The sequence below is a fragment of the Ranitomeya imitator genome, chromosome 2, assembly GCF_032444005.1.
Source record: "Ranitomeya imitator isolate aRanImi1 chromosome 2, aRanImi1.pri, whole genome shotgun sequence".
NCBI classification, from domain to species: domain Eukaryota; kingdom Metazoa; phylum Chordata; class Amphibia; order Anura; family Dendrobatidae; genus Ranitomeya; species Ranitomeya imitator.
Window position 1 is genome coordinate 732,024,405 of NC_091283.1, and position 121,896 is coordinate 732,146,300.

Sequence of the window (121,896 nt, forward strand, 5' to 3'; positions counted from 1 at the left end):
GCAGGGCTTAGCCCGAGCACAAGTCCCACAGGACTGCACAAAAGAACGCACATCCCGCGACAAAGACGGCCACCAGAAGGATCTAGCCACCAAATCTCTGGTACCAAAGATTCCAGGATGCCCAGCCAACACTGAACAATAAATCTCAGAGATAACTCTACTAGTCCATCTATCAGGGACAAACAGTTTCTCCGCTGGGCAACGGTCAGGTCTATCAGCCTGAAATTTTTGCAGCACCCGCCGCAAATCAGGGGAGATGGCAGACAAAATTACCCCCTCTTTGAGAATACCCGCCGGCTCAGGAACACCCGGAGAGTCAGGCACAAAACTCCTTGACAGGGCATCAGCCTTCACATTCTTAGAGCCCGGAAGGTACAAAACCACAAAATCAAAACGGGAGAAAAATAACGACCATCGAGCCTGTCTCGGATTCAACCGTTTGGCAGACTCAAGATAAGTCAAATTCTTGTGATCTGTCAAGACCACCACGCGATGCTTGGCTCCTTCCAGCCAATGATGCCACTCCTCGAATGCCCACTTCATGGCCAACAATTCACGATTACCAACATCATAGTTACGCTCGGCAGGCGAAAACTTTCTAGAAAAGAAAGCACATGGCTTCATCACCGAGCCATCAGAACTTCTTTGCGACAAAACAGCTCTTGCTCCAATCTCAGAAGCAACAACCTCAACCTGAAACGGAAGCGAAACATCTGGCTGGCACAACACAGGGGCAGAAGAAAAACGACGCTTCAACTCCTGAAAAGCCTCTACAGCCGCAGAAGACCAATTGACCACATCAGCACCCTTCTTGGTCAAGTCAGTCAACGGTTTAGCAACAGTAGAAAAATTAGCGATGAAGCGCCGATAAAAATTAGCAAAGCCCAGGAACTTTTACAGGCTCTTCACAGATGTCGGCTGAGTCCAATCGTAAATGGCCTGGACTTTAACAGGGTCCATCTCGATAGTAGAAGGGGAAAAAATGAACCCCATAAATGAAACCTTCTTAACTCCAAAGATACACTTTGACCCCTTCACAAACAAGGAATTCACACGAAGGACCTGGAACACCATTCTGACCTGCTTCACATGAGACTCCCAATCATCCGAAAAGACCAAAATATCATCCAAATACACAATCAGGAATTTATCCAGGTACTCTCGGAAGATGTCATGCATAAAGGACTGAAATACTGATGGAGCATTGGAAAGCCCGAATGGCATAACCAGGTACTCAAAATGGCCCTCGGGCGTATTAAATGCTGTTTTCCATTCATCGCCTTGTTTAATACGCACAAGATTATACGCCCCTCGAAGATCTATCTTGGTGAACCAACTAGCCCCTTTAATACGAGCAAACAAATCAGACAGCAACGGCAAAGGATACTGAAATTTGACTGTAATTTTATTAAGAAGGCGGTAATCAATACAAGGTCTCAAAGAACCATCCTTCTTGGCCACAAAAAAGAACCCTGCTCCTAACGGTGATGACGACGGGCGAATATGGCCTTTCTCCAAGGATTCCTTTATATAACTCCGCATAGCGGTGTGTTCTGGCACAGATAAATTGAACAATCGGCCCTTAGGAAACTTACTACCAGGAATCAAATTAATTGCACAATCGCAATCCCTATGAGGAGGTAGGGCACTGGCTTTGGGCTCATCAAATACATCCCGATAATCCGACAAAAACTCTGGAACTTCAGGAGTGGAAGACGAAATAGACAAAAATGGAACATCACCATGTACCCCCTGGCAACCCCAGCTGGACACAGACATAGATTTCCAGTCCAATACTGGATTATGAACCTGTAGCCATGGCAACCCCAAAACGACCACATCATGCAGATTATGCAACACCAGAAAGCGGATATCCTCCTGATGTGCAGGAGCCATGCACATGGTCAATTGGGTCCAATACTGAGGCTTATTCTTGGCCAAAGGCGTAGCATCAATTCCTCTCAATGGAATAGGATACTGCAAGGGCTCCAAGAAAAAACCACAGCGCCTGGCAAACTCCAAGTCCATCAAATTCAGGGCAGCGCCTGAATCCACAAATGCCATAATAGAATAGGATGACAAAGAGCAAATCAGAGTAACAGACAATAGAAATTTAGACTGTACCGTACCAATGGTGGCAGACCTAGCGAACCGCTTAGTGCGCTTAGGACAATCGGAGATAGCATGAGTGGAATCACCACAGTAAAACCTTAGCCCATTCCGACGTCTGTGTTCATGCCGTTCAGCTCTGGTCAAAGTCCTATCACATTGCATAGGCTCAGGCCCATGCTCAGATAGTACCGCCAAATGGTGCACAGCTTTACGCTCACGCAAGCGTCGATCGATCTGAATGGCCAAGGACATAGACTCATTCAGACCAGCAGGCATGGGAAACCCCACCATGACGTCCTTAAGGGCTTCAGAGAGACCCTTTCTGAAGATTGCTGCCAGGGCACATTCATTCCACTGAGTTAGCACAGACCACTTTCTAAACTTCTGACAATATATCTCCGCTTCATCCTGACCCTGAAACAGAGCCATCAAGATTTTCTCTGCCTGATCCACTGAATTAGGTTCGTCATAAAGCAATCCAAGCGCCAGGAAAAACGCATCAACATCACGCAATGCCGGATCTCCTGGCGCAAGGGAAAATGCCCAGTCTTGAGGGTCACCACGTAATAAAGAAATAATGATCTTTACTTGTTGAACAGGGTCACCTGAGGAGCGAGGTTTCAAGGCAAGAAACAATTTACAATTATTTTTGAAATTCAAGAACTTAGATCTATCACCAAAAAACAAATCAGGAATTGGAATCCAAGGCTCTAACATAGGATTCTGAACCACAAAATCTTGAATGTTTTGTATCCTTGTAGTGAGATTATCCATCCAAGAGGACAGACCTTGAATGTCCATGTTTACACCAGTGTCCTGAACCACCCAGAGGTAAAGGGGAAAATAGAGACAAAACACACTGCAAAGAAAAAAAAATGGTCTCAGAACTTCTCTTATCCCTCTATTGAGATGCATTAGTACTTTGGTCCACCTGTACTGTTGTGACCTGGTGGTCAGGACAATAATGGACCTGATGGTTAAGAGCACACAGAATGACCTGATAGTTACTGATAATAATGACGAGCTCTGGGACGTGGGAACTCTGCTGACCGCAATCCCTAAACCTATCAAACACACTAGAAATAGCCGTGGATTGCGCCTAACGCTCCCTATGCAACTCGGCACAGCCTAAGAAACTAGCTAGCCCTGAAGATAGAAAAATAAAGCCTACCTTGCCTCAGAGAAATTCCCCAAAGGAAAAGGCAGCCCCCCACATATAATGACTGTGAGCAAAGATGAAAATACAAACACAGAGATGAAATAGATTTAGCAAAGTGAGGCCCGACTTACTGAACAGACCAAGGATAGGAAAGGTTACTTTGCGGTCAGCACAAAAACCTACAAAAAGACCACGCAGAGGGCGCAAAAAGACCCTCCGCACCGACTCACGGTGCGGAGGCGCTCCCTCTGCGTCACAGAGCTTCAAGCAAGCAAGACAACAAATTAAATAGCAAGCTGGACAGAAAAATAGCAAACCAAAGAAATACAAGCTGGAACTTAGCTTCTGATGGGAAGACAGGTCACAAGAACGATCCAGGAGTGAACTAGACCAATACTGGAACATTGACAGGTGGCATGGAGCAAAGATCTAAGTGGAGTTAAATAGAGCAGCAGCAAACGAATTAACCTTGTCACCTGTGAAACTCAGAAACACCCACCAGAGGAAGTCCATGGACAGAACCAGCCGAAGTACCATTCATGACCACAGGAGGGAGCCCGACAACAGAATTCACAACACGCGTGTGTACAAGGTGTAAGGAGCAGAGCCGAGTGTGTACAAGGTGTAAGGGGCAGAGCCGCATGTGTACAAGGTGTAAGGTGCAGAGCCGCGTGTGTGCAAGGTGTAAGGAGCAGAGCCGAGTGTGTACAAGGTGTAAGGAGCAGAGCCGCGTGTGTACAAGGTGTAAGAAGCAGAGCCGCGTGTGTACAAGGTGTAAGGAGCAGAGCCGCGTGTGTACAAGGTGTAAGGAGCAGAGCCGCATGTGTGCAAGGTGTACGGAGCAGAGCCGCGTGTTTATAAGGTGTAAGGTGCAGAGCCGCGTGTGTACAAGATGTAAGGTGCAGAGCCGCGTGTGTGCAAGGTGTAAGGAGCAGTGCCGGGTGTGTACAAGGTGTAAGGAGCAGAGCCGCGTGTGTGCAAGGTGTAAGGAGTAGAGGCGCGTGTGTGCAAGGTGTAAGGAGCAGAGCCGCGTGTGTACAAGGTGTAAGGAGCAGAGCCGCGTGTGTGCGAGGTGTAAGGACCAGAGCCGCGTGTGTGCAAGGTGTACGGAGCAGAGCCGCGTGTGTGCAAGGTGTAAGGAGCAGTGCCGCGTGTGTACAAGGTGTAAGGAGCAGAGCCGCGTGTGTGCAAGGTGTAAGGAGCAGAGCCCCGTGTGTACAAGGTGTAAGGTGCAGAGCCGCGTGTGTGCAAGGTGTAAGGAGCAGTGCCGCGTGTGTACAAGGTGTAAGGTGCAGAGCTGCGTGTGTGCAAGGCGTAAGGAGCAGAGCCGCGTGTGTGCAAGGTGTAAGGAGCAGAGCCACGTGTGTACAAGGTGTAAGGAGCAGAGCCAAGTGTGTACAAGGTGTAAGGAGCAGAGCCGCGTGTGTACAAGGTGTAAGGGGCAGAGCCGCGTGTGTGCAAGGTGTAAGGAGCAGAGCCGCGTGTGTGCAAGGTGTAAGTAGCAGAGCCGAGTGTGTACAAGGTGTAAGTAGCAGAGCCGCGTGTGTACAAGGTGTAAGGAGCAGAGCCGCGTTTGTACAAGGTGTAAGGCGCAGAGCCGCGTGTGTACAAGGTGTAAGGTGCAGAGCCGCGTGTGTGCAAGGTGTAAGGAGCAGAGCCGCGTGTGTGCAAGGTGTAAGTAGCAGAGCCGAGTGTGTACAAGGTGTAAGTAGCAGAGCCGCGTGTGTACAAGGTGTAAGGAGCAGAGCCGCGTGTGTACAAGGTGTAAGGAGCAGAGCCGAGTGTGTACAAGGTGTAAGGGGCAGAGCCGAGTGTGTGCAAGGTGTAAGGAGCAGAGCCGCGTGTGTGCAAGGTGTAAAGAGCAGAGCCGCGTGTGTGCAAGGTTTACGGAGCAGAGCCGCGTGTGTGCAAGATGTAAGGAGCAGAGCCGCGTGTGTACAAGGTGTAAGGTGCAGAGTCGCGTGTGTACAAGGTGTAAGGAGCAGTGCCACGTGTGTACAAGGTGTACGGAGCAGAGCCGTATGTGTACGGGGTTCTCGGAGCGAAGCCGTGTGTGTACGGGCTGTAAATTTCCGAGTCGGGAATAATGGTACACGGCTGTGGGCAGAGCCCAGCATGTGCACTGTGGGGGAGTATTGCGTGTACCCGCCAGCATCAGAATGTGCAGTGCGCATGCTCCGGAGCCAACCACTACACCCAATACACCCCCACACTGCACAGGTCCGGAAATGACGCACTGCAGCGTCATACCAAGAGGAAACAGCACACAGATTTCAAACGCCGGGCGTGTGCTTGGAATTAGAGCGAGAGAGGACATGAACGCCCAGAGTCTGCACTTCCGAAGACATCGCCCTAATTAAAATAGGGACATGTTAGTTATAAAATCATTCTTCTCAGCGATTACAGGGCAGTAATTGGTCAGACGATACAACATTGCAACAAAACTATAGTGTGCGAAATGCATAGGAAAAATGTGAATTTCGGTGGGAAATATTTTGGCGCGGGGGGCCCCATTTGAAAGTTCGCATCGGGGCCCCTCACTTTGTAGTTACGCCACTGGGTCCCATACATAATCTGAGGGTTTCCCCATTTGGCGTAGTCCCAAAAAAGGAATCCAATAAATTCAGATTGATACATCACTTGTCTTTTCCAAAAGGGTCATCGGTGAATGATGGTATTGATCCTCAGTTGTGTTCAGTGATTTAGACCTCATTCGATACGGCCGTTTTTGTGGTGAAGGTGCAATGTTGGCAAAAACAGACATCGAAGCAGCATTTAGGCTACTGCCTGTTCACCCGGATAGTATGCATCTATTGGGATGTTATTGGGACGGAGGATTTTTTGTTGACCGCTGTCTCCCCATGGGTTGTTCTCTTTCTTGTGCGTATTTTGAAACTTTTACCACATTTTTGGAATGGGTGGTCAAGGATGTGTCAGGCCTGAAATCATGTATTCACTATCTGGATGATTTCCTGTTCATAGGTCTGGCTCAGAGTTCCGATTGCTTGTTTCTATTACATACAATGTGTAGCGTTTCCCTTACTTCGGGTCTTGGGGAACACTCGCTTTGCACGGGAATAACGCATACAGGCACGATATCTCACACAAATCAATCCATACGGTTTATTAATTGTCATAAACCGCACCGTAAGTCAGGTTGTACATCACCAGCTTACACATAGTCTGTTGCTTTAACACATGTGGTTTTACAAAGCACTCGGTAGAAATGCCTGTAACTCTCCAGCTACCAGGTGACTGCACAGTTCCACCATAGCTCCCAACCGTCCCTCATTGTGCGGGATTGTCCCGGATTTGAGCCTTTGCCCTGCTGTCCTGCACGGGACGCTCTGATCCCGCACCCGCAGACAGCAGGACCAACACGCCCCCTTGTGTTAAAGGGAACCTGTCACCCCGAAAATCGCAGGTGAGGTAATCCCACCGGCATCAGGGGCTTATCTACAGCATTCTGTAATGCTGTAGATAAGCCCCTGATGTTACCTGAAAAAGGAGAAAAAGACGTTAGATTATACTCACCCAGGGGCGGTCCCGCTGCTGGTCAGGTCGGATGGGCGTCTCTGGTCCGCTGCGGCGCCTCCCATCTTCATTACAAGACGTCCTCTTCTGATCTTCAGCCACGGCTCCGGCGCAGGCGTACTTTGCTCTGCCCTGTTGAGGGCAGACAAAGTACTGCAGTGCGCAGGTGCCGGGCCTCTGACCTTTCCGGCGCCTGCGCACTGCAGTACTATCCTCTGCCCTCAAGAGGGCAGAGCAAAGTACGCCTGCGCCGGAGCCGTGGCTGAAGATCAGAAGAGGACGTCATGGAAAGAAGATAGGAGGCGCCGCAGCGGACCGGAGACACCCATCCGACCGGACCAGCAGCGGGACCGCCCCTGGGTGAGTATAATCTAACCTCTTTTTCTCCTTTTTCAGGTAACATCGGGGGCTTATCTACAGCATTACAGAATGCTGCAGATAAGCCCCTGATGCCGGTGGGATTACCTCACCCGCGATTTTCGGGGTGACAGGTTCCCTTTAAGCCATGCCCCGGGCCCTTACCATTCGGTATGGCTGCCTGCTTTCTGTGCACAGGACCTGTGATGAGGTCACAGGAGGGGAGGAGTCAGCAGTCACATGATCGGGACCTCCGTGGATTGCAGGACTCGCTGCCTGTGCTGATTGCCTACTTGCTGCCACATGGTTCCGCAGGATGAGGTAAGTATGCTGCCTTGTGTGGGGTCAGGAGGTGTACAGTGTGGATGTAGCAGAGCCATGTGTGTGTGAGGTGTACGGAGCGGAGCCGTGTGTGTACGGAGCGGAACAGTGTGTGGGAGGTGTACGGAGCGGAGCCGTGTGTGTGCGAGGTGTACGGAGCGGAGCCGTGTGTGTGTGTGCAAGGTGTACGGAGCGGAGCCGTGTGTGTGTGCGAGGTGTACGGTGCGGAGCCGTGTGTGTGTGTGCGAGGTGTACGGAGCGGAGCCGTGTGTGTGTGCGAGGTGTACGGAGCGGAGACTTGTGTGTGTGAGAGGTGTACGGAGCGGAGCCGTGTGTGTGCGAGGTGTACGGAGTGGAGCCGTGTGCGTGCGAGGTGTACGGAGCGGAGCCGTGTGCGTGCGAGGTGCTATGTGTCGCCATTATATGGTACGAAGTGCTATGTGTCGCCATTATATGGTACGAAGTGCTATGTGTCGCCATTATATGGTACGAAGTGCTATGTGTCGCCATTATATGGTAAGAAGTGCTATGTGTCGCCATTATATGGTACGAAGTGCTATGTGTCGCCATTATATGGTACGAAGTGCTATGTGTCGCCATTATATGGTACGAAGTGCTATGTGTCGCCATTATATGGTACGAAGTGCTACAGTATGGAGCATCATGTGCGGTCATTATACAGTATGGAGCATCATGTGAGGTCATTATACAGTATGGAGCATCATGTGGGGCCATTATACAGTATGGAGCATCATGTGCGGTCATTATATAGTATGGAGCATCATGTGAAGCCATTATACAGTATGGAATCATATGCGATCATTATACAGTATGAAGAATTATGTGGGGCCATTATACAGTATTGAGCATCATGTGGGGCCATTATACAGTATGGAGCATCATGTGCAGTCATTATACAGTATTGAGCATCATGTGGGGCCAATATACAGTATGGAGCATCAGATGCGGTCATTATACAGTATGAAGAATTATGTGGGGCCATTATACAGTATTGAGCATCATGTGGGGCCATTATACAGTATGGAGCATCATGTGCGGTCATTATACAGTATGGAGCATCATGTGGGGCCAATATACAGTATGGAGCATCATGTGCGGTCAGTATACAGTATGGAGAATTATGTGGGGCCATTATACAGTATTGAGCATCATGTGGGGCCATTATACAGTATGGAGCATCATGTGCGGTCATTATACAGTATTGAGCATCATGTGGGGTCATTATACAGTATGGAGCATCATGTGCGGCCAATATACAGTATGGAGCATCATGTGCGGTCATTATACAGTATGGAGCATCATGTGGGGCCATTATACAGTATGGAGCATCATGTGCGGTCATTATACAGTATGGAGCATCATGTGGAGTGTTATGAAAGGTAATTCAGTACCACAATGGACATAGAGGTCAGTGCACATACAGTGACCTGGCAATAACTCAAAAAACAAGAACGAGCTCTGAGACGTGGGAACTCTGTTGACCGCAATCCCTAATCCTAACCAACCACACTAGAGGCAGCCGTGGATTGCGTCTAACGCTGCCTATGCAACTCGGCACGGCCTGAGAAACTGGCTAGCCTGAAGAAAGAAAATAAGCCTACCTTGCCTCAGAGATATACCCCAAAGGAAAAGGCAGCCCCCACATATAATGACTGTGAGTTAAGATGAAAAGACAAACGTAGAGATGAAATAGACTTAGCAAAGTGAGGCCCAACTTTCTGAACAGAGCGAGGATAGGAAAGATAACTTTGCGGTCAACACAAAACCCTACAAAAACCACGCAAAGGGGGCAAAAAGACCCTCCGTACCGAACTAACGGCACGGAGGTACACCCTCTGCGTCCCAGAGCTTCCAGCAAGCAGAAAAAAACAAATAGACAAGCTGGACAGAAAAAAAAACAGCAAACAAATAGCAAAGAGGAACTTAGCTATGCAGAGCAGCAGGCCACAGGAACGATCCAGGAGGAAACAGGTCCAATACTAGAACATTGACTGGAAGCCAGGATCAAAGCACTAGGTGGAGTTAAATAGGGTAGCACCTAACGACTTCACCATATCACCTGAGGAAGGAAACTCAGAAGCCGCAGTACCACTTTCCTCCACCAACGGAAGCTCACAGAGAGAATCAGCCGAAGTACCACTTGTGACCACAAGAGGGAGCTCTGCCACAGAATTCACAACAGTGGAGCCATTGTACAGTATGGAATCATATGCGGTCATTATACAGTATGGAGAATTATGTGGGGCCATTATACAGTATTGAGCATCATGTGCGGTCATTATACAGTATTGAGCATCATGTGCGGTCATTATACAGTATTGAGCATCATGTGCGGTCATTATACAGTATTGAGCATCATGTGCGGTCATTATACAGTATGGAGCATCATGTGTGGCCATTATACAGTATGGAGCATTGTGTGGCCATTATACAGTATGGAGCATTGTGTGGCCATTTTTTTTGTTTATAATTATTGTATATGAAACCGTGTGATCAGCAGTGCTAAATGGGTGTGGTTGGGACGTGGATATGGGTGTGACTAATTATGAATGGGTGTGGTCAGGGGCGTGGCCTAAAATTTGCAAACTTTAGCCCTCTTTCCCATCTTCAAAAGTTGGGAGGTATGGTTCCACAACTGTTGTATGTTTGCGCACAGTTCTTTTCCCCATACCAGGGGTTACCTCTCAGGAGCTCCTGCTCCACAGGTTGACTCCACGTCAGTCACAAGTCCTCCACACGGACTGTCCAGGTCAATGGTCTGTCAGTGCTTCCAGAACATCTCCACTGCCAGGAGACTCCAGCACTGACCACTAAGTGCCAAAACCCAACCATGTGCTATTCAGGAATCCTATTCCCCAGGACACAAGCTTCCAGGGCCTTGCACTTGGACCATTCGGGTCCACCCACATGAACCACATTACATATCTGTAACCACTCACCTGGGTGGGAGTGTGGGTGTGTGTGGCTAGTTTGACCCTCCCATCTCTCATAACTAGCCCTGCCAGTCTCCCATTAGAACTACGCCATTACTTGTGGGACTATAGGTCCCAGAACACAACATAACTTTAGACTGACAACGCAGAGTGTCTTCCTCTGCGACACACATACTGGCCATTTATGATCCTGCCGGACTTTGTCTCATCGCCACAGTTATACAACCAAGCACATCCTGCAACGCAGACACAGCACCCCCTGGCTGTCACATTCATCACTGCACCACAAATGGAAAGAGTGGCAAAGAGTTTCGGGGTTCCATTAGCGGCGGATAAGACGGTGGGACCAGTTACCATTCTGAGTTTTTTAGGGATTGAAATTGATACCTTGCAGATGGTTTGTAGATTGCCTGACGAAAAGGTTAACGCTTTGCGTGAAGAGGTGTCGAGGGCACGTAGCGCAAAGAAATTGAGGTTGCGAGAGGTACAATCTTTGCTGGGCAAGTTGAATTTTGCTTGCCGGATCATGCCGATGGGACAGGCATTTTGCCGAAGGTTGTCATTGGCAACCGCGGGCGTGAGATCTCCAGTTTATTTCATCAGGTTGAAAAAAGAATTGCGGGAGGATTTGGCAGAATGGGCAAATTTTTTGGAGAATTACAATGGTAAATCTATCTGGATCAATCCGGTAGTGAATGTGGATGCTTTGGGTTTCCTCATTGTCGTAGTAGGCGAATGCAGTTTTGGTTTGTTTTTTCAGGGCAGTTGGTTGTTGGCAGAATGGCCTGTTTCTGGAGAGAGCAGGGATGGTTAGCGAATCGGGGTTTGCTTCATTTGTTTCCTATTGTTTTTGCGCTATTTTTGTGGGGTGAGAAAGTACAAAATAGGAAGATCCGTTTTCCATGTGCGTCGGATGTTGTGGCAGTTGCGATAAATTCATTATCAGTGGCTTCCTTGGTGGTGGTAAAAATATTACAGCGTCTGGTGTTTCTGGGGTTATCGTTCAATTTGTGGATTGTGGCAGAAGTCAGGTCGATGGCTTCTAAGGCTTGGTTCACATTGCGCTATGGCTCTATGTTTAACGGACTACGTTACACCGCGGCATAACGTGGTGTAACGTAGTCCGTAAACGCAGCCATAGACTGCAATGTCGGACGCATCTCTAGCGCATTCCCACACTGGGCATGCGCTAGCGATGTGCCGTCATTTGAGTGACGGACCCGAGACGCGGGCTGCAGCATTTCCGGGTCCGTCACTGCTAGCGCAGATGGAGCTAGCAGAAGCTCCATCTGCGCTAGCGCTGTGCAAGCGCCGGCACTTGCGTTAGTGCAGTCCGTTTAATGGATATGTTGAACGGACTGCACTAACGTAGTGTGAACCTAGCCTAACCCTGTCACTGTTGCTCTTTCTCATCTGCAGGGGGACCGTTTTCGAGAGTTGGTACCTCAAGTGGATTCAGCAGGCTTGGAATGTCCAGCGGAATTGTGGAGTCTTCCTGGCGGACAGTAGATCATTTGTTTGAAAACTCTTTATCGGTTAGGTCCTGGAGGCAGTATGAACAGGCGTAGGGTATTTGGGAGGACTGGATTGTGTCTTTAGGTGAGGGACTGCTGGACGAGAGCAGATTGCTGTTGTTGATCGGGCACTGCAAGGAAGTGGGTTGGTCCATGTGAAAATTGAATAAGTTATTAGCAGGTCTTGCATTTGGTTTTAAAGCTCGGGGCCTCAGAGATGTGACAAAATCCTTTTTGGTGATTCAAACCTTAAAAGGGTGGAGAAAGGATTGGATGGTAATGGATAAGAGATACCCGGTTTCCTATGAGGTATTACTAATTTTGGGGAATCAGCTGTCATCAGTGTGTTTATCACGGTGGGAGGTGGATCTCTTTAAGACGGACTTTGCGTTAGCTTTCTTTGGAGCTTTTCATTTAGGGGAATTGGTCAGTCCCTCTAAATCAACCAAAGGGGGCGTGTTGAGGGAAGATGTGGATGTATATAGTGATAGGGTGGTTTCTGGAGAGAGCAGGGATGGTTAGCGAATCGGGTTTTGCTTCATTTGTTTCCTATTGTTTTTGTGCTATCTTTGTGGGGTGAGAAAGTACAAAATAGGAAGATCCGTTTTCCATGTGCGTCGGATGTTGTGGCAGTTACGATAAATTCATTATCAGTGGCTTTCCCGGTGGTGGTAAAAATATTACAGCGTCTGGTGTTTCTGGGGTTATCGTTCAATTTGTGGATTGTGGCAGAAGTCAGGTCGATGGCTTCTAAGGCTTGGTTCACATTGCGCTATGGCTCTATGTTTAACGGACTACGTTACACCGCAGCATAACGTGGTGTAACGTAGTCCGTAAACGCAGCCATAGACTGCAATGTCAGACGCATCTCTAGCGCATCCCCACACTGGGCGTGCGCTAGCGATGTGCCGTCATTTGAGTGACGGACCCGAGACGCGGGCTGCAGCATTTCCGGGTCCGTCACTGCTAGCGCAGATGGAGCTAGCAGAAGCTCTATCTGCGCTAGCGCTGTGCAAGCGCCGGCACTTGCGTTAGTGCAGTCCGTTTAATGGATAAGTTGAATGGACTGCACTAACGTAGTGTGAACCTAGCCTAACCCTGTCACTGTTGCTCTTTCTCATCTGCAGGAGGACCGTTTTCGAGAGTTGGTACCTCAAGCGGATTCAGCAGGCTTGGAATGTCCAGCGGAATTGTGGAGTCTTCCTGGCGGGCAGTAGATTGTTTGTTTGAAAACTCTTTATCGGTTAGGACCTGGAGGCAGTATGAACAGGCGTAGGGTATTTGGGAGGATTGGATTGTGTCTTTAGGTGAGGGACTGCTGGACGAGAGCAGATTGCTGTTGTTGATCGGGCACTGCAAGGAAGTGGGTTGGTCCATGTGAAAATTGAATGTTATTAGCAGGTCTTGCATTTGGTTTTAAAGCTCGGGGCCTCAGAGATGTGACAAAATCCTTTTTGGTGATTCAAACCTTAAAAGGGTGGAGAAAGGATTGGGTGGTAATGGATAAGAGATGCCCGGTTTCCTATGAGGTATTACTAATTTTGGGGAATCAGCTGTCCTCAGTGTGTTTATCACGGTGGGAGGTGGATCTCTTTAAGACGGACTTTGCGTTAGCTTTCTTTGGAGCTTTTCGTTTAGGGGAATTGGTCAGTCCCTCTAAATCAACCAAAGCGGGCGTGTTGAGGGAAGATGTGGATGTATATAGCGATAGGGTGGTAGTTTGTCTTCGATCTTCCAAAACAGATGTTCAAGGAAAAAGTTGTAAAGTGGTGTTGTTCAGGGTAGCGGATTCTCCTCTGTGTCCAGTTTTGTGTCTAAATAATGTTATGAGGCGGGGAGGAATTTTGTCTAACCCCTTTTTGGTCCATGAAGACGGTTCCTTTTTATCACGTTTTCAGTTTATTGCGGTATTTAAGCAGTGTTTGGCTTCAGGGAGAATTTCACCTGTGGATTACAGCAGGCACTCATTTAGGATTGGTGCGGCGACAAAGGCAGCCAAGAGGGGCTTGGGGGAGGATCTGGTCAAGAAAATTGGGCGGTGGGAGTCGATGAGATTTAGATCTTACATCCGCCCGAATCTAGCCTGATGATTGATTGGGTTTAGGTTGGTTGTACCTTAACGATTTGTTATTTGTTTCAGGCTACGGGCACCGGCTGGTGTGGATTATGGGCCACTCTTTCGTTTTTTGGGCAGCACTGAGGGCAAGCGGTTTGGCCTGATGGGCGGCAGCTGGGGTTCTCAAGAGAGACAGTGATTCTGCGTTGGATCGGAAAGCGCGGGATGGTCTGGAGTCAATTTTTACTGCAGTTCCACCAGTTCGTACTTTTGGATCGGGCACCGGATGTAATAGTAGTGCAGTGTGGTCTAATGCCCCCCAACAACCAATATGCATCCACAGTGCGGTATAAGTTATGTCCACATCAGTATATAACTTTCATTCTCGCTGGGTAAATTTCGCCACCAATTTAGTAACAGATTCCATACACCTAAAGAATACACCTAGAAAAAACACACACCAGCTAGCAGGCAAGTTGCCAATGTTGGTTCTTTCCCGGCGACTGCTAGTGAGAGAAGGAGGAGGCACGATCAGCTGATTTCAGTATATAGACGCTGTAAGGCGGGGGGCGGGGGACGTGGGTGACAGGCTGAGAAGCGCAGTGCGCATGCCCAGGAATCCTAGCCCCGCACTGTGCACAATGCATAACACAGTGCAGGGCAGGGACTACCGAGTTGGGTGGCCGCACTGCCAGCACAGGCGCAGTCTCCAAGCCTGGCTGGGACGTCAGACCGCCAGAGCTTACTGCGCCTGCCCCACAAACATTTACACAGCGCAGGCGCCGGATTTGAAAAGAAAACAGCGCGGAGGGGGCGGCGCCGAAAGCCCCTGAAGATGTGAGTGACGGCAGAATACCGTTCAAGCTGGGGAGTGAGGACCCGCCTCCGTGGACAAAGAGAGGTATTTTTGCAAAGTTTCAAAACGCTTTATTTTAGTAATACCTGAACACAAAACTAAAAGAGCCACCTTGTTAGAATGCGGCATTACTGCTGCACAAGGTGGCTCTTTTAGTTTATAACGGCTGCAGGGGGGTGACAGTGGCCCTTTAATAAAAGGCTGCTGTGGCCATTTAATCCCAAAATTTAATCTAATGTAATTTCTTGGGGTCTTGTGTCTTAGTAGGGTATTTCTTTTAGGTGGAGAAAATTGTCAGGAAAATGGTGGGGGCTATTTAGGTCGGTAAAGGTGGTCATGAGTCACGTGTACCCCTTATGTCATGCAAAAAACAAGCCCTCACAAGGCCATATTGACCGAAAAATAAAAAAGTTATGGCTCTGGGAAGAAGGGGAGCAAAAAACGAAAACGCAAAATGGCCCAGGGGTTAAATTAGCTTGTATTTTTACTAGCATTTTGCTTAATAAGTCTATAAAGTCCTTACTGAGTGCCCATATGAGTCTATGGGGGCATCTAAAGGCATACAAATGATGCACTGCTTTTAGGGGTGAATATTTCTATATTTTCCCACTGTGTGTTGATATTGCCATGTACATAGTTCTGCAAGAGCCCAAGACCTGTGTCATGTAAAGTAACTGAATTTACTGTGACTGAACTTGCATTAACTATAAGCATCAGGTTCGCATTCTGAATTTTTTAACCTCTAATACTCGTCTTGTTGACAGCGAGAATGTAAAATGCTAAATAGTATCCGTAATCTGTGGCAGTTTTTATTATATATGCAAATCTTTTATATCTTTAATATTTTATATTAAAATTATATTACATTTAAAATTGAAATTTAACTTGTCAGTCTTCTTTTTGTTTATTCACAGTTAGTTGAAATCTTCTTTTTCAGATTTAAACATCTAGAGAAGAAAAGAAACTAATGTAAAACAGAGGTTCTAAAGCAGTAAGCACAGATCCTTAAAGGGGACGCCTGGCTACAGGCTACATGTCACACACACTCTGTGTGACTGCATACTTGTGAATCCTCACAGTGCGCACACTGTGTACTGTAAGGATTCTTGGTCCTGAGAGCAGGCAGTCATATGACCACAAGTATGCAATACTTCCGGCAACATTCTGACTGGACATGTGCGACCTCACTCAATAATCTTGCATTGAGCGAGGCTGCAAACGTCTAGTTGGCACATAACCGCATGTCAGGGGCGCATTATAATAGGGTCAATCTGGGCGGTAGCCCAGGGCCCAGTGGTGTGGGGGGGCCCTGGGCTACTGCTCAGATTGCCCACCGCCATCAGGGCATTACTGCCCTGACTGGCGTATGAGCCCGGTGGGCAGAGGGGGCCCCGTCTCCTATGTGATGTATATGCTGCAGCTCTTGTGTCTCCTATGTGATTTATATGCTCCTGCCCCAGTGTATCCCATGTGTTGTATATGCTTAGCCTCACTGTCTCCTATGTGATGCATATTCTCCAGCCTCAGTGTATTCTATGTCATGTATATTCTCCTGCTCAATGTCTCCTGTGTGATATACAGTGGGGCAAAAAAGTATTTAGTCAGTCAGCAATAGTGCAAGTTCCACCACTTAAAAAGATGAGAGGCGTCTGTAATTTACATCATAGGTAGACCTCAACTATGGGAGACAAACTGAGAAAAAAAATCCAGAAAATCACATTGTCTGTTTTTTTAACAATTTATTTGCATATTATGGTGGAAAATAAGTATTTGGTCAGAAACAAACAATCAAGATTTCTGGCTCTCACAGACCTGTAACTTCTTCTTTAAGAGTCTCCTCTTTCCTCCACTCATTACCTGTAGTAATGGCACCTGTTTAAACTTGTTATCAGTATAAAAAGACACCTGTGCACACCCTCAAACAGTCTGACTCCAAACTCCACTATGGTGAAGACCAAAGAGCTGTCAAAGGACACCAGAAACAAAATTGTAGCCCTGCACCAGGCTGGGAAGACTGAATCTGCAATAGCCAACCAGCTTGGAGTGAAAAAATCAACAGTGGGAGCAATAATTAGAAAATGGAAGACATACAAGACCACTGATAATCTCCCTCGATCTGGGGCTCCACGCAAAATCCCACCCCGTGGGGTCAGAATGATCACAAGAACGGTGAGCAAAAATCCCAGAACCACGCGGGGGGACCTAGTGAATGAACTGCAGAGAGCTGGGACCAATGTAACAAGGCCTACCATAAGTAACACACTACGCCACCATGGACTTAGATCCTGCAGTGCCAGACGTGTCCCACTGCTTAAGCCAGTACATGTCCGGGCCCGTCTGAAGTTTGCTAGAGAGCATTTGGATGATCCAGAGGAGTTTTGGGAGAATGTCCTATGGTCTGATGAAACCAAACTGGAACTGTTTGGTAGAAACACAACTTGTCGTGTTTGGAGGAAAAAGAATACTGAGTTGCATCCATCAAACACCATACCTACTGTAAAGCATGGTGGTGGAAACATCATGCTTTGGGGCTGTTTCTCTGCAAAGGGGCCAGGACGAATGATCCGGGTACATGAAAGAATGAATGGGGCCATGTATCGTGAGATTTTGAGTGCAAACCTCCTTCCATCAGCAAGGGCATTGAAGATGAAACGTGGCTGGGTCTTTCAACATGACAATGATCCAAAGCACACCGCCAGGGCAACGAAGGAGTGGCTTCGTAAGAAGCATTTCAAGGTCCTGCAGTGGCCTAGCCAGTCTCCAGATCTCAACCCTATAGAAAACCTTTGGAGGGAGTTGAAAGTCCGTGTTGCCAAGCGAAAAGCCAAAAATATCACTGCTCTAGAGGAGATCTGCATGGAGGAATGGGCCAACATACCAACAACAGTGTGTGGCAACCTTGTGAAGACTTACAGAAAACGTTTGACCTCTGTCATTGCCAACAAAGGATATATTACAAAGTATTGATATGAAATTTTGTTTCTGACCAAATACTTATTTTCCACCATAATATGCAAATAAATTGTTAAAAAAACAGACAATGTGATTTTCTGGATTTTTTTTTCTCAGTTTGTCTCCCATAGTTGAGGTCTACCTATGATGTAACTTACAGACGCCTCTCATCTTTTTAAGTGGTGGAACTTGCACTATTGCTGACTGACTAAATACTTTTTTGCCCCACTGTATATGCTCCAGCCCCAGTGTATTCTATGTGATGTATTTGCTACAGCCTCCCATGTGTATATGCTCTAGCTCCACTGCCTCCTATGTGTTGTAAATCTGCTGCAAATACTCAACGTGTGCGCATATCCTAAAGCTATATTTCCACAATGAGTATCTGTGAGTTTTTGATGTTGCAGATTTTCTGCAGTGTTTCTGAACCTATTAGCTAAACTAGGTTGCTTTTTTAGTACGTTTCTTTGCATATGTTTTCATGACTTTTTTATGCTGGGCTTTTTTGTCCCTTTTTTATGTGTTATATTATAAATTGAGCTGCCATGTTTCTAATACTCTCTGATGTTTGGCTTTGACGAAACTTTTTTGATACAGTCATGTGCAGATTAGGCTCCTTTCACACTAGCATCGGAATCTCCCCGTCGCAATGCGTCGGGGAGAGATTCCGACGCTAGCGTTTGCTGCATTGCACAATGGGTGAAGCGGATGCATTTTTCCGGCGCATCCGCTGCCCCATTGTAAGGTGCGGGGAGGTGGGGGCGGAGTTCCGGCCGCGCATGCGCGGTCGGAAAAAGCGGTCCGTCAGGAGAAAAAAAGTTACATGTAGCGTTTTTTTTCTCCCGACGGTCCGCAAAAGCACGACGCATCCGTCGCTCGACGGATGCGACGTGTGGCAATCCGTCGCAAATGCGTCGTCAATGCAAGTCTATGGGGAAAAAACGCATCCTGCAAGCACTTTTGCAGGATGCGTTTTTTCTGCAAAACGACGCATTGTGACGGATTGCAGAAAACGCTAGTGTGAAAGTAGCCTTACATGTGCTTTTAGTGTTTTACTGCACAAAATATGTGTACAATAGACTTGTCAAACCATTAAAATAAATGGTAAGCTTGTTGCAAGCAAATTTTTTCATGTGAATATTAGTGCAGAATTATGCCATCAATGTGTAAAAAAAAAGCTCTCTGTGAAAATTCCCTAAGGAAAGCGTTCCATAGCACTTTCTGGCTGCACACTAAGAATTTCATTGCTATGTCAAAACTTACCATGGACATCAATAGTCTTCAAAAGTGTAAGCTTGCTGAATGTCTCTCTCCTACATAAACTGAAAAAGAGGTTGTGTGATCACAAACAAATGTTAGGGACTATGCACACTACTCAACTGGGTTTCAAGTTTTAAAGAGCTGTAATATTATGACTCTAAGTTTCTACAGGTTTCACTTTCTATATCTTATTATGCCTTTAATTCCACTGTCAAATCTAATCCAAATATGGTAAGATATGAAGTAAAATAAATCTGCAAATTTGATGAATACTTAAGGTACCGTCACATTTAGCGACGCTGCAGCGATATAGACAACGATGCCGATCGCTGCAGCGTCGCTGTTCAGGTCGTTGTGTGGTCGCTAGAGAGCTGTCACACAGACAGCTCTCCAGCGACCAACGATGCCAAAGTCCCCGGGTAACCATGGTAAACTTCGGGTTACTAAGCGCAGGGCCGCGCTTAGTAACCCGATGTTTACCCTGGTTACCATTGTAAAAGTTAAAAAAAACAAACAGTACATACTTACATTCCGGTGTCTGTCACGTCCCCGGCGTCAGCTTCCCTGCACTGTCAGCGCCGGCCGTAAAGCAGAGCACAGCGGTGATGTCACCGCTCTGCTTTACGGCCGGCGTTTACACAGTGCAGGGAAGCTGACGCCGGGGGACGTGACAGGAATGTGAGTATGTAGTGTTTGTTTTTCTTAACTTTTACAATGGTAACCAGGGTAAACATCGGGTTACTAAGCGCGGCCCTGCGCTTAGTAACCCGATATTTACCCTGGTTACTAGTGAACACATCGCTGGATCGGTGTCACACACGCCGATCCAGCGATGACAGCGGGTGATCAGCGACCAAAAAAAAGGTCCTGATCATTCCCAGCGACCAACGATCTCCCAGCAGGGGCCTGATCGTTGGTCGCTGTCACGCATAACGATTTCGTTAACGATATCATTGCTACGTCACAAAAAGCAACAATATCATTAACGAAATCGTTATGTGTGAAGGTACCTTTAGTTGCATATTTAACCAACAGGTGCTTCTCATAAAATTAGAATATCATCAAAAAGTTAATTTACAGTATTTCAGTTCATCAATACCAAAAGTGAAACTCATATATGTTCAGTAAATGCACTCAATACTTGGTTGTGCCTAGTTTTGCATCAATTACTGCATCAGTGCTGTGTGGCATGGAGGCGATCAGCCTGTGGCACTGTTGAGGTGTTATGGAATCCCAGGTTGCTTTGATAACAGCCTTCAGCTCATCCGCATTGTTGGGTCTGGTGTCTCTAATCTTCCTCTTGACAATATCCCATACAGTTTGCGGGCCAATTACGCACAGTGATACTGTTGTTTTTAAACCAGGTATTGGTACTTCTGGCAGTGTGGACAGGTGCCAAGTTCTGCTGGAGAAAAAAAGCTTGTCGGCAGAGGGAAGCATGAAGTGCTCTAAAATTTCCTGGTAGACGGCTGTGCTTACTTGGGTTTTGATAAACCACAGTAGACCTACAAAAGCAGATGACATGGCTCCCCAAACCATCACTGATTGTGGATACTTCACAGATTGTGTTTCTCTCCATTCTTCCTCCAGACTCTGGGACCTTGATTTCCAAATGAAATGCAAAATGTACTTTCATCTGAAAACAAAACCTTGGACCACTGAGCAACAGTTCAGTTCTTTTTCTCCTTGGCCCAGGTAAGACACTTCTGGTGTTGCCTATTGGTGATGCGCGGTTGGACACAAGGAATGTGACACTTGTAGCCCATGTCCTGGATACATCTGTGTGTGATGGCTCTTGAAGCAATGACTCCAGCAGCAGTCCACTCCTTGTGAATCTCCCCCACATCTTTGAATGGCCTTTTCTTAACAATCCTTTCAAGGCTGAGGTTGTCTCGGTTGCTTTTGCACCTTTTTCTACCACACTTTTTCCTCAACTTTCCATTAATATGATTGGATAAAACACTCTGTGAACAGCCAGCTTCTTTAGCAATGACCTTTTGCGGCTTACCCTCCTTGTAGAGTGTCAATGACTGTTTTCTGGACATCTGTCAAGTCAGTAGTCTTCCCCATGATTGTAGATCCTACTGAAACAGAATAAGGGACCTTTTTAAATGCTTAGGAAGCCTTTGCAGGTGCTTTTTGTTAATTATTCTAATTTACCGAGATAATGACTTTTGGGTTTTCATTGGCTGTAAGCCATAATCTACTATATAATTGTCTAAGGGGTACTTCCGCCTGTCTGTCTGTCCCTGGAAATCCCGCGTCGCTGGTTGGTCTCGCCAGCTGCCTGTCCTGGCTGCCGCGACCAATCAGCGACGGGCACAGTCCGATTAGTCCCTCCCTTCTTCCTTCCAGTCAGTGCCCGACGCCCGCTCCATACTCCCCCCCCCCCAGTCTGCGCTCACACAGGGTTAATGCCAGTGTTAACGGACCACGTTATGCTGCGGGTAACACACTCCGTTAACGCTGCTATTAACCCTGTGTGTCCCCAACTTTTTACTATTGATGCTGCCTATGCAGCATCAATAGTAAAAAGATGTAATGTTAAAATAATAAAAAAACAAACAACCTGCTATTCTCACCTTCTGTAGTCCGCCGAGACGCGTGCGGCCTCCGCCAGCTTCCGTTCCCAGAGACGCATTAAGAAATTACCCAGAAGACTTAGCGGTCTCGCAAGACCGCTAAGCCATCTGGGTAATTTCGCAATGCATCCTGGGAACAGAAGATGGCAGCAGCCGTGCGTGTCTCGGCACAGCTTCGCTGGATCCCGGTGGGTGAGTATATAACTATTTTTTATTTTAATTATTTTTTTAACAGGGATATGGTGCCCACACTGCTATATACTACGTGGCCAGTGTTATATACTGCGTGGGCTGTGCTATATATTACGTGGCCAGTGTTATATACTGTGTGGGCTGTGCTATATATTACGTGGCCAGTGTTATATACTGCGTGGGCTGTGCTATATATTACGTGGCCAGTGTTATATACTGTGTGGGCTGTGCTATATATTACGTGGCCAGTGTTATATACTGTTTGGCCTGTGTTATATACTATGTCGCCTGTGTTATATACCGTGTGGCTGCTATATACTGCGTGGGCTGTGTTATATAGTACGTGGGCTGTGTTATCTACTGCGTGGGCTGTATTATATACTGTGTGGCCTGTATTAACGCATCAGGTATTCTACAATATGTATGTATGTATATAGCAGCCACATAGCATATAGCACAGGCCACGTAGTATTTGTCTGCTATATACTACATGGCCTGTGCTATATACTATGTGGCTGCTATATATATACATACATAGATATTCTAGAATACCCGATGCGTTAGAATCGGGCCACCATCTAGTCATCAACATAAACAGAAATAAACACTTGAAATAGACCATTCTCTTTGTAATGACTCTATATAATATATGAGTTTCACCTTTTGTATTGAAGAACTGAAATAAATTAACTTTTGATGATATTCTAATTTTGTGAGAAGCATTTGTATATACAAACCGATTGCCAGTCATTCACTGACCTGTTTGGGCAGGCCCACACATTCTATGCACCAAGAGAAATTCGGAATACCGCGTTCTCAGCAATATATCACTTACTGGGCTCCTTGCTGTAGTTTTGATAAAATCACAGTTTTCTCTGCTGCGGAGGTACCAATTCTCTGAATGTTGGACTCTGTATAACTCCACTCACATCACTGCTTTCTGTGTGCACTGTGCATGGGCAGAAAGCTGTCAATCACTGGTGGCGGCAGGGTTATGTAGCGCTCATGGATATAGAGAGCTACATGGCAGCAGATTTACTAGATCTCTGGTGATAATCTCCTTCTGATAAAATAGTAATTTAATCAAAACTACAGCAAGTAGCTCAGTAAGTGGCACATCGCTGAAATCAGGGTCTCTGTCTCTTCATCATGCTGCTCTCACATTGGATGGTAAAAAATCTAGTAGCAGATTTCCTTTAACGTGTTTACTGTCAGTGGCTTACAAAGAAAAGATGGGTGAAGATTAAACCTGGCCTGCTTTAATGGTGCTGGGTTTTGCCATCCAAGACAAAAGTGTAGCAAAGGGGATGTGAAATTTGGGCAGGGTCCCAAAACAGCCATTTGGTCTGCCTCTGTGGTATTTGTGATATTTATGGTATTTTTGGATGTGTTTGCAGTAGCAAAGCGCTGAGGGTCTTCTGGCATATCACTTACATAGGGAGCCACGTTGGGGACATAGAGGATCCATCTTCATTCCACAGTCCAGAAGGAGAATTCAGGAAAGTGAGGCTAACTTTTTGTGTAAGAAATTTGTACAAGTTCCTCATAGACAAAACATGAAAAGAAGAAGCTCGCTGTTGGGGACACATAAAACAAATCGGGGGCATCTTGTTACATCATGACTGTGGCTGGTGTCAATTACTTCATGCAAGAGGTATCAACCACTGAGGACTCTCAATTCTAAATATTTTTCCATGTCCTTCAGACAGTCTGCAGTGCCACAGAAGCCATAAACGTTCTCCAGATACTAATAAGTCAGATAGGTCGGTTCAGCTACCGAAGACTGAAATCGGAGAAAATACTTACTAAATGCCAAGACAAGTGGTGACCATCAGCGTCAGTACAGCCACAAATGCCACAACCAAAATGGAGCGGGGGTCTCCGGCCAACACTTGAAACAAATCCATTTGCTGGCATCTACTGCCAATGTAGCCTTTGAAACATCTAAGAAAAAATATATAGAATGGTATCATAAATAAATGAGGCTTTAGTTCCTCTCCCCAGGTCCAGCACTGTCTCTCTATCACTGCCCTTGTCTCTGTTGATTGGCTGCAGCACTGACATCATGTCAATAGCGCTGCAGCCAATCACCGAGTCCAGCGGCTCTGCTGATGTAGATGTCAGTGACACAGATGTAGACCCCCAGGCAGTGAAATACACAAGAGGGCAATAGTTTACTGAAACCGGAAAAAAAAAAACTTTCAATAATATCTCATAAAGGTAGAGAAAACAAAGCTTGTTTTCTACAGCGTGTAATTTATTGGACACTAAATGGGAGATTCATCATATTGTTTTTGCCAGAAAACTGGGTTAAAACATTTTCAAAAGGAACAGAACTTTGGCGCAATGTCAGCTTGAAGCAGCTCTGCCAAAATGGCAGGAGCAGGGAAGGAGGCTAGTCCCGAACATCAAATTCAGCAGAAGTGCCAGCGTTTTGTATGCAAGAAACGTTACTCCAGTCTCAGACTGGAGTAACAACTGTGGTGCGACGCACATCACTGATAAGGTGTGCTGCATTCATTAATTCATGAATTATATAAGTGAACTGGGGACTAGAATTTTATTCTTGGGGTCGTTATCAACTTTTTTATGTTTCCATCATTATAGCTTACTGAGGTGTTTTTTTCATTAATACAATATTGGCGGCCTACTTTTCTGATCAAAACAAAAAACTTTGGGGTACAAAAAAAAAGGCCATTCTGATATATATATTTTTTTTTGGACTGAACAAGTTGAATAATTAAGGCAGTAAATTTTGAAACTTCGGGTTGTTACCAATGAGATGATACACAACATATGTTCTTTTTTTTTTTTTTTTTTACATTTCTGACAACTTTCTCACAAACATCACATAGCCCGCAAGTCATCAAGACTGAAAATTGTCCGCCAATCTTGATGAAGCAAGTGTTGGACCCGGACCCGGACTCTCTCTTCTCATCGTTTGTATATACTTACATGCAAGAGGCCGTCCATTCTGATACCAAAAACCGGCACGTGCCATGGAAGCAAAACTGAGTGTATGTATCTGGACAATCGGCAAATAAAATCTCAGAAGACACAGCTGCCACAAAGAAAGCTGTAAAATGTAGAAATAGCTTTACACATTGTTCATGCAATTTAATAGCCTACACGTATAAGCCTACTGTACAGTTAAACCAGATAGCTAGGACATCTGCCCGAGTCCCATTTCTGTATCGCTTACTCTGCTGTGGAAGTTATTGGGATTAAATCAGATTGAATCTGAATTTATAATTTGATGCTATAATCCTTTTACACATCTTTATACTGGACAGGCAAGAACAGAAAGGCATTCAAAGAAATAATCCCATTCTGTCAGTCCACGAACATCGGACTGCACTCAGATGTCAACCGAGTGCAGTCCCAATTTTTCACGGACTCATTGACTTGCATGGCCTAGTGGAATATGAATATCGGATGCATGATGCAATTTTATCCTTGGACAAACTATGGCTCGATGTTTTGTTGGCTTGTTCTCGGACTGAAAATATGTTCATCAGCACGAGCCAAAAAGGGAACCCGTCATGATGAAAATAGTATCTGACATGCAAGCCGGATGTTATAGAGCAGGAGGAGCTGAGCGGATTGATAGACATCATTGAAGGAAAAGTTTCAGCATTTTTTTTTTTTTTAAATCCTTGGTGTTTCTATAGATGAGTCCAGTGGGAGGTCCTGCTAGTGATTGACCGTCTTCCATTTATGACTGTGCATTCAGAAATAGCTATCAATCACTGAGTATGACCGCCCACAGGACTCTCACAAGGTACAAATAGCAATGAATAAATTACAAGTTATACTGCATCTTTTCCAACAAACCTTTATATCATTCTGCTCAGCTTCTGCTGCTCTATATGATCAGACTACGTGTAAAATGCGACAGGTTCCCTTTATGGCGCCTAAGATTAAGAGTCAAGTCAGCTGGACCCTCCAATATCAGCGGGAGCGGTTGACCCTCTAATGCATATGAGGCTCTCCCGACTCTGTCCCATCAGACCGTGGAAAAGAAGGCTTCGGCACGTTGGATTTCCAATGGGCAATCCTCTTAGTTTCCAGGAGATAAGCCACTGGCAGAGGAGTGTGGCAGCGGCTCCCTCACGGAGAACACAGAAGCGCTCACTTGAGAGGAACATTCCTGTGTATGGGGGACTCAGGAGCAATACTGTAGCTGTAATCCAAACAGTTGTCTAATATATGGCCTCGGCCCGGGTTTGGTCATCGCTTTGTGCATAGTGATTAGTGGTTGTAACTGAGCCCCTGACACTGACTGACAGCCAGCCCTAATGCTGAGTCTGCTGTCAGTCAATGCCGGGTTACAGTATACACACAAAGCAGTGACTGAAATGGTGTCAGCGGCGCTCCCGTGACTGAAAGCTGAGTGCTGCGAGGGGAATAACGTTCATTTGCTCCCGGCAATGGGGCTTTACGCGCTGGTGCCGAGCAGGTTCAGAACACTATTAACCCCATATCTATGGTTAGTAGCATTTGACAAGTTCCCTTTAAGAAATAATATCACCTAATTTTCACTCCATTGAAGGGCACGGCCTCACATAGTGACCACGGCGCAGTTCATATTCGGCCAAGACAAGTGATTTCCGGTTTGCAAACTACAAAGATATTAATCATTTTAAACTACATTTTTAACAATTCTTTTGAAAATCACAGCAACTGGAACAACAGTGTGGACTTCTGACCGTATCGCAGCCACATCTTGGCTGTTCCACCATAGCATAAAGACAGACTGGAGAAAAAGAATATGCATCTGTGACACCCCAGGAATCCGGCTGTCACAGTGGCATTGCCTGCCTCTCGGGGAGGGTAATGCCATGCCTGGAAGCGAGAAGGAATCCTCTTGACAGGTAACACTACATACAGCACTTTCCTGACTCCAGGCCAGAAGGGGGAGCTCTAGACCCGGTTTCAGGGTAGCTTCCCTATAAGTTCTGGTCTGGAGGAGGAGTTAGAGGGCAGTCTGTGTGAGACAGTGAAGGGAGAGGAAGCACAGGAGGAGAGAGAAACTGGAGTGGAGCTGCGATTGGGCTCACTCCAGGTTTGAGCGCAAGAAACCGGACACCGGAGTCCGAGGTTGTGTGGGAACTGTAAGCCCCACAGCGAAAACCGGAGGGCAGGATATTGCAGGTCTCCTTGCCACCACTGACACCCGAAGGCACAGCAGCAGATTAGAGCCCGGAGTCACCACAAGAGCAGGGACACCTGTAAAAAGGCTTGAGCTGCACCTGAGGGACAGAATGAGAGAGGGACTTGAGGAAAGATAAAGCATCAAGAACCTAGAATTCAGCACAGAAAGGAAGGCTTCCAACCCCACCTGGCTAGGGGGATTCTAAACCGCTTCTAGGCTGCCCAGATTTCAAGATCACCTGTAATATGTGCCCTGGTGTGACTGCAACCCTGTGTCCTTCAATTCTTTCCTGCACCTCAACATCTACAACCCTTCTTAGACTGTCCTGGTAGCCCTGGGGCCTCCGCTCCAGCTGTGGGGAGCAAAAACATCTAAGCTGCATTACCATCTGCGGATCCCTTTAAGCAGGTTTGGCCATTCCTGGCCAAGTACCACAGGTGGCATCACAAACCTTACTCTATAGACTTTATTTCTCACTACACTTTATCCCCTTTAATTGGACGCCCAGGGCCACAGACCGGGTCACTGCTGCCGCGACCACATCCCTTTAAGAAACCGGCCCGGTACAGAGTATCCCACGGTCCTAGCAGGTGCTCCATTTTGGAGTCACGAACAGGATTTGTATCCCGAAATCGCCGGGTGCTGTGTGCCATAGACTTTATTTGACTGTGTAATTGCCGCCACTACAGCGCCACTCAGCGCATGGGAAGCAGAAGGAGCGTGCCGTCATGGGCGGCACCCAGAAGAAAGCATGAAGTGAAGCTCTGGCGCGTTCTGTTGTGAGCGGGTGGAAAGCAGGAAGCCCTGACTTGGAGATCGGAAGAAGTTCTTTAAGCCCACCAGCGGAGCAGCCACTGATCAAGGTAACAAAACGCTGGGCCTGGCTGAGGTTAACTAAGGGGGAGGAACATGTCCAGCTCAGGGGAAGAGTTAGCAGCGGACACAGCCACAGCCCCCATAGCGCTGCAAGATCCAGTGGCAGACGCAGCCTCCAGAGTACAGCAAGATTTGGCACCCGCCGCCGCAGTCCCCATAATGCTGCTATCAAAGCCGTACACCCTGAGCAATTTTAAGGAAAGACTCTATACACAATAGTAAAATTAAAAAGGAATACTTTATATTATAATAGTGCAAAAATCTACTTAAATGAAGCACAAACACAGAACATACAACCCTAGTGAGAAACACATGGGTCCAAGGCACATGGAAAAGTAATAAACATCATCATGGTATTGGTACAGGGCACTATAAATTATAACAGTATGTAATGTTGATCATGTGTGTCAACCACAAGTTTGGACGTTTATATATCATCCTGTAATGCTAACATCCATGTAACAAAAATACCCTTTACATGGTTAATTCCCTGAGGCTGCCACAGTGACAATATGCCCCCACAGACTTAAATAATAAAGTAATCTAATCACTTATACTGCATGAGGAACGGCGTAAAAAAGAAATGAAACCAATTCTTCACCTGCTGTTGATTTGCTCATTCTGCCTCCCAAAGATCGCAGTAAGGTTCGGTGCACATTTATCCTGTGCACTGCTCTAGGCGCTTGCACCGGGGTTTTTGTATAAATCTCTGAAATATGTGATTCAGATGGAACCCTCAGTGGAAGATTCCCTTTAATAAGACAGATGGAGACACTGTGGACTGACTGGCCTATGATCTAGCGGTGTCAGTCTTTTTAATCATGTATAAAAACGAGGTCCACCACAGGTTTGTGCACTTCTCATTATTCTGAATAGATCCCTTGAGGGTTTCATTTGAATCAGGTGACTCGGAGATTTAGATGGAAACTGCAAAGTAAGTGCTCAGCGTAGAGCACATGATGAATTTCAACCCAAAAAGTATGTAAAAGGTTCTCAATAAAAGCTTCAACTCAATCCACAAAAAAGTTCCACTCAGGTCCATCACCTGTCAATAGAAATATAGGGGGGGGTTCACGTTATTGGTAGTACAAAGACTCTGAAAAAGCTAAATGGCTTCTCGCCCCCCCAAAAGAATTTCAGCAAGTTTTGCGCTCCCAATCCAAATGCCCCTCTCCCTTCTGAGCCCCAGTATGCCTAAACCACTTTTAGCATCCACATGTTTGACATTTCTATAACAATGAGAACCTGCCTAATTTAAGCTTCCGTGTCTCCAGAAGCATGAGCTTGGCACAATGTACTGGCCACTACAACTAAGCAACATCCACTGCTTGTTTCTGGAAAACACCCATGGAGTCAAAATCATCACTACACCCGTAGATAAATTCCTAAAGGCGTATAATTTCCAAAATGGGGTCACTTATATGTATTTAAGGGTCAATGAGGTCACTGTATATGGAGTGTGCAAACTATTCTAAGAAAACCTGTGCTCCAGGAGGCAAATAGCGCTCCGTCCTTCCGTTGTCTTGCCATATGGCTAAGCAGTGCTGTACAGACTGTACAAATACACAGTATTTCAAAGTTCAACAGGAATTGTAGGACAAATTCTGGTGCAATTTTTACCCATTTGCCAGTATGAGAATGTAAAATCTGGGGCTAACAAAATTTTGGTGGTAAAAACGTAATTATTTTTTGCTTCGCTGCCCAATGGTATAAAATTTTGTTTCCCACCTGTGGTGTCAATGCACCTCCAGATGAATTCATTGAGACTTGTGATTTTATTTTCACAGTTCACTGTTATAAACTTCTGTGAAGCACCTGGGGGTTCAAGGTGCCCACCACACATCTACATAAGTATCCTAAGGGGCCCAGCTTCCGAAATGGGGTCACTTGTGGGGGATTTCCACTGTTTATGCACATCAGAGGCTCTCCAAATGTGACATGGTATTATTCCAGCAAATTTAACGTTCAAAAAGTGAAATGGCGCTCCTTGCTGTCCGAGCTCTGCCATGCACCAAAACAGTGGTTTTCCCCCACATATGGTGTATCGACAAGCTCAGGAGAAATTGCATAACAAATTTGGACGTCCACTTTTTCCTGTTTCCCTTATGAAAATACAATAATTTGGGTCTAAATAAAAATTTTGTGAATAAAAGTTAAATGTTCATTATTTCCTTCCACATTCTAAACATTTCTGTGAAGCACCTGAGGGTTAATAAACTTTTTGAATATGATTTAGAGTACTTTGAGGGGCGCAGTTTTTAGAATGGTGTCACTTTTGGGTATTTTCGGTTATATAGACCCCTCAAAGTCACTTCAAATGTGATGTGGTCCCTAAAAAAATGGTTTGGGAAATTTTGTTGAAAAAATTAGAAGTCTTTGAAAATTGTGCTATTAATTATTATGTATTCTGTGTAACATATCTCTTTGATACAAGGGCATAAAAAAATAAACGATTGAAAATTGCTAAATTTTCAGCAAATTTCCCTTTGGTTCACAAATAAACGCAAGTCATAGTGAAGAAATTGTACCACTATCATGAAGTAAAATATGTCACAAAGAAACAATCTCGGAATCAGTGGGATCTGTTTAATCATTCCAGAGTTATTACCTCATAAATTGACGCTGGTCATATGTGTAAAATTTGGGCTGGTCATGAAGGTGAAAACAGGTTTGGGGGTTGAAGGGGTTAAACAACAGGTACAAAAATTCTACAGTGTCAAAAACTGAGCTCACTGTGGGAATGTAGTCTTAAAGGGGTTTTCATGGCTCTCTTGGAGATATTGAGTAACTAATGTTCTGAAATAATGAAATAAATGCTGTAACAAGTGTTAGCTCACAGCGCCCTCCTTTGACATTACAGGTATTACATGATAATGATTTTTGATGTCCAAGATATTGTTTATTTAAACCTAAATTAAAACTTTACCTGCAATATTAAAAAGTGCCCCTCCAAGCATGTCTGATGCGTTCTTTAATTGGAAACACAGGTCATACAAGCAAGATCTTATTCTCTGTATCACCTAAATAATTAGAAAGTAATTTCTTGTCAGCAAATAACGATTTTTCATAATATAACAAAACGTGATGTCATTTTATAATATGCTATGATGTCATTAACCTATATATTATCTCCAGTGGGTGAGAGTCTGTGCTAGGGTTGAGCGAAACGGATCGTTCATTTTCAAAAGTCGCCGACTTTAGGCAAAGTCGGGTTTCATGAAACCCGACCCGATCCCTGTGTGGGGTCGGCCATGCGGTACGCGACTTTTGCGCCAAAGTCGCGTTTCGTATGACGCGCTTGGCGCCATTTTTTCAGCCAATGAAGGAGCGTGGCCAGAGTGATGACATAGGTCTTAGGGGCGTGGAAGCCTATCGCCATCTTGTCGCTTGTGCGCTGTAGCGATTTGCAATGTGTAACACCAGCTTTTCTGTTCAGGGACGGAGGGGAGAGAGAGAGAGAGAAAAAAAATTAAAAAAATAAAATATTCCCATTGACTTTGCATTGGGTTTCGTGTTTCGGTCGATCCCCGACTTTTCGCCATAATCGGCCGATTTCACTCGACTCGACTTTTGAGATAGTCGGGTTTCGCGAAACCCGACTCGACCCTAAAAAAGTAAAAGTTGCTCAACCCTAGTCTGTCCTGTGTGCGGCTTACACTGCTGAACAGTTCAGTACAGAGCAGTTATCAGATCTCCTCCCTGCCATCTGTACACCTGTGTGGCCATGACACGACCAGAACAAATATTCATCCTCTGGAAGAAAAAAAGGACGAGTTTTATGCAATGACAACATGCACAATTGTTTTCTTCAGCTTCATTTTTTGTGCAGAAAATCTGCTGAGTTTATCAGTACAAGTGAGGCCGGTTTCCGATACCGATACCGGAGATATCAGTGTCCGTGTGTACTACATGCGGCACACATGTGGCAACCGAGTGCCGCCCGTGTGCCGCATCAGTACCACACGCGGCACACACCACAGTGCCGCCCGGGAAGTAGCGCTACTGTAAGCGCTGTTTCCCTGCATGTGGTGCTGAATGCGGCTGCCATCCGCTCATCACCGAGTCTGTGCTCGCTGCCAGCATGAACTCCTGTGACCTCAGGACCGTGGGAGAATGCAAGTTATGAGGTCACGGCAGTTCAAGCTCTGTCACAGTGACCTCAGCACTTGCATTCTCCTACAGTCATGAGGTTACAGGAGTTCATGCCGGCAGCGGGCCCAGACTAAGTGATGTCACCGCTAGTTATTGAGCCTGCACCCGCTGTGTATCATTCATTCCCCAGTAGTTTACAGCCGAGCCGGTCGCATTAGCAGCGTTCCCGGTTGTAAACTGTCTATCCCCCAGATATAGATTACAGCGTAGGGCTGATTGTATGCCGGACAGTTATGGGTATATTGTCGGTTTGTTATTTTTATTACAGGAGATCAAGGGCGTCGCTTGGATTACCAGTATAATAAATATTGGAAAACTGTGTGGTGTATGATTTCATTAAAATACTTTATTCTTACAGTGTTGTGTGTTTAATTAACCCTTTACCAACTATAGGATTAGTAATGGAGAGGTGTCTTATTGACACCTCTCTATTATTAAGTCGGGCTTAATGTCACCTTACAATAGGAAGGTGACATTAGCCCCTCATTACCCCACATGCCACCGCTACAGGGCAAGTGGGAAGAACCGGCAAAGCTCCCGAATTGGTGCATCTAATAGGTATGCCTTTTCTGGGCAGCTGCGGGCTGCTGTTTTTAGGCTGGGGGGGCCCATATCCATGGCCCCTTACCAGCCTGAGCATAGCAGCCCGCACCTGTGAGTTTTGCCTGGGTTGGTTTAACTACATAGGGGGGACCCCACATTGGGTTTTTCATTCATTCATTGTCTCCTGCTCATGCTGCTTGCCTGCAGAGCAGGGGAGAATGGATGAAAGAAGCACCAGCCGCCGGGGAACAGCGGCTTACAGTAGCGCTACTTCCACAGCGGCCGTCCGTGCACACGGAGGACAGTGTGCACTGTTCTCCGCATGCACGTGCGTGGCATGTTTTGCGGCCCGTGTGTCCGGGTAAAAACGGACATGTCTGCTAGTTTTGCACACGGACACACGGTCCGTGAAAACACGCTGACATGTGCATAGACCCATTTATTTGAATGGGTCTACGTGTGTCAGTGTCTCCGGTACGTGAGAAAACTGTCACCACACTGATGTGCCGGGGTCACACTTGCGAGTGTGATGATGAGAAACTCATGCGAGTCACTAGCATCAATGCCCGGTACTGCTGCCGATCACTCAGACCGGAGCGTGCAGCTGCATGTATTTCTATTTTTTGTAGGCAAATTAAAAGCTGCTTTTAACATTTCCAGCAAAAACTATGAGATTTCATAAATCTCATGCATACATTGTTGCTTCTTCCTGTCTGAATAGTGAGGTCGTACTGGGCCACAGGCCTTTGAAGGGAGGACGACATGACAGGGTTGAGGGGGCCTATAGGGAGTGGATCATGTTAAAAGGGTCAGCTTAGTAAGGGTTAAGGGCTTTGAATAGCAGAGTTGGGATAGGGCTGTGGGGGTTAGGAGGGGTTCAAGGTGGAGTTAAGGGGAGAATTATAAAAGGGAGTAACCATTTAAGTGGGGCAACCATTTTAGTTGCCCCCATAACAGGTGAAGCAAGCTCTGCAGGCATCTATCCAAGGCCTGCTGCAAGGAGGGTCCGGGCACCCTCAGGCCCAACGAGAAGGGCGACGGCGTCAGAGAACCAGGCGTCCGGAATGCCTTAGTACTGAGGTTATCCCCCCAAGCGCCGTGTGAGGAGCCTCTCCGGGGACCCTCTGGCAGGGGTCATGTGACGCAGGCCTAGGGCACGTGAATCCAGAGCCAGGAAGAATCCTGCATCTTGGCGGGACCTACATTTGGGGGGGTGTCGGCCTCCCCCTCGACAAGTGCGGCAGTGTCGGAAGGGGATCTGGGATCAGGTGTGGCTGGCACCCAGCCAGGCACGGGCCTAGCTCAGCAGCGGCGGGAGGCACGAGAGAGCACACGGGGGCCTGCGAGCTGGGAGCCTTCATTCAGGACCTGGCAAGGTGGATCCGCCCACTCACCAGCAACAACGAGGGACCAGGACCTGGGCACAGGGGCAGCAAGAACTCCCATCGTCCAGGCCTCCGTTCGGCAAAGTGCAGGTACCAAACGGGGGATGGCGGTACAGGCCTCGGAATGCAGAGCGGCCGGCGAGTGACAGCACGACAGCTCCGCTCACTTGCTGGCTGCTGCTGCTTTTGAAAATAATGATGGGCAGCTTGGTGCTGGCTACTTAGGGGCAGAATTAGGGGAGGGCAATGATAGAGGGCCACAAGGGAATCGTCCGGCGTCGGACGTTTGGGGTAGTGCAGCAATTTTGAGGGAGGGGGATTATCATAATCCAGGACAATGACCAGCACGACCTGTGATGTTGGATAAGCAAAGTGCAGCACAAAGGGGCATCATGACTGCAGATTACTTAGGGGTCAGTCAAGGTCGGCTGTATGGGGCTCCAGGAGCTGCGAGTCAATAGGATATTGGAGGATCAAGCTCGGATCGGCCATTTCTGGATTTTGGGTCTGCGGCTGCTGGGAACACAGCACCCAGGCAGCTAGGTGAGAGAGAATCAATGGCTTGTTTTTCAACCGTCACTAGCTTCCAATGTAAATGTGGGGGGGTTGTCTGCGGGGGGTGTCTTGTGTTGGCATGGGTGTTGTATTGCAGGGTCTGAAGGAGTTGGTTAGGCTGTGGGAATCTGGGAATGGTCAGGGTGAGTCGTCGCCATTGTCAGCATGGATGGGTAATGTAAGGGAGAGGGTTTTTTTGGATGTTAACGGGGCAGCGGGTCTAGTGCAGTACCAAGTACAGTAACAGGGGGTTTAGTGAATGTTGGGGGGGTAACGGTGACTGAAGGCGAGGTTACGGGACAGGGATCTTCTTCAGGAGACGGTGGAGAAAAGATAAGGATGAGACAGTGCGGTTGGATGATGCAGCTAAAGGGGAACTTTACATCTGCTTTGAAGGGCCGTTGGGGGCACATTTGAAGCAGGTGAGAGAAAGGATATGCAAAGGGGAGTATGTGAAAAATTTTTCCTTACTCCCACTGGAACGTTTTGACTTAGATTAAGAAGGGATGAGTCTAAGAAGAAGGATGAGGATAAAAGGAGGTTTCGACTAATTCCCCGCACGTTCTCTAATTGGTTGCAAGCGTTTGCTATACTAGCCAGTGTTATTGGGGAGAAGTCACTGCAGAATTGTTCGCCCCTTTTTTGTTATATGGATGCAATTGGTGAGACGTATAGAGTTTATGGGGGAAAGGGATGGCTTAGATATGATCAACAATTCCATTAATGAAAAGCGGTCCGACCTAGCATCCGTAGGGATCATAAAGACATAGCATTATGGATGAGAGTAACGGCTCCAGGCAGATCAGGGCAGAGATCTCAGTCTTTTCCCGGGGCACCGGAATCCAGAAAAGTCAGGGCACTCAGTGACGGTACAAAAGGGACTGTGCTTCTCATTTAACAAAGGGGCATGCATATTCGGGGCCAAATGCAAATTTAAACATGAATGTTCTTCCTGTGGATGTAGTCATGGGGCATCAAAATGTTTTAGGACAGGAAAATAAAAGGGGTCGGAGGGAATTGTAAAAAGGAGTGACACCAGTGTGTCTGGCAGAGATGGAGCATTTTCTAAATAGATACCCGGATAGGGAGGCGGCGGTATTACTACGAGATGGTTTTAGGGGCGGGTTTAAAATTCCTTTTGTTGATGTAGAGGTGAAGTTATGAACCAAAAATTTTGAGTCAGAAAGAGAATTTTCAGAAGTGGTCATGGAAAAATTGAATAAGGAAGTGGCCTTAGGTAGAATCGCTGGACCGTTTAACTCGGCTCCTATTGATAATTTAAGGGTTTCACCATTGGGTGTACTGCCAAAAAAAGAGCCTAACAAATTCAGGTTGATTCATCACCTCTCATTTCCAAAAGGTTTCTCAGTTAATGATGGTATTGAGCCCCAGTTGTGTTTGGTTTTGTACACGTCTTTTGATGCGGCCATGAGTTGGGTCAGGGAATGTGGTCAGGGGGCTCGGTTGGCAAAGACAGACATTGAGGCGGCTTTTCGCTTGTTACCAGTTCACCCTGATAGCATGCATTTGTTAGGGTGTTTTGGGGATGGGGCTTTTTTCGTGGATCGTTGTTTGCCGATGGGTTGTTCGTTGTCATGCGTGTACTTTGAAACATTCAGCACATTTTTGGAATGGACAGTTAAGGAAGTGTCTGGGCTCAGTTCATGTATTCATTACTTGGACGACTTCTTGTTTGTTGGTTCGGCGCAGTCTCCTGATTGTTCTGTTTTACTTCACACAATGGAGAGTTTGGCTAAAAAATTCAGGGTTCCAGGGTTCAGGGTTACGTCATCGAGTTTTTTGGGTATCGAAAATGATACGGTCGCAATGGAGTGCAGACTTCCAGAGGACAAATTGGTGGATATGAGAGTAGAGGTGAGTCAGGTTAGTAGTCTGAAGAAGGTGACGTTACGGGAGGTTGAGTCGCTGCTAGGCAAACTGAATTTCGCATGTCGGATTATGCCAATCGGTAGAGCATTTTGTTGGGGGCTTTGTTTGGCTACAGTGGGGATTCAGGTGCCTTCCCATTTCATCAGGCTGAGGAAGGAGTTAAAGACGATTTAAAGGTTTGGGCACTTTTTCTGGACTCCTACAATGGGAAGTCGATTTGGATTGCACCGGTGGTGTCAGCTGAGTCACTAGGCTGGTGAGCAGGGTTTCAGTTTGTTTTTTCAAGGCATGTGGTTGGTAGAACAGTATCCAAGAATCTGGGAGGATAGGGGCTTGTCGGTCAAACAAGTACTGTGTGAGGTGTTCCCCATTGCTGTGGCGCTATCATTGTGGGGAGGGAGTGTTCGGAATAGAAAAATTTGTTTCAGTTGCGAGTCTTTGGGGGCGATGAGGGCCATAAATTCGTTATCACCTGATCAAGTTTTGGTGAGAGTTCTACAGCATATGATGTGGGCAGGTTTGAGTTTTAATTTGTGGGTTACGGCGGAAGTCAGGCCTAAGGTAAATTACCCCATTCTTGAAGCTCTTTCTTGTTCACAGTGGGATTGCGTTCGGGAGTTGGTGCCTCAAACGGAATCCACAGGGCTGGTGAGTCTGGGCGAATTATGGAACCTTCTTTTGGGGCATTAAGAGATCTGTTATCCAGATCCTTGGCAGCTGGAACATGGTCACACTATGCGAGGGCATGGGATATGTGGGAGGATTGGAAGGCTAAGTTGGGGGTGGGTTTGGAGGATGAGAGCAAATTGCTATTGCTAATTGGGGCACAATTGGGAATCGGGTTGGTCGGTTCTGAAACTCAATAATTTTTTATCGGATTTAGCTTTTGGCTTTAAGTTCAGGGGGTTGCAGGATTTAACAAAGTCATTTTTGGTTTTCAAGTGGTAAAGGGGTGACAAAAAGGCTGGAAGGTGGCGGATGGGAGACGCCCGGTGTCTTATGAGGTGCTATTGATCCTGGGCGAGCAATTAATGGATGTCTGTTCCTCTCAAGGGGAGGTAGTTCTGTTCAAATCGGCCTTTTCGCTGGTGTTTTGGGGGCTTTTTGGTTGGGGGAGTTAGTCAGCCCTTCCAGATCTCAAAAAGGGGGGCTGCTTAGGCAAGATGTGGATATGAATGGGGATAGGCTAGTGACATTTCTGCGGTCCTCTAAGGCAGATACTGAAGGAAGGGGTTGTAGGGTGGTACTTTTTGAGGTGAACGGTTCCCCTCTATGCCCTTTGCAATGTACATGAGGACGGCTCATTTTTAGCACGTTTTCAGTTCCTAACGATATTTAAGTGGTTTGGAAAGAGGGGGCATTCCAGCAAAAAACTACAGTGGGCACTCATTCCGTATTGGCGCGGCTACGGAGGCAGCCAGGAGGGGTTTGGTGGAGGAAGAGGTAAAGAGGATCGGTCGCTGGGAGTCAGTGAGATTTCGCTCGTATGTTCACCCATTTTTGGTATGTTTTTTGGATGTGTAGGCACTTGTGTGAATTTATTTGGCTGTGATTTTGTTCTCTGTTTCAGAGCCGGGACAACTGCTCACATGGATTATGGGTCATTGTCTTTTGTGCAGCAATGAGGGCAGATGTTCGTCTGGATGGGAGACAGCTGGGTGTGCCGAGGACATTAGCGATCTTGAGGTGGATGGGAAAACGGGGGAGGATGGTGTGGAAACAATTGTTGCCTGAATTTTACAGATTCGTTCGTTTCGACCGGGCGCCCATCGTGTTGGTAATACATTTAGGTGGGAACGACTTGGGTAAACGACCGTGCAGGGACTTAATTAAAGACATTAAGTTTGACATGTTGAGGCTGTGATCCATGTTTCCCAGGTTGTTAGTGGTGTGGTCAGACATCATCCCTAGGAAAGTATGGCATGGGGCAACGTTGGTGCAAGGTATAAATAGAGCCAGGATCAAGCTAAATAGAGCAGGCTCCCGCTTTATGGTGAGGAATGGGGCAATTGTGGTGCGTCATAGTGATTTGGAATCTGGCGAAGGGGAATTTTGGAGGAAGGATGGTATTCATCTGAATGTGATCGGATTGAATATGTGGTGTTTGGCAGTACAGGAGGGCATTGAAAAAGTTTGTTGGTGTGGCGGGACATAAATGTTTGAGGGGTCAGAACATTTATGTTGGGTCGTAGGGGGAGCTCCTCGAGGTTGGTGGTGCTAGTAAATGCCGGCTCGGAGGGGGGGATCTCAAAGGTCCTGGACTCCCCCTTTGGGTAGATTATGTGGAATGGAACATAACGTATGGTATTAGGATTGAGAGGCTGAATGGGGTTGTGAAGTTTTAGATGGGGTGAAACTCACAGGATTCACGAATACCCAATTGTCAAGTTAGGCCGTACTGGGCCACAGGCCTTTGAAGGGAGGACAACATGACAGGGTTGAGGGGGGCTATAGGGAGTGGAACATGTTAAAAGGGTTGGCTTAGTAAGGGTTAAGGGATTTGAATAGCAGAGTTGGGATAGGGCTGGGGGGGGGGTAGGAGGGGTTAAAGGTGGAATTAAGGGGAGCATTATAAAAGGGAGTAACCATTTTAGTGGGGCAACCATTTTAGGTGCCCCCATTACAGGTGAAGCAAGCTTGTATGAGGGAATCAAAGCTGAAATTTGGGATTCTAAAAAATGCAGCAAAAACGCAGTAAGAAAAGCAGCAAAACAGCCATCAAAACCCGCTTTTTGTATGTAGCTTTTTTTCTGCCAAGAGATCAGGTTTTGGCTGCAGAAAAAAGCAGCAAAAAAGCAATATGGGAACATTGATTAAGGCTGTGTGCACATGTTGCGTTTTATTCGCAGTTTTTTCGCGTTTTTTCCTGATAAAAACGCTATAAAACCGCAAAAAAAATGCATACAATAAGCATCCCATCATTTAGAATGAATTCCGCATGTTTTGTGCTCATGATGCTTTTTTTCCGCGAAAAAAACGCATTGCGGTAAAAACTGCAGCATGTTCATTAATTTTGCAGGTTTTTTTTTGCGGATTTCCCACTACAAAATGCACTGGGAAGTGTCCGGAAAAAAACGCGGCAAAAACGTGTCAAAACCGCGGCAAAATCGCGTCAAAGCCACGGCAAAAACGCATGCGGTTTTCTTGCGGATTTCTTGCAGAAAATGTCCGGTTTTTCTCAGGAATTTTCTGCGAGAAATCCTGAACGTGTGCACATAGCCTCACGTCCATTTTTAGAGTCTCCATGACAGAGTCTGTAAAAAATGTGCTGACATAGAGCATGTATTTCAATTTTATGATGCCCAAGGATTCAGATTACGCATTGCAATGTATACGTGTGCATAGAAATCCTGTAGACCCATAGAGAAAGTCCAAAGTACCCCCATGAAAATGTAATCATTCTGTGGGGTTGTGCAGTGTCACAGTGCCTAGGAGCAGTCACAGAACAAAGCTCCTCTGTTGTTTTACTCTTTTTGTCCTATAACACCTCCCATTTTTTTCAATTATATTATTCTTTATCACTGATGCCCATCTGGAGGTCATGTATTAGACACATCAATATTGTAGGTTTGTACACATAAAGCCCCACCATACACGTTACATTGCTGAAATCAGTGTCCCAGCCTCTACCTCATGCTGCTGTAAGGAGATGGACATATTGCTCACGTCTCCCATGGAAGAACAAGTGTAATATTGTATTGTGTAATGTGAACTGTGACATGCATTACTGGTGTTAATGTGTTGCTCCACAGTAGGGACAGTTAATGATTGGGACTAGCCCACAGCGGGAGGAGCTAAGGTGAGGGGACATAGACAGTTTCCTGACAGAACATCAGATAGCAGTGCTGCATGACATGGGTGTCCCTAACATGACAGGAGACCATGACGGAGGATAGCGAGATCCTAGTGGAAGGAAGGAGAGAAGTGATCAAAAAACTGAGTGATTGATCATAGCTGGGTCCTGAGAGAGGACACCTAGCTGTATAGTCCAAAGTTTATAACTCAGAGAGGTAACGAGTCTACAAGGGACAGAGTATATGGGACAAAGAGAGTGTCCCGGCATCCGGCACAGAAAGAATGAGTACCAGCCATACTGGCAATATAGTTCCCTTGAAGGGAAAGGAGACACGGAACCGCGGATTGAGTAACGGACTCTTGCTAACTGGTCTGCAGTACTAAGCTGGGCTCTGGTGAAAGAGAGAGCAATGGAAATAGAGGACAAGCGAGTAAAGATGAGGGAATTGGAACTGTGAGTGAAAAATGTTCCATATTGTGAAGGAAACGTTCATAAAGTTGTGTACCCGCTATCTACTATATACAGATGCTTCTCACTAAATTAGAGTATCATCAAAAAGTTAATTTATTTCAGTTCTTCAAAACAAAAAGTGAAACTCATATATTATATAGAGTAATTACAAACAGAGTGATCTATTTCAAGTGTTTATTTCTGTTAATGTTGATGATTATGGCTTACAGCCAATGAAAACCCTAAAGTCATTATCTCAGTAAATTAGAATACTTTATAACACCAGCTTGAAAAAATGATTTTATAATCCGAAATGTTGGCCTACTGAAATGTATGTTCAGTAAATGCACTCAATACTTGGTTGGGGCTCCTTTTGAATCAATGCGGTGTAGCATGGAGGCAATCAGCCTCTGGCACTGCTGAGGTGTTATGGAAGCCCATGTTGCTTTGATAGTAGACTTCAGCTTGTCTGCATTGTTGGATTTGGTGTCAATCATCTTCCTCTTGACAATACCTAAGGTCAGGTGAGTTTGCTGGCCAATAAAGCACAGTGATACCGTTGTTATTAAACCAGGTATTGGTACTTTTGGAAGTGTGGACAGGTCCCAAGTCTTGCTGGAGAATGAAATTTCCATCTCTATAAAGCTTATCGGCAGGGGGGGAAGTATGAAGTGCTCTAAAATTTCCTGGTAGACGGCTGCGCTGACTTGGGTCTTGATAAAACACAGTGGCCCTACACCAGCAGATAACATGGCTCCCCAAACCATCACTGATTGTAGAAACTTCACTAGACCTCAAGCAGCTTGGATTGTGGCCTCTCCATTCTTCCTCCAGACTCTGGGACCTTGATTTCAAAATGAAATGCAAAATGTACTTTCATCTGAAAACAACACCTTGGACCACTGAGCAAAAGTCCAGTTCTTTTTCTCCTTGGCCCAGGTAAGACGCTTCTGGCGTTGTCTATCGGTCATGAGTGTCCCCTCCCTATATCTCTGAACTAATCTCCCACTATCTTTCCTCACGTAATCTTCGATCCTCCCAAGACCTCCTTGTCTCCTCCACACTTATTCGTTCCTCACACAACCGCCTCCAAGATTTCTCCCGAATATCCCCCATCCTCTGGAATTCCACACCTCAACATGTTCGATTATCCACCACCCTCGGATCCTTCAGACTGAACCTGAAAACCCATCTCTTCAGGAAAGCCTACAGCCTGCAATAACCATTCTGCCGCCTCATCGATAACCCGAGCTGCCGCCACGTCACCGACCATCCGAGCTGCCGCCACGTCACCGACCACCCTAGCTGCTGCCACGTCACCGACCATCCGAGCTGCCGCCACGTCACCGACCACCCTAGCTGCTGCCACGTCACCGACCACCCGAGCTGCCGACACGACCACCCGAGCATCCGCCTCACCACCACCAGTGCTGCAGCACACCAACCTCCTGTCTCTTCCCCATTATCCTGAAGAATGTGAGTCCGCAAGGACAGGGTCCTCTCCCCTCTGTACCAGTCTGTCACTGTAAATTTGTTTACTGAAAACGATATCTATAACCCTGTATGTAACCCTTTTCACATGTACAGCACCATGGAATTAATGGTGCTATATAAATAAATAATAATAATAAGTGGCTTGACACAAGGAATGTGACACTTGTAGCCCATGTCCTGGATACATCTGTGACCACTCAAATTTTTGAATGGCCTTTTCTTAACAATCCTTTCAAGGCTGCGGTTATCCCGGTTGCTTGTGCATCTTTTTCTATCACATTTTTTCCTTCCATTCAACGTTCCATGAAAATGCTTGGATACAGCACTCTATGAACAGCCGGCTTCTTTAGCAATGACCTTTTGTTGCTTACCCTCCTTGTGGAGTGTGTCAATGACTGCCTTCTGGACATCTGTCAAGTAAGCAGTCTTCCTCATAATTGTGGAGCCTACTGAGATAGAATGAGAGACCTTTTTAATCGCTTAAGAAGCCTTTGCAGGTGTTTTTAGTTAATTTTTCTAATTTACTGAGACAATGACTTTTGGGATTTCATTGGCTGTAAGCCATAATCATCAACATTAACAGAAATAATCACTTGAAATAGATCACTCTGCTTGTAATGACTCTATATGTGAGTTTCACTTTTCGTATTGAAGAACTGAAATAAATTACCTTTTTGATGACATTCTAATTTAGCGAGAAGCACTCCTATATTTCCCCCTCAAGTTATCGTTTAGTAAAAAGTTTATTTCTGACTTGTGGTCTCCCTGAACTGTCACACATCTGGTACTGGCCAACCAACAACATCAGTAAAATGCAGCCTGCAAGGGCATAGAGCCCCCATAGCACAAGCCCACACACAGAGCCAAGACCCCCACCTTCAAGTAATGTGCCGGGGCATAACAGACGAGTTACCTTTAAGTATATGGAAGGCTATTATTACAAGCAGTTTTCCCCTTAACATGATCTGATGGACCATAAGGCACACTGTATGACTAAATGGTAAATGGTCAAATTATTTTGTCTGCACGGCGCGTTTTAGTTCAAAAACCAAGAAGCCATCAGAAAATGCACAAATATCAGAGATTTTAAAAAATCATGTAACAACTGATTACTTAAGATAAGTTTCACAATCAAGACCATTTTCAAAAGCTGTGAGGTCCTTATTATTCCACAAAAGGAGTGACATGGTGTCTTCCTAATGATAGGTTTGCCGTTGGAATGACACATCGGTGGGAGGTGCACACCTTGAAGAACCTGCTCAGTAATGTTGTGAATGTTTGCTGTCTTACTGTGTATCCGCTTCCAGAAAAACAATACAATATTGTTTTCCAATAAATAACTTACTGAGTTGTCTCTGGTTTATTTAACCCAGCTTGTGAGATCACTTGGAAAAACCAGAAACACCCTGTGCAAACTTTGATTAGGTTTTATATTTATATTGCTTCTATAAATGGGTTATCCTGTGCAACGGGAATTAAAGTGATCTCCTAAACACAGTGTGAAGACTCCATGGGTACTTTCCAGCTGGCCAGGATTGTCCCTTAAAGATACAAGGATATCCTATATGACCTATCCTTCAGAAAGGTCATGTAAATAGAATTGGTGGCTGTTCGAAACCTAACAACCCTAGCTATCAGCTGTTATAAGTTTCAGGGGTGGTCAGCTGGAAAATTTCCCAAATTCTGGTGAGACGTCCTAGAAGGCAACATCTCCAGAAGGTTACTATAGCATAATGCCAAGATACTGCGTCATCAGACATCGTTCAACCAGTGCAAGCAAAAAGTGGTAGAGAAAATTAGAGCAGCCGATCTGATAAAGCTCCTAACCCACATTGGAAAATTAAGATATTACCGTATATACTCGAGTATAAGCTGAGATTTTCAGCCCAAATTTTTGGGCTGAAAGTGCCCATTTCGGCTTATACTCGAGTCACGGTGGGTGGCAGGGTCGGCGGGTGAGGGGGAGAGGGTGCTGAGGCATACTCACCTAGTCCCGGCGCTCCTGACGCTCCCCCTGCCCGTCCCACGGTCTCCGGGTGCCGCAGCTCTTCCCCTGTTCAGCGGTCACGTGGGACCGCTCATTAGAAAAATGAATATGAACTCCACTCCCATAGGGGTGGAGCCGCATATTCATTTCTCTAATCAGCGGTAACGGTGACCGCTGATAGAGGAAGAGGCTGCGGCACCGAAGACCAGCTGTCCGGGGGAAGGAGCGGGACACCGGGAGCAGGTAAGTATAGCATATTTACCTATCCCCATTCCACACGCCGGGCGTCGCTCCATCTTCCCGGCGCCGCTCCATCTTCCCGGCGTCTCTCTGCTTTGACTGTGCAGGTCAGAGGGCGCGATGACGCATATAGTGTGCGCGGCACCCTCTGCCTGATCAGTCACTGCGGAGAGACGCCGGGACCGGACGCTGGGAGCTGCAAGCAAGAAAGGTGAGTATGGCTTTTTTTTTTAATTGCAGCAGCAGCAATGGCACAGCTTTCTATGGTACATCAATGGGGCAATAATGAACGGTGCAGAGCACTATATGGCACAGCTATGGGGCAATAATGAACGGTGCAGAGCACTATATGGCACAGCTATGGGGCAATAATGAACGGTGCAGAGCACTATATGGCACAGCTATGGGGCAATAATGAACGGTGCAGAGCACTATATGGCACAGCTATGGGGAAATAATGAGTGGTGCAGAGCACTATATGGCACAGCTATGGGGAAATAATGAGTGGTGCAGAGCACTATATGGCACAGCTATGGGGCAATAATGAACGGCGCAGAGCACTATATGGCACAGCTATGGGGGCAATAATGAACGGTGCAGAGCACTATATCGCACAGCTATGGGGCAAAAATGAACGGTGCAGAGCACTATATGGCACAGCTATGGGGGCAATAATGAACGGTGCAGAGCACTATATGGCAGAGCTATGGGACAAAAATGAACGGTGCAGAGCACTATATGGCACAGCTATGGGGCAATAATGAACGGTGCAGAGCACTATATGGCACAGCTATGGGGCAATAATGAACGGTGCAGAGCATTGTATATGGGGCACAGCTTTATATGGAGCATCTATGGGGCAATAATGAACTGTATGGAGCATTATATGTGGCACATTTTATATAGAGCATCTTATGGGCCCATCATGAACTGTATGGAGCATTATATGGGGCTCCTGATTCAATATGGATATTCAAAAACACTTAACCTACTGATGTCTCAATTCATTTTACTTTTATTGGTATCAATTTTTATTTTTGACATTAACCGGTAGCTGCTGCATTTTCCACCCTAGGCTTATACTCGAGTGTCGAGTCAATACGTTTTCCCAGTTTTTTGTGGCAAAATTAGGGGGGTCGGCTTATACTCGGGTCGGCTTATACTCGAGTATATACGGTACTTTAGTGGCTGTGAACAAGTATTCCAACTTTCTGCATTAGGTTTTTTTCCCATTTGTACATGACACCGCGTGTTTAGAAGAGAAGCAGATTTCAGCCATTAGAGAATCAAGAATGAGGTAAGCGAAGGGTACAACAGGTGGTGATCACTGAAGGGGGAAAGGATGGGGGTGTAAGAAGGATGGGGGTATGCAAGGGATGAGGGTGTATGAAGGATGGGGGTGTATGAAGGATGGGGATATGCAACGGATAGCGGTGCACAAAGGATGGGGGTATGCAACGGATGGGGGTGTACGAAGAATGGGGGTGTATGAAGGATGGGGGTATGCAATGGATGGGGGTGTATGAAGGATGGGGGTGTATGAAGGATGGGGATATGCAACGGATGGGGGTGCACAAAGGATGGGGGTATGCAACGGATGGGGGTGTACGAAGAATGGGGGTGTATGAAGGATGGGGGTATGCAATGGATGGGGGTGTATGAAGGATGGGGGTATGCAACAGATGGGGGTGTATGAAGGCTGGGGGTGTATGAAGGATGCGGGTATGCAACGGATGGGGGTGTACGAAGCATGGGGGTATACGAAGGATGGGGTGTATGAAGGATGTGGGTATGCAATGGATGAGGGTGTACAAAGGATGGGGGTGTATGAAGGATGGGGATATGCAACGGGTGGGGTGTACAAAGGATGGGGGTGTACGAAGGATGGGGGTATGCAACAGATAGGGTATACAAAGGATGGGGGTATACGATGGATGGGGTGTATGAAGGATGGGGGTATGCAACGGATGGGGGTGTACGAAAGACGGAATACGAAGGATGGGTTGTATGAAGGATGCGGGTATGTAACGGATGGGGGAGTACAAAGGATGGGGGTGTATGAAGGATGCGGGTATACAACGGATGAGGGTGTATGAAGCATGGGGGTATGCAACGGATGGGGGTGTACGAAGGATGGCGGTATACAAAGAATGGGGGTATGCAACAGATGGGGGTGTATGAAGGATGGGGGTGTATGAAGGATGTGGGTATGCAACGGATGGGGGAGTACAAAGGATGGGGGTATACGAAGGATGGCGGTGTATGAAGGATGGGGGTATGCAACGGATGGGGGTGTATGAAGGATGGGGGTTTGCAAAGGAAGGAGGTGTATGAAGGATGGGGTATGCAACAGATAGGATGTACAAAGGATGGGGGTATACGAAGGATGGGGGTGTATGAAGAATGGGGGTATATAACGGATGGGGTGTACGAAGGATGGGGGTATATGAAAGATGGGGGTGTATGAAGGATGCAGGTATGCAATGGATGGGGGAGTACGAATGATGGGGTATATGAAGGATGGGGGTGTATGAAAGATGGGGGTATACGAAGAATAGGGGTGTATGAAGGATGGGGGTGTATGAAGGATGGGGGTGTATGAAGGATGGGGGTGTATGAAGGATGGGGGTGTATGAAGGATGGGGGTGTATGAAGGATGGGGGTGTATGAAGGATGGGGGTGTATGAAGGATGGAGGTGTATGAAGGATGGGGGTGTATAAAGGATGGGGGTGTATGAAGGATGGGGGTGTATGAAGGATGGGGGTGTATGAAGGATGGAGGTGTATGAAGGATGGGGGTGTATGAAGGATGGGGGTGTATTAAGGATGGAGGTGTATGAAGGATGGGGGTGTATGAAGGATGGGGGTGTATGAAGGATGGGGGTGTATGAAGGATGGGGGTGTATGAAGGATGGGGGTGTATGAAGGATGGGGGTGTATTAAGGATGGAGGTGTATGAAGGATGGGGGTGTATGAAGGATGGGGGTGTATGAAGGATGAGGAGGTGCGTTCTTTTTTGTACCATCCCTATCCTGAATCTAGCACAATCTTGACAGTAGATGATAATGAGCCCTCTATCAGAGATGTCCGTTTTACAGGCTATTTTCATCTTATCATGTCATGGCTCTTCCTGGTGAACCCTCAGTTGGTTTTGCCAGTGATAGACCTTTAGTGGAATGATAGGGTGCATGATCCAATCCTGTTACATTTAAACCGGTGATTAGTGGGGTGCCAGTTGTTTTAACCCTTTTCACCTATCAGTGGACCGGTGGAATATCCTCTTAAAAGTTTTGCTTTGGAAATACAGAATTGAAGCTCTTTTCCCTAGGATGGACCATGAACGTCAGATTGGCGAGAGCTGACCTCCGTCACCCCCACAATCATGAGACAGAAGGGACAGCTCCGGAGAGATGGACTGAGCCGCAAGATGGAGTGCCGTCTAGTGAACCAACCAAGCACAATCTGATACTGATGGCATATCTAAAGAATTAGCCAACTGTTTTGTAATCCAAGAAAACCCCTTGTACCATGGCTGTGGCCCTTTGATTCTGGAGAATGCAGCAGTGGGGCCCTTGCTGATGCCCATTATGCACTTACCCTTATGGGACGATCCCTTTACTAACTTGGCATATCAGTATATGACATTAGTGGTTCAGATCTCATGCTATTTCTTTGATGATGCGGACCCTCCTATGTTTCATCTCTCCCAGCAATGTATGAACACATCACAGGCTGAGGGATGAGCCGCCGCGCTCCCGGCTCAGTGGGGGGGCGCTTTAATTAAAGACACGTTCATTTTGTATGATTATTTCATCTCACTAGCATTAGCATTTTAGGAACATAATTACTATGGAGATGATAGCGGGGGCGTCTCTAAGGCGCGGTGTGCGGCTCTTACATGTGCATTATCAATATACATTTTTGGATCCTATTTGGGATAAAAATGACATTGGCTGTAAGTGTATATGAAAGTGCAACGCCAAGAGGGAAAATGGTGGAATTATGGAAATCACGGGATGGATAGACGTGATAATTATGTGTAAATGATGGAAAAATGATGGAAAGCATCTTAGTTTATTCAGTGTGGAGTATGATCATATCCCCGGGGTTTTAAAGAAGGTTCTTAAAGGGGTTGTCCAGTTTGATCATGCAGCCCTGCAGTCACTCTTTGTGACTACAGACTTGTTAATCCTCACAGCGCGCAACATGCACTGTGAAGATTCTCCGACCGGGCAGTCATGTGACCCCAACTATGCGATATGCACACTCCCAGCCACACTCTGACTAGACTGTACTGAGCGAGGCTTAGCATGTCTAGTTGGAATGTGCATATGGCGTACTTGGGGTCACATGACTGCGGAGTCTTGCCGCTGGCACCGGAGTCTTCATAGCGTTTACTGTGATGACTTACAAGTCTGTAGTCACATAGAGTAGCTGCAGACTTTTGTGAAAAACCTGGACAACCCCTTTAATGACTCTCTGAGGAATATCTTGCCACAGTGAATGCACTTGTGCAAATCATCAAGATTCGCTGTTGGCAGCTGACTGAGCAAATGCCGACCAATGACGCCCAGATGGGCTCGATGGGGGACAAGTCCGGAGACGCAGAAGGCCATGGTGCCACATTTCGGCCATAGAGGCCGCTCACAGCAGCACGAGGAACAGGCGGCCTGGCGTTGTCATGTTGAAATTACTCCTAGGACACTGCAGAAATGACTGTAACACCATCGGTTCCACCATGAAATGATTGTAATGTCGAGCTGTTAGAATACCTGGGATGGAGACTAGAGGGGTCGGGCCATACATCATGCCAACCATAATTCCAGGAGTGGGACCGATGCCATTCCCTCGTGAAGGCCTCTACATGGTGTTGTCTACATGGTCTCCTCACATTTGTGATCCACCCTGTACTGCAAGTGAAATCTGACATCACCTACCGAAGGCGTCAGTGTCTCCACAAACCAGACGGGGCGTGTATGACATTGGGCTACGAGCCAGACGCCCAGTACAGGCGATCCACTGACCTCATGCCTGTGCTCTCATAGAGTACCACAGTGCAGAGGAAGATGGCGATGGCTTCTGGGATAGCGGCCCATCCTCTTCAGCAATGCGATGATAGCTGGAGATTGGTCTAGAGAGCATGTGTGATATGCTATGGAGGAATTGCAAAGGACGCCGCCAGCAGCGGATCTTGATGATGTACCAGAGTGCATTCAGGGCAGAACCATTGATAACCTCATTGACAGCAGCCAAGGCTTTAAGTGACGTAATTATGGTAATGTAATGGTGGTGCTTATAGTACACACTGTAATAATCAATCAGGATGTTTAACAATGTGTTTTCCAGCCTATCACAGCTATAGACACTATCAGACCGCAGCCCTCCTCACACTATAGATTACTAGGAGACATCAGTTACTTGGGAAATGCTCGATAATCCGGCACAGACAGCTGAGGGGGCAGAATCCTGGGCTGCCTTGTACCGCCGGCCCTCCAGCACTAGATGTCGCTACACCCTGCAGCCGTTAGTAACCCCGTACACCGGTTTACGCCGTTGCTATGTGTGGTGGCGTCGTAGCTAAGCGTGAGACAGGGGCAGGAGGAGGCTGCACCACACGCCATTTCCGGCCGGCCGTGAAGGAGGAGTGGGAAGGGAGGAGTGGGGAGGGAGGCAGGAGGAGCTGTACAGCCGGGTGGCAATGAGCAGCAGAGCTTTAAATCAGGGGAGGAGAGCGGGCCGCTGCCGGAGATAGGAAGAGTTATCAGCTGCTCCCTGTCGCGTCCTGTGTCCCGACTGACTGCCCGACATGGACTTACAGGTGAGAACTCAACACTTCCAGCAAGTGGTTGCGCCGGAAAGCAATGTGTGGGGACTCTGCTGCTGTCGTAAATTGCTATAAGGCATGCTGGGAGTGGTAGTTCCACTTTGGTGGGTGCCTTAAAGGGATGACACATTTATTACGTATTAGTTTAGTGACAGATACCTGGCTGGCTTGCTGGGAGATGTAGTGCACCGGCAGCTGAGTGTACATTAAAGTATCCTGGTCCCTATTGTGGGGGCAGGGACGTTGTCTGGGACCTTGCTCCTCTCTCTGGTGGTCTAATTAAATAATAAGAAAATTTTCTGTGGACGGACACTGGAGATTTTCTGGTTTCCTTCATTATATTGGGAAAGTTGTAATCAGACGTCTAGCAGGGCCGCGTGGGGGCAGACTTTCCGCCATAGAGCGGGGTATTACACGGCGTGGTTGGGGTGGGGGGCTCTACACGGCGTGGCTGGGGTGGGGGGCTCTGCATGGCGTGGCTGGGGTGGGGGGCTCTGCATGGCGTGGCTGGGGTGGGGGGCTCTGCATGGCGTGGCTGGGTGGGGGGGCTCTGCATGGCGTGGCTGGGGTGGGGGGCTCTGCATGGCGGAGCTGGGGGGCTCTGCGGGGCTGGGGTGGGGGGCTCCGCGGGGGTGGGGGGCTCCGCACAGCAGCAGTGCTTTGTCAGGATGGTCCTTGTCCCCTGTACACACAGTGACCCAGCAGGTTTTTCTGCCGCATGTCTGATGGGCGGCTGTGAGGGCAGATGTTTTGGCATCATTGGCTTCTTCTCGTCCTGCAGTGGTGACCTGTCAGTGCAGAACGCTGTGTATGTTGGCACATGAGCCCGGCCACACCGATGCTTCCTGATAATGGCGTCTGTACCCCACAATCATTCCTACCAGTCTATAATCGGCACATTTAGTCCCTGGGCCTCACACAAGGGGTCTTCCTATATTGCACATAAGAGCTGATCTCTGATTGGCCGCTCCGCTCCCTGCACAGATGGGTATTAGGAATGACGCGATCTCCTTCAGTGTCTCCAGCCTTGTGTGGGAGAACGCACCATCATCTTGGGGCTCTGTTACTGACGGCAAGGAGACAAAGAAATATGTTCCAGAAAAGTGGCACTCACCATCCATAACAAAGGATGGAGGGTGAGTGCCACGTTAGTGGAGCATGTGGATTATTTGTGCATTTTTAAGCAGAGCCCCACCAGATCCACTAACCAGAGGGTGAGTTCTGCTATTTAAAAGCACTTCAAGCAGCACACCAGCATTTTTCTTTTTAAATTTCATGGCTGGAGTGGTGTCACTAACGTAGGGGTGTGAAAGATGCTCAGCTGTCTGCCAAGATCTATTTTACCCTATTTATCTGCCCCGGGCCCACGTTTTGGTCAATGTTTATCCATAACCATATTGCGAGTCCCACCACTGGGGCCCACACAGAACAGGGAATAGTTATGCCCATTACCATTACAATGGTGTGACATGTCAGACTCCATTGATTTTCTATGGAACTGTTGTAAAAAGCCAAGTGCTGCGCTCTGCAGCCACATAGAGAATGATTGGAGCACAGGTAGAGCGTGTGCACAGCTACTCTATTCTGATGGCAGCCCCATAGGGATAAATGGAGCACAGGTAGAGCGTGCGCACCGCCACTCTATTCTAATGGCAGCCCCATAGGGATAAATGGAGCACAGGTAGAGCGTGCGCACCGCCACTCTATTCTAATGGCAGCACCATAGGGATAAATGGAGCACAGGTAGAGTGTGCGCACCGCCACTCTATTCTAATGGCAGCCCCATAGGGATAAATGGAGCACAGGTCGAGCGTGTGCACCGCCACTCTATTCTAATGGCAGCCCCATAGGGATAAATGGAGCACAGGTAGAGCGTGCGCACCGCCACTCTATTCTAATGGCAGCACCATAGGGATAAATGGAGCACAGGTAGAGTGTGCGCACCGCCACTCTATTCTAATGGCAGCCCCATAGGGATAAATGGAGCACAGGTCGAGCGTGTGCACCGCCACTCTATTCTAATGGCAGCCCCATAGAGATAAATGGAGCACAGGTAGATCGTGCGCACCGCCACTCTATTCTAATGGCAGCCCCATAGAGATAAATGGAGCACAGGTAGAGCGTGCACACCGCCACTCTATTCTAATGGCAGCCCCATAGAGATAAATGGAGCACAGGTAGAGCGTGCACACCGCCACTCTATTCTAATGGCAGCCCCATAGAGATAAATGGAGCACAGGTAGAGCGTGCGCACCACCACTCTATTCTAATGGCAGCCCCATAGGGATAAATGGAGCACAGGTCGAGCGTGCGCACCGCCACTCTATTCTAATGGCAGCCCCATAGGGATAAATGGAGCACAGGTAGAGCGTGCGCACCGCCACTCTATTCTAATGGCAGCCCCATAGGGATAAATGGAGCACAGGTAGAGCATGCACGCCGCCACTCTATTCTAATGGCAGCCCCATAGAGATAAATGGAGCACAGGTAGAGCGTGCACACTGCCATGGCAGCCCCATAGAGATAAATGGAGCACAGGTAGATCGTGCGCACCGCCACTCTATTCTAATGGCAGCACCATAGAGATAAATGGAGCACAGGTAGAGCGTGCACACTGCCATGGCAGCCCCATAGAGATAAATGGAGCACAGGTAGAGCATGCACACTGCCATGGCAGCCCCATAGAGATAAATGGAGCACAGGTAGATCGTGCGCACCGCCACTCTATTCTAATGGCAGCCCCATAGAGATAAATGGAGCACAGGTAGAGCGTGCACACTGCCATGGCAGCCCCATAGAGATAAATGGAGCACAGGTAGAGCATGCACACTGCCATGGCAGCCCCATAGAGATAAATGGAGCACAGGTAGATCGTGCGCACCGCCACTCTATTCTAATGGCAGCCCCATAGAGATAAATGGAGCACAGGTAGAGCGTGCACACTGCCATGGCAGCCCCATAGAGATAAATGGAGCACAGGTAGAGCATGCACACTGCCATGGCAGCCCCATAGAGATAAATGGAGCACAGGTAGATCGTGCGCACCGCCACTCTATTCTAATGGCAGCACCATAGAGATAAATGGAGCACAGGTAGAGCGTGTGCACCGCCACTCTATTCTAATGGCAGCCCCATAGAGATAAATGGAGCACAGGTAGATCGTGCGCACCGCCACTCTATTCTAATGGCAGCCCCATAGGGATAAATGGAGCACAGGTAGATCGTGCGCACCGCCACTCTATTCTAATGGCAGCACCATAGAGATAAATGGAGCACAGGTAGAGCGTGTGCACCGCCACTCTATTCTAATGGCAGCCCCATAGAGATAAATGGAGCACAGGTAGATCGTGCGCACCGCCACTCTATTCTAATGGCAGCCCCATAGGGATAAATGGAGCACAGGTAGAGCGTGTGCACCGCCACTCTATTCTAACAGGGATAAAAGCGCCCTGGTTTGTTCGTTGGTGCTGATCCACACATTATCCCACACTGCAAATGGCTGGTAACTTGTATTCTTCACCGGAGAACTCCTTTAATAAACGTGGTCTTGGGTGCGGGGGTTATTCATTAGTATAATATATTACTATTCACTATTATTAATTTTTCTTTTTGTATTTTATGATTATCGGGGAGGGATTGTCTATAGCACTGATGTACATGTCAGCATGTGGTCCGGGGTCTTCAGCACATTGCCTCTGGTACATGGTATGAGCGCTCCTTGTGTGGATTCCTGGGGGTAGACGGCGTCCTTGTCTTCTCCCCTGTGTACAGGGATCAGCTAAGACCTGTAGTGTAAAGGTGCTGATAAGATCCGGCTATCTCCTCCACATCTGGACTTTAGACCTTGGTGGAAGATCACGACCTTTGTGCTGCTGATCAGCTTCGCTAATGGCGGAGTCATACCTGTCAGTCCGGGGTGTTCTATATGAAACCACCAATTTCTCTGAATAAACCTGATATTCTGAGTTTCTTCAGGCTGTCGGATCTTCCCACTGGGCGGTGTATCATCTCCAGAACATGTCTGTCTCCAGTGTGTAGCTTCCTCCTGACAGTGACATGACAGTCCCCACCTCTTCCCTCTTCTGACGGCGGCCACATTCACACACAAAACCTTTGCAGTCATCATGTCATAACTCAGAAAATAATCAGTCCGGCAAAAAGTCCCATTTGCTGATTTGGCCTCAAGCAAAGAAGGTTTTTATTTCTTTTGGTGTAAATATTTTATTATAGTTGGGACTTTCATTGAAGGGGGAATCCAGGATTTGGACGAGTTAGGCTGCATTCACTCATCCACATGACACCTTTGTATGTCATCGTTTTTTTTCTCATGGACCCATGGTTTGCCCTATTCTCATCAGTTTTGCTGGTCAGACGTGGCCATTAAGTCTATGGGGATCTGTAAGACGTGGATGAAACTAGGAAGACAGACTTTGTGTTTCCGATTTCCTTTTGAGTTTCATCTGTTTTTCATTGCTCCATTACGAAGAGTCAGTAGAAAACGTTTGACTGATTTGTAAAACTGCTTCGTTTTTGCACACTGCAGCATGTCACTTCTTTTCAGCGTATTTTCAGTGCGATTTCACTCGGGTGAGTGCAAAAATGCAGCAAAAAATGCAGGTATCCGTTTTAGCAACACAAAGGAATAAAAACACAACAAAAACTCAGCAAAATTGCTTTTTGTAAGCAACGTGTGAACATAGCCTATCAGATCCTTCACCAACTGTGTGAGTTACCATCCAGTGCGTTTTTTTGTTACTGAAGCCATATGCTATTCATCTAGTGCAAGATACTGACTTAGGCTACTTTCACACTAGCGTTTTTTGCAATATGTCGCAATGCATCGTTTATGGGAAAAAATGCATCCTGCTGCAAAGTTGATTGCAGGATGCGTTTTTGCCCCATAGATTAACATTAGCGACACATTGCGATGCATTGACACACGTCGCAACCATCGTGCGACGGTTGCGCCGTGTTGTCGGACCGCCGGGAGCAAAAAACGTTACATGTACGTTTTTTGCTGCCGTTGGACCGCTTTTTCCGACCGCGCAAGCGCTGCCGGAACTCCGCCCCCACCTCCCCGCCCTTACAATGGGGCAGCGGATGCGCAGGAAAAATGCATCCGCTGCCTCCGTTGTGCGGCGCATTCACTGCTAGCGTCGGAACCTCGGCCCGACGCTAGTGTGAAAGTAGCCTAATGGTGTCCGAACCAGTTCCCTCAGAATATAGCGTCTCTTAAAGCCTAACCTTTAGCCTGTCCTCAATAAGCAGGGATGACCCAAGTGGGATTACCCATGCCGCAGTACCCAAGTGTAATACTATATGGAACCCCAGAAAGAAAACAAAAAACTATCATTCCCATAACCACGTCCTATGGGACAGCCGGATAAAGCGGAGGGCAGCCCTTCGCTACTTCCTGCAGTCTCCTAAACATTGAATGAAGCGGATGTGGAGCAAGTTGTTCGAGCGAGCACTGCCAATCAGGATCCGAGGAAAGGTCTACATATGCTAATGAGACATAACTATCTCAAAGAGGACGACAAATGGAGGTTTTTTTTTTTTTTTTTTTTTTTTAAATGTACAAACATCTTTATTGACACAATAATGAACATACAAAAAGACAGATAAAACCATGTTCTATAAAGGACACCACAAAAAGTGGTGGCGTTTAGTACAAAGTATAGCTCAATTCACAGTAACAAACTTGGTAATGGTAAGATGAGGACTTGCTGGTTGAGCTCAGAGAGGCACATTACAATGCTCCCTGCTGTAAGCATTAAGCGCCATCAGCCATTTTACTACTCCTATGTCTATATTAATGCCCCAGGTTGCATGGTTTGGGTTCTCTCCCTTGAGGAAGCAGAGTCAACGGACAGCGAAATGCGCGTCGGGGTTTGGGTGCTGGCGTTTTGGTACCGGGTAAGATGATTTTTTTTTTTACTGTGCATCATACAAATGAATTTGGGCAACCTTTAATGATTGTAATGTCAGATTGGTTTTGGACCTTGGGCTCTTGCCCACAGCTCTTGAATTGAGCTATACTTTGTACTAAACACCACCACTTTTTGTGGTGTCCTTTATAGCACATGGTTTTATCTGTCTTTTTGTATGTTCACTATTGTCAAAGATTTTTGAACGTATTTAAAAAAAAAAAAAAAAAAAAACTCCATTTGTCCTCCTTCTGCGATATGTTTTTTGGAGTAATATGTAATCAATTTTCGCGCATCTAAATATGAGTCTGGGTTTTGTTGTGTTGAGACGTAACTGTGCGCCGAAGCCCCTTCTTCCCATGTGAAGTGAGTTCTCTTCTCAGGCACTGTCCCAGTAACAGGTACCCTGACACTATGGTTGTTAAAGGGAATCTGTCACCCCCTGGGAAGCTTTTAATCTACTATGGGCATACTGGTAATAGAATGGATAAACCAGTTTTACCTGTATGTTAAGACATAGAAATGAAGTTATAATCTTTTATGTTAATGATTGTGTCCAGGCTCCAGGGCGTGCGGTGCCTGGAGGATATCCCTGCCTCCTCACTTCATAACATGTGCATGTTACACTACTCTGTGACGTGCACATGCACCATGCACTCGCGCAATCATGGGTACCTTATCCGTCCTAATGGCAGACACTGCCATTACGACAGAAGATGTACCCATAACCGTGGGATTATGGACCCGCAACTGCACGTCACAGGGTAGTGTAACATGCATGGGGGGCGGTGATATTGTAATGAAGAGAAGCTGGGACACTTGGTCATTGTGTGTAGCTTCCCATTGGAGGTATATATTGAGGAATACTCTTGATATGTACGTCTGGCAAAAGGCTCAGATGTCATGTGAACAGAGCCATATTTATGGCCAGAACCTATAATGTCCAGGTGGTAGTATTAATATGCATTCAACTGAAGGGGGTTTTCCAGGACTTAGAATCACAGAATATTATTATTCTTATATTATTATTATAATTAGAGTTGGAAGCGACCTCCTCGGTCATCTGGTCCAAACCCCATGCTCCGTGCAGGACTCGCTAAACCATCTCAGACAGATGTCTGTCCAGCCTCTGTTTGGAAGACTTCCATTGAAGGAGAACTCACCACCTATCGTGGCAGCCTTGTTTCACTCATTGATCACCCTCACTGCCAAAAAGTTTTTTTCTAATATCTAATCTGTATCTTCTCCCTTTGTTTCATTCCATTGCTTCTCGTGTTTCCATGTGCAAATGAGAATGATGATCCCTCTACACTGTGACAGCCCTTCAGATATTTGTAGACGGCTATTGAATCTTAGCCTTGTTTGCAAGCTAAACATTCCCAGATGCTTTAATTGACGTACGGTACTTTGCTGTCCATCTAATATATTTATGGACTGTCGGTGGGACAGATTATCAATAGGAGATTAGTGAGGGTCCGACACCCCACCGATCAGCTCATATCTACTACGCTGTGGCCAGGTGTGAGCGGCGGATGGAGCAGAACACGCTCCGCACATTTAGTGCTGCACGGAATCTCCCATTCAACTTTAATTTACTAAGTGCCGATATCTCGGTTGTACTGGCATTTTGGTCTTGTTGCACAAGATAAGATGAAAGTACAAGTCTTGCATATATCGTATAGCGTTGGCTGGCAGGCATCGTCTCGTGGCTTGGTGCCAGTCTACTAGTAGATATACAAGTGTTATCGGGTGCTTGTGTGGTGAGACTACGCTCGTGTATGTAAGGAAGTTGTATTCGCCACAGACGATGTCTTGTTCTCGTTTGAGGCTTTTTCTTTTTGCTTAGTCTAAGAAATGAAGTTCAGATGTTCTTTAGGCTAAAGGTACGGTGGATAAATCTGTGTCTTATTGTATGGGAATGCAAGGAGTCTGAGTCAGTCAGCAGGACTGGTCCAGGACAATGTATGAGCACAGTCTTCATTTGTCAGCGTAATCTATCCTTTTTTTTCAGGATTGTCTAGTGTGTTTGTGGGTCACCAGGGTGAATCCAGATGACGGGGAAGAAGGATTGGGCGCAGTGGATTTCCACATGCTCGCGGTCTTGCGCCCGTCGGAGATAAGCCACTGCCCTCATACTGCCCTCATCTCAGCAAAGCTGTGTTCACATGCTGCGTTTTTGCAGCCGATTTAATGCAAATATATTTTTGCTTTTACAGTACCAGTAAAAGCTGAGCTTTTCAGAAATCGCATGCACTTTTTTTTTTTTTTTTGCAGCCATAGAAAGCAATAAAGTGAAAAACATTGCAAAAATATCAACTGTTTTTTAGTTCCATTTTTGTTGACTAATAAACGGAGTTAAACCTGTACGCTTTGTCTAGAGTACCTGCTAAGGCTACGTTCACATTGGCGTTCCGCCAATGTGCGTCGCTGTTGCGCCGGCGACGCAGCGGCGACGCGCCCCTATGTTTAACATAGGGGACGCGTGCGTTTTTAGGGTGGCGTTTTTCGACACTTGCGTCGTTTCCGACGTCCGATTTTGGTCAAAAAACGACGCACGCGTCGCAAAACGCGCGTTTTTTCGTGCGTCGCGCGTTGCGTCGCCGACGCAGGGCGGCGCAACGCTAGTGTGAACGTAGCCTTAGTTCCCAAAATGTGCTGCAAAAAATGCTGCAAAAATACTGACAAATGAAAGCTAGCAGGCTATGACTCCAGAAGAAAAGGCAGCAAAAGTGCTGTATGTGAACATAGCCTAAGTATAGGGGAATAGGGAGGTATAGCACACATGGTGCTGGCAGCAATGCACGGTCTTCGGACAGCTTCGTCTGCTGTTCATTTAGTGTTGGGTATAGATGTGGATACAATAAATACTAGCTGTATGTCTGAAGGAACGATCTATCTCTAAATGTGACACACAACTGATCATAATCAATGCAAGTGTTTTATTGAATCACATATCTGGATCCAAGAAGTATCGTTTCTCCTTGCGGAGAGTGACATGTTAAGCATGCCGAGATGAGGAGACTTAAAGCCGCAATGCTCCTGTGGGAAATATGCAAATTGTCTCTTCAGAGAGGAAGAGGACTAGAACTCTAGTGCCACCTACTGGAAGTAGCAATCCTAACAGTCAATGTCAACTCTTTAACGAGGCTTGTCACATGACTTAGGATAAAAGCCAAACCAGAATCTCAATTTGCAGACACTGTTTCGGGGTACTGCCCCTCGTCAGTGCAAAGTGTGAGATCTGATTTGGCTGAGTGAGAGGCATCTGACTGGGATCCAAGAAGTATCGTTTGTCCTTGCGGAGAGTGACATTTTAAGCATGAATCATGCATGAATCACATAGAAATACAATGATAAATGATTAAGGGAACAGAGTTCCACTAAAAAATACTAAGTATTATATATACTAGATTCCTTGATAGGAATATATACTAGATTCCCCAATGTGGAGCTTACTATTTGCCACATGGCTTTTTTTTGCCTTCCTCTGGATCAACATGTTAGGGCATGTTAGGTTAGGCCTCTTTCACACTTCCGTCGGTACGGGTCCGTCGCGATGCGTCAGGCCGACAGACGTTGTGATTTTTTTTTTTTTTGCACAACGTGTGCAGCAGATGCAGTTTTTCGACGCATCCGCTGCCCATTCTGCAGTCCGGGGAGAAGGGGGCTGAGTTTCAGCCACGCATGCACGGTCGAAAATGGTGGACGTGACGTACAAAAAAATGTGACATTGAACATTTTTTGTGACGACGGTCCACCAAAACACGACGGATCTGTCCCATGACGGACGTGACATGTGGCAATCCGTCGCAATCCGTCACTAATACAAGTTTATGGGCAAAAAACGGATCCTGCAAGGATTTGCAGGATCCGTTTTTTGCCCTAAACGACGGATTGCAAACGACTGAAGTGTGAAAGTAGCCATAGGCTACTTTCACACTAGCGTCGGATTCGGCCCGTCGCAATGCGTCGGGCCGAGATTCCGACGCTAGCATTTGATGCGCTGCACAACGGAGGCATTTCTCCGGCGCATCCGCTGCCCCATTGTGAGGTGCGGGGAGGTGGGGGCGGAGTTCCGGCTGCGCATGCGCGGTCCGAAAAAGCGGTCTGTCAGCAGCAAAAAAACGTTACATTTAACGTTTTTTGCTCCCGGCGGTCCGCCAAAACACGGCGCAGCCGTCACACGACGGTTTGCGACGTGTGTCAATACGTCGCAATGCGTCGGTAATGTTACTCTATGGGGCAAAAACGCATCCTGCAAACAACTTTGCAGGATGCGTTTTTTCCCCTAAACGACGCATTGCGACGTATTGAAAACAACGCTAGTGTGAAAGTAGCCTTAGGATATAGGTTGACCTAGATGGGCTTAAAGTACCGTATTTTCTGGCGTATAAGACGACTGGGCGTATAAGACGACCCCCAGCTTTTCCAGTTAAAATATAAAATCTTCTCAAAAGTCGGGGGTTGTCTTATATGCCGGGTGTTGTCTTATAGGGTGGGTGCGGAGCAATTTGCGGTCGACGTATATAGTGGGGGGAGTGGTCCCGATGACGAGGTGAGGGAGCGCCTCACCAGGAAGGTGTAAGTGAAGCAAACTGTCAGCGTGTGGGATGCCAGGGTTATGCAAAAAAGAGAGAGCGGTGCTGTGCCTAGAAATACACTCCTCTTTCACTCATCTGGCTCGCCCTTGTATCCTATTATCTCCTTCTCTGCCTCTGCTTCACTTACACCTTCCCGGTGAGGCCCCCTCACCACGAAAAACGCATCGCAGTAAAAAAGCAGCCTGTTCATTAATTTTGCGTATTTTTCGCATTTTTCCCGCTATTTAATGCATTGGGAAAGCTCCGGGAAAAATAACGCGTGCGGATTTCTGGCAGAAATGTCCGGGTTTTTGTCAGGAAATTTCTGTAAGAAATCCTGAACGTGTGCACATACCCTAAAAAAGAAATCCAGAAAATCACAGTGTGATTTTTACATAATTAGCATTTCATTGCATGAAATAAGTATGTGATACAATAGAAAAGCAGAACTTAATATTTCGTACAAAAATCTTGATTCGCAGTTAGAGATCAGACGTTTCCTGTAGTTTTTGACCCAGTTTGCACACACTGCAGCAGGGATTTTGGCCCACTTCTCCATACAGATCTTCTCAGATCTTTGAGGTTTCAGGGCTGTCAATGGGCTACATTGAGTTTCAGCTTCCTCCCAAAGATTTTGTTGGTTTCAGGTCTGGAGATTGGCTAGGCCACTCCAAGACCTTGAAATGCTTCTTATGGAGCAACTCCATTAAATGCCCTGGCTGTGGGTTTTGGGTCATTGTCACAACCCATCTTCAATGCTCTTACTGAGAGAAGGAGGTTGTTGCCCAAAATATCGCGGTACAGGACCCCATCCTTCTTCCCTTCAATGTGGTGCAGTCATCCTGTCCTCTTTGAAGAAAAGCACCCTCAAAGTATGATGTTTCCCCCACCATGCTTCACAGTTGGGACGTTGTTCTTGGGGGTTGTACTCATCATTTTTTTTTTTTTTTTCCTCCAAACACGAGTGCAGTTAATACCAAAAAGTTCTATTTTGGTCTCCTCTGACCACATGACCTTCTCCCATACCTTTTCTGGATCATCCAGATGGTCATTGGCGAACTTTACATAGGCCAGAACACGTGCTGACGTGAGCAGGGGGACCTATACTTTATTGCACAGTACAGCACATAGTTATGCCAGGTAGTATATACTTCCTGCGCAACAATCTGTACCAGACGTCTTGTCCCCCTTTGTCCACTGTATCTCTAATAAAGGCAGTCTGGATAACTGCTATGTGCGCATAGTCGACAAAGTTGACCAAGACTCGGAGGGTGGAAGCGTGTGATACACATTGCCGCACAGAGAGTATATACCGTACTACTTACCGTACCTATACTTCACTGGGAAAGGGAATACAGAGGATGTTTTATCTGTGTAGTCACTTTTTAGCTGTTTCATGCTTTTTTTTTTTTTTCTTTTCCCCAGAAAACCTTAATGGATTATAAAGAAATTGCTCTCCAATATGTGCTGGACATCCGGAGCTTTGTAAATGATTCCTTCAAAGATCTCGAACCATGTCATCTTATAATGCTGACATTTGCCTCCACAATGGTGACCGTATGGGTGTATAACTTTATATTTCAGCGTGAGAGTAAGTATTTATAGTCATTTAAAAAAAAAAAATCATGGCAAAAGTTGGAAAGATGAAAAACTTAATCAAACTTGCCTCATCCATAAGTCACATGTATGCCCTCGCAGTAAATAGTCTGTGTATAATATATGCAATAAAATCACAATTCTGTACAGGCCAAAGTTAATTTCCAGGTAAAATATATGAATACATTTATGTAAACATGCAACCAGGATATTTTTGTTTCTCCTCTGCTGGCTAATAAGTTTCTCTGGGTTACTGGGGTGTATTACAGCTCTGAGAGTAGAGCATGGCATGCAGAGGTCCAGGAAATGCAAAGTATTCTATAATGCTGGATTCTGGAGATTTTCTCTCCTAGAGGTGCAATTTTTTTTTGAAATGCAGTACAGCCCTTGGACTATGTTCAGACAAACCTACTCTTGGTAGTGTGCTGTGCGTGTCCGTCATGGGCTGCACCCAAACAGCACAATGACCAGTGTTGCTCAGCTCCCTCTTTTCTTCTACATACATGGTACACGGGTACTGCACGTAGCTCCACACAGACCCATGTACAGGTCCGATAATGGCATGTAGCATAGTGTTCCTCTGGGACTGGGTTTCATACATCTGTCAAAATGTATCTTGGCTGATTTCAAACCATAGTGTAAGTGGTGGGGGGTTCAGATGAAGTTTGAACTTGCTGGACTAAACAATTAATTTGTTTCTATCCTGATTGTTCACGTCACTGCTTGTTTGCAGTTGATGGACGTTTGTTTTTTTTTGTTTTTTTTTTTCATCTGTACTACCTGCGTAAAAGTGATTTGAACGTGAAGGTCCATTTACACTGAGCGATGCACAGGGTTATGCCAGCGCCAGTCGGCAGCATTCGTATACGCACTGAGCGACCTGTAATAGATTGTTCTCGGCAGCAGGATATAAATCCTTGTATAAACTAACAGCTTGTTTCACCCGACTAACAATCTTTTTGCTTGTTCATTGGGTGATCGACTGACTGCACAATTATAGAGTTAGGGTACCGTCACACAGTAGCATTTTGATCGCTACGACGGCACGATCCGTGACGCTCCAGCATCGCTCCAATATCGCTCCAGCGTCGTAGACTGCTGTCACACTTTGCAATGTACGACGCTGGAGCGATAATTTCATGACGTATGTGCGATGTAGAAGCCGTTGGTTACTATGCGCACATCGTATACAATATCGTGCACACCTTTGTTACACCATGCGATCATGCCGCCACAGCGGGACACTAGATGACGAAAGAAAGTTTCAAACGATCTGCTACGACGTACGATTCTCAGCGGGGTCCCTGATCGCAGGAGCGTCTCAGACACAGCGAGATCGCTGGAACATCACGGATATATCGCTGGAACATCACAAATCGTGCCGTCGTAGCGATCAAAATGCCACTGTGTGACGGTACCCTAACAAGTGCTCCTGTGATTGCTCATTCACAATGATAGTGCTGTCTGAATTCACCATTGCTCTACCATAGATCTGTGCAAGGGAGCCAATTGCTATAGGTGCCATTGAGGGGCACTCGGGGGGTGGGTGGGGGTTTATCACATACCGAAATTCATCAACGTGATTGAGTGAGCATGATTAAATATTGAGGAATAATTGCATTTGCGGCCCGCAGGCTGCAGTGGGCAGTAGTAGATGCGCAGCTCCTGCCTGCGTGACTTCTCTCCCGGAGACTATGGTTTATAACCTTTGTGTTAACAAAGAGATAATGGCCGCCCTTTCCCCGAGACCTCACAGCCAGCCACCTGTGATATTTGCATTATATAGCGATCATTATTCAGCCCATAAAGTACAGAGTGCTGCAGTCTATGAATAATAAATGGCCCAGCTCTACCGGTGCCAGAGAGCCTGGCTGTTCTGCTTAGGTAACCCTTACACAAAGCCATGGTTCGTATCATTCATCCGTGCAGAATCTACACTTCCTGATGGTTTTGTAGAATGTTCCCATGTAACCTCCCGCTTCTCATCAGTCACCATTATCACTTATTCTAGAATTACATTTTTGTTCTCTATGCCCTTTAAAGTTTTGCTGATTGTTTAAAGGGATTGTCTGGCCTTAATCTAGTCAGCGATCACTCTTACTGCAGACTGCTGAGTCCTCACATAGCACGCCCTGTGGAATCTCTGGTGCCGGTACCAGGAGCTGTAGGCTTATGACCACAAATATGTGATTTGCATACATGCGGTCACATACCGACTAGACCTGCTCCATGCAAGGGTATTGAGCGAGGCTGGACACGTCTAGTCGGAATGTGCTCAGAAGTATGTAAATCGCATACTTGGGGTAATATGACCGCCTGCTCCAGGCATTGGCATCTGGGAATCCTTGCAGTGCGAACGATATAAGGATTCACAAGTCACATGGAGTCGGCGCAGACTTGTAGCCTAAGGCCAGTCTACCCCTTTAGGCCTTTGACTTCAGGGGGATATCCTCATATCCAGTTTTGGACAGCCGACCTTTTTGTTTTCTAACAGATAGGCGATCATTATAGATTTCTGGCAGCGGCTCTCTTATAGAGAGCACAGAAGTGCTCGGCATGGTGGGAGCCCCAGTGTATGGCCGAGAGCCATCGGACGAGCCAAGGTTCATCGGCTGCTATGTAAGTGTATGGGGGCCATTAGGTTCACATTCCCACGTAGGGTAAGTGCAGCGTCTTCGATGCAGATCTTTCGGTCCGAATATCTGATGTTTTATGGGGGCCTGGAAATCCTGACAGGTTTTGCTGTTTGTAACCTGAACATAACTGTTCTCTGAATTCTTTTATTACAGGTCTAAAGTCCCGATGTAAGAAACAATTTTTCCGCATGGTCAGAAGGTTGCCGATTATCGGATCAAAGGTAAGTGACCTCCAGCCTCACTATTTCATGTTGTGTTTTGAAGTTGCTGCATAAGCTGTAATGCGAGGATGATTCTGTAAGGATCGGAAGCGGCATTGTTACTTCACACCATCAATCTTGCTCCATCCGACTCTTAAACTGGTGACTTCATCATCACGGGACTCTCCGTCCTTTCTTCCCCCAGCCTTCTCAGAGTTTACTTCAGGTCATGTTACTGACAGAGGCAGAACAGACTGCTGTGTCCTGCTGACGTCTCTGCTGCATATTAGGGGGATATTCTTGCACTTTTGCATCTTATTTCTATCCTAGTGTGACTTTTTATATTTCTTTACCCTTCCTCTTGGTGAAGATGCCATGCACTTTAGATAGTTGCTACTTCAGCTGGAATCCATTCATCCCGTCTCCTGCAAACTCAATGGGAGTGTAAAATGTGACAACATGGGCGACAGCTTATCTGCTGAAGGAACGACTGATTCGGCACATTGAAATTTAACATGTCCCGTGTCTCTTCCCTCCTACATCTGCTGTTAGAACACATTAGACAGTTGCCAAATCTCTAAGATCAGTGGTTGGACAGACCTTTCCTCTATATTGGGGCCCTGTCAGACTTGTAGATTACTAAACCGCAGTAACTAGTAAGGGTGTATGTTGTTTGTCTATGAAAATAGCGCAATAGGGTTTTATCCGAGATTAAGCCGTCAATGTCTTATGTGGTATTTCCTGATGAGCGAGTTCTTTGAAACTCAGAAACGCGTTGAATAAAGACCACTTTTTAACAATACCTTTGGACTACATGATTCAGCAGCGCAGAATTTGACCATGTTCTCCTACTTTATGTTGTTTTTCTGTAAGGATTCAAATACTCCCAGCCATATGGAAGCAAGAATCCCATATGTGCCGCTTATGTGTGGGACCTCCTATTCCTGACCATGGACTAAATAACCTACAGCGAAAGATCCAAAAAGCTGTAGAATGTCTGTTTCTGTCTAAAGCAGGAGGAATGCACTCCTATATAAGCCTTGTACACCAAAATAATTGACAATCGTTTCCTGGGAGACACTTTGCCACGGTCATAGCTTAATACATACTGTAGGGGTCCACGCTCTCAGGTAGGCATTGGGTATTGTTCACCCAGGCAATGCGGTTTGGTCCAAACCTTTCCAGTTTTGGTTTCATAAAACTCCAAAGGATTCAAAACCAAAGCAGCATCTTCTGGGCACAAGGGTATCACAGTAAATAAACAGTTAATTCAGTAGCACATGTCCGTGCGGGCTCATCCGAACAGATTGCAGTCCTTGCTACAGCAGCAAACTTTACACACAAGAGGTACAGTACTACCGGTCTTGGTATTTCCTTCAGGGCATAGTTAGACAGCTGTATAATATGAGTGACTATCCTATCGCAATGCTCGGACTGGCAGGTGGCTCTCCTGATCCAATCGTGCCAGCTTGTATTTATTTCTAATTAGCTGTTGCGTTTGGGTCAGGATAGCCGCCGGCCAGTCCAAGTATTTTTTGTCCCTGTTATACGGTTGTCTGACTGCGCCCTCAGCCGTAGCTCCAGCGCCAAACAGAAGTGTTCAACTCTGTGCAAAGTTCACACTGAACAGGCTGCAACTTTCACACTATACTCTGCAATTCTAACACAGACTGCTCAGCTTTCCTAGCTGAACCCTGTGCAGTCTCCATTCAGAGCGAGATGCTGGCTTGTTTCTCTCTCCCAGCTACAGCTCACATTTTGGCTGGTTACTCACCAGCTTCAACACACCCTGCCAAGGTGCATCTAAGACCTGTAGTGATATGGTTTAACCCAGTCCTACTTCTATTGTTACAATACACACTCACTCACATATATAAATATACATATATACAAATGTCATTAAAAGAGCATTTTTCATTTTGTGCATAATTCTTTGTGTGTGCCGTTTTTGAAGACTTTGGCACACAAAAACGCCACATAACAAGAAAAAAGTGAAAAATAATGCAAATAGGTAATTGGGTCCGTTGCTTCTAAGCTGAACTGTAAACTTTGAACCCACTCGCTCATATAAACCTGCATATTGCCCCTTCGGATGATCAGTGTCCTAATAGACCGATAAGATAAGTGTAGCAAAGTATCCTTTATCTCCACCCTAACAGAGTACAAACGCTGTAATCCACTGCTATTTTTTATACCTCTGCAGTCAAATATGGTTTTGCTTCTGATGCATATTAAACGAAATGTAGAACTAGTTTACAAATGGTATTTATTAAAAATCCACTGTACTGTCTACTATGCTCACAATGTGTCTCCATGGTAACAGACTACAAGGAAACCCTGTGTAGTCTGAATATACCGTCATTCCAAAAAAAGGAATGTTTGAGCAGACTGAGCAGCTTGGTTGAAGTTCTTCGTTGTCCTGGGGCACAAACCTCTGAATAAGCGCTGTAGACAAAAAAAATAATTGAAAATGAGTTGCATTTTAGTGTGTACCATTACTAGGTCACAATATTACCCAGGTGTACACATGACCTGCATAGACTGAAGTTTACCTGGTAAATCCTAGCTTGTACTGTAGTTTAGATCCACACTTCTCCATTTATAAGCAGGACGACTATGGGTTTGTTACAGGTCAGCAGTCTAATATCTACACTTCATTTCCACAGATCCAGAAGGAACTGGATAAGGCCTTGGATGAAATGGCTCATCGGCTGTTAAATGTGAAAGATGGAATGAACTTTGTGAAAACTCTCCCACGCAATGGACTAAAGCAGGAAAAAGTTATGGAGAAATTAAAAGAATACTCCTCTCTAGGTATAACTTCCAGGACACTAGTTACAGAATATCTGTTCTTATATTCGTGAGACCAAGGACGATGCGGAACAAGGAATTAGGGAATCTGTCTGCAGGTTTTTGTAATCTCAGAGCAGCACGATGCAGGGGCAGAGACCCTGATTGCTCCAATGTGTCACTTGCTGAACTGCTTGGTGCAGCTTTAATCGAGTCCCTATTTTGTCTGTCTTGGATGTAGCAGTGGTCAGAATGCTGAGCTGTTTAACCCCACTCACACAAATTAGGCTAGGGTCACATTGCGTTAGCGCAACCCGCTAGCGCTAAACGGGTTGCGCTAACGCAATGTTTTTAATGGGGCCGCGTCCTGGGGTCGCGGTAACGTCCCCGCTCTCGCAGATCCCCGATCTGCGAGAGCGGGGAACGGACCGCGGGCGCGCCTCGGACGCTGCAAACAGCGTCCGCGGCGCGCCAGGAAACACCGGCGCGTCGCTAGCGCGTGCCGAACATGGCACGCGCTAGTGCTGCGCGTTCTCATTGCCTGACCGGCCTGCACGTGAGGCCTACTCCCCTAGTGATAATCTCCTGCTGATAACACTGATTTTATTGAATCTACAGCACACAGCCTAATTAGTGACGCACACCGGTAATCATCTCTTTGCCCCTGTATTATGCTGCTCGCAGATCAAATGACAGATCCTCTTTAATGTGTTTTTTTGCTGCTTTTTTATGCAAACTTTAAGCTGTGTTTCACAGCACCAGCAAAGTCTGAGATTTCAGAAATCTCATTACATACATTTTTTTTTCTTGCTCGATTTGGAAAACTGCTGCGTTTTTGCAAACTGCATCATGTCACTTCTTTCAGCATTTTTACACCATATTTGCACATTATCTCACCCATAGGAAACAAAGGGGTAAGTGCAAAAATGCAGCAAAAAAAAAAAAAAAAAAACAGGTATCCGTTTTGTGTGCAAAAAACTAAGGAAGTTATATCATGCTTTTTTGGGGTCAATAAACTTTACCAAAATGCACGAGACAACAAACCCAGCAAAACCTGCCTTTTTGTAATCTGCTTCTTTACTGCCAAGAACGCAAGTTTTGCCTGTGGGGGGAAAAAAGTCATGGTGTGAACATAGCCTAAGGCTTCTTTCACACTTTAACGGGGTCTACCAAGCTGGGGTACCTCTTTCAGTACCACCCTGTGTTTCAGGAGGTCTACTCTGCTTTGGCTGGAGTCTGAATGAAGGACGCTGGCTGGAATTGCTTGGTTACATGGGCGCATATAAAAGATCACTGCTTCTCCACGTATTTCCAGTTTGACAACACTTAACTCACAGGACACAGAATATATCACACAGATACAGAGGGCAGGCCAATAGAAAAGCGGCAGGCCAGACATACATTACAATAGCTGCAGGTGGCCAGAGCCTGCCGATATTTACTGTGGGAATTACAAAGGTGGGGGGCGGACAAAAGGGGAATATCGTGTCCCCTCTGCCCAGGGGCGCAGCCTGTGGGCTGATGCAATAGGGACATGCATCACACATGGAACATATTATACATACATATAACTGCACAACATATTCTGGGTGCTGAGTGGTTCCGTAACACACGCTTAGCGACGGCCCTGTACTGACGGACGTTGTGAAAATTCGGCACAACGTGGGCAGCGGATGCAGTTTTTCAACGCATCCGCTGCCCATTCTAAAGTCCCGAAGAGGAGGGGGCGGAGTTCTGGCTGCGCATGCACGGTAGGAAACGGCGGCCCCGACGTACGAAAAAACGTTCCCTTGAATGTTTTTTCGTGACGACGGTCCGCCAAAACACGACACATCCAATGCACAACAGACGTGAAGTATGGCCATACGTCGCGATCTGTCGGCAATATAAGTCTATGGGGAAAAAAACGCATCCTGCGGGCACATTTGCAGGATCGTTTTTTTTCCCAAAACGAAGCATTGCGACAGAGGCCAAACGACGGAAGTGTGAAAGAGGCCTAAGAGTTAGGAAGTTTTACAGCTTGCTCAGGCTCAGTGTTTTTGATGCTATTTTTTTTTTTTTTTTCAAAAGTGAAATAATTGTAGTCTTTTCACAGTATCTGCAAAATGTTTCATTATCTTAGAAATCTCATTCAATCTCCCCCCTACCCCCCATACAGTTTTTCAAAAATACAGTATGTCATTTTTTTTGCATTATTCCTGCAGTTTATTTTCCTCATTTTGAGATAAAAAAAAATAAACAAATATACTGGTAAGCAACCAAGAACACATCAAAAACTCATAATGTCAACTGCAGGTTCCTGGCTGTAATCTACGTATTCATGCAGGGGGAAAAAGCGTCAAAACTATTTGTCAAACCTGTGTGAAAATGGCCTTATCTGCTTTCTATCCGCACTTGGACCAGTGTTATGTAATAGAGCTGTTTAAATGGCCTTATTCTTGTTTTTGTTTGTTCTTTTTTCCATGGATTGAATATCGGAATGAAATAAAGAAAAATGGCATGCACTATTCTTTTTTTCAAGTCTATGGCTGCACAAAAATTGTATCCCATATGGGTCATACATTTAGCATTTGATCTCTATGAATACATTGCAGTTATCAACATGCTTAAAGGGGTGTTCCCATCTCAGACCATATCCCAACATGTAGTAGATGCAGTAATATACCCTTTATTAGACATGTAGTACAGTTTTTCTGATTTGCAATGTCTTTCCTCATGTGTAGGCATTGCAGGACCTTAGGTATCCAAGGTTACGACCACTAGCTGTCAAGTATATCAGTGGACGTAACCATGGATACCTAAGGTCCTGCAATGCCTGCAGATGAGGGAAGAGACACAGCAAATCATAACAACTATACTACATTTCTGATAGGAGGTATTTGCTAATGTTATTATTACACCAAATACATATTGAGATGGGAATACCCTTTAAAGAACTGTTTTGTCCTGTAAATTTTAGTTACTGCTGATTATATAAAAATTAATGGCATAAAGTTTTCATAGAAAAAATTTGTGATGAGAATTAATCCATTTTTTTTCTTTTTTTTTTCTGGATGAAAATCTGAACATTATTTATAGCCTGGGGGGTCTCGCCTCACAACCGTATTCTCTCCTTCGGAGATTAATGGTCTGATTATGCTAATCGGGGTATGATCAGAGTTGAATCTGTTTTTCTCAGATGTGAAGTTTCTCCACCTCCTCCATTCTGTCAGTCTGTGAAAATCGGATGGCAGAGTGCGGTCTGACGTTTTCCACAGACCCATAGACTTGCATTGTCGATTTGGTCTGACCCTCAGATGAAAATTGGACATGTGCACAGTCAAAGCAACGGATGGCGCTCGTCCGATTTACCACTGTTGTGTGCACGAGCCCATACACTTGTGTGAACTTGGCCTTAAAGGAAAATGAAATAAGTGTTGGAAATATGAGAGCCATGGTTTTTTTTTTTTTTTTCTTAGCGATGAATCGATTACTTTATTGGGTGCTGTAGTTTTGATTAAAAACAGGTTTTTTTTTTCTACAGTAGATAATAATCTTAATAATCATAATAATCTTTATTTTTTATATAGCGCTAACATCTTCTACAGTGCTTTACAGTTTGCACATATGATCATCGCTGCCCCCGATGGGGCTCACAATCTAAATATCTAGCCATTCTCTGAATGCTCAGCTTTGTATAACCCCTATCACACCACTGACAGCTTTCTGCCTATGCACAGTGTACATAGAAAGCACTGACACTGCTCGTATCTGAATCTCTGCACCTACACGATTCTGTTCTCAGATTATGTAACAAAACCCTGGTGACCATTTCCCTTTAATGCCTCCCTAATGAGGTCTGTGGCAGTTGTATTAGGCATATGCAGTTTTTAGACACACTTTTTTTTTTTTCAGTATGAGGGTTTGATTTCAAACTCAAGTAAAAAAAAATAAAAAAAAAATGCATTCTTATCTGTTTCAGGTGAGGTCTCGTGGGAACAAGGCAAAGTGTCTGGGACGGTCTATAGTGGAGATGAACGGCTTACCCAGCTTCTTGTAAAGGTACATATGAGCAGATTAGTAATGTGTGGTGTGTTTTTTTCTTTCCTTTTTTCTTAAGGCTCATTGACTCTTCTGTTTGTATCGGCCCATAAATGAGCAGGATCAGGAATAGAAGAACGCTGCGTTCTGCATTATAAGCGCAGTGGATGCGATTTGTAGAACTCCCATGCCCTCTGTGCTTCTCTTTAACTCTGGGTATGCTCCCCCATGGTGCGGGTGTACTAGCCGCAGCATGGTCGAATTTTTGACCAATTTAATGTCCTTACATGTGGTAAATCCGCATGTACTGACAAACAAGTGCAGCAATTAGAATGCAGCGAAAATACACTGCGTCCAATACGTTGCTATTCCTGACTGGGGGGGATGTAGCCTTACTTCTGTTAGTTGGTTGCAAGTCGCACTGGACTTTGCTATCATTGACCACGTCTTGTATGACTCCAGCCTTGGCGTTCTTGTTTGACATCAGTATTCTGGCAGACACATTATTTTGGTTACATCTCGTTTAGGACTAGATCGCATTTAGCACACGACCTGTAGCACTAGCCTCAGTCCAGAAACCCATCTGAATGACTCCACTGTGTTGTAGTGGGTGGGTTCATGAAGTTTTAATCAAAATCTATATTAAAAGTACCGTATATACTCGAGTATAAGCCGACCCGAGTATAAGCCGACCCCCCCCCCTAATTTTGCCACAAAAAACTGGGAAAACTTATTGACTCGAGTATAAGCCTAGGGTGGAAATGCAGCATTTACCGGTGAATTTCAAAAATAAAAATAGATCATTATTTCCCCATAGCTGTGCCATATAGTGCTCTGCACCGTTCATTTTGTCCCATAGCTGTGCCCCATACTGTGCTCGGCACCGTTCATTATTGCCCCATATCTGTGCCCCATATACAATGCTCTGCACCGTTCATTATTGTCCCATAGCTGTGCCCCATACTGTGCTCGGCACCGTTCATTTTGTCCCATAGCTGTGCCCCATACAGTGCTCTGCACCGTTCATTGTGCCCCATATCTGTGCCCCATATAGTGCTCTGCACCGTTCATTGTGCCCCATACTGTGCTCTGCACCGTTCATTTTGTCCCATAGCTGTGCCCCATACAGTGCTCTGCACCGTTCATTGTGCCCCATATCTGTGCCCCATATAGTGCTGTGCACCGTTCATTGTGCCCCATATACAGTGCTCTGCACCGTTCATTGTGCCCCATACAGTGCTCTGCACGGTTCATTGTGCCCCATAGCTGTGCCCCATACAGTGCTCTGCACCGTTCATTGTGCCCCATATCTGTGCCCCATATAGTGCTCTGCACCGTTCATTGTGCCCAATAGCTGTGCCCCATATACAGTGCTCTGCACCGTTCATTGTGCCACATAGCTGTGCCCCATATAGTGCTCTGCACCGTTCATATATCCCCATAGATGCTCCACATAAATCTGTGCCGCTGCTGCTGCAATTAAAAAAAAAAAAAAACACATACTCACCTTTCTTGCTTGCAGCTCCTGGCGTCTCGTTCCGGCGCCTCCATCTTCCCGGCGTCTCTGCTCTGACTGATCAGGCAGAGGGCGCCGCGCACACTATATGCGTCATCGCGCCCTCTGACCTGAACAGTCAGAACGCAGACGCCGGGAAGATGGAGCGGCGCCCGGCGGCTGGAACGCGGACAGGTGAATATGACATACTTACCTGGTCCCGACGTCCGGCTCCCTCTGCCTGTCATAGCTGTCTTCGGTGCCGCAGCCTCTTTCTCTATCAGCGGTCACCGGCACCGCTGATTAGAGAAATGAATATGCGGCTCCACCCCTATGGGAGGTGGAGCCGCCTATTCATTTTTCTAATGAGCGGTCCCACGTGACCGCTGAAGAGGGGAAGAACTGCAGCACCGAAGACCGTGGGACGGCAGGGACAGCGCCAGGATCGCTGGGACTAGGCAAGTATGCCTCAGCGCCCTCCCCCTCACCCGCCGACCCTGCCACCCACCTTGACTCGAGTATAAGCCGAGAGGGGCACTTTCAGCCCAAAAATTTGGGCTGAAAATCTCGGCTTATACTCGAGTATATACGGTACTCATTTATTAGATTAGTAAAAAATAGCAGAAATGTAGCACAAAATGATAAAAAATACTATAGGTTTGAAAATTGTGTTTGCCCTTGCCTTTCTTTACTGCTGTGATCGCCAGTAACATCAACGTGTGGCAGCCTCATAGAAAAAGTCCTCCGTTCATTTAATTGTACAATGTAATACATAGCTATTACTGATGAGCGAGTGTGCTCGTTGCTTTTCCAGAGCACGCTCGGGTGACCTCCGAGTATTTGACCGCTCAGAGATTTAGTAATAATCTCGGCAGCTGAATGATTAAGGCTTCTTTCACATTTCCGTCGGTACGGGGCCGTTGCTAAGCGTCAGCGAGACATACCGACGGACTTTGTGAAAATTCGGCACAACGTGGGCAGCGGATGCAGTTTATCAACGCATCCGCTGCCCATTGTAAAGTCTCGGGGAGGAGGAGGCAGAGCTCCGGCTGCACATGCGCGGTAGGAAATGCAGGATACGACGGTCCGCCAAAACACGACGCATCCAGCGCACGACGGACGCGACGTATGGCCATATGCCGCGATCCGTCGGCAATACAAGTCTATGGGCAAAAACGCATCCTGCGGGCAACTTTGCAGGATGTGTTTTTTTCACAGAACGACGCATTGTGACTGAGGCCAAACGACGCAAGTGTGAAAGAGGCCTTACAGCTACTAGCCTGCTTGATTACATGTGGGGATTCCCTAGCAACCAGGCAACCCTCACATGTACTCAGCCTGGCTAATAGCTGTAAATCATTCAGCTGCCGTGATGAAAACTAAATCTCCGAACACTAACAAATACACTTGAGCGTGCTCGAGAAATCTCAAGTACCATATTTTTCTGACCATAAGACGCACTTTTATTTCCAAATTTGGGAGGAAAGTGTGGTTGCGTCTTATGGTTGGAATGTAGCATGTGGGGAGGGGGCATCGGCGGAGTGGGATCGCACTGTGATCCCACATGCAGGAGGCAGAAAAATGTCCCACGCTGCCCGGAATCCAGCGCTGCCCAGAATCCAGTGCTGGGGAAACCAAATGGTCCTGATGATTAAAGTGCAGTAAATATTCATTAGCTGCTTCCCCGCCCACCGTGAGCAGGGAGCAGCAAATGAATAGTCCTTCACTGAAACACACATGGTTTTACCCAGCACTGGATTCCTGCAGCAGCTGGGGAGATCTGTGTGGAGGAGGAGGCAGCTGCAGGGGCCAGAGGGAACAAGATCACTGCATACCTGCCTGGGCTGGATGCTGAGGCATAAGGACCTGTGTGATGTCATGAAGTGGGCAGTCTGGAGCGTCACATGGCAGCACAGAGCCCTCCCTCTTCTGATGCCATCACAGGTCCTTCAGACTCCCCACTAGAGGGAGCACTCTGTGCAGTCATGGGATGCTCCATGTGGCTGGCACAATTAAAAGGTTAGTCTTTACAACACACAATAAAGCACTCTGCCACTCCTGTGTTGAACTATAACTCCCAGCATGTCCTGCAGATCCTATGGCATGCTGGGAGTTATAGTTCTCCCAATGGGATCTAAAAGCAGCACTCCAGTGTTATTTTTCAGTTCTGGAGTGGTGCTTTAAATATAAGCCCTGTGCCCCTATTCTTATACTCACCCTCCAGTGTCTTAATACAGTACTTTACAGCCACCAGTACTGGTCTCGCAGCACCATCTTTTACCCGCAGCTTCCAACATAACACTAGCTATTGAACCCGTTCTACGCCCGGGTGGCGAGCATTTGTATTGGTATATTGTCTCCATCCTGTCATGTGCTGCTCCCATCATGCGCCTCCATTCTGACATGTGCTGCTCCCATCCTGCACCCCCATTCTGACATGTGCTGCACACATCCTGCGCCTCCATTCTGTCATTTGCTGCCCCCATCCTGCGCCCCTATCCTGTCATGTGCTGCACCCATCCTGCGCCCCTGTTCTGTCATGTGCTGCTCCCATCCATATGCCCCATACGCTGCTCCATAAAGGTTTATGGCCCCCATAAGAAGCTCCATATTATATGCCCCGTACACTGCTCCATGAAGGTTTATGGCCCCCATAAGATGCTCCATAGTATATGCCCCCATACACTGCTCCATTATGGGTGATGGCCCCATAAGATGCTCCATACTATATGCCCCCGTACACTGCTCCATTATAGTTGATGGCCCCCATAAGATGCTCCATACTATATGCCCCCGTACACTGCTCCATTATGGTTGATGGCCCCCATAAGATGCTCCATTGTCTATGCCCCCGTACACTGCTCCATTATGGTTGATGGCCCCATAAGATGCTCCATAGTATATGCCCCATATGCTGCTGAGATATATAAAAAAATACCATTCTCGCCTATCGTTGCTGGGCGCCGAGTGCTGGGGGGCCTGAGCAGGCGGGGACACCGGCGCGCTGTGGGGGTCAGGTGCCGGTATCGCCGCTAGCTCAGGCCCCCCAGCACTTGCTATATTCACCGGTCTGTCCCGTTCCAGCGCCGCTCCGTGTTCCGGCTCCTCTGGCTATGACTGTTCAGTCAGAGGGCGGCGCGCATTAAGCGCGTCATCGCGCCCTCTGAACGTCACAGGCAGAGGACCCGGAAGATGGAGCGGCGCGCAGCGCTGGAACGGGACAGACAGGTGAATATACTTACCCCCCTGGCGCGTCCCTGCTATCCGTTGGAGATCGCGGTGTGCGTTCAGTGCTTACGCATACCGCGATCTCCTGGGAGCGTCACTCTGTGCTGTCCAGACTGTGCTGGCGCTTGCGCAGTCTATAAAGGCTTCGGACAGAGTGACACTCCCAGCGTTATATTATAGATCTTATTATATATATTAACACCACATATAATAGTATGTTATTCAATTTTACCAATTTTTTTTTTTTTTGCTTCAAATATTTTTTTTCCCTATTTTCCACCTCTAAAACCTGGGTGCGTCGTGCGTCTTATAGTCCGAAAAATACGGTAACAAGTATATTCGCTCATCACCAATTGCTATGCAGTGGAAAGGTCAGAAACAAAATGAACATATACCCTGCTGTAGGTAAATAAGTGAAATCTCTGTTTTTGATTTAGACAAAAAAAAAAAAATGTGAAAAAGCCATTCTACCAGCATTGAGGTGTACCCAAATTTGGGACGGTCCTAAATGCTACTATTAAAACCTTACCATATGTTATAGCGACAACAGTGTGAATAAGGGCTGAACAGGACCTGGTCCTGGACATGATCACCCAGCAAAACGGGAAGTGCAGGTAAATACGTGGCTGCCCTTTCTTGGAGCTGGTCATTACGTTTATATAGCTTCCCATTTTGCTGTGTGCTCTGTTGGGGACCCGGTCCTGCTCAGCCCTTATTCTCATTGACGTCACTATGACACATGGTAAGGTTTTAATACTAGAGGTTATGACTGTCCCAAAATTCGTGTACACCTTGGCGCGGGTGGGATGGCCTTTAAGCTTTTCCTTTTTTTTTTTTTTGTTTTTTTTTTGTTTTTAATCAAGAACGGTGTATACTAAGCACCCAATGATATTTATATGCACTGTTGCTTTTACTTATTTACATAAATATGCAGTGACCTGAACTGGAGTTTTTCTATCTGCTCTAATATAGGGGCGCTCCTGAGCACTGTTGTTGTTTTTGTATGAACGGAGGATGACCTGTTAATAAAAGTCCCATTTAATATTCTACTAATGTATTATTGTTGTTAACGACTATTAACTAACTATGGATAGTTATAACATTATAATGATTATTGTCCATCCCATAGTCCCCGTGCCCATATATACCCATCATACATATCCTCCATCCCATAGTCGCGTGCTCATATACCCTTCATTCATATCCTCCATCTCAGTCCCGTGCCCATATACCCATCACACATATCCTCCATCCCACAGTCCAGTGCCAATATACCCATCACACAGCCTCCATCCCATATTCCCATCATACATATCTTCCATCCCATAGTCCCGTGCCCATATATATACCCATCACATCCTCCATCCCATAGTTCTGTGCCCATATAACAATTATGACCACACCGTCACCATTGCAACCTATTACATCGTCGCCATGGCAACCATTGACATCATCTTCGCCATGGCAACCTTTATGGCATCATCATCGCCATGTCAACCGTTATAACATATATATATATATATATATATATATATATATATATATATATATACATACATACATACATACATACATACATACATACATACATACATACATACATACATACATACATACACATATATATATATATATATTTATATATATATATATTTATATATATATATTATAATTATATATATATTATAATTATATATATATATATATTATATATATATATATATATATATATATATATATATATATATATATATATATATATATATATATATATATATATATATATATTATATATATATGTATGTGTATTTATATATATATATATATATTATGATGTTATAACGGTTGACATGGCGATGATGATGTTGTCATAAAGGTTATGTACTCATATATGTACTCAGCCTGGCTAATGGCTGTAAATCATTCAGCTGCCGTGATGAAAACTAAATCTCCAAACACTAAGAAATACTCGGAGGTCACCCGAGCGTGCTCGAGAAATTTCAAGTACCGTATTTTTCTGACCATAAGACGCACTTTTTTTCCTCCAAATATAGCACAGCCCACGCAGTGTGTGTGTATATATAGCACAGCCCACGCAGTGTGTGTGTGTATATATAGCACAGCCCACGCAGTGTGTGTGTGTGTATATATAGCACAGCCCACGCAGTATATAGCAATGTGGGCACCATATCCCTGTTAAAAGAAAAACAATTAAAATGAAAAATAGTTCTATACTCACCTTCCGTCGGCCCCCGGATCCAGCCGAGGCCTTTACTTATGCTTCTCGCGCTCCGGTTCCAAGAATGGATTGCGGCAATGAGTCGAGATCATGTAGCTGTCTCGCGAGACCGCTCTGTCATCATCTCGTGAGACCGCTACGTGATCTCGAGCCAGTACTGCAATGCATTCTTGGGACCGGAGCGCGAGGAGCGGGAAAGGCTGCGGCGGACTTCGGAAGGTGAGAATATAATGTTTGTTTTTTTGTTTTGTTTTTTAATTTTAACATTCTATTTTTTTACTGTTGATGCTGCATAGGCAGCATCAATAGTAAAAAGTGAAGTGGTGTTGAAATCCTGCCCCAATCTCGCTGATTGGTCGCGGCCGGCTGCGACCAGTGACTCGGGATTTCTGTTACAGAAGTTACAGACAGACAGACGGAACTACCCCTTAGACAATCAGATATTTTATCGATTTTGATAGATCTGAAAACCACCCAATGAAGAAAAGTGAAATGTGCGGTCATTCGGGGCGATTGTACGCCTCTTTCTGTAATGCATGAATGTGATGTATATTGGTGTCCTGCATCTTTTCTGCAGGGTTTTGTTCTCACGCAGTGAATCGTTTCCTTGTAGGTGTATGGAGAATTTGCCTGGAGCAATCCTCTACATCCAGATGTTTTCCCTGGTGTACGTAAGATGGAAGCAGAAATAGTCAGAATGGCCTGTAATCTTTTCAATGGTGGCCCTGAGACCTGTGGAGCGGTAAGTAAAGTAGTTTGTATTTTCTCTTGAATATCGACTTCTGTTCATTTTCTAGAAGAGGAACTCTAGTGCAAGATTCCAATTAACCCTCAGAAGAGCAGTTTGTGATCAAATACTTCACTGCCAATGTTTTCCCCTTATTGTAAATTAACCCCTTAGCGACCGCCGATACGCCTTTTAACGGCGGCCGCTAAGGGTACTTAAACCACAGCGCCGTTAATTAAGGGCGCTGTGGAAAAAGTAAATAGCGCCCCCCAGAGTCGGATTTTCTCCGGGGTCTCGGCTGCCGAGGGTAGCCGAGACCCCAGAGAACATGATTCGGGGGGGTTTTAACCCACCCCGCATTTGCGATCGCCGGTAATTAACCGTTTACCGGCGATCGCAAAAAAAAACAAAAAAAAACACGATCTCTTTTTAATTTCTCTGTCCTCCGATGTGATCGCACATCGGAGGACAGAGAAAAGGGGTCCCAGGTGGCCCCCCAATACTCACCTATCTCCCCCGATGCTCCTCGTGTCTCCCGGTGGGCGCCGCCATCTTCAAAATGGCGGGCGCAGTGCGCCCGCCGGCCGGCCCCGCGAGAATCTTTGGGGTCTCGGCTGCCGGGGGTAGCCGAGACCCCAAAGAGCATGATCGAGGTCGGTTTTACCAACCCCTGTTTTGCGATCGCCGGTAATTAACTGTTTACCGGCGACCGCAAAAAAAAAAAAAAAAAAGTAAAGTGTAATTCTCTGTCCTCTGATGTGATCGCACGTCTGAGGACAGAGAAATAGGGGGATTCGGGGACCCTGCCATACTCACCTGTGTCCCTGGATCCTCCTGCTGCTCCTCCTGGCCGCCGGCTTCTTCCTCCGGTAAGAAAATGGCGGGCGCATGCGCAGTGCGCCCGCCATCTGTCTCCATCTGCCGGCCGGCAGGAGAAGAGCAGTTGGGGCTAAAATTAGGGCTAGGGTTAGGGGTAGGGTTAGGGTTAGGGGTAGGGTTGGGGGTGGGGTTAGGGCTAGGGGTAGGGTTAGGGCTAGGGGTAGGGGTGGTGTTAGGGCTAGGATTAGGGTTAGGGCTAAATTTGGGGTTAGGGTTGGGGCTAAATTTAGAGTTAGGGTTGGCGCTAAATTTAGGGTTAGGCTTCTTTCACACTTACGTCGGTACGGGGCCGTCGCAATGCATCGGCCCGACATACCGACGCACGTTGTGAAAATTGTGCACAACGTGGGCAGCGGATGAAGTTTTTCAACGCATCCGCTGCCCAATCTATGTCCTGGGGAGGAGGGGGCGGAGTTACGGCCACGCATGCGCGGTCAGAAATGGCGGATGCGACGTACAAAAAACGTTACATTGAACGCTTTTTGTGCTGACGGTCCGCCAAAACACTGATCCAGTGCACGACGGACGCGACGTGTGGCCATCCGTCACGATCCGTCAGCAATACAAGTCTATGGGCAAAAAACGCATCCTGCGGGCACATTTGCAGGATCCGTTTCTTGTCCAAAACGACGGATTGCGACGGATGCCAAACAACGCAAGTGTGAAAGTAGCCTTAGGTTTGGGGCTAAAGTTAGGGCTAGGGTTGGGGCTAAAGTTAGGGTTAGAGTTGGGATTAGGGTTAGAGTTGGGATTAGGGTTAGAGTTGGGATTAGGGTTAGAGTTGGGATTAGGGTTAGAGTTGGGATTAGGGTTAGAGTTGGGATTAGGGTTAGAGTTGGGATTAGGGTTAGAGTTGGGATTAGGGTTAGAGTTGGGATTAGGGTTAGAGTTGGGATTAGGGTTAGAGTTGGGATTAGGGTTAGAGTTGGGATTAGGGTTAGAGTTGGGATTAGGGTTAGAGTTGGGATTAGGGTTAGAGTTGGGATTAGGGATAGAGTTGGGATTAGGGTTAGAGTTGGGATTAGGGTTAGAGTTGGGATTAGGGTTAGAGTTGGGATTAGGGTTAGAGTTGGGATTAGGGTTAGAGTTGGGATTAGGGTTAGAGTTGGGATTAGGGTTAGAGTTGGGATTAGGGTTAGAGTTGGGATTAGGGTTAGAGTTGGGATTAGGGTTAGAGTTGGGATTAGGGTTAGAGTTGGGATTAGGGTTAGAGTTGGGATTAGGGTTAGAGTTGGGATTAGGGTTAGAGTTGGGATTAGGGTTAGAGTTGGGATTAGGGTTAGAGTTGGGATTAGGGTTAGGGTTGGGATTAGGGTTAGGGTTGGGATTAGGGTTAGGGTTGGCATTAGGGTTAGGGTTGGGATTAGGGTTAGGGTTGGGATTAGGGTTAGGGTTGGGATTAGGGTTAGGGTTGGGATTAGGGTTAGGGTTGGGATTAGGGTTAGGGTTGGGATTAGGGTTAGGGTTGGGATTAGGGTTAGGGTTGGGATTAGGGTTAGGGTTGGGATTAGGGTTAGGGTTGGGATTAGGGTTAGGGTTGGGATTAGGGTTAGGGTTGGGATTAGGGTTAGGGTTGGGATTAGGGTTAGGGTTGGGATTAGGGTTAGGGTTGGGATTAGGGTTAGGGTTGGGATTAGGGTTGGGGTTGGGGTTAGGGTTGGGGTTAGGGTTAGGGTTGGGGTTAGGGTTAGGGTTGGGGTTAGGGTTAGGGTTGGGGTTAGGGTTAGGGTTGGGGTTAGGGTTAGGGTTGGGGTTAGGGGTTAGGGTTGGGGTTGGGGTTAGGGTTGGGGTTGGGATTAGGGTTGGGGTTGGGATTAGGGTTGGGGTTGGGATTAGGGTTGGGGTTGGGATTAGGGTTAGGGTTGGGATTAGGGTTAGGGTTGGGATTAGGGTTGGTATTAGGGTTAGGGTTGGCATTAGGGTTACGCTTGGGATTAGGGTTAGGTTTGGGATTAGGGTTAGGGTTGAGATTAGGATTAGGGGTGTGTTGGATTTAGGGTTTTGATTAGGGTTATGGTTAGGGTTGACATTAGGGTTGTTTTGGGGTAAGGGTTGTGGTTAGGGTTAGTGATTAGGATTATGGATCAGGTTGGGATTAGGTTTAGGGGTGTGTTGGGGTTAGGGTTGTAGCTAGAATTGGGGGATTTCCACTGTTTAGGTACATCAGGGGGTCTCCAAACACGACAGCCAATTTTGCGCTCAAAAGTCAAATGGTGCTCCCTCCCTTCTGAGCTCTGCCGTGCGCCCAAACAGTGGGTTACCCCCACATATGGAGCATCAGCATACTCGGGATAAATTGGACAACAACTTCTGGGGTCCAATTTCTCGTTACCCTTGTGAAAATAAAAACTTGGGGGCTACAAAATCCTTTTTGTGGAAAAATATATATATATATATGTTTTTTTATGACTCTGCATTATAAACTTCTGTGAAGCACTTGGGCATTCAAAGTTCTCACCACACATCTAGATAAGTTCCTTGGGGGGGTCTAGTTTCCAAAATGGGGTCACTTGTGGGGGGTTACTACAGTTTAGGTACATCAGGGGCTCTGCAATCGCAACATAATGCCCACAGACCATTCTATCAAAGTCTGCATTCCAAAAAGGCGCTCCTTCCCTTCCGAGCTCTGCCGTGCGCCCAATCAGTGGTTTACCCCCACATATGGCGCATCAGCGTACTCGGGATAAATTGGACAACAACTATTGCAGTCCAATTTCTCCTGTTACCCTTGTGAAAATAAAAACTTGGGGGCTACAATATCTTTTTTATGGGAAAAAAAATATTTTTTATTTTCACGACTCTGCATTATAAACTTCTGTGAAGCACTTGGGCATTTAAGGTTCTCACCACACATCTAGATAAGTTCCATGGGGGGTCTAGTTTCCAAAATGGGGTCACTTGTGGGGGATTTCCACTGTTTAGGCACATCAGGGGCTCTCCAAACGCGACATGGCGTCCGATCTCAATTCCAGCCAATTCTACATTGAAAAAGTAAAACGGCACTCTTTCTCTTCCAAGCTCTGCGGTGCGCCCAAACAGTGGTTTACCCCCACATATTGGGTATCGACGTACTCAGGAGAAATTGCACAACAACTTTAGTCGTCTAATTTCTCCTGTTACCCTTGTGAAAATAAAAATTTGTGGGCGAAAAGATCATTTTTGTGTAAACAAAAGCGATTTTTTATTTTTTTTTATTTTCACGGCTCTACGTTATAAACTTCTGTGAAGCACTTGGGGGTTCAAAGTGCTCACCACACATCTAGATAAGTTCCTTAAGGGGTCTAGTTTCCAAAATGGTGTCACTTGTGGGGAGTTTCCACTGTTTAGGCACATCAGGGGCTCTCCAAACGCGACATGGCGTCCGATCTCAATTCCAGCCAATTCTGCATTGAAAAAGTCAAACGGCGCTCCTTCAGTTCTAAGTTCTGCGGTGCGCCTAAAAAGTGGTTTACCCCCACATATGGGGTATTGGTGTATTCAGGAGAAATTGCATAACAAAATTTATGGTTACATTTCTGTTTTTACACATGTGAAAATAAAAAAAATGGTTCCGAATTAAGATGTTTGCAAAAAAAAGTTAAATGTTCATTTTTTCCTTCCACATTGTTTCAGTTCCTGTGAAGCACGTAAAGGGTTAATAAACTTCTTGAATGTGGTTTTGAGAACCTTGAGGGGTGTAGTTTTTAGAATGGTGTCACACTTCATTATTTTCTATCATATAGACCCCTCAAAATGACTTCAAATGTGATGTGGTCCCTAAAAAAAATGGTGTTGTAAAAATGAGAAATTGCTGGTCAACTTTTAACCCTTATAACTCCCTAACCAAAAAAATTTTGGTTCCAAAATTGTGCTGATGTAAAGTAGACATGTGGGAAATGTTATTTATTAACTATTTTGTGTGACATATCTCTCTGATTTAAGGGCATAAAAATACAAAGTTTGAAAATTGCAAAATTTTAAAAATTTTCGCCATATTTCCGTTTTTTTCATAAATAATCGCAAGTAATATCGAAGAAATGTTACCACTAACATGAAGTACAATATGTCACGAAAAAACAATCTCAGAATCAGCGGGATCCGTTGAAGCGTTCCAGAGTTATAACCTCATAAAGTGACAGTGGTCAGAATTGCAAAAATTGGCTCGGTCATTAAGTACCAAATTGGCTCTGTCACTAAGGGGTTAATGAAATTAAAATATTCAAATAATTGCTGTAACAAAATAATGTTTCATGAATGTGCCAAGTTTGTCCTCCCATACTCGTGGTAACACTTCTAGAACTCATGGCATTGCCGAATGGGCAGACCATGTACTGCCGATTACTGTGGCTCTGTGTCATTTACCTTTAGGTGCCACAATAATACTGCAAGCCGTGATTATTTCTCTAATAGGTTTCATATGAGCTCCTGTCAAATACGTCTTTATGAAACCTGGGTTCACACAACATGGGTCTATGACATTCAAGTGTGCTGAAACCCTTTTTGATATGAGAGATCCTCAAACCAGTCCAAAGCAAATGTGTGTACTACTTCTTTTATTGTAGGTTTGGAGGCAAAACTGAGCGCTAACAACCTGAGGTATTTTTTGTTTTTGCATTTTTCATTTTTTGCTCCCCTTCTTCTAAGAGCCATAAATATACATATACATACTAGCTGAAGAGCCCGGCGTTGCCTGGGCATAGTAAATATCTGTGGTTAGTTATAGCACGTCACTTCTCTTATTTTCCCATCACTCCTCTCATTTTCCCAATCACATCTTTTTAATTTTCCCCCTCACATCTCTCATTTTCTCCCTCACTCCTCATTCCCACCTAACACTTGTCATTTCGACCTCACATCTGTCATTTTCCGATCACTACACTATTTTCCCTCACTCCTCTCATTTTGCACTCACACCTTTTCATTTTCACCTCACACCTCTCATTTTCACCTCAGTATATACATGTTTGTCATATCCCTTATATATAGTATACACCTGTATGTCATCTCCTGTATATAGTATATACCTGTATGTCATCTCCCCTGTATATAGTATATACCTGCTGTGTCATCTCCCCTGTATATAGTATATACCTGTATGTCATCTCCTCCTATATATAGTAAATACCTGTATGTCATCTCCTCCTATATATAGTAAATACCTGTATGTCATCTCCTCCTATATATAGTATATACCTGTATGTCATCTCCTTCTATATATAGTATATACCTGTATGTCATCTCCTCCTGTATATAGTGTATACCTGTGTGTCATCTCCCCTGTATATAGTATATACCTGTATGTCATCTTCTATATATAGCATATACCTGTATGTCATCTCCTCCTGTATATAGTATATACCTGTATGTCATCTCCTCCTCTATATAGTATATACCTGTGTGCCATCTCTCCTGTATATAGTATATATCTGTGTGTCATCTCCCCTGTATATAGTATATACCTGTTTGATCTCCTGTATTAGACCTCGTTAACATGTTATTTGCTCAGTATTTTTACCTCAGAATTTGTAAGATAAATTGGCAGCCTGATAAATCCCCAGCCAACAGGAAGCCCTCCCCCTGGCAGTATATATTAGCTCACACATACACATATAGACAGGTCATGTGACTGACAGCTGCTGTATTTCCTATATGGTACATTTGTTGCTCTTGTAGTTTGTCTGCTTATTAATCAGATTTTTATTTTTGAAGGCTAATACCAGACTTGTGTGTGTTTTAGGGCGAGTTTCGTCTGTCAAGCTGTGTGTGTTGAGTTGTGTGTGGCGACATGCATGTAGCGACTTTTGTGAGATGAGTTTTGTGTGGCAACATGCGTGTAGCAACTTTTTGTGTGTCGAGTTGCATGTGACAGGTTAGTGTAGCAAATTGTGTGCAGCAAGTTTTGCGCATGGCGAGTTTTGCACGTGGTGAGTTTTATGTCTGGTGCCTTTTGAGTATGTGCAAGTTTTGTGTGAGGCAACTTTTGCATGTGTTGCAAATTTTGTGCATGTGGCAATTTTTCCGCGTGTGCAAGTTTTGCGTGTGGCGAGTTTTCCATGAGGTGAGTTTTGCACTTGTGGCGAGTTTTGCGTGAGCCTAGTTTTTGCATGTGGCGAGTTTTGCACGTGGTGAGTTTTGAGCGGCGACTTTTGTGTTTCGACTTTTATGTGGCGAGGTTGGTGTATGTGTGGTGAAATGTGTGCTGAGGGTGGTATGTGTTCAAGCACGTGGTAGTGTGTGGCGCATTTTGTGTGTGTGTTCATATCCCCATGTGTGGTGAGTATCTCATGTCGGGGCCCCACCTTAGCAACTGATCGGTATATACTCTTTGGCGCCATCGCTCTCATTCTTTAAGTCCCCCTTGTTCACATCTGGCAGCTGTCAATTTGCCTCCAACACTTTTCCTTTCACTTTTCCCCATTATGTAGATAGGGGAAAAATAGTTTGGTGAATTGGAAAGCGCGGGGTTAAAATTTCACCTCACAACGTAGCCTATGACGCTCTCAGGGTCCAGACGTGTGACTGTGCAAAATTTTGTTTCTGTAGCTGCGACGCCTCCAACACTTTTCCTTTCACTTTTTTCCCCATTATGTAGATAGGGGCAAAATTGTTGGTGAATTGGAAAGCGCGGGGTTAAAATTTCACCTCACAACGTAGCCTATGACGCTCTCAGGGTCCAGACATGTGACTGTGCAAAATTTTGTTGCTGTAGCTGCGACGCTTCCAACACTTTTCCTTTCACTTTTTTCCCCATTATGTAGATAGGGGCAAAATTGTTTGGTGAATTGGAAAGCGCGGGGTTAAAATTTCACCTCACAACGTAGCCTATGACGCTCTCGGGGTCCAGACGTGTGACTGTGCAAAATTTTGTGGCTGTAGCTGCGACGGTGCAGATGCCAATCCCGGACATACACACATACACACACACACACACACACACACACACACATACACACATTCAGCTTTATATAGTAGATCTATATGTATATATGTACATGTATATATCTATATGTCTATATGTATATGTCTATATGTATATGTCTATATGTATATGTCTATATGTATATGTCTATATGTATATGTCTATATGTATATATCTATATGTATATATCTATATGTATATATCTATATGTATATATCTATATGTATATATCTATATGTATATATCTATATGTATATATCTATATGTATATATCTATATGTATATATCTATATGTATATATCTATATGTATATATCTATATGTATGTATCTATATGTATGTATATGTATGTATGTATGTATGTATATATATGTATATGTATGTATGTATGTATATATATGTATATGTATATATCTATGTATATATCTATGTATATGTATATGTCTATATGTCTATATCTATATATCTATATATCTATGTCTATATCTATATATCTATGTCTATATGTATATATCTATGTCTATATCTATATATCTATGTCTATATCTATATATCTATGTCTATATCTATATATCTATATGTCTATATGTAGATATCTATGTCTATATGTAGATATCTATATGTCTATGTAGATATCTATATGTCTATGTAGATATCTATATGTCTATGTAGATATCTATATGTCTATGTAGATATCTATATGTCTATGTAGATATCTATATGTCTATGTAGATATCTATATGTCTATGTAGATATCTATATGTCTATATGTAGATATCTATATGTCTATATGTAGATATCTATATGTCTATATGTAGATATCTATATGTCTATATGTAGATATCTATATGTCTATATGTAGATATCTATATGTCTATATGTAGATATCTATATGTCTATATGTAGATATCTATATGTCTATATGTAGATATCTATATGTCTATATGTAGATATCTATATGTCTATACGTAGATATCTATATGTCTATATGTAGATGTCTATATGTCTATATGTCTATATGTAGATGTCTATATGATTCAAGATTCGTCTATATGTAGATGTCTATATGTCTATATGTAGATGTCTATATGTCTATATGTATATATCTATATGTCTATATGTATATATCTATATGTCTATATATATAATGTGTATTTATTTATTTATTTTGGTCAAAATGGCTTGTTTTTTAGCAGGACGAGTTGTACTTTTGAACAACACCGTTTTAACATATAGTGTACTGGAAAACTGGAAAAAAAATTCCAAGTGCGATGAAATTGCAAAAAAAGTGCAATCCCACAGTGTTTTTTTTTTTTTTTATGTGACTATGTAAAGGTGTGTTGTATATTTTTTTTTTTTTTTTTTTTTTTTTTTTTACACTTGAACACAGTCGCCGGATTTTTGGACTACTGCCCCATCATAGGCTCATGCTGTCACTGATACATGTGACAGCAAACATAGCCGGATGTGAGCAGTAGTCCCATCAGACGATGCCTGGCTACACATACAGACAGACACCCGCACACACAGACGCATGCAGACACAGACACTCGCCGACAGACCCGCACATATTCTCCGCTCACACACTCTTCCTCCTTCCTTTCTGCAGTGTTTTTGGCACGCAAATCCGCAGCTAGTCTGCAGACCTTTTTACACCTGCGGTTTAGCTGCGAATTTGACTGACTCACTATAAGTCAATGGGTGCATTGACATGCTGCAGATCCGCAAAGAGAATTGACATGCTGCGCAAAATAAGATGAGAATCAGTGTTGAATTTTCTGCAGCATGTGCACACCAATTCTGGATTCCAATTCATGAACATTGCCTGAGCACTCTTTGTGGATTTGGTGTAAATCCGCCCCGAAAAAAACGCTGCGGATCCGCAACGTGTGCACATAGCCTAAATGTTTTTATTCTAACTAAGGAAAAAGAAATCAGAGTGAGAAGAGGTTGTCTTTGTAGTCACAACCACATTAATAAAGATTGTAAAACATTGCCTGAATTAAATAAAAAATATACATATAACAGAAAAACATGATTTAAACAATAGGTAATTTTCTGATGACGGCTTCCCTCGAATGTGTTTGTTTTTCTGGGACTCTATTAAACCCTAAACCATGGGACTATGAAGCTTGGTAGCAGGCCAGACCACCTCTGCATATCAATCTTCACCCTGACACTCCAGAATCAATAAAAAAATTCCAGCTGCATCTGGTGTTTTGGGTCTTATGTCTGAAGACAATCAGAAAGGGCTAAAGAGAAGAATTTAGGAGGAAAAACAAGAGAGAAATCAAGGTGAAGAAACTCCGTTGCCCTGGCAATGAAGAATAGTTTTCTGGTGTTGAGCCTGTTTGCTTGTCTGCAAAGGTCATGGCTGTCTTCTTGTTTTGGGCAGCAGACACAGCTGTGCTTTGTGACGTGACACACTGTATGCCGGCCACTGTGCATTGAGCAACACACTCTTTCATTAGGAAATCCATTTCTGGCTATTGCGAAAACATTTGCTGTGTTTACACATTTTCACATGAGACTTTCAGGTGATGGGTCCTGCTTTTCTCTGGGGCCATTAGAACTTATTTATTTATTTATTTATTTTTTTTAAGCATGTTATGTCTTGTTTTGTAAGGAATGTCTGCTACCACCGCTCCCAACAGGACTGTCAACCCTACAACTACATAGTGAGGAAATCCTGAGATACAACCTCATGACTAGCCATGAAAATCAGTGGATGAAACTGATTATTGCGGTTTTTATTCCCAGCCTCTCCCCTTCACAACATCATTAGATGCTGAAATCACAATGCCCTCGCCTCGATGGAGCAACAGTAACTTATAGATGTTGTCTATTCTATTTGTACAGGTGACATCCGGAGGAACGGAAAGTATCCTGATGGCCTGCAAAGCCTACAGAGATCTAGCATATGAAAAGGGAATCAAGTACCCAGAGATGTAAGTAACGGTCTTCTCCGAGAAATCCCAGCGCAATACAGACTTCAAGCAATTCTTTTAGTTTTTACCATCTGTTTTTCAGTGTACCTTTTCCGCTTGCATACAAATTCAACTTAAAGGGAACCTGTCACCTTATTTTGGCGGGACAGATTTGTGGTCATATGGGCGGGGTTTTCGGGTGTTTGATTCACCCTTTCCTTACCCGCTGGCTGCATGCTGGCCGCAATATTGGGTTGAAGTTCATGCTGTGTCCTCCGAAGTACACGCCTGCGCAAGGCAATCTTGCCTTGCGCACACGCAGTATGCTTTGCCCAACTGCGGGCAAAGTCGAAAAGCCTTAGTACGCATGCGCTGGCCAACTATGTCCCAGAAGTATTTCGCTGTGTTCCGGGACATAGTGCGCCGGCGCATGCGCACTAATGCTTTTCGGCTTTGCCCGCAGTTGGGCAAAGCATACTGCGTGTGCGCAAGGCAAGATTGCCTTGCGCAGGCATGTACTTCGGAGGACACAGCATGAACTTCAACCCAATATTGCAGCCAGCATGCAGCCAGCGGGTAAGGAAAGGGTGAATCGAACACCCGAAAACCCCGCCCATATGACCGTAAACCTGTCCCGCCAAAATCAAGTGACAGGTTCCCTTTAAAAACAACCCTATGGAACCGGTTTAGATTGTAATCTTGGCATTGACCATGTTAAAATGCCAGGTGTTTGACATGTAAAAAAATCATTCCTAGAAAAATCATTTCAGAACTCTTCACCTTTTTATGGTCACCGCGTAATCTGTACAAGTCCATTAAGAAACAAACTGAAATCATTTCAAGTGGAAAAAGAAAACAAAAAACTTGAGTAATGTGATTACATAATCATGCACACCCTTACACTAATATTTTATTGAACTACTCTTAGAATATATGGCAGCATTCAGTCTTTTTGGGCACATCTAGATTTGTTAATCTTTTCTCACTCTTCCTTGCAGTAGCTCACCAATTTTCTCAGATTGTGATGTTACCTCCTGTATACAGCGCCCTCTTCAGGTCAACCACAGACTTTCAATTAAATTCAGATATGCGCTCTGGCTTGGCCATTGCAAAACTTTGATATTCTCCTGACAGCCACTTTAGTTAATTTGGAGGCATGCTTAGAGTCAATGCACGGAAAAGTGAAAATCCTCTTCATTTTCGTCTTTTTAGCAGCAGCTTAAGGTTTTGTTCCCTCCACTCTGACTGAGACCCCAGTTCCAGCTGCCAAAAAACTGTCCTAAGGCATAATGCTGCCTCCACCATGCTTTACTGTGGCTATAGTGTTTTTTTGGTGGGGCGCAGTATTGGTTTTACTCCAAACATACCTTTTTTTGAATTGTTGCCAAAAGTTTCAACCTTGGTCTCATGAGACTATAACACCTTTTCCCACATGCTTTTGGCAGATTAGATGTAGGTTGCGGCAAAACCTAGCCAAAGAAAAGGCTTCCGTCTTGCCACCCATACCCCCGAGCCCAGACTTATAAAGAATACAGAAGATTCTTGTCACATGCAGGGCACAGAAATTTCTGCAGTTCCTCTAATTTCCTTTGTCTTCTCATCAATTTCTAAGCATTGCCCAGTTCTAGGTAAACACATTGTTGTGCCAAATTTAAGACCCTTCATGACTGTCTGCAATGTTCCATGGTATATATATATATATATAATGCCCTGGAATTTTTTTGGTACCTTTTCTTGACTGATGAATTTCAAAGAGATCCCTTTGCTGTGTTGCAAGATTTATAAAATCATGACTTTTGCTGTAAAATGCTGCTGAAAATAATGCTAGAACAGCTAAACTTTTTATATAGGGTAAATCATAATCACTATATATGATGTCAACCGTGTACTATTATTTAACTTGAGTTTAAGGCTAAGTTCACATTGCGTTTTTGCTGATGCATTTTTTATGCTAATTTTCAGCTGTTTTTTTTACTTGAATGGGTGGTGAAAAACGCACCAAAAACGCAAGTATCACGTTTTGCAGCATTTTTTTTCTGCCAAAACTTCGTTCTTTGGAACAGGACTTTATTTTTCCAATGCTAAACTTTATCAGCATGCACAAGAGACAAATCTTGCATGCTGAAAAATGCAAGGAAACAAATAAATGCATAGTGTGAACCTACCCTAAATGTGATTGTCTAATTCTGAACACAACCACGTTTCCATTTTATACCAGGGTGTTCTCACATATGGAACCATATTACTTTAGTTTTTATTTTTTGTATCCCCTACCCCCTTTCCCCACCCCCCCGCCCAAACATAATTTCAGCTTGTTTCTCAGTAGATTTTTACAGATTATGGGTGACCGTTAAAGAATGTGTGTACATACAGTGGAAACTGGAAGTTTAACTACACTATATAAAAAGACACATATGCATGTTTTTCTCAATATGACTCGAAATCAGAATAAACGTTTCCCGTTTTAGGTCAATTAGGATTATCATTATTTGCTAAATGCCAGAATAATGAGAGAGAGAATGTTTTAAGCCATTTTTATTTTTTACTGCAAAGACAAAAGTTTACATACATTTCATTAGGATTTGGTACCATAGCCCTTAGAAAACAGCACAATGGCAGAGATGCTTACCTGCCTAGGCCTCTAAACAAATGCACAGGATGCAGTGGACCCATGTAGTTAAGATGGCGGCAGCACAGGTGCAGAAATACCGATGAGGCAGCCACTCACAACCTACCAAACTAATGGAGGGGGTGGCTGCTTGGCACATTGCTGCACATAAGAGACTTGTATGTGGCGCCATTCACACAATTGAGATGCACAGCATCCAGGTTAAAAGCCTAGTAGTGACACCCTTCTATTAGATCAGGCGGGCTGCCCAGCGCTATCCAAGTGCACCCCATGTGAACAGACACCACAGTTTACAAGACAGAATGGGCCAAACTTACCCCGAAAAAAGTGCAAAAAACACATATGTGAGGTATTGGTTATGAGCTTGCGTATTTTGGCCAAAATATTAACTAATACCTCCCATATTTCGCCGGATCTGTTTTTTTCAAAATTAGCCAGAATGAGCCTGACGGCGAAAACCTGATGTGCGAAAGTAGCCTAAAACTGAATGATTTGGGTCAGACGTTTGGGATATCCTTCCACAAGCTTCTCACAATAGTTGGTTGGAATTTGGGCCCATTCCTCCTAACAAAACTGGTGTAACTGATCCAGGTTTGTAGGTCGCCTTGCTCACACCTGCCTTTTCAGCTTTGCCCCTAAATTTACAATAGGATAGAGATCAGGGCTTTATGGTGGCCATTCCAGAACATTGGCTTTGTTATCCTTGAGCCACGTTGCCATTTTGGCAGTATGCTTCAGGTCATTGTCCATTTGGAAAACCCATTTCCGCCCAAGCTTTAATTCCTGGCAGATGTCTTGAGATGTTGCTTCAGTATTCCCACATAACCTTCTTTTTTCATGATGCCATCTTTTTTGTGAAGTGAACCAGTCCCTCCTGCAGCAAAACAACCCCACAACATGATGCTGCCACCCCCATGTTTCACAGTTGGCATGGTGTTCTTAGGCTTCCAAGCTTCTCCCATTTTCCTCCAAGCGTAACCATGGTCATTGTGCCCAAAATGTTCCATTTTAGTTTCATCAGACCACAGGACATGTCTCCAAAAATTAAGGTCTTTGTTCTTGTGTACATTAATCTTGCTTTCTTATGTTTCTTTTGGAGTAATGGCTTCTTTCTGGCAGAGTGGCCTTTCAGCTCATACAGTACTCGTGTCACTATGGATATTGACACAATCTTACCAGCTTCCACCATCATCTTCACAAGGTCTTTTGTTATTGGGTTGATATGCACATGTCGGACCAAAGCACATTCTTCTCTAGGACACAGAACCAGTCTCCTTCCTGATCGATATGATGCCTGGACATTCCCATCTTGTTAGTACTTGTGTATAATTGTTTGTAGATGAACGAGGCACCTTCAGGTATCTTGAAATTGTACCCAAGGATGAGCCAGACTTGTGCAAGTACACAATTCTCTTCCTAATATATTATCTGATTTCTTTAGACTTCCCCATGATGCTACACAAAGAAGCTGTGTGTTTCAGGTGTGCATTAAAATACTTCCACAGATGTCTCTAATTAACTCAGATGTTGCCAAAAAATCGGAAGCTTCCAAACACATGACATCATCATATAGGCAGCCCAGAATTGTTTAAAGGCATAGTAATCTTAGTGTATGTAAACTTTTGACTTTGCAGTATGTAATAAAAATGTGGTAAAACATTCTCTCTCTCATTATTCTGGCATTTGGCAAATTTTAATAATTATGGTAATCCTAATTGACCTTAAATGGGAAAGGTTTATTCTGATTTCATGTCAGATATTGAGAAAAACATGCAGATGTCTTTTATTATAGTGTATGTAAACTTCTGGTATATATAATGTATGTACACAGTGGATATACACACACCCCTGTTAACCCCTTAGCGACCACCGATACGCCTTTTAACGGCGGCCGCTAAGGGTACTTAAACCACAGCGCCGTTAATTAACGGCGCTGTGGAAAAAGTGAATAGCGCCCCCCAGAGTCGGATTTTCTCTGGGGTCTCGGCTGCCAGGGGTAGCTGAGACCCCAGAGAACATGATTCGGGGTGGTTTTAACCCACCCCGCATTTGCGATCGCCGGTAATTAACCGTTTACCAGCGATCGCAAAAAAAAGCGATCTTTTTAATTTCTCTGTCCTCCGATGTGATCGCACATCGGAGGACAGAGAAAAGGGGTCCCAGGTGGCCCCCCAATACTCCTCGTGTCTCCCGGTGGGCGCCGCCATCTTCAAAATGCACTGCGCCCGCCGGCCGGCCCCGCGAGAATCTTTGGGGTCTCGGCTGCCGGGGGTAGCCGAGACCCCAAAGAGCATGATCGGGGTCGGTTTTACCGACCCCTGTTTTGCGATCGCCGGTAATTAACTGTTTACCGGCGACCGCAAAAAAAAAAAAAAAAGTAAAGTGTAATTCTCTGTCCTCTGATGTGATCGCACATCAGAGGACAGAGAAATAGGGGGATTCGGGGACCCTATCATACTCGCCTGTGTCCCTGGATCCTCTTGCTGCTCCTCCTGGCCGCCGGCAGAAGAGAATGGCGGGCGCATGCGCAGTGCGCCCGCCATCTGTCTCCATCTGCCGGCCGACAGGAGAACAGCAGTTGGGGCTAAAATTAGGGGTAGGGCTAGGGGTAGGGTTAGGGGTAGGGCTAGGGTTAGGGGTAGGGTTAGGGTTGAGGTTAGGGCTAGGGTTGGGGCTAAATTTAGGGTTGGGGCTAAATTTAGGGTTAGGCTTATTTCACACTTACGTCGGTACGGGGTCGTCGCAATGCGTCGGCCCGACATACCGACGCACGTTGTGAAAATTGAGCACAACGTTGGCAGCAGCTGTAGTTTTTCAACGCATCCGCTGCCCAATCTATGTCCTGGGGAGGAGGGGGCGGAGTTACGGCCACGCATGCGCGGTCAGAAATGGCGGATGCGACATACAAAAAAACGTTTCATTGAACGTTTTTTTGTGCCGACGGTCCGCCAAAACACAACTGATCCAGTGCACGACGGACGCGACGTGTGGCCATCCGTCACGATCCGTCGGCAATGCAAGTCTATGGGCAAAAAAACGCATCCTGCGGGCACATTTGCAGGATCCGTTTCTTGTCCAAAACGACGGATTGCGACGGATGCCAAACGACGCAAGTGTGAAAGTAGCCTTAGGGTTAGGATTGGGGCTAAAGTTAGGGTTAGAGTTGGGATTGGGGTTAGGGTTTGGATTAGGGTTGGCATTAGGGTTAGGTTTGGGATTAGGGTTAAGGTTAGGGTTGTGATTAGGGGTGTATTGGGATTAGGGTTAGGTTTGGGATTAGGGTTGAGATTAGGATTAGGGGTGTGTTGGATTTAGGGTTTTGATTAGGGTTATGGTTAGGGTTGACATTAGGGTTGTTTTGGGGTAAGGGTTGTGATTATGGTTAGGGTTAGTGATTAGGATTATGGATCAGGTTGGGATTAGGGTTAGGGGTGTGTTGGGGTTAGGGTTGGAGCTAGAATTGGGGGGTTTCCACTGTTTAGGTACATCAGGGGGTCTCCAAACACGACAGCCAATTTTGCGCTCAAAAAGTCAAATGGTGCTCCCTCCCTTCTGAGCTCTGCCGTGCGCCCAAACAGTGGGTTACCCCCACATATGGGGCATCAGCATACTCTGGATAAATTGGACAACAACTTCTGGGGTCCAATTTCTCTTGTTACCCTTGTGAAAATAAAAACTTGGGGGCTACAATATCTTTTTTGTGGAAAAAAAAAATATTTTTTATTTTCACGACTCTGCATTATAAACTTCTGTGAAGCACTTGGGCATTCAAAGTGCTCACCACACATCTAGATAAGTTCCTTGGGGGGTCTAGTTTCCAAAATGGTGTCACTTGTGGGGGGTTTCCACTGTTTAGGCACATCAGGGGCTCTCTAAACGTGACATGGCGTCCGATCTCAATTCCAGCCAATTCTGCACTGAAAACGTCAAACGGCGCTTCTTCACTTCTAAGTTCTGCGGTGCGCCCTAACAGTGGTTTACCCCCACATATGGGGTATTGGCGTATTCAGGAGAAATTGCATAACAAAATTTTTTGTTACATTTCTGTTTTTACACATGTGAAAATAAAAAAAATGGTTCTGAATTAAGATGTTTGCAAAAAAAAAAGTTAAATGTTCATTTTTTCCTTCCACATTGTTTCAGTTCCTGTGAAGCACGTAAAGGGTTAATAAACTTCTTGAATGTGGTTTTGAGAACCTTGAGGGGTGTAGTTTTTAGAATGGTGTCACACTTCATTATTTTCTATCATATAGACCCCTCAAAATGACTTCAAATGTGATGTGGTCCCTAAAAAAAAAATGGTGTTGTAAAAATTAGAAATAGCTGGTCAACTTTTAACCCTTATAATTCCCTAACAAAAAAAAAATTTTGTTTCCAAAATTGTGCTGATGTAAAGTAGACATGTGGGAAATGTTATTTATTAACTATTTTTCGTGACATATCTCTCTGATTTAAGGGCATAAAAATACAAAGTTTGAAAATTGCAAAATTTTAAAAATTTTCGCCATATTTCCGCTTTTTTCATAAATAATCGCAAGTAATATCGAAGAAACGTTACCACTAACATGAAGTACAATATGTCACGAAAAAACAATCTCAGAATCAGCGGGATCCGTTGAAGCGTTCCAGAGTTATAACCTCATAAAGTGACAGTGGTCAGAATTGCAAAAATTGGCCTGGTCATTAAGTACCAAATTGGCTCTGTCACTAAGGGGTTAAAATGCCAAGATAGATAGCGATTATGTGTTGGGTGTATATTGGCGCCACCTGGTGTTCAAAGTAGTGGCTTGGCAGTACGGATGGGAAGACTTTTTGTTGTGTAATTCTAGAAGGGGAATAGAATGTCTGACAAAAAAAGAACTGTATTTTTATTAGCTAAAAGAATATAAATTAACTAGTGATGGCTGCTTACATTTACAAGCCATTCCCTGGCCGATTTGATGACTTCTGTTAAAGTCCTACCTTTCAATTTTATATTGAGAAGGTGGACGAAACCTAATGGTAAAGACGTACTGAATGATTCAGTGTAACTTGTATTTTATTGATGTATCTCTCTTCTTGTAAGCGTAGGAGTCCAGTGAATGACCTGCCACCTTCCTGGTAGGAATCTGCATACATAGATGGATGTCCTTTTACGGAGTAGGACCGCCCACTGGACTCCTAATTAGAGAGAGCAGCAATTTATAAGATTCAGTATTAGAAGTTATAATGAATTTTTTCCTACAAAACGTTATATCAATCTATTCAGCTCCTGCTACTATGTAATGTGTCGCCTGTTAAAGGGAATCTGTCAGCAGGTATTTGCTATGTAATCTGAATACTGCATGCTGAAGGGGTTAAAGACAGATTTCAGTGATGCCTCGCTTATCAAGTTCTGTGGTTCTGTCTTCTTACAGTGATTGTTTTAGCACCAGGAGCTTATCATTGCTAGGACACAGCAGCAGCATGTGCCTCCTGGTCCTACTCCGCCCCTCCTCTGATAAGCAGCTCACTGTCTATAGACATTGTACATACCTGGTGTGGGCAGTGTTGGCTTCCTCAGCTCTGCTGCATTGCTTAAAATCTAAAAACTGTCAAAACTGCTGCACCCAGAAGCTAAATCCAGCGATGTATCACTTAGGATACTCTTCCTACATTAGAAAGCTCAGATGAGATGGCAAAAACCTGCTGACAGATTCCCTTTAAAGCCATTTATGAACGAAGAGATGATGGCCAAAGGTAGAGATGAGTGAACTTGTTTGGAAAACATTCGCTGAATGTGCCGTATTCCTGCCGAATTTGTTTGGTAATCGTTTTCCAAAGATATTCGCTTATACAAGTAGAGATGAGCGAATATATTCATAAACGATCTCCAAACATAAATTTGACACGATTATGGCACATTCTGATTCGATGATCGTTTTCCGACAAGTTCCGTCATCTCTAGTCACAGGTCATGACATGGCTTATATTCTATTTGTGTGGAAGAGAGCATTTTGTTTTTCCTTTTTTTTTTTCTATTGTGGGGTCTTTTTATTGTCATCCATTGCTCACTTGTCGTGATTTTTATGTCTGAAATGTGTATGTTGGGATAGATATGTAACGCTACAGGGCTGCTCTGTTGTAGAGTTGCTCCGGTGAGTGTGCATGCAGCATTTGACAAAGCAGCAAATTATTTTGGAATGAAGATGGTGCACGTTCCCCTGGATAAGAAAACCATGAGAGTGGATGTGAAGGTATTACATTTATTAGATATATAAGAAACGGTGCAACGTTGTATCCACAGCATTTGGGCTGCAGAAACTACAGCAATATCTGCCCTGTTTATTGCATACAGTGCTGCCAGATTAATCCATCCTGCTGGAATATATTTTAAAGTACTCAATTTAAAGGGAACCTGTCACTCCCCTCAGGCGTTTGTAACTAAAAGAGCCCCCTTGTGTAGCACAAATGCTGCATTCTGACAAGGTGGCTTTTTTAGTTATGATGCCTGCACACGCTGAAATAAATGCTTATAAAATGTGCCCCCTCATACCGTGAAATGGTCCCGGAGGTGGGACTTTCCTTCCTAATTAGACGCAGCACAGCCATCACTCCGGGCCTGTGCACGCCGGGCGCCGCCACCTCTTGCAGCATTATCATGCCCGGCGCCTGCGCATTAAGTTTTTTCGGGCATGCGCAGTTGCGCTGCCCTTCGTACTTAGAGCGCAGGTGCCAGGGACGATAATGCAGCAAGAGGAGGCGGCGCCCGGCGTGCACAGGCCCGGAGTGATGGCTGTGCTACGTCTGATTAGGAAGGAAAGTCCCACCTCCGGGACGATTTCAGGGTAACATAGTAACATAGTTAGTAAGGCCGAAAAAAGACATTTGTCCATCCAGTTCAGCCTATATTCCATCATAATAAATACCCAGATCTACGTCCTTCTACAGAACCTAATAATTGTATGATACAATATTGTTCTGCTCCAGGAAGACATCCAGGCCTCTCTTGAACCCCTCGACTGAGTTTGCCATCACCACCTCCTCAGGCAAGCAATTCCAGATTCTCACTGCCCTAACAGTAAAGAATCCTCTTCTATGTTGGTGGAAAAACCTTCTCTCCTCCAGACGCAAAGAATGCCCCCTTGTGCCCGTCACCTTCCTTGGTATAAACAGATCCTCAGCGAGATATTTGTATTGTCCCCTTATATACTTATACATGGTTATTAGATCGCCCCTCAGTCGTCTTTTTTCTAGACTAAATAATCCTAATTTCGCTAATCTATCTGGGTATTGTAGTTCTCCCATCCCCTTTATTAATTTTGTTGCCCTCCTTTGTACTCTCTCTAGTTCCATTATATCCTTCCTGAGCACCGGTGCCCAAAACTGGACACAGTACTCCATGTGCGGTCTAACTAGGGATTTGTACAGAGGCAGTATAATGCTCTCATCATGTGTATCCAGACCTCTTTTAATGCACCCCATGATCCTGTTTGCCTTGGCAGCTGCTGCCTGGCACTGGCTGCTCCAGGTAAGTTTATCATTAACTAGGATCCCCAAGTCCTTCTCCCTGTCAGATTTACCCAGTGGTTTCCCGTTCAGTGTGTAATGGTGATATTGATTCCCTCTTCCCATGTGTATAACCTTATATTTATCATTGTTAAACCTCATCTGCCACCTTTCAGCCCAAGTTTCCAACTTATCCAGATCCATCTGTAGCAGAATACTATCTTCTCTTGTATTAACTGCTTTACATAGTTTTGTATCATCTGCAAATATCGATATTTTACTGTGTAAACCTTCTACCAGATCATTAATGAATATGTTGAAGAGAACAGGTCCCAATACTGACCCCTGCGGTACCCCACTGGTCACAGCGACCCAGTTAGAGGCTATACCATTTATAACCACCCTCTGCTTTCTATCACTTAGCCAGTTACTAACCCATTTACACACATTTTCCCCCAGACCAAGCATTCTCATTTTGTGTACCAACCTCTTGTGCGGCACGGTATCAAACGCTTTGGAAAAATCGAGATATACCACGTCCAATGACTCACCGTGGTCCAGCCTATAGCTTACCTCTTCATAAAAACTGATTAGATTGGTTTGACAGGAGCGATTTCTCATAAACCCATGCTGATATGGAGTTAAACAGTTATTCTCATTGAGATAATCCAGAATAACATCCCTCAGAAACCCTTCAAATATTTTACCAACAATAGAGGTTAGACTTACTGGCCTATAATTTCCAGGTTCACTTTTAGAGCCCTTTTTGAATATTGGCACCACATTTGCTATGCGCCAGTCCTGCGGAACAGACCCTGTCGCTATAGAGTCACTAAAAATAAGAAATAATGGTTTATCTATTACATTACTTAGTTCTCTTAGTACTCGTGGGTGTATGCCATCCGGACCCGGAGATTTATCTATTTTAATCTTATTTAGCCGGTTTCGCACCTCTTCTTGGGTTAGATTGGTGACCCTTAATATAGGGTTTTCATTGTTTCTTGGGATTTCACCTAGCATTTCATTTTCCACCGTGAATACCGTGGAGAAGAAGGTGTTTAATATGTTAGCTTTTTCCTCGTCATCTACAACCATTCTTTCCTCACTATTTTTTTAAGGGGCCTACATTTTCAGTTTTTATTCTTTTACTATTGATATAGTTGAAGAACAGTTTGGGATTAGTTTTACTCTCCTTAGCAATGTGCTTCTCTGTTTCCTTTTTGGCAGCTTTAATTAGTTTTTTAGATAAAGTATTTTTCTCCCTATAGTTTTTTAGAGCTTCAATGGTGCCATCCTGCTTTAGTAGTGCAAATGCTTTCTTTTTACTGTTAATTGCCTGTCTTACTTCTTTGTTTAGCCACATTGGGTTTTTCCTATTTCTAGTCCTTTTATTCCCACAAGGTATAAACCGCTTACACTGCCTATTTAGGATGTTCTTAAACATTTCCCATTTATTATCTGTATTCTTATTTCTGAGGATATTGTCCCAGTCTACCAGATTAAGGGCATCTCTAAGCTGGTCAAACTTTGCCTTCCTAAAGTTCAGTGTTTTTGTGACTCCCTGACAAGTCCCCTTAGTGAAAGACAGGTGAAACTGCACAATATTGTGGTCGCTATTTCCTAAATGCCCAACCACCTGCAGATTTGTTATTCTGTCAGGTCTATTAGATAGTATTAGGTCTAAAAGTGCTGCTCCTCTGGTTGGATTCTGCACCAATTGGGTATGTGGGGGCACATTTTATAAACATTTATTTCATTGTGTGCAGGCATCATAACTAAAAGAGCCACCTTGTCAGAATGCAGCATTAGTGCTGCACAGGGTGGCTTTTAGTTAAACTCCTGAGGGGGGTGACAGGTTCCCTTAAAAAAAAAAAAAAGTATAACTTGTTTTGTGTCCATATCTCCCTGTATAGTCTAACCCTACAGTCCCTTGTTGCTAAACTAACAAATATGTTTGTTATAAACTGGGAGATGGGTAGAATGGAGAGTGCCTATAGGGTAGACTACACCAGTTTAGTATTTTGGCAACAACCATGCAGACACGATATTGTATAGGTGCTGTAAACTCTAGAAGATTTTTAACTTCTTCCTGACAGATGACGGTAAGTATACGTTGGTGCTTGCTGGGCTTTGATCAGTACCTGCATATATTTAAAGTGGATATTTTACCAGCACAGCTGTCCCTCACGGCGCCTCCATTACCGGAATCCAGCTTCTTGGGTCCAGGAGACATCACCAGGAACTGATTTGGTTCAGGCATTGATCACGTACCCATTACTGCACTATCAAATTCCTGATGCGATCTCTTTTCAGAAGTTTTGCAGTGTATCACATTTAGCAACCAGAGAGTTAAAATTCAAGTCCTGAATGTTTAAAGAAAAAAAAATATCAAATTTTCAAGTGAAAACAAAAACTTGCCCTTTTCTTGTGTACCAGACACAATTGCAAAACAAATGTACATTATGTACTTTTTCTCGAACGTTACATAATGGATTTTACATGCACTGAACCCTGAAAAAAACACTTGGGTTCAAATGGGAAATCCACCACTTGATAAATGCCTTGTGGAGTGTAGTTTCCAAAGTGGGGTGGCAGCTCATATGCTCTTGAAATAAGACATGGTGCTTACAAACTTTTTTTTTTTTTTTTAACATATTTTTGTTAAAGAATTATGCAACTTCAAACAGGGTACATTGTAGTAACCATATTACGAACATATAGTTAGGTGGGATACAAAGGGAGGGACTAACATGACAGACAGTAAGGTATAAAGGGTGAAGGAGGGGGGAAAGTATTCCGAGGTGGGAGGTTAGCCAAGTCTAAATTCAGTAGCAAGAATAAGGACGAATCTGAGGAGTAAGGAGCATGTAGACAAAGTGATGGTGTGGCTGACATAGGGAAGCCAAATTTTCTCAAATTACGGACTTTGTCCATAAGTATGGCTGACTAGTTTTTCTGTTTATCGTATACCAAGAACGGCGTTTCTTGACTTCCGACAAATCTAAGCCTGATTTTTTTTTTTTTTTTTTTTGTATTTTTATTTTTTCGCCCCCAGGCAGGTGCTATAGTTTTCTTGGCCACTAGAAATATGAGTGAAATGAGAATTTAGGTGTGTATTAGGGATACATTTAAGTAAGGCTTTCCAAGGGTTTTTTTTGTTTATAAGGTTAGTATTTGTAACTGCGAGAATAGGGTAATATACCCTAATCCGAAGTCTATGTACTAAGGGGCATAACCATTTGTACCAAAAGTCAAATATTGCTTGTCCCTTTAGCCTGCCGTGTGGCCAAACAGTCGTGTCTGACCACATATGAGGTATCGCTGAGAATTTGGAGATCGTCCATAACAACATTGTGAAGTCCATTTTGTATTCCCACTTGTGAAATTGAAAAAGTTGGACTAAATCAACAGTTGTGACAAATCTTTCCTGTGAAATGTATTTGCTCACAATTCTTGGGATTGTTGAGGGCCGAATCCCTTTCTCTCCTCTACCAACGCTTCATGACATGATGTCTGGATTGTGTGTGTGCTCCATGTATTAGACGAGGCCCATCTGTAGTGTGTCCATCTGTATTGCAGGCTATGAGAAGAGCGATCTCAAAGAACACCGCGATGCTGGTGTGTTCAGCTCCTCAGTTTCCACATGGCATTATTGACCCCATAGAAGATGTAGCTAAGGTAAGTACTCCTTATCGAAGACTACATGATCTTTGTGAAACTTTGACTCCCAGAGCTCAGTGTGATTAAAACATTGTATGTAAAATGAAGCTAAGTAAACCACTGGATTGTTGACTGCCTCAGTATGTTACCATATGTACCACGCACTGGGGCTGGTGTTACATCCTGGAGCTGCATTCACAATTCTGCCGGCTTATCAGCATTTCTCAATTATGTAGTCATTTTAAAGGCAACCTGTCAGCTGATACAGGCAACTCAAACTGTGGTCGTCCGGTATCAGCCACTGGTTGTAAGATCACAGCCATGTATGTTTCTCTGATATGCCATAGTTCCATACTTTTACTAGCCGCTTGGGACTGAGCCGCATTACTGACTAGTTGTACAGGCGGGTCCTCGGTGGGTTCTCACCGCCAACTGACAGTTAGGCCTGTCCCACACGTCCAGATAATTCCAGTACCGGAGTTATCCGTGTCCGTGTGCTCACGTGGCACATCAGTGTGGCACACGTGCGGCAGCCGTGTGCTGACTGGGTACCACACGCACCGTGCAGGAGACAGCGCTATAGTAAGCGCTGTCCCCTGCATGTGGTGCTGAATCCAGAATTCATTCCTTCTTCCCAGCAGCGTTCGCTGGAGCGAAGGAATGAAAAATCATTTTTTTAAAAATTTTTTTGTTAAAAAAAAAAAGTTCCCTGTAATCTCCCCCCTCCCTCCCCCTGTGCGCCAGCCCGCTGGCATTAAAATACTTACCCAGCTCCCTCGGAGCTTCCTCTCAGGGTCGCAGCTCTTCCTTTGAGCGGTCACGTGGTGCCGCTTATTACAGTGGGAGGTGGAGCCGCATATTCATCACTGTAATGTGCGGCACCACGTGACCGCTCATAAAGGAAGAGCTGCGACCCTGAGAGGAAGCTCCGAGGGAGCTGGGTAAGTATTTTAATGCCAGCGGGCGGGTGCACAGGGGGAGGGAGGTGGGAGATTACGGGGAACTTTTTTTTAACAAAAAAAAAAAAAAAAATTTTTCTTTCCTTCGCTCCAGCGAACGCTGCTGAGAAGAAGGAATGAATTCTGGATTCAGCACCACACACGACATCATCCGTGTGCGGTACGTGTTTTACACGGACCCATTGACTTTAATGGGTCCGTGTGATCCGTGCGCTCCCACGAACACTGACATGTCTCCGTGTTTTCCAAACGGACACACGGTCATTGATTTTAATGTGTCTACATGAGTCAGTGTCTCCGGTACGTGAGGAAACTGTCTCCTCACGTAACGGAGACACTGACGTGTGAAACCGGCCTTATACGCACACACAGGCAGAGGCTTATCAGTCACTGAGAGTAGCTGGGGAGAAGCCGCTGGGGGCCCGCCTGTACGACATTTGCTTTCAACTTGTTGCCTTGGATACTGACCACCGTTTTTAGACAGAACACTTGCAGTGCTTACAAACTCTTCTGTGTCGGTCTTGTAAGCGCTGTTTTGAAGCTGACCGGTATTTTTGGAGTGCGCTGTTACCCCCTAATCCTGGCCACCTTCCTTATAGCATGTACAAGCTAAACGGCAGGAGTGGTCTTGTCCTAGTCAACGAGCTCTAAACAAGTGTTTGTTTCAACAATAGCTGCACAGTTTAATAAGTATTGCATTGCAAAAGTGCTTGTTTTCACTAGCACTAGCCAACAAAATCCATCTATGAAGATGGGAATAATTAAACTATGAATGTGTTTTTGCCCTTTTAATGATGTTTTGTTTGTTTTCTTAGCTGGCAGTAAAGTACAACATCCCATTTCACGTGGATGCCTGTTTAGGTGGATTCCTCATTGTGTTCATGAAAAAAGCCGGTTACCCTCTTAAGCCATTTGACTTTAGGGTTAAAGGAGTGACCAGCATCTCAGCCGATACTCATAAGGTAGGGTAACTGAACAGAACTATGGGTCATAGTTTGCCCAGGCAGATTTCCTATCGTGTGTAAGAAAGTTTTTAATATGTTAAAGCAACTTGGGTCTTCTCGACTGTTGGTGGTCACAGTCCTGAGGCCTCCAGTGATTGCTCAAACTATAGTTGAGAAGTGCTCAGCTAATCCGAGAGGACGGGCACCGCAGTGTATAACTAAATGTAGAGTCCGAGGGTCCACACACTGCTGTGCACACCTCCTGCTTTAGCTGAGGGCTGGACCATTAGATTCCCATGATGGAACCACAGCAATCAATAAGGTATAAAATCAAGTTTAGACTGCACTGATATTTATTTTTTTTCCTTCTGGCTTCTTTCCAGTATGGCTACGCTCCTAAAGGGTCTTCAGTGATACTGTATAGCCACAAGGACTATAGGCAGTACCAGTTTTTTGTCACTTCTGACTGGCCAGGCGGATTGTATGCTTCTCCTTCTATAGCCGGCTCGCGACCTGGTGGCATTGTAGCTGGTTGCTGGGCTACAATGATGCACATGGGAGAAGATGGATATATTGAAGCCACCAAGAGTATTATTTCAAACGCACGATTCATCATAAAAGAGTAAGTGAGCCTATGTAAATGCATTTCTATTATGTGTGTATGTATATATGTATATACTCCTGACTAAAGTCTCAGTTCTTTTTGCATTTAGGGTGTTCCTTAGGACTATACACCGGTGGTGTTCTCCTGTGTATGTGTACCTCTGTTGTATATCCCTGTGTATATATGTCTGCCAATGACCATGAGGCAAAGGCAGAAATAACTCTTGTATTTATATGCGCTTTCTGAGCATTGACATAAATCATGTCTATGGAAAAGCTACTGACGTATACCTACAACTTACCCCAGTGTATAGTCATACTGTCATACGTGTTGCCTATAGTCTCCCATCGTATGTTTTATTACAGTATATTGTATTGCACTATTCCATCCTGCAAAAAGTTATACTGATGTGTACCAGCCTGACTGGGGACAAAAGCACTTTCCTGAGACCTCTCTTAGGTGAAGGCTTTTTTCATTGTAATGCTGCAGCATAATGAGGACAGGCTGTTAGTGATTTGCAAAGAATTCTGACATATTACTTATAGTAAATGCGTTTATTCCCTATGAAATAAAGCTGAAACTTCTTTTATTAGAACTCTTATGATGTTATTCCTCTATTCTTCCTACTGGAAGGTGTAACCATCTTGCATCTGAATACGATCGTCCTCCTTGTTGGTGTCCTTATAATCTCATGTTGTCAATGATCAGGGTTGTAGTGTTTCTGGACACACCCCATTGACGAGGGCAATAGTAACACCCAGCTGTCAATTTATCTGTTTATTTTCAGTCAGAGTAACAAAGGAATGACACAAGTAAGAACCGTATTGTTCTTATTCAAATGCAAGCTTAAGAAAAAAAGTTTTTGAAAGTTTATTTGCCTGGTGAAAGTCTTCTCTTGGCATTTGTCTACATGTGCCTTTTATATAAACTTTTTTGCTGGCTTACTATATAATGATTTTCAGACCTTTTTTCTATTTTTGTTTTTAATTTAAGGTTTCAAAAAATAAAAGAAATTTTTATTTTTGGAAATCCTGAGGTTTCGGTGATCTCATTTGGTTCTACGGTTTTTGATATCTATCGATTGTCCAACTCTTTGACAGCAAAAGGCTGGAATCTGAATACGCTTCAATTTCCACCCAGGTAAGTGATTTACAGTGCAAAAATACATAAAACCTGAAAAAAGACTGCTCAGACTATATAAAACCTGTTGCATCACACTACAAAGAAACTCCAATAAAGAAGGAAAGAGGCAACCAGGAAAATTAATTCTAAATTGCAAACTTTTTCATTACAAAATTTCAAGCCACCACTCCAGCGTTCTCTTTTTATTTCAGCGATGGAGTAGTATCACTAATGTAAGTTCCCATCCCCTAGTAATATACTCACCAGCTGCCGTCTTCAGCTGTTTACAGCTCATGTCCCAATCCGCCATCTTCAGATCGCAACTTCTGACTGACCGGAAGTGACCTCCGAATCGCCCAGCGAATGCTTGTGCAATCTGGCAGGTCACAAACTGCTGGAGACCAATCGGACTGGCGCCATTAAACAGATGAAGATGGCGGTCGATGAATGTAATACTCAGGGAAGGAAACTTAGATATGTGACCCCTGTATAGCTTTTTTACATGACCAAGACATTAATTCCAAAAGGAACTGAAAAGACTCATCCCAGTTTTTAATGCAGTACCACTTGAGGGCCTGAACATCACTAGCATACAATATTGACTGTCGGCCTTGTTCACATAGGTTCTGAGATTCTGGAGAAATCTTTGATGATATCAAGCTTTGTAGATGGTGGGAAATTCAAAGTTTTTGCAACATTACATTGAGGAACATTTTATGAAATGATTCCACAATTTTTAGACTGTTCAGATGAATCTCTGATGTTGTTTGCTTTTGAGAGACTCTGCCTTTCTAACATGATTTTTTTTTTTTTTTTTTTTTTTTAACTGTCATGACCTAGTTGAAATATGGCTCTTTTTTTTCTTTAGTATCTTTTACTTTCTCAGCCTTTTGTTGACCCTGTCCCAGCTTTTTTGAGATATGTTTCTACCATCCATTTCCAAATTACGGTAGGTAATTAGAGTGTCCCACTTTTTGGAATTAGATGATTCCAGCTACAACCCCATTTTATACCTAATTATGTGAATATTTTAGTAGATGATTGAGGGGACATGATTTGTGATGAAGGAATATGATGATGGAACGATGATCACTTCACCTACGTTCTTGTTTCTTGCCCTTAGTATCCACATTTGTCTGACATTGCTGCACACAAAACCTGGAGTAGCGCAGCTTTTTGTGAAGGACGTTCAAGAATCTTTGTCGGTGATAATGGAAGATCCAGGAGCCAAAGCCACTGGAGCGGTAACTTGATTTTATTTCCACTTTTTTATAATATATGAAGCATTTTTGGAGAATTTCTTTAGTGAATCGTTAGTCCTACAAGCAGTGGTGTAACTGGGTGGGTGGTCAGATCAGAGTGAGCTTGTTCTTTAGTATTGAAGCAGAATGAAATCTGAAAATGCAAATTTTTACTTTTTTTTTTTTTTTCTTTTAAGGGTGCAATATATGGGATGGCACAGACGATTCCTGATAGATCCCTGGTCACTGAAATTTCCAAAGCTTTCCTGGACTGTTTGTATCTCACAGAATTGCCACCTAGTGCCAAACAGATCAATGGCTCTCATGGACAGCACTAGGTATAACTCCTTCCCTTTAGGCGGTACTATTCCAAATGGTTCCACAGGGCAGCAGAATCTGAGACTGCTTTTTATTACTCTAGGGGACTTGTCTGTTTTTTTTTTTTCTACTTTTATGCCTAATGAGTAAGGTACTTATTGCCTAGAAATATTTTTTTCCTTTCCTACAGAATACTAAATCTAATTTTTGTGCCTCGTAAGATCTGAGAATTGTCAATAGGCTATAGAAGGTCTTCTGATCTGCTTACCCATATGTTCCTGTCTGCATATTGAAGTGTGACACATTGTGATGTCCAGACCCCATAATCCACAGAAAATGCAACGTAGAACTTCAAGAGAAAAACATGAGTTACTGCTAGAAAAGTAACTGGAAAGTCCAACGAGGTTTGCTCAGGGGTCACAATGGCCGAGCCATGGTTGACCGCACACTGATGGCATATCCTATGATTGTACCGCCAATGCCGATCCTGCGCTAAGCGGCATCAGCGCTGGGATAGAGCAGAGGGTAACCAATACCTGACAAGTGTCATGACCTTTCATAATGGTAATTCCAAGTAGAATTGTTGTAAATATAGACAAAATTGACAATTGCGCTACATCAGATTTGTTTTGCATCTTTTTTTTTTTTTTTTCCATCAAACGTGTTCTGCAGCGGTTAATGTTGATTGCGTCGTTTGGCATCCGTCGCAATGCGTCGTTTGGGGGAAAAAACGGATCCTGCAAATGTGCCTGCAGGATGCGTTTTTTCCCATAGACTTGTATTGCCGACGGATCGCGACATATGGCCATACTTCACGTCCGTCGTGCACTGGATGCGTCGTGTTTTGGCGGACCGTCTGCACACAAAAAAGCTCAATGTAACTTTTTTCGTGCGTCGCGTCCGCCATTTCCTACCGCGTGTGTGCGGACAGAACTCCACCCCCTCCTCCCCGGGACATAGAATGGGCAGCGGATGCGTTGAAAAACTGCATCCGCTGCCCACGTTGTGCCGAATTTGCACAACCTACGTCGGGCCGACGCTTTGCGACGGCCCCGTACCGACGCAAGTGTGAAAGTAGCCTTAAGTCCCGGAGGACCATATACATCATCGCATCTCTAAAAGAACCATTAGTGACGGGCAGAGGTAGCGGCCACACCGTGATCTGTGGGGGCCACAAAGCCCATTTGCCAGATAGACACCGCTATTATAAATGGCACATGGTAACTAGAGATGTACGGCAATGATGGAGCTTCTGCATTTGGGCCCAGGAATGTAAATGGCCCCAGCCCTCTGCATAATCCCGTCCTTTCTTTGACAGATTGGTCTTTCATCATTGTGGTGCATACAGATAATTATCTGTCAGGAAGAAGGCAATGTATTGGGCATATTTTTGGGGGGACAAGAGGAGTGCTGACAAAACCATTCATCTTTGAAACATTATCCTCAAGTATCCATTTAAGGCCACACATAATGTCAATCGGAGGAGTGTTATGGGGAAATCCGGTTCTTGCTCCAGCTGAGATTCACCATCTGTACAGCACAACCAGTAACTTTAAGGTTAATAAAGGAAACTTGTCCATAACTGTAGGGTTACCTTTTATATAAAGGGCATCTTAATCAGGAAGTGAAGATCAGAGGAAGACGCCGGAGCGGTCTACCTCGATTACACCACAGGGCATGCAATAAGAAGCCATCAATGGGTAATAGACAAGTGCACTTAGTTGGGTCTTTTCTTGTTGTTTTTTATATTACTAGTCAGTAGTGTGTGTGTGAAAATGCCTTTTGAATTGCTGTATTCTGAGAAGCTGTTTTAACATTTTCTATATTCTTCCCTGTGTCTGTAATCTCTCTGGAGACTGACCACAGAGTAACTATTTTCTCATTTCCATTCATTCAATGTGTGCAGTGTGGGGCATTTCTTCTAATGGTAAAACTTTTTTATATAGCTGGATGCAAAGGGAACTTGCCATGATGAACGTGGTACCTGACCTGCAGGCCGGATATGATAGAGTGGAGCAACTGATGAGATTGCTACACGTTATTGTGTCCTTCTAACTTGTATTTTATTTAGTGAAATCCCTGTGTTTGTATGCGTCGGAGTCCAGTAGGCGGCCCTACTCACTGACCGTTTTCCCTATAGGACTGTGCATTCTGAGACGGCTGACAATCACTTGTGGGACCGCCCACTGGACTTGTACATACAAACACCAAGGATTTCCATGAATAAAATGTTACCCTGAAGCTTTTGCAACAAACCTATATATACTAATGCTCAGTGTCTCTACAGATCTGACTGCGTGTATAATGGGACAGGTTCCTTTTTTTACATTTAGGGTATGTTCACACACAGCATAAATGCTGATGATTTTTCTATTTTGGATTCGATTTACAATCGGAAATTCCGCAACAGTAAAGCAAATATTCCAATAGTCCCCTCCATGTGAACATTCCCTTGGGCCCTTGCTGTTGTCTACCAAACAGGTTGCTGCCCTTATGTCATTTAAGAAGTCACAATGTTAATTTATGTTCAACTGTGACCTCTTTGCTCCAGTAGCACCTCCATTGCTTTTTGTAGGACTCCTTGTTAGTAATGGAAAGCAAAACGTTCTGGCTGCAGACAGGCACAAGCTCATGGGACAGATGTACGAAGAGGCCATGAACACTAGCCCTGGCCTGGCATTGTTCGCTGGCTATATGTACCCTATGGGGCATACACCCTACTCGCACTGTAATGAAGGCCATTCTTTCTGTTAGATCCTTTATCAAAAGGCAAAAAAGTGATTTTCAAAAGCACATTTTCTTGGGGGAAAGGGTGAAAAATGAGGGTGTGGCGGATTGGAATTAACATTTTAACTTGAAAGGGAGAAATCCACTTCCAAAGCCCATGTAAACCTGAAAAAGAGTATTTTTACTAGTAGTGAAAGTCTGTTTTATTTGTTTTTGTATTCTTTTTAATATATAAACCTCCAAGTAAACATCATATACTGCTAATGGCCGGGGTGTTACTGTCGGTAGCGTGGTGATATTGGCTTTGGGGTCAGACAACGTTTTCTATGGAGTATTGATAACACTGAATCATTCTTGGCCATTTCTAGTAATGTTATTACTAATTGTAACTTCAGTATATGCCGTTTTGCTTGTTTTTTTTCAGCAGTTTCGTTCTATGTTTATCTGTTTTTTTCCTGTCATCAGTCTGAGTATTAACAGGGTTTTCTCGCCTATACTGTCATTTAAAATGCCATAGATTTTTCTGTCCTAAATTAATATGTAGAAATTAGCTGAGCTAAATGTCAAGTGCCTTTTATCACCTTGTAGGTGGTTGATTAATTTTACTGTACCACGATAATAAAACTCTTAAATTTATTACTAAACATTGTCATCGTTTGTAAAATCCAAATGCTTATAAATTGAAAAACTCAAGTATCAGGTTTTGTCACGCCATCCTAGGCATATTGTGTGAAGGCAAAGAAAACCGCGAAATAAACGGTTCACACACCCACAGTAGCAACATTAAAAAGCCTTTATTGAGATGCAAATGCACATGAACAACATTAAAAACAAAAAACACACAAGACAAAGAAGTGCATCTTTAATGAGGTGCACAAAAACAGGCTGAAAAGAGGTCAAGTAACCAGAGATGAATTTTACAATATCATTCAAAATGAGGCTCAAATGAACGTACAAAGAACAAATATTGGACAATGCACGGAGTATCAATGAAAATCTACTGAGCTGGTATATCATTCATATTGCAAAACTATATATAAAAATTGATCATATACAAAAAATATATATTGATAATACACTGCTCAAAAAAATAAAGGGAACACTTAAACGGAATATAACTCCAAGTGAATCAAACTTCTGTGAAATCAAACTGTCCACTTAGGAAGCAACACTGTTGGACAATCAATTTCACATGCTGTTGTGCAAATGGAACAGACAACAGATGGAAATTATTGGCAATTATCAAGACACACTCAAAGGAGTGGTTCTGCAGGTGGGGACCACAGACCACATCTCGGTACCAATGCTTTCTGGCTGATGTTTTGGTCACTTTTGAATGTTGGTTGTGCTTTCACACTCGTGGTAGCACGAGACAGACTCTACAACCCACACAAGTGGCTCAGATAGTGCAGCTCATCCAGGATGGTACATCAATGCGAGCTGTGGCAAGAAGCTTTGCTGTGTCTGTCAGCGTAGTGTCCAGAGGCTGGAGGCGCTACCAGGAGACAGGCCAGTACACCAGGAGACATGGAGGGGGCAGTAGGAGGGCAACAACTCAGCAGCAGGACCGCTACCTCAACTTTTTTGCAAGGAAGAACAGGAGGAGCACTGTCAGAGCCCTGCAAAATGACCTCCAGCAGCCCACAAATGTGCATGTGTCTGCACAAATGGTTAGAAACTAACTCCATAAAGGATGGTCTGAGTACCCGACGTCAACAGATGGGGGTTGTGCTCACAGCCCAAAACCGTGCGATATGATTGGCATTTGCCACAGAACACCAGGATTGGCACATTCGCCACTGGCACCCTGTGCTCTTCACAGATGAAAGATTCACACTGAGCACATGTGACAGTCGGGAGACGCCGCGGAGAGCGATCTGCTGCCTGCAACATCCATCAGAATGACAGATTTGGCAGTGGGTCAGTAATGGTGTGGGGTGGCATTTCTTTGGAGGGCTGCACAGCCCTCCATGTGCTCGCTAGAGGTAGCCTGACTGCCATTAGGTACCGAGATGAGATCCTCAGACCCCTTGTGAGACCATATACTGGTGCCGCTGGCTCTGGGTTCCACCTAATGCAGGACAATGCTAGACCTCTTGTGGCTGGAGTGTCAGCAGTTGCTGCAAGATGAAGGCATTGAAGCTATGGACTGGCCCGCCCATTCCCCAGACCTAAATCCGATTGAACACATCTGGGACACCAACGTCAAGTTGAACCACAGACTTTCCAGGAGTTGGCGGATGCTTTAGTCCAGGTCTGGGAGGAAATCCCTCAGGAGACCATCCGCCGCCTCATCAGGAGCATGCCCAAGCGTTGTAGGGAGGTCATATAGGCACATGGAGGCCACACACACTACTGAGCATCATTTCCTTGTCTTGAGGCATTTCCACTGAACTTGGATCAGCCTGTAATTTGATTTTTCACTTTGATTTTGAGTATCATTCCAAATCCAGACCTCCGTAGAATATTCATTTTGATTAATGTTGATCATTTTTAGGTTTTTGTAATAAAGATTTACAACTGGAATATTCCATTCATTGATATCTTGGATGTGGTATTTTAGTGTTCCCTTTATTATTTTTTTTGAGCAGTGTATATGTAATAAATATATTAATAATAATAGTGTTGCACAAATACAAATGGTCAAATTAGAAAAAATTTACTAAGGATTAAATGCCAAATGCAGAGAAAATTCATCTCAAATAAGAAATCCACAACATGACCATTGTAGTAAAGGTAAGTAAAAGTGTTTAAAACATGATATAACCAAAATCCATACTTGCCTCACTGGATAGAAACCTACCTATATAAATTCAGCCTGGCATACACATCCCAACGCATATTGCTAGTGGGTCTAGCTTTCTCAGGGGAAATACTAGGCATACTGGCAATAATGTTCAGACAAACCTACTGAGCATTTGTTTTGGAGGTTTTTTTTTTCTCCTTCAAAGCAAGTCTACAAATAAGAACTTTATTCCATAGAGATATTAGGCTAAAGATCAACCGTGCTAACGACTAATCTGCCATGCTGGTACAGGCGTACTCAGACATGCATGGCTATGCTTGGCTGCATTTCATTTATTACATAAACTTGAAAGCGAGGACAGTAAAAAAAAAAAAAAGCATTAAAGATGTTGTCCACTATCTGGACAACTTCTCATATCCTCACTTGGTCCCGATAACATAATAAAGCCTATACTCGCCTTCCATGCCAGCCCTGTTCCCGCGGTGTTGGCACTCGCTCTCCCTGGGGCTCCCATGCAGTTGTTGTGACACGTGACTCCGGTGCCTCATCAGTGCTGGCATCACTGTCCCTGCCTTCAGACGATTTGAGCAGGAAGGGGAAGCCAGGGATCAATTGCAGCCTGGAATTCATCTTCATGTTGAAGACGTCCATTGGCAGGGACAGTGACTCCTCAAGTGTCACAACCGCATGGGAGCCCCGGGAAGAGAGTGCCAACACCGCGTGAATGGCGTCAGCATGGGAGAAATGAGTATAGGCTTTAGGGCTCCTCACTTTTGAGAAATACGTGCGGGTCTCGCATGTTAAAACCAAGCTCTGGCGCCGCCATTTCAGAGCGGAGTGTGCGGCTGCCTAGCAACACATGGAGCTGCACGCTTTGCTCTGGAGTGCCGGCGCTAGAGCTTGGTTTTAACATGCGAGACTCAGCCGTATTTCTCACAAGTGAGAAGGAGCCCTTACTATGTTATCAGTGCCAAACTTTTCGATCAAGTAGGGGTTGTCCTAGTAGTGGACAACCCTTTTAAAGCATTTTTTTTTTTTTTATAACCACTGAAGTGGTGCTTTAAAGTACAATTCACAGATTCATAAAAGGGGAATTGTTAGTGCTTGGAAATGCAAACAATTTTGCAATTTACTGATTATTAAACTTTAATTGATGTCAACATTTGTTTACAGCTGGTTGAATTGGAAACGGGCCCCTGCTGCTACACCTCAGATCATACTCTGAGCTTATAAGCTCCTTTCTATTGAGCACTGTTTTAACCCCTTCAAGTCGCGGCCCTTTTTCATTTTTGCCTGTTTGTTTTTCGCTTCCCTCGTTCCCAGAGCCATAACTTTTTTATTTTTCCGTCAATATGGTCATGTGAGGGCTTATTTTTTGCGGGACAAGTTGTACTTTTGAACGACACCATTGGTTTTACCATGTCTTTTACTAGAAAACGGGAAAAAAATTCCAAGTGCGGTGAAATTGCAAAAAAAGTGCAATCCCACACTTGTTTTTTGTTTGGCTTTTTTGCTAGGTTCACTAAATGCTAAAACTGACCTGCCATTATCATTCTCCAGGTCATTACGAGTTCATAGACACCTAACATGACTAGGTTATTTTTTATCTAAGTGGTGAAAAAAAATTCCAAACTTTGCTTAAAAAAAAAAAAAAAAAAAGGGCCATTTTCCGATACCCGTAGCGTCTCCATTTTTCGTGATCTGGGGTCGGGTGAGGGCTTATTTTTTGCGTTCCGAGCTGATGTTTTTAATGATACCATTTTTGCGCAGATACGTTCTTTTGATCGCCCGTTATTGCATTTTAATGCAATGTCGCGGCGACCAAAAAAACGTAATTCTGGTGTTTCGGATTTTTTTCTCGCTACGCCGTTTAGCGATCAGGTTAATGCTTTTTTTTAAATTGATAGATCGGGCGATTCTGAACACGGCGATACCAAATACGTGTAGGTTTTTTTTTTTTTTTATTGTTTTATTTAGGATGGGGCGAAAGGGGGGTGATTTAAACTTTTATATTTTTTATATTTTTTTCATATTTTTAAAAACATTTTTTTTTTTACTTGTGCCATGCTTCAATAGCCTCCATGGGAGGCTAGAAGCTGGCATAGCCTGATCGGCTCTGCTACATAGCAGAGATCATCAGATCGCTGCTATGTAGCAGAAATGCAGGTGTGCTGTGAGCGCCGACCACAGGAGGGCGCTCACAGCAGACCTGCATCAGTAACCATAGAGGTCTCAAGGACCTCTATGGTTACCTTCCTGATGCATCGCCGACCCCCGATCATGTGACGGGGGTCGGCGATGACGTCATATCCGGCCGCCCGGCCGGATGCGGTAGTTAAATGCCGCTGTCTGTGTTTGACAGCGGCATTTAACAGGTTAATAGCGGCGGGTGAATAGCGATTTCACCCGCCGCTATTGCGCGCACATGTCAGCTGTACAAAACAGCTGACATGTCGCGACTTTGATGTGGGCTCACCGCCGGAGCCCACATCAAAGGGGGATTCACGGCATGCGCAGTAGATGTACGGCGCATGTCGTGAAGGGGTTAAAGCAGGCTGGGTTTGCTGTAGCCGCTGTTTCCTCTTAATCCCAGCCATCTTCAGCGTAGTGCTTACTAACTAGACCGTGCGGTGGTCAGTCTCCTAGAAGTGATCTGTAAACAAAAGTTAGGGTACCGTCTCACAGTGGCACTTTGGTCGCTACGATGGCACGATCCGTGACGTTCCAACGATATACTTACGATCTCGCTGTCTCTTATACGCTCCTGCGATCAGGGACCCCGCTGAGAATCGTACGTCGTAGCAGATCGTTTGAAACTTTCTTTTCCCTTCCCCCATGACGGCACACCTGAGAGAGGATCCGCCCAGCCAGGACAGGAACCCCTACTGAAAATAAAAGGGCGGTACCTCTCGGTCGCTTCAGTTGGGTTTCCTGTCCTGACAGGGACCCTCGTGCTGAACACGGCGGTGATTCCACTTACCCAGGTCCCGTCCCGGCGTGGAAGAAACAGGCAGCGTCTGTGCATAGGGTTCGGGAGTCTGGATGCGCCGTCCGCAGGTCCCCCGGGTCTCTGCGTCCGAGCGGGCGTTGTTGCAGCACGGTCGGATATCCTGGGTCCTTCCGTGGCTGCCACGCCGCCCTCCTCCCTCTGCCGGCATCCAGGTGCGGTGGCCGCTTCCGGGTCGCCCGTCTGACGTCACGCGCAAGGCACGCTGGGAATGGGCGTGCCCGTGTGACGTCGGGGGCGGGCGCCGGATCCAAGATGGCGGCGCCCATGAAGAAACGCCGGCCGGTGGAATAAGGTCTCCGGCGGCGCGGCAGAGGGGAGGGGCCACTATTGGGCACCGGAGGAGGCGGGGAGTGCAGTGGTCCCCCATAAAAGGGTGCCTGACCACAGAAGACGCGCTCATGTCCATAAACTTCAATATGGAAGTAGGACAACAAGAGCAGCAGCCGCCGCCATCACAGCAGCAGCAGCGCCAGGAGCTCTCATCAGATGCTTTGCCGAGCCACCAGCACAGGAGCAGTCGCTCAAGTGGTAGAAGTGGCAGCCGTCCTGTTCGGCAAGATTCTTCAGCGTCCAGGAAGGACACTACACGTGCATCTGTCCAGCCTCCAAAATCGGTACCCTTGACTGTCGGCGGTGGTGAGTGATCTACGTGAATGTTGACCTTATGGTAACAGGGTCCATTTTTTCTGTTTGATCACTAGGGGTCGAGGAAATCTAGCGGCAAAACAAAGAACCGTGAATGTGCCCTTTGTAAAGTTCCGCTTGCAGTTCAGTGGCAGAAAGACCTCTGCGCTGACTGCATTAATAGAACTATTCAGGAAGAGACCCCTAATTTTGCCTCTAGCCTTAAAACCATAATTCAGGCAGAGATAAAAGACTCCCTAAAACTGGCCCTCAAAAAAGCGGGGAGGAAAAGCCGTAAGGTGCCTACGGATTCGGAGGCCTCTCAGAAATCATTCCAGTCTCCCTCTACCTCTTCCGCCTCTATCCAGTCCTCAGATTCCTCCTCAGATAGTGATACGGGGGGGCGTCCATGTTTCCCGACTGAGGATGTAGAAAAATTAGTTAAAGCGGTCAGGACTGCTATGGGTCTTAAAGAGGAAAAGACGCCTAGATCAATTGAGGATGTCATGTTTAGCGGTCTAGAAGAGAAAAGAAAACGAACATTTCCGGTCAATGCAAAAATCAAAGCATTGATTGAAAAAGAAGGGAAGAAACCCGAAAAAATGGGTACCCTACCTTCTTCATCAAAAAGGAGATATCCCTTTGAAGAAAAAGATTCTGAATCCTGGGAAAAAATCCCTAAGATTGACGGTGCGGTAGCCAAATCTTTGAAAAAGTCATCCCTTCCGTTGGAAGATTCAGGGGTCCTAAAAGATCCACTAGACAAGAAAGCGGATGGCTTCTTGAAACACATCTGGGAAGCCGCGGCAGGGGGCTTGAAACCAGCTATAGCTGGAACGTGTACAGCTCGCGCCCTTATGGTCTGGTTACAGCAAATTGAAGACCAGCTAAGAAATAAAGTTCCTAGGAATGATATTCTGGCAAACATATCCCTAGTTCAAGGGGCAGCAGCCTTCTTGGCAGATTCTTCCGTGGATTCTGCGAAATTAATGGCTAGGGCAGCTGGCCTGTCCAACGCGGCCAGGAGGGCCTTATGGCTTAAAGGGTGTCCGGGAGATTTGCCATCAAAACATAAGCTTTGCTCCATCCCATGTGACGGTCAACTCCTCTTTGGGAAGAAGTTAGAAGAGATATTGGAACAGGCAGGAGACAAAAAGAAAGCCTTTCCAACCTTCCCTAAAGATCCTAAAAAACCTTTTTTTCGGAGGAGATTTAACAGAGGCCGACCTCCGGGAGATAGGAGAAATTGGGATTTCAAAAATAAAAGGAGAACGGGCTATATGTTCAAAGGGCCCTCTACCTCAGCAAAAAAGTCCCCCCAATGACATTACATCAGAGGTTGGAGGAAGACTCTCCCTCTTCTATCCTGCCTGGATAAACATCGCCCCGAGCACCTGGGTTCTGAATATTATAAAAGACGGCCTAAAAATAAAATTTATCCGTCCACCCAGTCACAATTTTATAATGACTCCTCGGAGGAAAGTCCAGCAGGAACAGTTAGTTCTAGAAACAGAAGTCCTTGTTCTAATTCAAAAAAATGTTTTGCAAGAAGTCCCGGTTCAGGAAGTAGGAAGGGGGTTTTACTCCCCCCTCTTTCTGATACAAAAACCCGATGGCTCTTGGAGAACCATAATCAACCTAAGAAAACTCAACCACTCGATAGACAACCACTCCTTCAAGATGGAGTCCATCAATACAACTACAAAGCTTCTGTTCCCTCACTGCTTCATGGCAGTAATAGACTTGAAGGACGCATATTATCATGTTCCAATACATCGCGGATACTGGAGATACTTGAGTGGCACTCTACATACAAGACCAAGTGAAACATTACCAATATACAGCCCTTCCATTCGGCCTATCCACAGCTCCCAGGGTTTTTACCAAGGTGATGGCAGAGGTAATGTCATACCTCCGTTCCCGAAATGTCGTCATCGTCCCATACTTAGACGATTTTCTGGTGATAGGGAAGACAGAGGCCGATTGCTCCCATCAGATAACGGTTGTGATAGCAACTCTAATAGAGCTGGGTTGGATGATAAATGTTCCCAAATCGAAGTTGGTCCCAGTGAAGATACAGTCCTTCCTAGGTTTAATACTAGATTCAGAACGTCAACTCTGCCTCCTTCCGGAGAACAAAGTAGCCAAAATAATCAACTTGACCACTGCAGCAATACACCAACCCGAGATGACCCTGAGAAAAGCAATGTCCCTACTAGGCTCGTTAACATCTTGCATTCCGGCTGTAGGGTGGGCACAATTCCACCTGAGACAACTACAGTGGGAAGTTCTGTCAGCTCAAAGACTGTTAAAAGGTCGTTTGGAAGGAAATCTATGTCTTCATCAGGATGTAAGAGATTCCTTAGTTTGGTGGACCATAAAGGAACATCTCACTATGGGAGTCCAGTGGCAGAAACCGGTCGAAGACGTCATCACGACCGATGCAAGCGGGTCAGGTTGGGGAGCTCACTTGAGATCCCATTCAGTTCAAGGAACTTGGTCCTCCCAAGAAAGGAGCTCTGGCTCAAACGTGAAAGAACTATGGGCAGTAGAAAAATCCTTGAAACATTTTTTTCCCCTACTCCAGGGGCGCCATGCTCGAATCATGACGGACAATCGAACAGTAGTGGCCTACATCAATCACCAGGGGGGGACGAGGTCTTGGAACCTTATGAAGGTGTCAAACTTACTATTCCATTGGGCAGAAAAACACCTATCTTCCCTAACAGCACTACACATAAGAGGTGTAGAAAACTCACGAGCAGATTTTCTGAGTCGCAGAATTCTGAGACAAGGGGAATGGTCCCTGAATCTCGGGGTATTCCAACAAATAATACAGACCTGGGGTACACCAGAGATAGACTTATTTGCTACCTCACACAACAAGAAAGTGAAAAAATTCTGCTCACTGAACCCAAAGGAACATCCTTTCGCGGTAGATGCTCTACTAATACCGTGGAAATTCTCTCTGGCTTACGCATTTCCCCCGATAGTGTTGATTCCAGCAGTAGTCCGGAAAATCAGGGAAGACCGAGCGAAAATAATACTCATAGCTCCATTCTGGCCAAGAAGACCTTGGTTCTCCCTTCTAAGGCAGATGTCGTTAACAGACCCATGGATTCTGCCAGATGTACCGGACCTGTTAACCCAGGGACCAGTGACCCACTCTCAGGTGAAGGGCTTCCATCTGGCAGCCTGGAATTTGAGAGGGCACTACTAAGTCGCCAAGGATTCTCTCCGGGCTTAATCTCCACCTTGTTAAAAAGCAGAAAGCCTATAACATCCAGAATCTACGGTAGGACCTGGAAGAAATTTTTAAACTTCTTGGGTGAACCGTTAGGGGATGTAGCTCCAGTGGGTCCCATCCTAGAATTTCTACAAACAGGTTTGCAATTAGGATTAGCAACTAGCACCCTTAAGGTACAAGTTTCAGCCTTAGGGGCCCTATATAATTGCAACCTAGCATCTAATAGGTGGGTTTCACGATTTATAAAATCCTGTGGCAGGT

At 45.1% G+C, this 121,896-nt stretch overlaps 1 protein-coding gene across 1 annotated transcript; it reads left to right on the forward strand.

Moving 5' to 3' along the window:
* The first annotated feature begins 50,008 nt into the window (after positions 1 to 50,008).
* On the forward strand, positions 50,009 to 112,644 carry SGPL1 (sphingosine-1-phosphate lyase 1). Its single transcript, XM_069753207.1, has 14 exons — positions 50,009 to 50,190; positions 62,129 to 62,294; positions 65,089 to 65,156; positions 67,802 to 67,949; positions 71,887 to 71,966; positions 79,521 to 79,649; positions 90,270 to 90,358; positions 99,073 to 99,181; positions 104,013 to 104,111; positions 105,868 to 106,014; positions 106,380 to 106,618; positions 107,594 to 107,740; positions 108,846 to 108,966; positions 109,161 to 112,644. Exons 1-14 carry the CDS (start codon positions 50,179 to 50,181, stop codon positions 109,299 to 109,301), a joined length of 1,695 nt encoding a protein of 564 aa, XP_069609308.1. The 5' UTR covers positions 50,009 to 50,178; the 3' UTR covers positions 109,302 to 112,644.
* Positions 112,645 to 121,896: the final 9,252 nt, after the last annotated feature.

Coding starts and splice junctions, on each gene's coding strand:
- SGPL1 (XM_069753207.1), top strand. Junction 90,359..99,072: donor GGAATCAAGTACCCAGAGAT/GTAAGTAACGGT, acceptor GCTCTGTTGTAG/AGTTGCTCCGGTGAGTGTGC. Junction 106,015..106,379: donor TCTCAGCCGATACTCATAAG/GTAGGGTAACTG, acceptor GCTTCTTTCCAG/TATGGCTACGCTCCTAAAGG.